This window comes from Colias croceus, chromosome 16 (assembly GCF_905220415.1).
Source record: "Colias croceus chromosome 16, ilColCroc2.1".
In the NCBI taxonomy this organism is placed as follows: domain Eukaryota; kingdom Metazoa; phylum Arthropoda; class Insecta; order Lepidoptera; family Pieridae; genus Colias; species Colias croceus.
Window position 1 is genome coordinate 7,607,979 of NC_059552.1, and position 144,179 is coordinate 7,752,157.

The 144,179-nt window shown below is 35.7% G+C and overlaps 4 protein-coding genes across 5 annotated transcripts; 2 read left to right on the top strand and 2 right to left on the bottom strand.

Annotated features, from left to right (window-relative positions):
• Positions 1 to 5,742: 5,742 nt before the first annotated feature.
• Positions 5,743 to 76,691, bottom strand: LOC123698354 (steroid receptor seven-up, isoforms B/C). 2 transcript variants are annotated; one of them, XM_045644957.1, is made up of 4 exons: positions 76,608 to 76,691; positions 63,477 to 63,626; positions 43,490 to 44,035; positions 5,743 to 7,791 (listed from the first exon to the last, which is right to left on the bottom strand). In XM_045644957.1, exons 2-4 carry the CDS (start codon positions 63,493 to 63,495, stop codon positions 7,517 to 7,519), a joined length of 840 nt encoding a protein of 279 aa, XP_045500913.1. In that variant the 5' UTR covers positions 63,496 to 63,626; positions 76,608 to 76,691; the 3' UTR covers positions 5,743 to 7,516. The 2 variants fall into 2 exon arrangements, with proteins under 2 accessions (XP_045500913.1, XP_045500912.1); XM_045644956.1 differs by lacking the exon at positions 5,743 to 7,791 and having other exon boundaries at positions 42,867 to 44,035.
• A 5,806-nt stretch (positions 76,692 to 82,497) lies between these two features.
• On the bottom strand, positions 82,498 to 82,875 carry LOC123698715 (steroid receptor seven-up, isoforms B/C-like). Its single transcript, XM_045645467.1, has one exon. It carries the CDS (start codon positions 82,873 to 82,875, stop codon positions 82,498 to 82,500), a length of 378 nt encoding a protein of 125 aa, XP_045501423.1.
• A 27,833-nt stretch (positions 82,876 to 110,708) lies between these two features.
• On the top strand, positions 110,709 to 114,656 carry LOC123698716. The gene has a single exon (XM_045645468.1). The coding sequence runs from the start codon at positions 110,709 to 110,711 to the stop codon at positions 114,654 to 114,656; it is 3,948 nt and encodes a 1,315-aa protein (XP_045501424.1).
• Positions 114,657 to 121,273: 6,617 nt separating this feature from the next.
• Positions 121,274 to 126,451, top strand: LOC123698718. Its single transcript, XM_045645470.1, has one exon. The coding sequence runs from the start codon at positions 121,274 to 121,276 to the stop codon at positions 126,449 to 126,451; it is 5,178 nt and encodes a 1,725-aa protein (XP_045501426.1).
• Positions 126,452 to 144,179: the final 17,728 nt, after the last annotated feature.

A 144,179-nucleotide genomic window follows, 5' to 3' on the forward strand; every position in this document is an offset into this window, starting at 1 on the left:
TAGGTAGGCTTTTTAACGCTTCCTTGTTTTACTCAACTTGTAAATGTCGCGACATCTGTCAAGTTGTGACATGTCTTATCTTTGGGGGTAAAAAAAGCCCCGTGGGTGACTTTTCACCCCACGGAAAAACGCAGCGCGGTGAGGGTTAGAGATGTATTTATGACTATGTAAATTGGTTAACTTTGTGGAATTTGAGATTTGAAAAGATTTGTGCAAATTTTTAAAGGCCGGTAATATATGAGAATTGGCTACGACTATGCTGATTTATTTTCAGGTAAAATCATTCATTGTCGGAATAATCTGTACTTTTTGTTATTTTTCAAAAGTGTAACATCATGCATGGTAAATAATGGGTATCTAGACTCTAGAGATAATGACTAACAGTATTATTATATTTTTTCCGTCATTCGCTACATGAGACATTTAATTAGTAATAAAATAAAATATTTCCGTAGAAGCTCGCCTTCCAAAATATCGAGAAAGCTTTTATGCATAATAGCTATAGTAGAAAAGTTTGTAATTGATTTTAACTTAATTTTTAAAAATTTATCTTAATAATCAAAATCTGTTCACCAACATTTCACCGATGCCCTTCAAGTGGTCAAGTTACAACTTACGAGTCAAACATTGCCACCCCATGCTAGTTAAGTAAAGTCCGGGAAATTACTTAGCTGGTAAGTGTGATGTGTCCGCAAAAAAGTGCGGGCGCGGGGCGGGGGCTGAGCGGGGGCGGACGGGCCAAGACTTTTGTTCTTTACACGACTTTGGATGGAAAATTGTACACGAGGTTTGTCTTCGGATGTGTTTTGGTATTTTTTCTGTTAACAAAATGTTGTTTGAGATTTTTTTTAACATATCAAATATTTGTGTGCACACTGCACACACAATAATTTGATACAGTATAATTACTATTATTATAAATAGCTTTTTATATTTAAGAATGTATTCAACTCGAGCTACCTAACAAGCCAAATTAAATAATCATTATTTTATTAGAAATGTTAAGAGGTCTAATTTACTTAGCAAATCGTCTACAGGTACGTTATACCTATTGGATCTTTATTTTCGACAATTCATAGAATGCTACTAGATCGATCTATAAAAAAATATCCCAAGATCTGTCTTCAGATCCACCACGCTCTACATTTTTGCGGTCATAAATTTCATTAGGGTCGGCATTTCAGCGACGTTAAAACAATGTCAGTAGACGTCCAAATAAATTGTCACTTGTGATAGTGGGGCTTATGTTTTTTATTGATAGCGTCCCGGGGGTGCGGATTCATTAAAGATAAAAAGCTTGCGTAGGTACTTTTATTTACTTATCCAAAGTTTATTAAGATTTTTACGAATTTGTTTAAAATTAGCGGCTACCCGGCTTCGCCCGTGATACATGTTTACGTTTTCTCTCCATAAGAATCTTGCTCGTACAGCAATATTATAGAAAAATAATTAATGAAATCGGTTGAGCCGTTCTCGAGTGTTATACTATTAATAATTCTAATAGGTCATTTTTTTATTATATAGCTTATAGTAAAGATGGAAATAACAATCATTCTAAATTTCTAGCAAGCATTCTACTACCTTGTCACTCGATACATTTACCATCATACATTTCTAAGGAGCGTTTCAAAGCCTTACACCCAAGTCTAGTTAACTATGCCTTTACAACGATCACTTATAAACGATTTCTTCAAATATACGATGTACATTGCGTGTTCAATGAGGAAGTTCAATAAAGTAAGTAAGGAGAGCTAGTGTTAAAGGAGCAATGGATGGTGTAAAGGTGATTTTAGTATGATTGTCGGTGATGAATGTGTTGGTGTGACGTGTCACTGTCAATCACAATCAGGCTCGACCACCCGCGCGATTAGGCGCAGCGAGAACAGGGAATGGAGTGGAGTATTCAAATTAGCTTATTATAAACGCATGTGTACCGTGTACCAACGCAATTTGTGTGATCATTTATTAATAACGCCACATAATAAAGAGCTATTTATTTGCACCGGTGATTGATAAGAAAATAATGTATACCATGTATACGATATTTACTTAATAAACCTTAGGTTGTCACATGCTAAAGACTAAGCATACCTATAAAGCAGAAACTAGCTATAACTAACTAGCTATATATAGCTTCAAGAAAACTCAACGAAATAAAAAACAAAAATGAATCCTATAATTTTAGATGCAATAATTCTATGAAACTCCATTCCTTTCCCTGTCCCCAGGTGAACATTTATACAAGCGTGGCGTTTAGTAGACGTCCGTCTGTCTGTCTTATCAGTCGGATCTCCAAACATCACAATGCGTTGGAATAGTTGTACTAATTTTTGCCTCTTCCATCTTCCCATGTGTCGATGTTGCGTACAAACAAATTGTTTATCCTTATTTTGTTATATCTAGTTATAATATAGCTGTGATGTACTTACTATCATACATTTCTATTTTTGCCTTGCCTTGCATTGCCCTTGTTATTATAGTAAATATTGTATTGGCGACATTTTCTACAATGGCAAAAATTGCGCTTCTAACGAGAAAAATAGATGACTTTACTTATTAAAAAGTATTTACTAAGGGCACAATGGAATATAATTGCATAGTACCTACCACAGAATATATAATAGTAGGTACAGTAGGTAGGTACACAACATGTTTTTTCAGAAGATATAACTAACCTAAATACTGGTGACGTAGTGTCATCTAATCACATCATCAATCACAAAGTAGGTACCTAGGTATGTAGTTAGAAATAAAAGATTGTTTTAAATTCTCAGTGACAGTTATAAACATAAGTGACAGTTGTAAAAAAGAGTATGTACCGAGCACACGTGTCAGAAGTGAAACTTCTTTGGCAAAATTCAAAGATACCAAAATCGTCGCCTTGCTCCATGACGTGACGGTATTGCCATGACTTTGAAATTTTACCCTCAACGCGCCAAAAGAAGTTTCACTTCAAAAGATTTAAGGTCGCAATCTAGTAAACTAGTGCCTTGTAAAAATGTTTGGTTTGGACTTTGGACGTAGAAACAATACCTTTACAACATTATCCGTAGCACCACACCCAGCAGCTTTTTAACTAAAATAACAAATGTATTGCTCTGAACGCTATAGTTATAAAAAATATGTTTAACTATCTCTAATTTCATTATAATATGAAGCTTACCATTTTCATATTTATTTCAGGTACATCATTTTAGACACTAAGCTTCTGAGTAACTTCCCAACTTAAAGGAAAACATACCTACATTAAATAAATGTAACTCGTAGCCGTTCCGTAGCAAAAGTTTCAAAAACAAAGCCTACCTCCTTCATAGACCTACATTTACCTAACAAATTGTACACACATTAATTAGAAACCTAGATAAAGCACAGGCTAATGCTTCAAATAGAAAGTCCACAGTCCTCACTTACCTAGACGATCCCGGGGAAACCCTCAAATCAATCGTTAGCGGAGCGTGCGCGGTTCGCTAAGGCTGTACTGCGATATTATTTGTGAAAGGTCGCGACCTACGACCCCATTGGGCGACCTTTACCACGCCCAACGCCCTCTGACTAAAATTACTGTATTTCAGTTAAGAGGCGCTACGGGAAATCCTGACGAATGAGGTATTACAGGAAGGCATCGATTGTAGCGGCTATGTAAAGTTTTGTAGTTGTTTCACTGATGTTCCCAAAACTTACGTTTTTTCCAGTAAAAATTGACCGAGTTAATCTAAGATTAAATCATTTTATTTAGTTAGGATTATACTTAAAGCATAATTTAGCTGGATTAGTTGATCTATTAAGTACGTGTAAAATAAAGACAGAACAATTGAATATGCGTAAATAGGTATTAAATTGTAGCACTTATGTGCTGCATACAGGTTCTTTTTAATCACACAATTATTTTACAAAGAAAAAGCTAACGATCTTCATTCGTTATAAAGGTTTTCCCTATGAGTCAGAATAGCTCCAAGATATACTTAATACTTATATAATCAATTCATATACCTACGGCTTCCCTCGTTTGTAGACGTCTACGGCCACTCCACTACTCACACGCCTCGGTTTGCCTTACAAGACTTTTCTTTTTGAAATATCTGATGCCTCCTAAGTTTGGGATCTTTAAATTAATATTAATATCTTCTTGTTTAATAGCTTTACCACTGACATTGTAAAGATAAATAAAACAACCAATAAACAGGGTAACAATTTATTATTAAAAAATCAGTGTCCTGTCAATCCACCCTGATTGTCGGGGAAAGTTTCCGCAATTTAATTATGGTTTAGTACAAAAGAAGCGAAGTGCGTGACGACCAGTTGGTCACTCCTGGCACCTGCATATAATAACCATAATATAACGAATGCTATAGATTTTCGATAGAAAGTCTAGAGTATTAGAAAGAGGTGATGGTTGCACAAATACACACGTAGCATGTACAACAGCAGCAAAAGATCTTCAATTAGTTGATTTAAGATCTTTTTCTTCTAGTTTTATAACATTCTTCAGTTGATTATTACAGGTAGACTTTTTGTTATTGTGTCACGTGTGCTTATTAAATATTGTAATGTAGAATTATTTCTAAAAAAAGGGATCAATGCTATTGTAAATCTTACCTCTTCTATAGTATTAGGTAGCTATTTGAGCTATAGGAGACATTTACAATAATGAGTATTAGGTATACAACCTATTTTAGTTTTATTAAAAGGTAAATTTGTTTGTTTTATCCAATTCACATGATACCTACAAAATGCTTAAAAGTATGTTTATAGCATTCTAAAATGTAATCGATTATTTCCAATATTTATTTGATTGAGAATCGATACAGGTAATCCAAGCCTACAGTAGCCTGCGTATAGGATTGCATCGCGTGCGACAGCTACTGCAATCGATACCGCTCGTTTACTCGATGTTAAATCGATTTCATATCGATTACGATGTGTGATGAACGCTTATGGTCGAGGTGATTTGTGTTTTTGTTACACGCTATGGTTAAAAATGGAATATTTATTAAGTATAGTCTATAAGTATATCTATAAGTATAGTCTATAAGTATAGTTTATACGTATATCTTTAATTTTAAAATATGTTCTATTATTTCACTGCATTTTTTTATTTATAAGATGATAACCCCACATAACAAATTTAAAATAAATGAATGTTTGTAAATTGTAACTACCATTTAGATGAATTTAAAGTAAATAATACCTATATGTAAATATTTTTTTTTATTTGTTAAGAACATTTTTTTTGTTAAGAACATTTTTATTGAAGTTATACTTCTTTTGGCGCGATAGAGAAAAATGATGAGAGTGAATTTTTACAATGCGCGCGCACACCGACACCTTAATTTAACAGCATGAAGTTAGTTCAAGGTGGTGTGAAAATTGATAACTATGTTCAAGTAGTATATATTCTAGTATTTTTTTTCCATACGCCAAAGAAGTATAACTTCTAACGCGTGTACATAAGTACACACACTCTTTTATTTCTGAAAAGCTGTGTAATGTGCATTGTGCTTGCCTTGAGATTGTTGTTCATTTGAAACAGAATTGATGAATGGGTACCTATATTCAAACAATATGAAACTTTCTTTAGGGGATTGAACCCTAAAGTAAGAAGAGAAATTTATTATGAAGATATCTACTAAAAATGTAATAAGAGTAATAATAGGAATATAGTTGTAGGTAGGTACATAATATTATATGACTACTTAATTACCTATGTTTTGTATTGGAACTGGTGTAAAATAAAAGAATATATTGTAAAGACATGTTTTATTCGTCAATATGCCTTTGTACAACTCCATACACGCACACACGTCTACATACATCTGTACAATTATTGCGTTACATACATTGCTTCTTGTTATCAATATTCAGTTTAGTTTGGCAGGAGAGAGCCGCAATGGATGGAGAGCATTTTGGTTTTTACTTTTAAACTTTCTTCGTCTTTTGTATTCAGGAACTGTATTGATTTAAAGGTAATGTAAACAGTATGTAATTTGTATTGAATAATAAGGTAGACCAAATAAAAACAAAATAATTTTTCTTCAATTTTTAATATGTACATTCTTTTTGTAATCAGTTATTTACAAATAAGTTAGTCTTTTCAGGAGGAAGTTACGATTGCCTATTTCATAGCTCGATTGTTATTACGTAGATAAATTGAGTGTTCGTAAAACAGTTCTTCAATTTAAAATAAACACAAAATGCTCTTCAAACAACGCTTAAAAACTTCAATATAATCGTATTATTTTATAATTCCCAAAAATTATCGAATGACAAAATAATGCCACCTCTATTAAGAATATTACGAGTTACAACCCTGTATAAATAAAGATTATTAAATGTACTAAACACGCGTTATCAAACTAAGAATATAAAATCATACAATATATCTATTAAATAATTATAAAGTACAAAAATATAAAACAATACAAATAATAAAAATTTCAAATAGACTTGTACAAGATAAGAGAAATACAGTAAATGCGTTTCGGAATTATTTTTGTACATTTATAAGACAGCACCATTAAATGAAAAGAAAAACTTTGAGTAACATACATAATGCCTACTTGGAAAATAAACTGGATGTAGATTCATTAATGTCTCGTCCTAACAGGTCTAAAAATATTTAAGTGTATTGTTATTGCTTTATGCTTCATGAGCTTTGTTCTCCAAGCTAGATAATATCGATTATTTTCATTTATTTAATTTTATACTATTCAGTAAACTATTTCTTCTTGTATAAGGACACTACTATTGAAGTCATCTCATATAGTTGTGACCAAAAATTGTGAAAACATTCATTGTAGCTATTTCACTATCAGACACTACAATAGTTATTGTTCTTTGGTGTTTGATATATATAATAATATAGACCTGTGTAGACGCACCATAACAATGAATCGACAAAATTTGGTAATTTTTTAAACATATTCAATTGTTTCTTATAGATACATACCACATCATTGCACAATTATTGCCTGTCAATCCTCGATTACGACAAGTGAAATATATTCAAAATAATATTTCTATAATAGAAAGGAAATCTGTAAATCTTTACATAGCATCCATATCTGAACACCGTAGAAAACACTCCACTAGACCTTATTTATAAATATACATAAATTTACAATAATAGAATTTGTATTTACACATTAAATATCTAGCCTAGATATATTACAGAGGAACAAAACTTGAACTAACACGCTACCCCGGAGTACTACTTAGTGTTCGCGCACGCATCACTTCTGACGTTCAGCAGGCTGTCGATGGTGAGTGTTTTTTGAGCTTTTTGCGCGTCGTCCTCCGCCTTGGGTGGATAGAACGCGGATATCGGGTCGAAGGTGGGACAGGGGTCGGATCTGTCCTCCCTGTTCCTGAAGAAGTCCTCCTGCTCGGGGAGCTCGCTGGACGACGTGACGGCGTCTTCGGGGGCCTCCCGGTACCGCAGGTCGAGGCGCTGGCTCGGCAGGTACGGGAAGCCGTAGGGCGTGGATCATGCGGCCGCTAGCTGACGCCACATCGTATGTCACATGGTCGCCATGTACGGCCACGAGAAGGAACTGCCGGAGAGGAGCATGTCCCGTATGAGGGTCTCGATGGGGGTCTTACCGACTAGCCGCACGAAGAACAGCTGCTCTATGACTTGCGAGCTGACGGTCCGGAGGGAGGGCAGTCGGAGCAGCAGCTTCCCGAACCGTGTGGGTTGGTTCGGGTACTGACTTCTGCAGTATTCTTCGAGCGCGCACTGGGATTTCTCTTGGAGACTCTCTATGTGTGGCACGTCGGAGAGACCGCACGCGTCTGTAATAATTGAAAACTACTGTTAAAAAAATATTTTAGATACTTAACTTATAGTATAGGACTTCTGAAATCTAAACCCTCATAACAAACATTACGAATACTAAAGTATATATAAGTGTATATTATGTGTATGCATATTTATGGCACTTAAAAATATTAAGAAAGTAAATATTTACAAAAAATACTTAGTTTTATAATAAAGTGTCCATAACATTCCAATGACAATAAAAATGTAATGCAAAGTGCTATAAAGCCACAAAAAGGTAGATTATACAAATTTTCGGTACATTAAGTTTTGTTTATTTGTGTTTGATAAAACGAATATGAAACAAACAAGAATAGCCTAGTTTATGTTGAAGAAACACGTCAAAAATATAACTTAAATTAAATTACAAGTAAATTAATTCAAACCGAAACATTCGAACGGTCATCAGAATATGCATAAAATAATAAATACTACCTCCTAATTATATTTCGCTATTCACATCATGAATTTCTATTCATATGTCCCCAATCCCCATATATGTTGTGTTATACAGCTCATAAACATACGTATATAAGTTATTTAACATATAAGCGGCAATAAAGTATTGTTACAGGCACCTAATGAGTAATTAGCAGTTACGTGCCAATTTACTGTAGTAGCACCTTCGTAAATGTCATGTTTCTTGCTTCATTTGTAATAACAATACAGACAAGTTTGATTGTTGTGTGAGTCGTAAATTATTATTACACAAATGCATAAACATATTGTTAGATGCTTAATATGTTATGGTTAGGATAAATTAAGTTTGAAGTGACGAGTAAGTTGTTAAAATACTACATGACAGACGACAGGGTTGAGTAAAAAAAACCCTATGTATTTTATCAAGAATTGCTCCTAATATTAGCAAGTTAATGAAATGATTTGTCCATTGACATGAAAGTAATTTACTTGCTAAAATGAATTAAACTTGTGCTCAATCAGAAACATAAGCACCCGTCTCAATAATTTCTTCCTCCACCGTATACTCAGTAATACATAAGATAATCGCTCTAAAAGCCATTCCTTTACACAACATTAAAACGAAACATTTCGCATGATTTATTTACCTTTACGATTCAAAATATCTCAAGGAAATGTGATTCAACATTAATCCTTTCCGTTATTCAGCCCCCAAAATAAAAACGTATAAAGATAATAACCCGTGAACGGTCGCAGACCGTCTTAATGCGATTACGACCCCAGCGCGGTACATTTGGCCGACGTAGTACTACCTAGTGGATGAAACATTAATATTTTTTTATTGTTACACAGAAGGAAGAAATGACGCGGTAAACAAAAGGATCATTATAGCGAGCAGATGTCTACTTGAGTGCGTCGTTGATGAGAATTGCTGTGGAATGTGATTGCTATGTACGATGTCCGTTTTGTGAGATTATGTTGGGAGGTTACGTGCAAGGGAAAGGACATATTATGTTTTTTGTTAAAAGTTAGTCACTTATAATCAATTTAGCTCACGTACAAAAAACTTAGCTAACTTCAAATCATTTGAAAAGTTTGGAATGATGACTTGTGGACACACAAGTCTAATAAACAGAAAAACAACATTATTATCTATGTAAGATGTAAGATAGCATATTTTAATACTCTATAATATACAAACATCGTAATTATAACGCTTAATTGATATTAATGTTTTTTGTACATCTATACATGAGAATAGTGACCATTATAAAAATTAAAATTGACAGTACAGTTGCTAGGTGTTATTAAAAAATTAACCCACTTGAGAACAGTATTTCGACACGAATATTAATTACTGTACTAGGCCATCTGCTCTCCTTGATAGAATGATTTGATAAACGGATTATGCTATGAATATGTATATAGTTAGGCCAATTTTCTTATAATATTAAGCGGACAATTTTGGTAGGTAAGTTAATAAAAAAAAACTTGACTCGTTATATTATATGGGAATATTAGAACAAAATAGACCGTGGCATCCATATCGATAATTCTCGTATTACAATGTTATTTGAACTTTACATAAACACGAACGAAAAAGTTAACGAAGGAAAAGTTGAACAAATTAAACCATTCCGTTTCTCAAACGCATTATCGATAGTATCCAGAAAAGCAGATTTTAAATATAAGCCTGTGTATGTGTTTAAATGCGTTTTCTCGTTTTCTCCCTCGAATTTCCTTTATAATAACCAAGGTAATTTCCATTCACGATTGGAATAGTCACGTCACAATTAAGCTGTCCTAGATTTTTATAACTAGATGACCGCTATCAATTTTAATTCCTGTCCCGGCTCCTTGGTGACGTAAGGCCAATTGTACTAACTCTCATTAATTGTCCGCTCTCTGCGACAGATGTCCGTGATAAAATGTTATAATTGATGCGTATTACGCAGTTGAACTTACAATACCACGCAAGGAAACGGAGCGTCGCCAGTAATCAAAACCTTCATTTAGGGATTAGTGAATGTTATGAATGAAGATTGTGCTCTAGATATATATAAAATGATGTAAAACGAGGGTTTAAAGTTAAGTATGATGTTTGATTATAAGTTATTAGAATATATAAAATAAAGCTCGAGCTCGATATGAACGGTAAATCATTGAGGATATAGAACAGCCGAAAAAAAACTGCTATAAAAAATAAAAAAACAGGGAATGAAAATTCCATTGAATAAGACGAGCTTAATTAGTGTTGCATCACAACTATAAGTCAGTAATTATCATTCAAGGAAGAAATGAAAAGGTGTACGATAAATAATCCTGATCTTTGGTCTCAAAGATCACGAGGAGACGTCCCAATAGCAATTAACCCAGCGTTCGTCATTGTAACAATGTAATATAGTTTAATTGATACGACCCAACGGTTGCTCGGTAAACACGGGCCTCGATGACCCCGCGATGCGCGAGACGGGTTGAATGAAATTCGTTCCATTCATTTAATGTTTTCTGTGAACTTATTGCGCAAGAGTATTTTATTACTTCTCAATACATACAAGTGCACTATTTATATGTAATAATAATTATTAAGTAAATAAACAACGATTTATTTGTGCCATTATATTAAATACTTATAGTCGAGCCAATTTAATAGGCAACATTTGACGTCTATCAATTTTATCTTCATAGGGTGGTAACCTGCTTAAAAACATCGATTAAAGTGAATTAATCGATACGGACTTGAAACATTTGTCAATCGAACTTGAAACACATGTCAATAATTTATGATAATTTTTATTCACAATTAATCAATGCATTCGATTCTAGATGTCAGATATCGATTTTTAGAGTAACGTCTCTGGTATTTAAAAAGAAAAAAGGTTTATTGAGACAAAATAGTAGCGACGTCAGTTCTTTAAATCAGAAATTGTTTATTTTGATTTATTTATTTATTTATTATGTTTAGAATGGTTTATCGGTAAAATCAAATCCTAAAATTACTTGTATCGGTCATTATTATTATAAATATGTAATCGTAATTCAAAAAAGTTAGGCAAATGTGCAGTTCTAACAAAACGAAATATCACGTTGTTCTATGTCGTCGTTACTAGGTTACGTTGTTGAATTTTGTTTAACTGTCAAATGTTGCCTATTAAAATGGCTCTACTATAATCCACATCATTTGAACACATTCCACCGTACAAATATTGAAAGAATCCCTTTTAACACTTAATTACGTCTTGGAAACCAATTTCGTTGATAATTCACTCACTTTAATTTATCAGGTGCGAGATTACAAATTCTTTAGCTTGAATAATGTGATATTTTTAGCAAGAATTGAAAGAAACAAATAGTCTGTTGTTTTTAAGGTATCAAGCAAGCTTTGGCTAGAATTTTATTTTTATTTTTTTATATTTTTTATATACAGGTACAGTTACAGATTGTAGAACAATACCTTATATCTAGCTCTTATCTAATAATACATATAAATTCTACAATCCAATTAATACCGTACACAGCTTACTTATACCAAGCTATAGCCAGGAACAAAAACAAACTAAGAACAAGAAAATTCTAACAGAGTGAAAAAAAAAGCCACTATTTAAAATACAAAAAAAAAAACAAAATACGTTGTTACAGCAATTTATAAACATTACTTCTAAAAACATCCAAACTACCCAAGAATATGTCACAATCCGGGTCTAAATTATTATACAGGCGGCACATTCTGGATACGTTCAACTGTACATATTAAGGATACGTTCGCAGTTCGCTCTGCATATTTCATACTTTTAGAGAAGCTACTGATTGCGTTAGACGTCCATAACTCTATAATAATATTACATGGGGAGACTTTCCTTCAGGCATATTCTACGATCTGTTTATTATATGGCAACGTAATTAGATAATTATGGCGGATTATTTCTGAGTGTGGTGCTAAAAATTGAGCCATATTATCGCGTAGGTTTGATTATTATTTCCAAACAATAAAACATCTCTACAATGTTTGTTACACATCTAGAGCTTTCTTCAGATGGAATGACGTCAGCGTTCGATATCAGATAGTTTTATAATGAATCAGTTAGGTTGGGGTAACATAGCTTAAATAGTATTGATGGTAGTGTCAACAGATTTGACCCGGTAAATCAATGTACCATTGCAGTAATGAACGCTCGTGCGGCATGCGTGCGCGCGTGGCGCCGGCCTGACGGTTACTAAATGAATTTGAATTCTTTCGAATTTATGAATTGATGACGTCATAATTGATATCTACCTCCGATCAATTAGGTAAATGTTTCTTGATGAAACTTCTGTTCAAAAGACTGCAAAAATTAATGTATTAATTTAACTTATAGCTTGCTAAATAATAATCCATAATTTGCTTTTATTTGTTTTTGAATAAACAACTCTATAAATGTTTTAGTACACTAATTGATACTAAGAACTTACATGGCATTTGAGCTAGGGGTCGCGGATTCTATGAATTGACAATTATCAATTGTTCTCATATGGATTCAGTATCATCACGTATGCACTTCGACACTAATACTTCCACATTCTACAATTAAAAACAATTTTCGTTAAACAAAACCGAATCTTGAAACTACTCATTTAACCTCATTCAGTAACAATTTACTCCCAAAAAGCATTGAAACACTATTGAATTGATTTCCCCTTCATTAACCGTGACGTATCAACTCATTACGAACTATTAAACCATCGAAAGGGTGATTGAAATCATTCGATGCCCGCATTTGTGATCACACGTATTTAATTTATATAAAATATAATAATTGTCACTTATTAAATGGTATATGCGGGTGTTGGTTTGGGTTTTATATGCTTTAGTAAACGCGGAAGGATTATAGGTTTTGTTGGTTTTTTTTTTGTTTTTTGAGTATTTCGTCTGTTACTTGACATCAGCTGCAAATGAACGTTATGATTAGTTAGTTCAATAATGTTTTATGTATCAGTGGTCTATCTCTTCCTACCAATCTAGATACAAAAGATACAATGGGTTAAATATTATATTGATTGATTTCATCGAACTAACATTCAAGTAATTAAGCGTCATCCGTTACTTCACGCAAAACTAAAAACAGATTTTGTATGTAAGATTATTTGACTATAACCTTTCTGTAGATACAAGGACACATTCTGTTATCAATGATCACTAAGTACCAAGCAAGGTACCAAGTATTCGGGACTCGGCTATTTCGACATAAATCACCTATCTCATCACAGATAGATAATAACAAATAGCATAAACAAGAGTCCACAGCGTACAAAAGGCTCGTAGGCGTACAGCAGATGTTTGCGTATTGGATCATAGAGAATAGAGCATTACCGTACAATAGTCTGTGGATAATGGAACTTTTTTCGACCGAATCTTATTATAACTGACGCTATTCGAGATTTGAAAATATGAACTTATACAGGGTTGTTACAGTTGCAATACTTTTAATTGTTACGTATTATAATGCAATTTATTGACTTCTATGCACTTTGATGCTACAGATTAATTAATGCATACTGAATTATTGTTACCTCTATATTTCTGATGACTAGCTGAGCAAAACTGCCTATAATTAAGATGTTATCAAATTCTCCACATAGACCGATTATATTCCTCCTGTTATAAATATAAGATTCCGCAATTCATAAATTAGGTCGAATGTGTTCTTACCCAAACTGATGATAATACACAATTTAGAACACCATCTACCGTCCCGGTTGCCAACAATGGCGCCTTTTCTGTAAAATAATCTCGTAAGGAGATCGGAAATGGCGAAACAAATTTAGCACCCACAATGGTCCCCGGTGTTTGTCACCGCGATTCCAATCTACACCCTTCGCTTATCGAGATTTGAGATGTTTACTCATGTTCGTGTGCTTTACATTTGGGCATTACGCGTTTTCTATTGTTCAAACTTTAAGACGTAGTTTATGTTATAACTGATTTCAGCAATTCCACAATTAAACGCAGTATTTAGTAATGCTATGTCAGTCAATTCATTTCCCGCCATTACAATTAACGTCAAGATCATAAACCTCTAAACTCTAAAGCAATATAAATTATCTGTGACAACATTGAAAAATAATAAATTTGAACGGAAAAGAATGAATAGCCTCAAATTGTATCCCATAAACACGTGTTTAGAAAAAGCGGAGCGAATTCATAAAAAAATTTGATTCGAAAATGCTGAATGTGTTGAAGAACGTTAATACCATAGAAAGAGGATCTACTTTTGTTTGACATTTGACATTGACAGTTGCAAAGGTACGTTCTAATGGTTCCAAATAGCATTAAATGGCGCGAATGCGAAAAAAAAAGATGGCATCTGTATTGTGCAGCGAAATTTTTAAATAAACACCTTTTGAGTGGGCGGGCGCGGGAGTATTTGTAAATAGGTTTTGTTAGCACAAAGGTTTTTTGTGATCTGACCGCGGGTCTTCGGGTGTTAACGTCAGAAGTGACACGTGCCTACAGGTTTTTTGTGAACCTCCGTCGGATATTGATTTATTTGGATAAAAGCTTAGATTACAGCTTTTCGTTTATAATATACATTTTTTGCATTTGTCAATTTAATTTTTAAAACTTGAGAGTTACAGAACTTAAATTAGATAGAGAACTTGACTGAAACATTTTTAGACATTTTTTTCTTACACAAAAAAGGGGACTTAAGATTTTGGCGCTGGTATTTCGGCTTTGATACAATCCAATCATAAGTTAGAAGCGTGTTCACAAGCACGACACGTATCCGATCCGATCGCGACATAAACAACACGGCGGGTGGCGACTGTCGTATGTTTATGACCTCACCCGCGGTTCGCTACCGTCTTAACATCTTAATCATGTAAAAAACCGCAAAATTGATACAATGTTTCGTATAATTGATGTACGAGGCAGCTAATATGCATAAAGATATAATTTTAGAGCTAAAATGCATTTTTTTTTTTTTAAATTCTAGTTAAAATAACGCTGCAATTTGTTTAACAACGAAATGAACTATGTTATAATCTAAACTAATGCTATCTATTTTGCAATAAATATGTACAATATTTATTTATTTACGTCGCTTGTATCCACCAAATAACTTAAAATTTAACGAAGCGATAGATTCATTGAAATATATTTTTAAACCAGTAATCATTATTAAAAATACAATCACAAGAGTCGTGTCAAACAATCGTTTTATCGCACAAAAGGACGACCGAAGTAGGTCATAGTGTCGGCGAGCGATGTCAAGTGCCAACCGGTGTCAGCGGTGTCAGACGCGTCAGATGTGTCAAATGTGTCAGACATGTCAGCGATGTCAGATAGTGTCCAGAGTTCAGGTGCTTCTGTATTTGATCTATACTACTGGAACTCTGTTGGAAGGTTTTGTAAACTATTGACGTATGGACAATGGATTTATTTGCTTGTGAGAGGTGACATTTTGTTGTTATTACAAAGATAGTGTAATTTCAAAGAATTCGATACTAATTATTATTATTGGTCAAGATTGAATTAATTACGATCTTTCTTGCCGCGTTTAGGAATCCGCGGTCCGAATGAAGACAATATAATAAGTAACTTATTAGGAATCTTCATTTCATGTAGTCTATACTAATATTATAAAGCTGAAGAGTTTGTTTGTTTGTTTGAACGGGCTAATCTCAGGAACTACTGGTCCTATTTGAAAAATTCTATTAATTAATTAATTTTGCAGAAATAGATACCAACTTGATTTTAATTTAAGTTTGTATTAAACCTTTAGTTATATTACTGTAATAAACGGATCTTATATGAACAAAATTATATTTTGTGTATCCAATTTATTGAATAAAATTCTTCACATACTATCCGTATAAAACAAAATACTGAATAGAGTCGCGCTATATATCTCGACACAATCTTCCTCATAATTAACGAATAGGAAAGAAATAATCTAACACATAAACAAGCACTTAGCACTTAAATAGGTGTCTAATCTGCGCTAGTGCTATCGGGGCCTAAGTAAATCTGTGGTATGGCAACACTGAGAAAATTGTTTTCTAAGGCAAGGTATGCACTAGCGACTATTAGGTACTATTTGTAGGAAAGACTGAGAAAGAAACTTTGATGCATAAAAGGAATTAAGTCACTCTGAATAACATTGACATAGTACTTCTTTGTTCAATTTGATACGTCGATGCAAAGTATTAGGTCATGTTCATTGAAAAGGAATTGATATAAAAAATCAAATTGAATCTCGTTGTAAAACTTAAATTTTAGCTATAATCTAAAATTACAGATATATACAATTTTTTTTTTCTTTTCTTTTCTTTTCTTTAAAAAGCTGAAATCTTGAGGTCCTAAATGTAATGTTCTTAAAAATGTGACTTTATAATGCAAGTATGAATGAGGATGAAAATTCACATCGTCGTATGTGATTGGACCTTAGCAACCTATCAAAATCTCATAAACTTGTAAAATGTTTTAACGAACGCAGCTGATATCATTAATATCTTAGCTTTAAGGCCCGTTAAAGAGCACGAATTTATAAAATATAGACTTTACAACTTACTATCTAGAGTCTAAAATCGAACTGAGGGCATGTAGACGTAAAACTAAAGGACTCATAGAAGTTTAGTTGATATTTAGTTTTTCTTTAGTTTATACCATGTTCTGCTATTTTATGGTGTTTATAAATTCTATACAATGGATTGGTTTATTATATAGACATTAATTGATGAATACATAGGTATTTATATTTTATTGTCATGTTTGAGCTACGTGTACCTACTTTCAACTCGCAAATCAGAAGTAGATTTTAAGATCTCTGTTTCGTTAATAGTGCATTCAAAACACAATCCATAATATATATAATTTTCATACTACTACTAAAAATACAACCTATACTTATATTAAACTGCAAAAAAACTGCAATTTATTTTCGGAGCACATGTACACAATACGTTTAAAACAATAAGACATCTTAGTTTTAATCTCGCGTGTGCCTTGAGCGGTTTTCTGACAAATGAGCACATCACTAGCTGGGGCATTGAGTGACGTGCCTCTAGTATAGGACTTTAAATACGCCAAAAATATTGTCATGTAATAACAACAAAAGATTTCAACATCCAAGTGATTTTAGACATTTTTGTAATAGAAGTAGGTATCGCAAGCAGTGCGTGGTGGAATTTCATATATTTTTTCAAATAATGTAGTTGAAACAAGAATTTATTTTTGGGCAAAATATCACAGCTCAACTCTTGTAGTACTAGGCCACGTACCTACCTACGGAGAATCTTTACTAGAATACTGCTTTAATAGAAAGCTGAACCTGAATTCAATTACGATCGATCACACATTGAACCCCAATCAAAGGCGCCATTATACTGCGTTCTAAAAAAGTGTAAATCGTTAAGACGACAAACAAAAGGGCACTTTGCACTCTGACTCCCATTATATCGGGTTTAATCACGTGCGATGGCGTCGGGCCAGATACCGCTTGACACCGATGACAGCACTCCATGCTTTGTCCTAACTGCTGACGGGTTTCAGACACCCGGTCAAGTGTGTTTGCCCGTTTGACGTTCGCTAATCGGAGACCTTCGTGAGGTATATTGTCTTTGGTGTATGCGGATTGATATTTTCAATGTATGAAGGTCGGATTCGTTTCCATTGTAGGGACTTGGTAATAGTTTACACCAGGGAACACAGGGTGAATTGTTACGTGTAGATTCGTCTGTCGGAGCTATGATGTATTTGTTGTGCTAGAGTTGATTTATATTTAGATTCGCGGAGACATATATTTCGAAATAATTATAACATATTAATAGCAAAAATATCTGTTACGTTTTGCAATCTAAATGGCCTAGAATACTATTAAACTATTAGAGTCAACTTCCGGTAGCATTTCACGAAATATTATTTCATGTTTAAAATTATATTAAAATTAAAATGAATGCTAAGTATTGACTCGATCGCATTATGAGTGTCGGTCAGGCGAATGTTAAATATGATTAACATAAAAATACGATGAACTGTTTATGAATTGGATTAACATTCTTTCAAGTTTTCTCTTTGACCTGAGAGCATTGAATAACATATTTATTGAAGAAATTCTACAACTAACAAATAAAATGACTGTTATCTAGAATTTTCTAAATTAAGTGTAAAAAATACTACCTATGTTTTATTCATGTATTATTTACTCATACCGCAGTGTAGGGTTAGCTCTTTTTGCTTTAAAATTAACGTCCATCAACCCTAAAACGCGGGTGTACAATGCGCATTGCCCAGTGAACGGACGGAGTGAAAAATATTCAGATCAAAAGCCACAGGATCGGCCATTGTCGACTTGTGATATATGCAAGGATTTGAAAGGTTTTTCTCTCTTTGTTCCTATATATTGTGACTTGTGTGTATGTCTGTACTCTGTACTATACGAATGAACACACACGTCTTGATGCATTCAAAATAGGTATTTTGGACCTTGGTTTATATCTAAAACTAGTAGAGGTGGTGCGATGTTTTAGTAATCAATTAGCAATAAGCGACATGTTTGTTATTATAATAGCGTCGAAAGGAAAAATATATGATGCTAACAGAATTGTTACTTTTTGTTTGGTTAGAATTTAGTTTTGACAAGATTTGAGTTAGATAAAAGTCCCAACATAAAATTGACATCTAGGTACATAGGTTATCATTAATACAATTCATAAATTAATCTTCTATATTGTATTTACGTCAACTGACTAATAAATATTTGAATTTTTAATAATCTCCTAAACCTATAATCCCATGTAAATTGATAATAATCGATAATTACAAGGGGACACAATGAAAACCGAGGGCTCAAACAGTGCTTTGTGTTGCATGTAACACTACACTTGATCCACCCTCATTATGCCTGATAAAGTTTTATCAAATTAATAAATCAAATCTCTCGGTTTTTCAATACATTCATTTTTTATTAGATGGCCGACGTGTTCTTTTTGGATTATTATTGGTAATTTGAGTATGTGGAATTAAAGTAAGTAATCTATTTTTTTATCGAACAATTGGTTTTGGTTTAGATCATTGTAAGTATGCTGATTTATGTTTTTTACGGTGACAAATTACTTTAAATACTACGTCAGACAGTGAAAATCTCGGAAAAAATCATCATGATCAATGAACAAGACACCGTTTGATTAACCAACATTTAACAAAGCAAATCCGAGTTACAGATAAAGCGAGAAATTGCTAATAGAAAGACATAAATCGGGAGGAATCGAGAGCCGTGAAAAAATGTAAAAAGACTCCCCTCAGTGGGTGAGGATTCCATACTCAGCAGTAAACCTAATTTGACGGGCCGATTAACACAATCGCTAAGGACTGATTTAGGATTTCTATGACTGAATATTATTAACACTTGTATTAAAGATAGAGAATACATTTGTTTGTAAGTTCGTTCATGATGACTGATGATGATGAAATTAAAATGTTTAAAACGGTATCATAAAAATTGTTATTATATAAACCGATGTAGTAGTTACGCAAAATCCTCAGGTTTACTTTATATAATTCATGTAAATATATACCTGTATCTTTATAAAAAAATTCCCGGTGTGTTTTAAAGTATCATTTATAAAATTGTATATCTACGAGGTAAGGTGCTTTGGAAGACTAATAGTTTTGTATGTTTCATAGAAAAGGCAATAAACGGAGGAAAACCGTTACGTTTGTTATCAAACATCGGTTGTTTTTGGCAAAATGGTTTTGATCGATTTTCTAAATCATGAAATAGCTACTAAATTTGTAAATTCTGTTATTGAAGTATCATTTACCACATTTATAAAGCAGGATGATATTATTGTCTCTTTATGAATAGGAGCAAATATGCTGTTAGAGATTTCATTGCTACTTAACCATTAGGAACTAATACTTAATTAATTTAAAATCCTTTAAAATCTTTAATTTCTATTACCAATACAACGCACACACAAGCCACGTTACGTACAGTCGCGCACACAGAGCCAGGTTGTCGTGAGTCGTGCGCTTGCGTCCATTGTGCTCAATTCGGGCGGTTAATTGTTTTTAATTCAAGACTGTACTGTAGCTCTTTAATTACGCCCACGACAGGGTAATGGCATCGTGTGTTCGCGGATCGCTCTGTACACTTATTTGGTAATGGCTTTGTTTAAGGGTTTTAAGTTTTGTTAGGGTAAGTAAAATTTTAGTTATAAAATTCAGTGCGTTTTTTTGTTACTTAGAACGTAGGACGGTAGGAAGTAGAAGTAAAGTAGAAATACATGGAGGAGACCGAAAAACTTTCAATAAATTTGCAATACAACAATTATTCTTATATTAATTGTTAAGTCTTGACACGATCACGATCTTGTCTTGGATAATGATAAGAGAGGAACTTCTGCTTTACTAATATTAAATCGATAATTTATTATTCAGAGTGCCACAAACAGATACGTGACAAACTATTGCAATCCATTTCCCAAATAATAGTTACCAAAAGTACAACCAAATACGTAATATGAAATGTTAATTTTCGAGTGATTGTACTACAATGTACAGCCGGTAACGAGGCGAGGTGTGTCGCCCTCATTTGGTTAATTCCCGTAGAGATCCTCAATTAAACGGCCACAAAAGAAAAACTTTGTCCCGAGCCAACGGGAAATCACGACTCGTTCGAATTAACGATTCCAACAAGTTTTTAATGAGCTTTTAAACCAAACTGTCCTTTTTCGCTATTTTAATTTTGGTGTGCGTACCGCTTTGAGTGGTGTATGGCAATGGGTATGTCTGCTTTATAAAATGGTATAAAATTGTTACTAAATACATAACTCCTAAATATCTTTTCCTTCTCCTACTATACTTCTAATTATAATAGGTACTCATTTATTTTTATAGCAAGGCAAGTGCTTGTCTTTTATTCTTTGTCAAAGATTGAGATAATAAAACCTCACCAGTTTGATCTTCATATTCTTATTAAACAGTTCACGTATGGAACCCTAAAAATTACCCCAATTTCATAAAAAGCGGTTTTTTAACCCTCAAGCACCGGCCGACCCCCGATCCCAATACATCCCGGTCTCTTAGACCGCAATCTCTTAGCGTCAACCTCGATAAAGCCCTCCACAACGCTTTTTATTAATTGATTGTTCACTCAAAGATATGTCAGAAATGATCGTTATTTATTATTCTGTTGACGATAAGTTTGTGCAGTGTTATGCTATTTATTGTGATGGTAATAATCGTACTGTTACGTAAACTAGAATTCACGTGTATGAAAAATACGATAAACATTAAAAAAATATATATTTTTTTAATGTTTAAAAAAATATATATTTTTTTAATGTTTACAATACCCTCTCATGAAGTCATGAATATACTTATGTTGTAAGTTAAATCAATCCGAAAAAAACAACAATAAGAAAAATAATGTAAAATCTTCGAACAGATAAAATTCAAGTTACAAAGCAACACTGCCATTAGCAGCAAAGGTAAAACATGATCTATTACAAAAAAGCCATTTTCATCACTTGACTGCATTTTAAAAGATGACGTGTCAGATTTTCGTGCTATTGTGTTTCTAGTGCACTTTTTATGGAAGCGAGGGTGCCGTAATCGCATCAGCACGCGTCAGAGAGCGAATCTCAACGTTCACACCCCTGCCCCCTGACCACTAATCAATATAATTATACCTGATGGAAAATTATATCATAGCGTACAATGAAACATATAGCCACAACAAAAACCAGTACCTACTCATTGGTAACCCTACACTGCGGGCTTGAAATTATAACCTATCCATAATTGTATGAATGGAATAAAAAGTTGGATACCAATAATGTGACGCGAGTGCTTATTTAAAGAGTTGCATTGTTAGCGCGTCAATTGATTAAAATGGCGAATGTAATTGTGTAAGAACAGATGCGGTAACTGGATTTGCGTGGGCGTTTTTATTTACTTTACGGTGTCTAGAGATTTCTAGATAGAACAATGTTAGTCGGTAGTTACAAATGCTTTTGGTAATCTTTACAACATGCAACTGCAAGTACGCTATCAAACTCAAATTGTTTTATTTGCATTAATTTTGCGCACATTGTAGCTAAGATGTTGAATTATTAGTACACCAAATACAAATAAATCGTACGGCATTAAAAACAGATGTTGCAAAAATTGAAATTGTAAAAGTTGCATTTGTTTCTAGACCCTGGGCCTGGCTAGAGCCTAGACCCCAAAGCGGACGGCTATTGTCAGCGAAATTAATTAATTCCTTGTATCACAGTACACGGGATACGTGAATATTCATGCGGTCACAGCTCGTTAGGTCGTCGGCGGTCAGTATTAACAATCTGTCGGTGAGGGGTTGAAATCAGAGACCGCTGTTCATCAATGCACGATGCCACGTTGATATGGACATATTTATCTCTATTTAGCTATTTATATATATATATAGGTTTGATAGACGTGTTTATGCTATATGTGGTTATTATATCGATTTAGAACACATGTTTAGAATTTAAGCCAGCATTCTAACCTTTAAGTTAAATAAATTAATGTTGATCATCAAATGATTCCCTAATGACACTGAATATTATAAAAGGCCCCATGCTTGTTAAAAAGCCTTATTCTCAAATCAAACATTGCTAATGATGACAAATTAGTACCGAATAAATGTAAATAGTCAAATAATTAGAAATCAAAGTCATATCCCTCCATGAGTCAACAACGAGCAAACAAATACAAACATGACATATTCATAGTCTGCTTGTCACTTTAATATGATGCGCCACGCGACTGATGCCCATTTCGGCTGTCTATACGGAGATATTTTGATTTTACATGTATATCAATGTGTTTACAGTTTCCAAAAGCAAGAAGAGCTACAAATTACGTTTCATCATTTGTTTATTTGATTCTCTAATTTCGAGGTAAGTTTTTAAAAAGTCAAAATTTTCTTAGGCAAGACAGCAGAACAAACCGATTTCTGATATATTAAACGGCACAAACATAGAGCACAGATAGAAAACATAAATTATGAAACTCCAAGACGAAATCAAATTATAACGGTTACTTTGAGAACATACTGTCACCTCCCCAACACCGGTGCGATTAATTAGCAATTCCCTTATAAATCCGACGAAAGCGTAAAACGAGATAGCTTAATCTGTTTAACAAGTTTTACGAATTACAACATAACCCTCGCGATAAGGCGGCCAGATAAACTGTGTCGTGATGCATTTAATTTCAATATTTTAACCATACTTCCTTTGTTATTTGGAACAAATGTTACACTTACATATTATTCGCTTCTTATTACCATACATAAAGGCTTATTATTTTGGAAACTGGAATAATTATCTAAATACGTATTTCCAATGATCAGAACGAAAGTTTCAGAATAAACAATATTATTTAATTAAAAAAGAAAATGCACCTAGTTATTCAAGTTTGATTTCAATAGCCATGTACGCTCTAAAAATACATAAATGGGTCTATATCCTATATAATTATGAGCTGTGATCCCTAGACAGTTGGACAAACAGTGGCCCGCGGGGACCGACGTCTTTTTATCGGGTGGGGACCGCAAATTTCTATTTGCATATCTGTGCACTCATAAATCTCTGTTTCACTTATTAGCCGTTTGGGGTCGGGGCGACCCGTGACGGCGGTGCAGGGTTAACATTTGATGCTGGTTTGTTGTGAATATTTTATAAGAATATATTTCGCGAATTGGTCTAGTAGAAATTAATGATTTTTGTCACGGCCAAAAGCTAGCTATATTTTTGATAGAACGGGCTAAATAATTAATAATAATTAATAATACTCTTTGTAAATACGTACATAATAGATTTAATTAAAGTATGGTAGTTGCAAAAAACAAAACAACTTATACGTAGAAAAACATCCTACGACAAAATAGATACAAAAAACAGTCAATTTATGAAATAAGTGAAAAAAAATCTGCGTGAAAAAATTTGAATTACCTACATATTTTACAGGCTAAAAATAAAACAAAAGAATATGTTAATAACGTGCTATAAAATTCTGTATCTACGATTAGATAAGTGTCCTTTTTGATTTGACATAAAAAAACAAATGTGAGTGTCGTTATACGTTAACATAAACAAATGAACTTAATAATGAACATGTTATAATTTATAGAAATCAAAAAAGAACACCCATAATATTATTCACTAATAAAATCTACAAAAGTGCAATACTTACATGATAATGTGGTTATTCTTTGCTATTCCTATGTTAGTTGACAGCGATGCTTGATGATAGTTAATAAGTGACCTACTAAGAACTTGAGAAGATGTGGTTAGTTTAGTTACAATACCACCACCGAAGTATACCACAGGAATTATCCACCTAGCCATGCTCATGATTCATGCAAATGTATTTACAATACCTATATATTTTCATGTATTTTTTATTGTCTAATAATCAAGTGCAAAACAAAATGGAAATTATGAAGGTATGAATTAAAAGAAGAAATCAATAGAATTTGGCAACAACCATCGTAAAAACAAATGAAAAAGCACAAAATCTTTTATTATAATGTTAATAAAAAAACATCGTTCATGCACATGCATCAAAACTACTTATAAAAGAAAACTTATAACAAAAATAAATTGTAAAATAAGGAAAGAAAAATAAATTAATGCTTGTTTTTATATTTATTATATTTTATTCGTATGAAACCATATTTGGATCCCGTCCCGCCCATGTCACACTCAATATATCAAGCAATTGGTACCAGGCTATCAGAAGCCTTCAGAACTCAATGGTCAAGAAGCAAAAAGCTTTTAAATTACCACTCTATCGAGACCTCCTCACCCCTCTATGTGACGCGGAATCTATACGAGTCAGTATTCTTTATTTGCTTAAGTAGGGCTCAAGTTATACTGGACGTTCGATACCTAAACAAGGGTCAGGTTATTAATGATTCAAGGGAATATAGATCTTACTCCGTTGTATTAGATGTGAGTGCAGTTGCATGTGTAGTATTGTAACTGTGTAATGCGTATCAATTTCAGAATGGCCGCGGCGACATGGTGGCGTACGTGCTGTGAATGTATTGGTCTTTTTTATTATTATTAGTTGCCAATTGCATATCTCGACTGTGTATGTATTAGGTATGCTCATTGTTCATATTTGCCTACCGAGAAGTCATTCCTTCAGTTTAATTTGGAGCAATTATTGCACATACAGAACTGGCGATAATGATGCAGTGTATTTTTTAAGGAGTCGACTTTGAATATTATCATTATTGTAATGAAATTTAATTATTTCGCATAACAAGCCCCTATTGGTGTAACAACTAACAAATAATAAAATCTGAATACTTTTTAATGAAATATTTATATTAAGTTGATGTAATTGAGCAATAAAAATGCGTGCAGTAAAAAAACCGGGGCAAAACGGGGAGGTTGGCATCACCTCATTTCACGCACTTTATTCGGAGGGCCCTGAGTGAGGCACTCAATAAATCTTATGGCGGAAACGTTTTTTGTAAGACGGAAATAGTTTCCTCAGTTAGTCCAAGTTTGGATTTATCGGTATGTGCGGCATTTTTATGTTTCCCCGCTCATTGTAATGGTATTTTTGTGTTGTGAGAATCTGTGTTGTTTATTGTTATTTCTTTTGGTATGGGATATATTTCGGTCTCAATCGAAATTGACTTAAGAGGTTCATAATTATGCCAATTATAAAAATTAAACAATAAAACACATATTCGAAAGCTTACCTACATACTGCTTTTGTTATATTTTATAGGATTTTTGCCTATTAATATTCTGTGTGCTCCTGAATGAATGGCAATTGAAACTGTCATACATTGTTGGATTCTATTGTAGATATTTATACATTGGAAAATATATTAAAAAGCTCTCGAGATTTTTCCATACTACATAAATTTCCCATTCCCTATATTTTTTACTTAGGGGTTGGGTTCTATAAATCAGCCCCTTTCGTATTAATGTTCTCATTGTTTATACTTTAACCCACTGTTAAACAGAACTTAAAAGAAACAGCCAACAAAAATGTTTAAAATCCGTTGAAAACCGTATTTCTGGTACTTTCTTGTCACAATATTTATTACAAGATTACACTCATGTGAAAATATCATAAATTGTACCTAATTATACTTATAGCTCAATTTATCACATTAACAAATTAATTGGGCGATTTATCAAACACTCGTATAAACATCTAATGAAATTTGATACCGAGGTGTTAAGAGCATCATTCGACACATTTCTTTTAACATAATTTAATATTCAAACTAATAATATCTAGCCAATTGTGAAGATCTACGATTTTACGCCGGTACTACGCGAGTAGGGTTCAACTTATAATGGTCGATATATTAGTCTCGTATATAAAATTAATTGTTAAAAACACACGTTTACAAATTCATTGAATTTTTAATGTGAATATTCATGGTGTTTTGCGTATGAATTGTGAAAACATGATATTAGAAGACAGGCTTATTAATTATGTTGGACTTAATATAAAAAGCTTGTTGATATCTTAACTGCAACAAATTTCACAGTTATCTCAGAGAAACTTATAATGCAGTAGGTAGGTATAGTATTATACTATCTGTGGTGCCAGTTTATTTGCTATCTACAGTTACTTTAAATGTGAGTCGAAGAAAAGTTTAAGATGTTGAAAATCTAATAGAAAAAAAATCTAATAGATTTTTATAAAATAACTCAAAACGTTGCAGAGACAAAAATATCATTGATTAAACTAATGGAAAGAGCAGTTTTATTTTAGACCTATTTGCAACACCACACGAAAGTGTCGAAGGGTGCATAAAAAATAAGCTCTCCTATACGAGTGCGTTTTCACACTTCATACATAAAAAATATAAACATATAAATTACTACCGTTTGGGGTTCGTAAGTGAATGCATTGGACATTTATCTTAAGTAATTTTGCGGTGGTTGCTTTGTTTCTTTTCTTTTTAAGGTACCGAGACTTGGAAGTTGAAGTACTTAAATATAGAATTTAGGTTAAAGTTTTATCTTTCAAAAAAGGAGGATTCTGTTAAGCTTCAATATGCGTTTATATTAGTAAGTAATACGACGATACATAAATCTTTCGCTCATAATTAAAAATATCCATTCACTATCGTGTTTTGGAAGTTTCATCTATCAATTTATTAGAATTCACATTATAAGGAAGTCGAAGACTGTATTTACCGTTACCACAATAAAAACTACCGTTGTTTTATGAGGACTGTTCAATTATTTAGTAAGCGAACGAGCAACATTATTAGCATTGGATATTTGGTATCGCAGTGGTATTCGCGATTCCTCATGCCGGCTCCTAGACACGCTAGCCGACACAAATTTATAGGTAAAAGTTCGCGACCGAACCAACCGGTTAGCCCGCACCAAGCATTACAAAAACACCTCTAATCCTTTCTGATATGGTCCTTATTCAAAAATTATACCGCGAGCTTTATCGGATACTTTCTTAATTGTACCCTGCCTAGCATACTATGAAATAACGACTCTATTACGTTAATGGTAGGTTCCATTCAGCTCGAGCGACTTTCCCGGCCTTGCCGCCGGTGGATCGCTCTCACCTTAGGTTCACGTGTGAACCTACATTAACCTGCTATGTAGAGATGTCGCGTCAGGTGCATTTAGTGATAGTTCTTGACGACTTTTTTAATTGGCCGCGTAAACGTGTTGTGATGGAGTTGTGGGGCGTGCGGCATCTAATTCTTTAATGTGGATTTATGACGGATACTCGTATCGGGTCACGCCTTTTGTTCTGTCCAGTTATTAAGTGGATGTTAAACAAATAAAAAAGAATATTATGAGCATTTATTGATGGTAAATCGGCGCTCTTTTATGGTTTATTGTTTTAGTACGTTACGGGTTTCGAAATGTATTATTGTGATGACGACGCGCGTGAGGCTGCATTGCTTTTGGTATATTAAAGGACAAACGAACAATAGACGAATTTATGATATAACTTCATATGAAATACAATATAATTCCTTTCAAGACAAACGAGAGGTCACAATAAAAGCTCGTTAATTTTCAGACGGTTTGAAGCCAACAAAGTTGAGCTTTCGTGTTTTTCACCGATAAAGTTCTATTGCATTGATCTTGTGTGGACTCATTTTCACTTTCAATATACCTAAAGGACTTTTGTATAGTTACCAACATTGTTATTTTACATAGTTAAATTAAAATTTTTTGGTAAACAGTTTGTGAAAAGTGAAATCTTACAAAGAGAATTCTATTACTAACCTATAGCTAAATGTTACTTTACCCTACTAAAATAATTACCATATAGAAAGCATTTATTAAACTAATGCAACAAAATTAAACGCTGAATAGATTTCTCACTAGATATACCATTCACATTACCATAAACACAGTGCACTCCCAAAACTAACCAGCCCAGTGCATTCATGCCTCTTCGTTGTAAACTTATACGGTAGACATTGATTTACAGTGAATCAGTGTGAATAGATGTCCCATGTTAGCTTGATGCACAGGAACCGTTAGCGAAAGGGCTGAACTAAAGGCCAATAATATCCAATAAAACCTTCCGCTATCTTATGTGGGTAGTGGGTACACACGTAAACACGTTACTGCTGGCTTGATAACTGGCATGAACAATTGATTTGTGCAAACTACAGCCGCACGTTCTTAAGCCGGCTACATACACGGCAGGGGCAATACTGGAAGGCAATGGCCTTCTTAATTGTGATATATATAGGCAAGCAGGGGCAATTTAGAGAACAGCTGAAATTGCTCCGACCGCCGTGCTACCGAGATTGTCTCTGCGGCAGGTAGTAGAGTAGCCGGCTTTAAGCTATTGCCTCCTTAATTGTGATGTGAAAAGGCAAGCAAGCAGTTTAGAGAACAGCTGAAATTGCTCCGACCGCCGTGCTACCGAGATTGTCTCTGCGGCAAGTAGGTGAGTAGCCGGCTATAGTTTAGATTCGTTTTATCAAGCAGACTTGTCAAGCTTTTAAACCGTGTATATGGTTAGTATTTATAGTAATTGGTCGTAACAGAGACTGGTTTAAGATACGATACATAATTTAATATCGCCATAAATAATTTTATTTGTAATTTGTTATGATTAAGCAAGAAGTAAAGCAATATAATCAGCGGGTTTGTTAAATCTGTAATTGCTTTGTTAATGTGCAGTTTTATTTATTTCTACATGTAAATGCATATTGCAATTTGCAATTAGCAACTGTGTAAAATGTCTACATTAATGATTGGATAAATAACTTATAGAGGATTCTTGTTAAACTATTGTATAGGAATCTTCAATAGAAAAGCTTGTATCATTAATTTTGTTAAATTCACAAAAATGCAGTTCCTTATTTCATATTAAATTTTAAGGACACAAAATTTACCAACGTTAAAATATTGTAGTTATGTGATTTCCTATATAACAACATTTATCCGAATTTTTCCTCCTCGAAACCACTAACGGCATTACATTAAATAATTCTTAGCATTACATAAACAATAGCATATAGTTCTGATCGTTCCGATTCAATAAGAACAATGAAAGCTCCATATTTAGTAAACGAAAGTATACAATCGCTTTATAAGTTATAGCTGATAATTCGTAATCCATATCAGATCACAAAGGATTACTTAATAACCGTGACTCGACTAATTGCGATGCTCTTCTTTAACACCTGTCAACGGTGCACTGACAGGGTACGCTTTGTTACAGCGCTTTACGCTGCGTTAGTTATGCGTTGTTTTTGGATGGTTTAAAAATATTTTGTAATGAAGGCAATGGACAGAATATAGAAAGATTTACATATAACTAATTATAGTAAGGATATGAATGTCCAATATTGTATGTTTTACAAATGCAGCCAACAATATAAAACTGCATAATCTTTTGAGATTATGAGAACATTTAAAAGTCATGATAAATGAAGCAGAAAAAAGTGTGTGCCGAGCACACGTGTCAGAAGTGAAGCTTATTTGGCTAGATTCAAAATGATTCAAAGATATCAAAATCGTCGTCTTACTACTCCATGAAATTCTACTCTCAACGGACCGCAACGTAACGAAGAGAACGTTTTTAGAAGATACAATATTGAACAAAATTGATTTACACCAACAAGCCGTTTTCAATCTTTTAAAATCGATTCATGCTCAAACATATGAAATTTTAGTATCGATAAAGATCCACTGTTGAAACATTCCAAGCGATTTTATCTGGATCTAGGAAATAGAACTTGATATAGCATCCAGGGCTCCACGCGTTATTAATCTCGCATCTAGCCATATAAATCGATTGGCCAGAACAATAGCTAGAATCGATTTTATATCTCGATACACGAATCGAATCGTTTGTTTGTCTTTGTATGATGTACATAAATGCTTGGTTGTATCAAGAAAGTAAATATCTTGAGTTTACTTATATCACGCTCCTTTACTTCGACTGACTTTTTGTGCATGAATATGAGATACGTGTGATTTCTTACGCTATTATCATTGTTTTTTTATTTATTTAAAACTAGCTTACCTATTTACAGTCCTAACTATTACTTTATTATACACAATATAACCAATATTTTTAAAAAATAATAATTATTTATATACCTATCAGAAATGTGGATTAACTCTGAAACGTTATTTCAAAATAATATTCCGTATGAAAATTGCGTGATTACATGTTTTTCTTTAATTATAAGATATTTATGTTTTCCACGGTTATATTTCAAGGGAGCAGCGACATTCATCTTGCGATGTCTTACTCAGCAATAATTATTCAAATTACTTCCTTATCACCAGCAAGCAGTTTCTTACGACCCTCCTTTTATTATTAACTAATTTTCATTTGTATATACAATTTATATAGGTTACGAACAAACTTTTTGATAACAAAAACGTTTTAATTGAGATTTCCTAAATTAATTATTATCTATGTAAATTTCATGCTATTGTCATTTATTCACAGCTTTCAAATAAATTACTACAGTATCATATTTAACAGTCTCTATAATGTATTGTTTCAAAAGGCGCCACTATAAAATAAACTATTATGTCTTCAACGACTTTTTAACGAGCTATATTATGTTACATGAAACTCACATATTTTATTACCTTACTACATGTCAGTTTTAGAATTATCGACTTTCAACGTCTGGCATTATCGACGAGTCGCATCACTATCAACTAGAAATGTAATAGTCCTAACAAATTACTGGCTCCGACCCCGTAGTTATAAGTCACATTCAGAAGCCGAGATATAGATCTAATCCATCGATTCACGTTTATCGATCGGTTCGTGTATCGATATTAGTTTATCGATATTCCATTTGTCACGACCACACTATCTCCTGATACAAATTGTTGGATTTTATTTTTTGTTCGATTGAAATAATAATATACGTTTTGCGCTGTAAATATTATGTAGGTACTAGGGATTAGTTTTGCAAATAAGAAAGCAAGATTTTCAGAATTTCATATTTGAAAAATGCATCTGTTGAGGTTAGATTTAATACCAAAGTGTCCTAGAAACTAACAATGAAACTGGTCTTTGATTGAGAGTAAGATCTCTCCAAAACATTTTTAAAAGTCAAATCATTATTTTCTTTGTTAATCTCTTTCACTGCACAAAAACAACATATCAACTGTTAGCTAAGAATCGTTGGTACCAATCCAAAGCCCCTACACCTCATATTGTCATTACGAACTAAGTGTGCACATTAAAATTCATCCCGCAGTGGGGTTAACGTCTAACATCCCGATAACCATTAGGCTTAATTTGTGCCAACCCTTACCTATCCCTTCCGTATCGCTTTACAGATAAGATGCTGTAAATCGATGTATGAATTTGTGTTTTTTCTGTAAGGGAGTTTGGTATTTGGAAATTCAGATACGTTGATTAAAATTAAAACGCTGTGATTTTTTAATGAAACAAATGTTACCTATAAGTACGTCAGTTTTTTTAAAGATAAATTAAACAGATCTTACTGAGAACAATAAAGGTAATTACGTATCTACCTATTACTTACTATGTACCTAGGTCCTAGATGATGCGATAATGTATTACTTACTAGATACTTCTTTACTTATCTAAAAATTAAATACACTATATTCCTTACTTCCCCTAACATAAAGAAAAGATTTACAATTATTTGTTTCATCGTTATTTAACGCTCATAAAGAAAGTTTCACAGATAAAAAATCTAACACAACTCTTACAGATTAAAAATATACTCTGTATAAATAACCGTAATTAATAGTATAGCAATGTTCACGCGCCCTAACGGCCCTTTCAGTATCTGATACAATATTCTAATGTTATTGTGACCCGACCAGAGATAAAATATCTTCTTGATTTGTGCGATTTCTTGTTCGCAAGTTTACGGTTCGCTATCTATTTGCTTTACGGTCATCGTGAATGTCCGTTTATTAATATTTCTAATTGAATTTACTGTAATTAATTTGTTTATGGGACCCTTGAAAGTATATTTTATGTTTTAAAATGATAGTGCGTTCAACGTAGTTAGTAAAACTGTTGATTACAAGATAAAATTATTTTAGATTATGATTTGTTTTTTACACAGTATAGTGCTTAAGATGAAGCTTTATTTACATCTTTTTTTTATTTCAATCAAAACTGACCTTATCACGTTTATAGCTTTCCACCTGATTTGTTAACATCTTCCATTAGCATAATAGTTAGAACAAACGCAAGGGTCAGCATTACAAGTAACCTCAACAAACAATAAACAATTGCGCTTACGTGTGCAATAATTAACCACTATAACTTGATCCCTGAACCCTCAATCGAGTGTGATATTGGAAGGATTTGATAATCGTAGCAGGGGTCAATTTATGTTGGCCGTTTTAGTCTACACTATGTTTGGATAAATATTGGTGGCGACATACGCGTGTTAATGGGGTAGGTAGCTATCGCCGCGTTTGTGAGATATTTTTTTGGACAATACAAATTAATATCGATTATAGTAGGTAAATCAATTACTAGGGATCTGTGAAATAGTAACGTTCAATGATTTATGCCGTTTAATTAATTTTAACCGTGAATATTGCAAATATGACAGTAATTTAGTGTACTTCATATTTGTGTGTTAAAATAAAATAAATAGTTGATGTGAGTTAGTTGACGTGATTCATCATCAATTTAGCACTGACTACTGCCCGAGAAGTTTGAATACTAACATGATTGAGGTTTGATTTATGATAACAATTATAAAATTTAATGCCGCGTTTTAACTCCGAATTTGTTCTGTATATTCCACTAATCGTAATACTTATAATAATGTATAAGATAATAGAACAGCAATGGGGGGCTGTCAACACGGCTGTTATCCGTTTAAAGTGTCACCTTTGGTCTGATAACGATAACCATCTAAATGCTACGGAATTTTAGATACTCGTAAAACGAAATTTGATACCAATTAATGATTTTTCTTTATGACATTATTGTCTGTGGAATCGATAGTTTTCTTAATTAGAGTAATTAGGCCATTTTTAAGGATTAAGAGGATTTATTACTTTATTATTATTTTATTATCCTGTTACAGATTGATGCTGTTCAATATGAACCTCTAGCTGGATCGTTAATTAGTACATGATACGGATCCTATGTTTAATTCTAGATGTAGATTACGAGATAAAAGGTCACGTAAATATGTAAAACAAGAGTAAATAAAGCCGATCCTTCATTAGCCATCTTATTTTCTTAACTATATCTTTGTTTACAAAACATTCATACTATGTATTTTTATATAAATAATAGCACGAACAACTAAAAGCATAGAACAGTTATAACATCTTCAAACCTAACTAAAACTACAAACCCATTCATATTTACAAAATTATGTTTTTATTACGTCATCAACACCCATAAACCCCCATAAGCAATATTTCATTTCCTCCCAACAAATAGTATAACGCGTTACTTATGTAGGTAAGTATATAACAACCACTAACGTTATTGTAGGCACCATTTTATGCACTTACACGGTTACACCTAACACACAAAACATCAGACGATCATCAAATGCAGTGACAGATCCGCACAAACTTCATACCATTGTGTCTTATCGCACGAACTTCGGACACAAGAATGGCCCTGTCAGTGTCAGCGACTTCGCTAGAATAGCCTTCATTGGGACAACGCTATGCATTGTGAATTGTGTTTTACGTTGTGGAATGTGAGATTAGACTAATTATGTTTGTAGGAAACACTAACAGTTGAAAAAATTGGTTTGTCACTTACGACTTGATACAAAGTTTATGTTTAACTGTAGCCTATCTATAAATACAAATTTTAACCCAAATTCGCGAAGAGCATACATACATAATTAGTAAATCGCGTATAAAATCTTATCTCTATACCTAAGTACAGATTCCGCACTTAATATTTCGCAGTCACATTAGCTTTAAGGAAATTGTTACTACGAAGTGTGCTATGTTGTTTCTAAATGAAGCTTTTCTATTATATTCTATAATGTAAATAGTTCTGTCCATCCATCCCCACAGTTTTAACAAACAGACGAAAAGTTACACCATTCGCATTATTTGAATATCACAGTACCGCTGGCGTGGAAAACTTGCTAAGTGCCATTTGTTAATTAATTTTTATATTTATTTTAGTAAAAAGTCATATCAATCGTATAATACCTAGAACGTACACCATCTTTTAAGTGAATAAAATTAATAAACTGTATCTAGATATAAGTGATTTAGTCTGATTTAATTTTTTTTTTGACGTGAACCTGTACATTTAACAATTATTATTATTTGTCTCAGCTATATTGTTTTTAAATATAATAGATACAACGGTTAATAAATCGTATTGCCAAAGCAATAATTCTTATAGGAAATACAATAAAAAAACGTCATGACACGATAGACATGGCGCCAGTTTTATTATTCAAAATCGATTTAAAATTAAAGACATAAACCAATTAGGCACTAAATGCCACTTGTTTAAAATGTCTTCAAATTGTATATTAAACATTTTTTATTGGAATAACCGAAGGCAATAAATTTCTCTTTTATCATCTAGTTGCATAAATATTTACTAAGGAATGTGATTCGATCAGGCTTTGAAGCAGAATGATCGATAAACCCATTATGTAAAATCATTTAAATGATCCATAGACAATCGTTTGATTATAATTTTGGCATTTTTGTTTTGTATCATCATGGCTAAATTTGGAATTGTCATCATATCATATAAGAATATAAAACCTATGATTCATCACTCATCTATGACAATTATAAAGAGGTTAACATTCTTGTTGTTAGTATTTTCTAGGGTTTGATTTTACGCGAGTATTATACATTTAGAAATTAAAGACTTTTTAACGGATTTTAAACGACACCTTCACAATACTCCCTACTGAACATATACCTGCATTCTTAGAACATCTTAACTCCATACATGAAAACATCCAATTTACTATGGAGTTAGAAACTAACAACCGTCTAGCCTTTCTTGACATTTTAATAATGAGGGGACGGGATGGCATGCTCAACCATACAGTGTATAGGAAAGCCACTCATACTGATAGGTACCTCAATGGTGAATCTCACCACCACCCTTGCCAACTAGCTTCTATCGGTAAATCTTTGTTTCAGAGAGCCCGCCACCTCTGTGATGCTGCCCACCTCAGCGGGGAACTGCAGCATGTCAAGCGGGTACTACGTAACAACAAGCTGCAGGCGCCTCCACAGCATCACAGGAGTCGAACGAAGCCACACACAGTTGAAAGACAATCGGCCTACCTACCATATGTGAAGGGAGTTACTGACAGAATTGGAAGAATCCTAAGACGAGCTTCAATTAAAACTATATATAAGCCGCACAAGAAGATAAACCAATTCTTGAGACCAATTAAAAGTAATATTCCTCTACAAGAAGCAGGCGTGTACAAGTTAGACTGTGATTGTGGTCTCTCATACATCGGCCAAACAAAAAGAAGCATTGCTAACCGACTGAAGAAGCACATTGCGGATATTAAGCATCGGCGTCACAAGAAGTCTGCGGTATGTGAACACACACTGGACAACAACCACTTCATAAGATTTGACCAACCACAAATCCTTGCCAGAGAAAATAAATTTTTTCCAAGACTTGTGCGCGAGGCTATTGAAATTAAAAAACATCCAAATTTCAATAGAGAAGATGGTTTGAAACTCTCTAACACCTGGGATCCTGTTATTAAGAATTTAAAATCCCATGTCAAACATACCAAAAGACTAGAAGACACGATCAGCCAATACTGCCAACATCCGGAAAAATACTCCACATACCAACTACGGAGGAATAGGTGGAGGTAGTTTACAAATAACAATTTGTGAATGACCGTCAAGACGTACAACACCTCAGTCTCCCCGTGACCACGCTCGCTGTAAAGTGTTCGAAACGTCGGGAAAATAATATAATGATTAAATCGCGTTTAAAATCCGTTAAAAAGTCTTTAATTTCTAAATTCTTGTTGTTTTAAGTATTTTTTATTTATTCTTAAAAAAATTCCACTCATTTCATTATTTTCACTTCTTTTCATTTAATATTCAAATGAGTAAATTAAGCTAACATTTGTTATTTTAATTATAAAAATCCTATAACCAATATAATATAAAATTAATAGGTAATAACAGTTCAAATAAAATAAAAAAAATGACAAAACTAGTCTTAACCATAAACAACGTAACGGTGGTTTTCCATACCACATAAATGGGGTGCAGGGTTAAAGATTAGGAAGCAAGTCGCGACGCCTATAAACAACATCTGTGACAACCCTATTGTGCGGTCCGATCGACCCCTCTTTGAGATCAGATTGACAACCACGTGACGGCCACAGATGAGCAAGAGATATGGAAAACAAATGTTCTTTTTTTAAACTGTTAATGAAAATTTTTAGAAATGGAATTGCGTAAACGGTTCTTTTGAATGTTTGAAATTGGAATTGTGACATAATAATGATTCAGGAATTAAAATTTAAATAAGGAATGAAGTTGTTAGATAGTAGATATATATATTATACTAGGGATCTTTTCAAAGAGATTTTACTTTGTTTATAGAGAGGTTGTTACTGGCAAATAAAGTGTTAAATAAAGGAATCGACATAAGACTGATTGAATGTATCACTTAGTAATTAATAGACATAATATTATAACGAAGATAATTATTTAAGTACGTTCGTACTCTACGGAGGACCTACGCGACTTTACAAATTTTATGAATAAGTTCTCACAAATTATATTATTTATATTATTCTACGCTATGAAAACAACGTTACAGAAACAATACCCAATAATGAGTACAATATATTATTTTACGCTTGCCGGCTGTATCGAATTGAATACAACTTTATATAAAATTGTTATTGGATTGTTGTTAAAATTATTGTAGTATTAAGTGCAATGTGATTCGGGTTATTTATTTATTACGTATAAATTGTAACACTTGATTTTAAATTATACGCTCTTATTCTGATTTTGTTTTACTTTGAGTTTGAGTAGCTGACCCATAATTCTATTGTGGTATTTTCATCAATACAAACTGCGCTACTTTATATAATAAAACATAATTTCATTATCAATAATCTCTAATAAAATAATGTTCTTATATTTAAAATACAATAAAATGTTGCAGACGATTATGATTATTTAAAATCTCCTAATAACTTTACTCTATTTGATATTAATAATGTTTTATGATAACAATGTTTTGAACTATAATTAATTAAATGAAATTACCGATAATGTACAATCCGACATAGGTCAGTACCATAAAGGTTAATCACGACAAAGCTCTCCCATAGACTCTAACAAGCAGATTACTATCGCATTTCTTAATAAACTTGGTTTAGAAATAATTACACAAAAATACATTAATTAAAACATAAAAAAGACTTTTGAATTTTGATATAAAAAAACTATTTAAGAAAAATGTGTGCGTGTACTAGTGTACACACGTATGAAGTGAAACTTCTCTATGACCTTATTTTTCAAAAAATAATTTACCATAATTCAACTTTACAGAATACGTCGAATTACGCGTGGTAGGGATAAGAAAAAGATGTCGCGTAACGGAAAAATGTCACGCGTAACGAAAAAATGTTACACTCAATTTTTTTCCAACCCCGATAAAGAAGTTTCACTTCAAAAAACTGTTAAAAAGTGGCCCGAATAAACATTGCCTGCCAAATTGCCGGTTGATTTTTTATGAATATTGTAATCTCTAGGAATAAAACAATTCTTAACCCCTTTGATGTTATCTGATAAGCACGGACGAACGCGGCTAACCAAACTAACCCTCTTGATGTCCTGATTAACACAACCATTTAGGGTCAAACACACAAATGAAATTGAGTCCTAATCCGTTTTAATAAAGACAAAAATCCCTCATTAGGTTAAGAACAACAAATTTGATGTCCACTTCATTGTATTTGGAATGCAAATTTCATCTTAAGGCGTTCGTAATAAAGATGATATTTCTACGAATTGTTCTTTTTGACACGTGCTAACGAGGGTGGTTTGTTTCAATTTGTTTTTTTTTTATTAATATCATGTCACGGTGTGACCTCAAAGGGGATTTGTTACGCATCTGTGTTGTTTATTGCGAATATTTCGTTTGTTTTGGTGTCAATCCACTTTTTGTATCAATACGGCTGATTTTTGTAGGTATTAAAGCATATTTTAGATACCTATAGGTATTTTTAGTAAAGGGAAGTAGGTAATGTTATTCAACTAAAGTAATGCTTTTGCTTTAGGAAATAGAAAGTCAATTAGGTATGCAGGAGAAATGTTAGTTATATTCGGTACATACATTTTTAATATTATTATTTTTATCGTCTATGACAGTGAGCAGTGTGGATATAGATTTGTGATTTTTTCTGAAATACCCTCGCCAAAAACTATCAAAAGTTATTTATTTTAAATCATTTATCATCTCAACGTGAACTGCAAAATTTGAGCGGGATACCGTAAAATTGCAAATAATCAAGTGTACAATGTGGAATCGATTTCTCAACGAAATTCTATTTGTAAATAATAAAGGTTCAGTGTAACGGACGTTTCAATCAGACAGAATTACATAGTCATCATGCATCTTGACCGCAAATTTTATAAAGATTAGACTATATTTTTTTTCTTTTTTCTAACGTGTTTATATTATCTGTAGACTGTATTGTGTACAAATTGTATAATATATCTGTATTGTATAATCTGTCATTGATTGTGTATCTGTGCTTTCGCGCCAAATTTTACTGTAGATATTGTTTTGTTTTTCATAATTAACGTTAGCTACTATTACGTATTCTGTGCTATGACTTAGCTTTGTTAGAGATTAAATCCATCTTGAATACAGTTTTTAACATTTAATGGAAGCATACTGCAATGTTTTAAATAGTAGGTACTACTTACAACAATAATTAAGGCGTGGGATAAAACGACATTACTCAATCTTGATACAAAGTGCTAGACATTATTATACAATATAGATATTCTATGTTATGATCAAATTTAGAGGTAGCGCGCACGAGCAACTTTGTCTCCGCAACTTTTTTGTCTCCGCAACTATTTTGTCTCTCCCACCCATGGGCTAGTATGAAAGTGCGCGCACGTAGCGACGCAACTCCCCATACAAATTGATGGGAGAGACAAAATAGTTGCGGAGACAAAGTTGCTCGTGCGCGCTGGCTCAATGTCTGTTTGTCAATTTTAACAAAATTGCAAGTAATGTACACACAATAGGACGTAATTGTGAGTATAGTCGGATGAAAAGTACCTATAGTCTATCAATTGTAATAGTATGGTGAATATGTATTTAATTCAAGTTTGCTCCTTTTTGTAAATAGCCTACAGTTTTTAAACAGTGATTAACCCATAAACACGTGGTACTCAACCTAAATATTTGCACACTTACGTTGTTAAATTAATAATAATTAATAAATATACCTAGTTTAAGGTACCTATACCCTTTAATAAGACAAATTCTTGAAACTTTTTGTGATCGATCCTTGCTAAGTGTACAAAGATTACATGTACAGGTTAAGCTAATAAAAGCGTGTTAATAACGGTCCTTTGGAAGTTAATAAAAACAAAAACTATTGTGCATTTTATATATGTATTTCTAATTTTAAATTCGCGGGTTTGTATGGAGCATATCATAAATACGATCGAGAATTGTTCCAGACATAATGCATGTGAAGTCGTATAGCAGTATTATTTCCTATGTGTGACAGTGATAGCGCTAGTCGACCTATACAGGGTGTCTCACTGTTAGTATACTAAGCTCAAAGGAGGTTATAGTTTTGCATACGCTGAGTACGTAAAAAATACTTATAAAATTCCAAAAATATTTTTTTTTTCAAATAGATGAATTCTTAAAACTCTATGTGTACACCCATAACAAGCAACCCGCCCAACTCTGCCACCAGTACGTGAGCTATCGTTTAAGATTAAGTTTTCATAGACAAAATGCTCACATTAGAGAAGCGGTACCTATATGCCGGCTGCGCGAAGCTAGTGAAGAAAACATGAATTTTCACGAAAAATTTTGCAAAAATTTTTTAACGTAATTTTGTTGTTTAAGTATTTTTTACGTGATCAGTGTACGCAAAACTACAAGTTCGTTCGCGCTTAGTATACATATAGTGGGACACCCTGTATAGCGCTGTCATTTTTACACATTGGAAACAATACTGCTTCAAGACATCGTGGTACGGGGTATAAGAGCGTCCCGACACTTTTTCAGAATCGTGACCGCGACCGCGGGCATGGTCACGATTTTGTACCGTTAGACGTGTGTGTCTCTCTCTCTCCTGGTGACCATGCGCAGGGTTGGAGAGGGATGAAAGAGCCTTAATTTTATATGGGAATTGCAATGATTTTTATACGATACATGATGATGTTGGATGCTAGAAAGTTCGGAAACTGTTACTAAAATGGAAACTGTTAAAAAATTTAGTTATATTTTTTTGGTGTTAACAATTATTTTACTAATCCATACCCATAGAAATTTGCCTTGTTTCCCGACAAAATAAAAAAGTAAAAACTCCACCTAAATCTTATAAAAATAATAATTCTTTACGTTTTTCCTACACGATAGCAATGCGCGCCTGAATCTTGAAAAATGAAAATAATAATTCTATAAGTTTTCTACATTTTTGTAATATCTATGGTTCAACGCTTACCTAAACAGTGTAATAGCCCATAACGTACCACGATACAAACGAAAAAGTACCTATAATTGTAAACCGATACGGCACAATCAAACGATCGTGACGAAGCGATATCTATTGAAAGCTTTGACGCAATGAGCTTTAATTTTGACACGTGGTTTTCATTGGTCTTTTGTTTTAGTGTAAATGTAATAGTAATTGATGTTGTCAATAATGTGTTAAGATTCAATTATTGAAGTTTCAATTATATTTCAAAAGATCAATCATTTTTTTTTTTAGACAAAATTGTGTAGTAATATAATTATTTGTGGAGTTTTATAGAGACATGTGTTAATGTAAAAAATATTTGTAAAATCTTTATAAGACAGACTCTGTTATTAAAAACAAATCAACATCTAATAAAAACGAACAGATAAATAGTTTCATACCGTTCATACCATCGACAATTTTCATTAAAAAAAAAACGAACAAAAAAAATAATTCTTAACCATTCAGAGCCGTCTTTATACCTTCTATTCTTTAACAATAACTTATCAAATATTTATACAAACTTGCATGCATGTCGATATAGGCACGTACTATTAAATTCACTGCATATAATTCCCGTTAAATGCCTAACACAGTAATCGATCCATGTACGCTAGCCGAGGAGAAAGTTAGCAGTCGGATAAAACTACATTTATTACTATTGCATATTCATAGTACCCTTAGGCAGTTACCGACCACTATAACCTGAACCCCACTGTATGAACAAGATGTATGAGATTGTATTAACATTGGAAGCGTCAAGGGTCAAGCTTATGTGGCTGATGTACCGCTCCTTTTATAGTGAATGTCCCAAGCTAAGAGCTTTATTTGCTGCGATTTTTTGGTTTTGTTGATAATATTCATTGGGTGAATTTTATTTATAAGGTACAAGAGTAAGCATGAATTATATTACGCAATAAAATTAAGATTTAAGTGTGTGATTTGTTTTCAACATAATTATAAAATAACAATAAATAAGTGTCCGCTGAGAAATGTTATTTCACAAAGATTCTCATAAATTGTGTTGTGTCGAGGCAATTTCTACATTCACTTCATTAACTTCAAAGAATTGTAAATGTATGTAAATTATGTAAAGTTTAAAGGACTGAAATTAATATTCTAGCCTAGATCATACATTCACCGTGGGACCGAAATCCAGTATCCATTTGTATATTCAAGTGAAGGTAAGATAACTACTACAACTATTCTAAGACACGCCTTGTGTCGCAATTCATAACTCAATATTATAGTATTAACATTGTTTCATAATCTAATAATAATAATTTATATCTAAGAAAAAAGGGAATTTAAAAAACTCAAATAAAACAAAGAGAATTGATTTTAAAAACTTCGCGCGTGTTTTAATAAATAAATAAATAAGTCTATTTACATGAAATAAATAACTTAACTAAAACGGTAGTCATACGACCGTCTAACAATCAACGTAATTTGGTTTTTATTAATTTAGAATTTTACAGATCACAAAATCGAATATTAGAGAACAATAAGTCGCCGTCTCCCCATGCAGCCCGCTCGAGGAGCGTGAGTTATTATCCCCATACAAATGGCCTCCTACATCATATTATACGCAACGCATCGCAAACTTATAACACGATAAAACCGTAGTCCCATTGCCAAGTGACAAGGCATTCATCACCCGACACCTGAAATGCATCCCAAGTATGCGTCGCTCGACGTCAACCCCCCTGATCGCTTTTGTACATCTTCCCACTGTCCCAAACTTTGAAGGACGAGCTGGGTTCGGGAGCTCGTGGACTACTCGTATAGTTAGGCGGTAATCTCGAAGGAGATAAGAAACTGCCGTACGATAGAGAGGAGTTGACGCCGAGAGATGTATCCAATGTTGAGTAATACCCAGAGGAAGCTGCTGACGGTGGCGGAGGTGCCAGAGGCTGCGGCACTCTACTGGCTTCCGCGTACGCGTCTAAATGAGTTCTCACAAGAGAGGCAAGTTCGCCATAATTCGTTACCGCCGCTCCGGCACCCGCCACTCTGTACAGCAACAACCTCGCTTCCCCGAATAAACTGTCTAAAATTTTACCTGTCGTGAAGAGGACGATCGCCTTCAGACAGGAGTACTCCGCCGAGTCAACGTGGAGCGCTTTCAGCTTCTCCACTTGCTCTTGGAAGATTCGTATGTGGTCCATAAACGCCACCACCCGGTCGGCCGCCATCGGTGACGCGTGGAGACCGGCGGCGGCAAGTAAGGGAGCCACGTGGAGCGGCATTGAACACTGGGACGCGTTTAGAACGAACAGCTCGGACCAAACGAGCCTTAATAACGCGACTTGGTCCGTCACTTGAAGTTCAGGAAAGAAGGGGATGTTTCTCGCCCATTCGACGGCGGAGAAGAGTAACCTTGCGGCTAACTCGCAAATATTATCTATACCCATGACATTAGTAGGTTGCACACATTGGCCGTATCGTGATGTCGGATAAGGTTCTGCTCTGAGGAGCAGAGAAATGTAGGAGGAGAGGTAGGGATGGCTGTTAAGCCCAGCCGCTGGGTCACCATTCGTGAGGGCGAATTGACCCGGTAAGGCTAGACCGGCGGGTTGCGTCGGGGGAACTCTGCCTCTTTGTACAGCTGCAACAATAGAAAACAATACATTAATGTTTAGCACGAGTATAAGATATTTAGCAATGGTAATTTAAATATTCCAACATCAACAATTACATTACGTAAAAGAGTAGCCAAAAAAGTTACGCAACTGTCCACCGAACGTCAGGAATTGTAATGAAATAAAACATAGAACATAGACAAGTTATACAGCTATTCAACAGTAGATTGCAATTAGCATGTAAGCACAAGATATTATATTATGGTCGTAATGGCTCAGTTTATGACTTCACTAACAACTGTCGAAGGAGTTGGTCGCGAGAATTAATATTGCTTCATATTTGGTACTTTGGCGTGTCATAATAGTGCGATAAAGGAATTACAACTAACAATGACGAATACAGGAACGAGAAAATTTGAATAAGTTATACTTTAAAATCATAAAATCTTTATGAAGAACTATTTTTGATATAAATTTCTATGAATTTATTTTCATAATTTATCATTGTTTTATCATGAATTACTATTTACTACAGCTATTATATTAAGCAAATTAAATGCAACACCAATTCTAAAAATATCGAGTACCTAGATAGAGTATTTAAAAAAAAATGATAAATGATAATTTATTTGTACGTTGTTTTAACAGTTGTTAATTAAGTTTTATGGAACATTTTGAAATTGATAGTTCTTAGTGTAAAGGAATAAAAAAAAGAGAACTTTTTGATAACTATTGACACTAATTTCGGTATGTAGTGCGCGCGTATTATTTATAGATCACCGAATAATCCAAATTTGGTAACAAAAAATAATCACAAGTTGCGTCAAAATGTCGTGATGAGTCCACTTGCTACGGTCATTTAAGTATGGCCGAGTATAATGCGTTTTAAATCGTCATGAAGCAATATTTGACCTTATGACCCCGTAACAGGTTGTTTCGGTATTACTTTCCGTTTTAAATGCGATTTTGTGAGCTAAATATCGACTATTTCAAATCTTAATTTAATGTGCTAAAACGATTATGTACGGATCGCTTTGGTTGTATAATGTTTACGTTTTTCGATTCATCCTATAGTGGTTTTACAGTTTTTGTTGCAAGTCATTCTTACTATATTTTTCCAACCTTTGCTTTATATTAGTATATCTATGTAGATATACGATACATCAATAAAAACGAGCGTACCTATTATATCGACCGTTGATAACTTTTAATTTCTCGTTTTGTTTAAAAAATTTTTTTTCCTATTGTGATCTGCAATCAGTCGCAAGACTTTTATCAGATGAGGTGACTTAAAATTGTTTAAAAATGTAAATTGATTAAGAAGTCGTGAAAAAAAGAACACAACTACGAGATCCCGTTTAGCCGGCCCTTTATAAATCTTATAGATACCTTCATAGAACATACTAATTCAATATTGTTGTTACTTTATCGACACACAATGATAGTATTAAGTTCCCGAAACCAAATACGGAATAAATTACCGCTCACAAGTCACAACCAAATCTGTTTTCGATAAGTACTTAATCATCGTGATAATATTTTTAACGACAAAGATATCTCTTACTATTTAAGCTAACGATGTGTTTACTGGTGATTTACAGTTTTTTTGAGCTCGTGAAATCGCGTCGAAAATACATTGTGGTTTGAGTTCAGATGTTTATGTATTTATGTCCAGTACAATAAGGATAAATGTGTTTTATTTCTATTTTATTTGTAACGGACAGTTATTTGAGCAAAAAGCAAGTCGTGATATCGAATCGTGAAGCAAGTTTGTATCCGAAACGATTCGTCGTGGTAACCGCCGCTTGATTGAGTACTAGTTCCGAATTGGACGAAAATACTTTGAAAAAAAATAAATAAAAAAATATTGCTTCGAAATGTCAAGTGCGTCAGGTATGCGGCGCGCGCACGTTTCGTCGACGCGGGAAGGAATGGCGCGCAGCTGGCGCGAATGCGCGCGCACGCGCTGTACTTTTTTAATTTACTTTTTTTCGACGATGGAAATACTGCGTACAGCCACAATGTGCTGTCAGTTTACATGAGTTGCTTTTTCAGTTAAATTGTGGTTGCTTTATTTAAGTACTTCGAATGAGCGCGGTTAATTTTTTATGACAACGCCTGAATGATGAATCCAACGTTAAATAACAAAAAAAAAAATTGCTTCAATAGGTTATCTTAATACTGTAAGCAATGATTTCAGAAATCACAAAATATTGAAAGAACCGGTCGTTAAAAATAAGTACAAAAACACAACCATATTTACAAACGTTCCCACGCAAACGCCAATCTCAAATCATAACGCACTGTTAAATCATCCGAACACGAAGTGTTACATCAACAATTCAATTAAAGAGTATGTAATTCCGTCTGAATTAGAGTAATTGCTGGTGTGATTATCCGGTTTCGAATGTAGGCTGCGGTGTCTCCCACGCCGCGTCGACACCTAGTCTAATAGCACGTCATTATTATCTGTCGATAGATCGGAACATCACTATCTAATCGATGGATTGCTTATGCTTTGACTAATTATTATACTTTTAGTTTAGATTTAATCTTGCAATAATCTATATTTTTAAGTTGGTCGTCAACAGTTAATATTATTATTAGAATTGATTTTAATCAAAATCTTTTGTACAAGAACAGATTTTGTCAAATTTTAACATGTGCATTAAACAATTTATTAAACCACTGGAAAAAGTTAATATTATTTTTTAACTAAAATAATACGTCAAGAACTTCAACTCGTCAATAAAACTGTTTCCACGTCAGACAATTCCTTTATAATTGCCCTTATAACAAGACTAGCTGGTGCGTTGTGCGCGGGCTGCAAGCAGCCCGCGAGCCCCTTTTGCCCCTGGGTTGAAGCAATAGGGCAGTCATTAGAAAATGTGTTAGAATTCCCAGTCCATTTGTAATTTTCTGCTAACAGCGATTCCACAGTCAATCGGAAGTGCTTATAAATTCCCCATTCAAGTATTTTCCACTCCGGGAGGCTGTCCACCTTCGAGGGAGCGTAGTGCGCGGGCTGCAAGCAGCCCGCGAAGCATCTCAGGGCAGAAATCTTCAGTCATTTGAAAATGCATTCGAATTTCCTATCCATTTGTTACATCTCCTAACAGCGATTCTAGAGTCAGTCGGTAATGCTTATAAATTCCCCATTCAAATATTTTCTATTCCGGGGGGCTGTCCACCTTCGAGGGTGCGTGGTGCGCGAGCTGCAAGCAGCTCGCGGCTCATCCCACGGCAGAAATCTTCAGTCATTTGAAAATGCATTCAAATTTCCTATCCATTTGTTACATCTCCTAACAGCGATTCTACAGTCAGTCGGTAATGCTTATAAATTCCCCATTCAAAATTTTCTATTCCGGGGGGCTGTCCACCTTCGAGGGTGCGTGGTGCGCGAGCTGCAAGCAGCTCGCGGCTCATCCCAGGGCAGAAATCTTCAGTCATTTGAAAATGCATTCGAATTTCCTTTCCATTTGTAACATCTGCTAACAGCGATTCTACAGTCAGTCGAAACTGCTTATAAATTACTTATTCAAATATTGTTAAATTTTTGAAACGTCTTATCGATAGCGGGCAGTGACTTTTCATAATAAACTGTTCAAGAGTTAACCTAACACGCTCGTCGCTTCGCTCCTCGCTACCTATTTGAATATATAGGCCGGCCGCTGCCGCGACTCGCTCGCTTCGCTCGCTTGGCTCGTGCGATAGGTAGTTCAAAAGTTAACCTAACACGCTCGTCGCTTCGCTCCTCGCTACCTATTTGAATATTTAGGCCGGCCGCTGCCGTGACTCGCTCGCTTCGCTCGCATGGCTCGTGTGGTAGTTCAAAAGTTAACCTTACACGCTCGTCGCTTCGCTCCTCGCTACCTAAACTGCTTATAAATTACTTATTCAAATATTGGTAAAATTTTTGAAACGTTTTATCGATAGCGGGCAGTGACTTTTCATAATAAACTGTTCAAGAGTTAACCTAACACGCTCGTCGCTTCGCTCCTCGCTACCTATTTGAATATTTAGGCCGGCGCTGCCGCAACTCGCTCGCTTCGCTCGCTTGGCTCGTGCGGTATGTAGTTCATAAATTAACATAAAACGCTCGTCCCTTCGCTCCTCGCTACCTATTTGAATATTTAGGCCGGCCGTTGACGCGACTCGCTCGCTTCGCTCGCTTGGCTCGTGCGGTAAGTAGTTCAAAAGTTAATCTTACACGCTCGTCGCTTCGCTCCTCGCTACCTATTTGAATATTTACGCTGGCCGCTGCCGTGACTCGCTCGCTTCGCTCGCTTGGCTCGTGCGGTAGTTCAAAAGTTAATAAATATTTTCTACTCCGGGAGGCTGTCAACCCTCGAAGTTGCGCGGTGCGCGGGCAGCAAGCAGCCCGCGGTGCCGTCTTTTGCCGATGCTATATTCAATTACCCTTCCTACTATGGAAATTTCCATACAAAATTTTCGAAAAAAAAAATTTCGCTTTTTAGCAAAAATTTTCATATAGCTGGAAGACGACCAAGTTTTTAAACATTTTTTACCTTGGTGACCCCAACCTAAGTGCCACCAGTTCAGAGAGCCGTTGAATTTCGTGATGTATGGAAAATGGAAACCGGGGGTCGGAGAGAAATTCTGAGTATGCAGTTTTGTAAATCTGACCAATCAAAGCACAGAAGTCAATTTTCAGACCGATCGTGACGGAACCGGCGCCACCATCTTGCTTTGAAAAATTGGCCATTTTTTGAAAAAAAATTGCGTCCAATTTGAAATTTCTCGATTGCCCTGGTAGCACCCCATCTTCCTGATCATTTTTTTGTTCTACACCCCCCACCTATCTCGCGCCGTTTCAGAGAGCCGTCGAATTTTGCGTTGTATGAAACTCGGAAACCAGCTATGGAAACTCGATTATGAGTATGCCAACTTAATATGCGACTCGATTAAAGCCCCTGTGCCAAGTTTCAGCGCGATCGGACCAGCGATGGCCGTTTTAGAATTTGTATGGCGGCGGCCATTTTTTCCGCCATTTTGAATTTTTTTCACTATCTGTGGTAATTGCTCGAGGTCTACTACAAGTTTAGTTTGAGCACCCCAGATGTAGCTGCTACCGTTTGCGCGGGCCGTTGACCGTCTTCGAGAGATGAGGGAAAGTTTAAGATTTCGGATTTTTCTGGATATCCTGGGAGCTGGGCGAGTACGAATGCATCATTGGTGTATTTCTCCATTGCACCACCTCGTCTAAATTTACGTTTTTATGTTTGCGCCAAAAATGGAAAAATTCCAAAATCGAGCGTCCCACTATGGCTCCCTAGTAGCGTCCCAGGGTGGTGATCATTTTTAGTTCCGGCACCCCCCACCCAACTCGCACCGTTTCCGCGGGCCGTTGGAGTTAACGTTGTATGGAAGTTGGAAACTGGGGCCCGGAGCCACTCGAACGGGGCACCGATCGATTCGCCGGCTCGAACAGAGCACGTGTGCCAAATTTGAGACGTAAGGATTCATAAACGGCGATTTTGGCAAAGTACGGCGGCCATCTTGTTTTCGCGAAAATCCCAATTTTTCCACCACCCCTGGTAATCGCCACCAGTTCCGAGCATTTTTTGTTCAGACACCCCCCCTCCAGGTATCACCGTTTTTGCGCACCTCCAGGGGTCCACTTGGTTTTCGAAGATGATCGAGATCGCTATATTTTTCCTCTGGTCACTCGGCGCACCTCTATACGATCACGTCAAAATCCCCCCCACTTTCCACGTAGTTTCCGAGAAAAGCGATGTCAGTCAGTGAGTGGTAGTGTAGCTTTATATATATATGATACTTAATGTCAAAAATAATCAATGATTTCAAGAACTAAATTCTCCGTATTATTATCTTCTATTTGATTCTGCCGCAAACCGATTTCACCGGCAAGCATGCGTTTCCCATCGAGTTGAATCAATTTTGAATTGAGCTGTGCCCCTTGCTTTGTCTCCGCTCCTATTAATCTTAGCGTGATGTACCTAGATAGTCTATAATAGTCTTCCGCGATAAATGCAGGAATATCTAACAGTGCAATAATTTTTGACCGGACCCGTTGTTCCTTGGATTAGCGCGTCCAAACACGGCTTTATAATATTACTAGATGTGCCGCGCGGTTTCACCCGCATTGCTCCGCTCCTGTTAGCATGATGATACAATATAAGCCTATAGCCTTCCTCGATAAATGGGCTATCTATCACTGACAGAATTTTTCAAATCGGACCAGTACCTAGTTCCTGAGATTAGCGCGTTCAAACGAACAAACTCTTCAGCTTTATAATATTAGTATAGATAAGTATAGATCGAATCCACCATTTCTTATTTACATATCATATAACTATGCTTACCAGTGTACCAATAAGGCTGTCACGAGCTATCGAGTTTATAGTTCCCATATTGGTTATGAATCTTATCTTATTTACATATCATTTGGACGCTTAGAATTTCTCCAAATCGGCGCCCGCGCATACTTCATCGGATTAAGTGAAAATTAAAGCTTTTTATTATAATTATGTTGGTATATATACCTTGATTAGATACTAACTGCTGTTCTGTTTGATTTTATTGATCGAAACGGTATTTTGTGTATGTTTCCGTTAAATATTGATTATTCATTAAATAGCTATTGGTGTATCTCTCGTCTCTACTGTGAAGTCGTAAAATCGACAAGCAAATGATTGACTGAATGAAAGTCGATTTAAGTATTTATTTTTCGTTTTGGATGATTCATATCGGAATCTATTATGTCTGTTGTCAAAACTTGTCTACAAGCTTTTAGGATTTAATAGATGGTTTAAGAAAGTACATGCAAAATTTATCTTAAGTTTACTGCATTAACTTTCGTGATTGTTATTAATATATAACTCAATAATGTTTTAACCTTTTACATTCATCATCATCATCAGCCCATATTATACATTCCCACTGCTGGCACACGGCCTCCTATGAGGGTACAGGCCATAATCCACCACGCTGGCCAAGTGCGTGTTGGCGGATGACACATGTCGTCGAACTTTTTAATTCTTCGACATGTCGGTTTCCTCACGATGTTTTCCTTCACCGTTCGAGCAGTGGTGATGTTACAACATGCGCAGATAAATTGAAAAATCAATTTATTTCCTGCGCGCTCGCCTGGTCTCGAACCTCGGACTTATCGATTCGAAGTCCGAGGTCTCACCACTGAGCCACCACTGCTCTACACCTTTTACATTATTAACTGTAAATTACGAATTTTTCCTTAAACAATCGCCAAATCTAAGTTTTCATTCAAAAACTGTACAAATTATGACAGAATATGAGCAATTTCTCTCAAATTGCGAAATAAAGTCTTACCACGCCTAACCTATATACGTGATCAAACTATAATACAAGTATTGTTTAATTCCACACACGTTTACAACAAAACAAAATTGTGGAAGTGTCCATTCAACTTTGAATTATATGTGCTTGATATAAAATTTATATTCGCTTGAAGGTAAATCTGATCTTGACATGAATCGTCGTTCTTGAGATCTGATGAACCGAATCTTATGACAATACACATTCTTTAGTGCATAGCTGGGTAAATTTTTATATGACCATGTTATGAATAAAAGCTTGATATGCAAATCTAATACTTTCTCGTTTAAAATATGTTTTGCTTTGACATGTTTATTGATTTATTGGACTTACAATAGCTTAAGCTGTAGTACATCGTATTTGACCAACATTTACAAACTACAGAACGAAATAATTGAATAATTTATAACCAGAGAATTCCAAATAAAGAAACAAACGTTTTGCGTAAAAACTTGATAGAAGTAAACTCTAAATTAATTATGACTGCAATCGTGTCCAAGTCGACCAATAAAACAAGTGCATTAAACAGATCCAGTAAATACATAGTTACTGGCATATAGGAAAATTTCTCACGGCCTTTAAAAATAGCCCATAAATCATCATAGACTGATCCTTACAAGTGTCATAATATAATAATAATAATTGTCCCAACACCTTAATCTATACTTAATACAGGTCCTTGTATCCTAAGTCCTAGCTAATTACTTTGACAGAGATTTATGCCTTGTCATTTACAGTATTATGGTTATGTCAGCAGAATTGATGTGGATAATCATATAAATGCTAATTTTATATTCCTCTAATTATAATGTTTGAGGAGCATGAAATATTATTGTATGACATTGCAACATTAAATTCAAAGACTTCTCAAAACAAAAACTTCTTGTCAAAAAAGTGTTAAATAGGTCACTTCATGGATTAATTGCTTTTAGATTATTCTCCTAGCAATAAATAAATCGATTAAGATTTAACTGTCTGATAATAATAAATAGGTTATCAATATTGATGCAATATGTCGCAATTTTTCTTTAGCGTTATAATTTATGTATTTGCGATTAATTGTTGGTTTTCCTGTAAATTAAGTGCATGCTTTGGTTCATGGAAGCGATCATAAAAATAGATTTACGATAAATACCTTGAATTCTTTATGTGTGTATCGTTAGATGCAAATTCTAAGAGTAATTAGACATAATATATTAAATGCTACAATTTGTTTAATTTTATTCTAAGAACACGGGGGTTCCACGTTTACAACATACTACTCTGTCAAGAAAGTACCGGGAAAATATCAATAATACACAAAAATTTTGTTATTCATCCAAATTTATTTTATCGCCTTCAAAGTATGCTCCTTCAGAAACTATACACTTACGCCAACGAATAATACAATCATCAAAACATTTTTTAAACGCTGTTTCCGAAATGGAGTTCAGTTCTCGCCGCGAATTCTCCTTTATGTCTTCTACCGATTGAAAACGGGTGCCACGAAGTGGTAATTTGAGTTTAGGAAAAAGAAAGTAGTCGGCTGGAGCCATATCTGGTGAATACGGTGGTTGCTCGATGGTATTTGTTGAGTGTTTGGACAAAAATTCGTTCACAATGATGGCCTTGTGCGAAGGCGCATTGTCGTGATGCAATATCCAAGAATTTTCTTTCCACAAAACTGGCCTTTTTCGTCTAATTTGTTCTCTTAAACGCCGCATAACGCTCAAATAATATACTTTATTTACCGTTTGACCTTCCGGCAAGAATTCCGAGTGCACAACACCGCGATAGTCAAAGAAAACAGTCAACATGACCTTGACTTGTGATCGACTTGGACGTGGTTTTTTTTGGTTTTGGTTCAGTTGGAAGACGCCATTCCGAAGCTTGTTGACTAGTTTGCATGTCAAACTCGTAAACCCACGTCTCGTCACCAGTAACAATGCGTTTCATGAATGTTGGGTCGGTATTGACTCGTTCTAGCATGTCCTCAGCGACTCTCATGCGATTGAGTTTTTGAAGAAAATTCAGGTCTTTTGGGACTAGCCGGGCGGCAACACGTATCATACCCAAATGATTACTTAAAATGGTACGGATCGACTCGTGAGATACAGAAAGATTGGGGGCCATCTCTCTCAAACTTGCATGAGGATTTTCAGTCACTATTTCCTTCACTTTTGCAATGTTAACTTCAGTTGCAGACGTTGATGGCCTACCAGAGCGAGGCAAATCTTCCATCACATCTCGACCATTTTTGAACGCTTTGTACCACTCATAAACACGTGTTTTTGATAAAGTCGATTCACCATATGCCTTCTGTAACATTTTCAGTGTCTCCGAACACGAAATTCCATTGGCGATGCAAAATTTAAGACAAACTCTTTGTTCGATGTTTTTGTCCATTACGAAATTCGCAATACACGCTAGATATTATAAAACTAAAAACAGCACTGTTTTAAATTTAAATGACAGATGCTACTCAAACTCCGCGCCAAAATGGAAAACAGTTGTACCAACCTAACAACAACAAAAAAAAAACAAAAATTTGAATTTGGAACCATAAACAAATCATTAATTCCCGATACTTTGTTGACTGAATGTAATTCCCTATTATAAGCAAGTTGTTATTCTCATAAACTTATGTTACGAAATTTATCAAATTATAGTATCAATGCATAGCGCTATATAAAAATTTCAACACAAGTAATGCCCGGTAAATATATTCATCTTTCCAACTCCTATTACTAAGTGCGTCAAATCTCATAGACCGTCCGTTTATTTATTCCCTCGTTATATCTCGTACGTCTCAACTCTCGATACAACCTGATAATCCGTTATTTATATTTACAATTTTTCAAAGCCCAGCACGCGTCTAGGTGTCGCCCGACCGAATGGGTACCATCCTTTTGTTAATCTAACGGTTGTCTCGATATCATTAAGAGATTCTCGCTCCACGACAGGCTAACATATCGCCTCCAACACGTAGATTAGACGTACATCTGTATTTTACTTAGAAAGTTTTAGAAATTCGACCCGCTGATGAATGATCGAACAATCGACACCCGACGCTTCACAATAAACGAATCGACGCGTGATTTGTTAATTCAAAACGGTAAAACAATTCGAAAGAAAGTTAAAAGCTAAAAACCGTACCGCCCACAACGCATTATGAAACCGGACACGGAAGACATCAAAACAGTACCAGATCGTAATTAAATTTATCGAAGATGATAAAATTCTTAGAAAATATGCTAAACATGTGAATAATGAAGCGATCGAGCGCGTGCGACGCATTCCGCGCTGGCGTCAGGTCTTTGGTAATTATCGACTTATAAAGCGTCCACTCGAGATTTATGTCACGGCCGGTAACGGGCAGGCAGTTTTTACAGTCGACGATGATATTATAAATAAAATAGACGTCGCCCTAGATAACGTCAACAAGGTCCTTAAACTTCAAGACCACAATGCTTAGACGTATCTGCGAAATCGTGCAATAAAACGAAAAAATGTGTACGTACTCGCTGACCATACGGCTCGTGATAATCATAATACGCTTGCAGATATGTGATTAGGTCTGGGGTCACGAAACGGTCGGCGTCAGACAGAGAAGACATTCGCCACGCTGCTCACACTTCAGAATTATCTAATAGGAGCTCCTCTTTCAAATAAACGACCGCAGGGCGCCTAAACCGCTATAGTAAACTGTGACCTCACGAAATTCTGCTGCACGATACGGACGATGATTCACGTCTAATGACGGACGGACAGACTGACATATAGAGATGCGGACGCTAGATGAATTCCAAACGTCTTCCAAACTTTCATAAGTTTACAATATCACAATATCTATAAAAGTAAATCAACGGTCGGATCTTTTAATTAACAGTATTTAATTATTTATGCATGTTATTGGCGGACATTTTGATAAATGGCCAAATCTGCAAAGCTAATTAAGTTCTAGATTTAAAAATACATATCGAATCTTGAATTTCAACGACGCGAAGACGATAAATGGCTGCTTTTATCTTTCCAAAATTTAGATTCGTGATTTTCTAAGACCTTCTTATTTCCTTAATTCTAAAAGTGTTTCTAAATACTAAAGAAATTAATGTGTTCCTATAACACTTAACACGTTTCACTGTGAAAAAATCTAGCTTAGCGTCGGGAATGCATTGCACTCAAATATTTTAAGATGGTACAGAGGGCATGACCGAAACAGGTTTCTTGCGACTACTAACGTAGTAACCAATATACATACAAACTGTGCATTACTCGGCTATTCGAGATTATGCCTTGGAGCCTGAGAAAATTTCACCGGCCAGGAAATACTATCATAAACGTAGGATGTTAAATTGTATGTAGACGAGGAATATAAGGAACATAAGAGAAACGCACTTTAGTACTAATTTCAGTTAATTGCGAATTAATGTAATATTGAAGTAGGGCATTAAATTTATGGTGAAATTAAATTAGCGGTTTATTAGTAACGGTTGAGGAAGAGTAACAATGTTACGATGCAATCATTACAAAATCTTTAAATGATATAAAATGTTTTCATGTCATAATTATTCCACAAATAGATAGGAGATATGAAAAAGCACTCGAAATTATATACCAATTTAGAGTTTCTTCTACGTAAACAATAGAATTCAATTACGTTGGACATATTAATGAAAGAATAAACCGTAATTCAAAGTTTTGATTAAAGTGATGAATGGTTTTTGAGCTCAAAACAACAGCAAAGCATACTGTACCAATAAAAATAATATACAAAGGAGTAATATACATGATACGTTATAAACCCATATTAACACAAAAGTACACACAAAAGTACTATGTCAGTAGGTTAAAACAAAAGACAACACTAACAAGATATAACGATATCTCATTAGCCCCATGGTGATATTAATTGGTAACGAAATAATATAATTATAATATTTATCGTCTTAATGAATTAAGCAATCCAGAAATTAGTAATAATTGCTAGTAATGAAAGCGCATAATCGTAAATGCAATCAAAAGTGAGATGAGAGTGACCATGCGTTGTATTGGACATCAAGATTTTATATTTAAATGAGAATATTTTATATTGAGCAATGATATAAATGAAGGTATTATGGATAACATAATTTAAAAAATATCTGACGTTTCAAATGCAGTAGATCATCAGGCAATAATCAGTGTTTAGTTCCGTAACGTTTCGTTAGTACATACATTGAAATTAAACAATTTAAGAATGAGTTTTCAATAGCGTTGTAATTCATTCAGGAGTCGAAACAAGCAACATATTATGCCCTAATTTTAATTTCATTGATTTTGAACTATTAAAAAGACAGTAAGGATAAGGAAGGAACAGATCTTTTTAACCCACTTAAAAAAGAAAAACTACGCCTGTATTCGACTCAAACTAAAACCAAGCGAACCAGCAAAACGATGGTAATCCTACCACTCGAAGATATTAGAACCGAAGAGCTAAGTCGAATAAATCACTATAGTTCGTTAGCTGTACGCCGACCGCTCAGCGGGGGACCACCTTCGATTCCCGGCAAGTGGAAACCCCCTGGAGGTGAGTATTTTGACGTCCTATATACTCGCACGTCGTCGTGATGAATGGTTTACTCATTGAGTTAAATTGGATGATATGAGTGCGTATGGTCAATCTATAAAAGTCTAAAAGACTTCAGAACTGACTGATTAGATATTAGTATTACAGGATCAGTAGAATCGACAAAGCTGTAAAGGTTAGGCTAAAACCAGAATAGTTTTTTAAATTTCCACCAGATAAAATTGGCTCTATCAAACACAGATTTCGATAAAATTTAAGAAGCAACTGACTTCCTTTCATAATTTATAAGAATTCATATTTCTCTTGCCTTGATCAACACTTACCAGTTAATTTACGTTTTTGACATACTAAAGTAGGAATTTGGAAGTACGATGAATCCCGTTCACACTTCAATAGGTACCTTCTTAGGAATCCCGGAACGTGAGAAAATTTAAGTTATGTTTCAGTAATGACAATCATACCGATGTATCACGTAACAAGAAAACACTAATTTATAATAACAATTACATGTTCTTTATTGACCCTGTTACTTTAGGTTCTAATGTTACTACCCAAACTCTTCAACACGACATACAACCTTGTTTCCAAAACTTACGCTACCGTCAAAATATATTGATAGTAATTTTGTACTAGAATATCCTGCAAATTACCAGTTTTCAATACACCACTTGCACTAATCAATGCAATATCAATCCGAATTCCTAATCCATAAGATGAAGGCGTCCGTCAAATTTTTAAAAGTTAATTATCAAATGCTCTCGCGAGTCGGGGTCCATCCATCATCCGAGGATATAAATCAGCGTAGTGATTGATAGTTGGGTATATCTCACGCTAGCTCCTTTTTTAATCCCACAAATGATTTTACACTTCGCCTTTGTGGCCCATTTCGCTTTACGACCGAATTAGATTTGGAGTCATAAAAGTTCTTCAATATAAGTTCAATATGTTTTAAATATATGGCCTATTTTAAAGTTGTCTTTTAAACTAGGTTAAACTGTTAAACAGTGCGAAATATTGATAGACATATCATCATCATCAGCCCATATATGTTCCCACTGCTGGGACACGGGCCTCCTATTAGGGTACAGGCCATAATCCACCACGCTGGCCAAGTGCGTGTTGGCGGATGACACATGTCGTCGAACTTTTTAATTCTTCGACATGTCGGTTTCCTCACGATGTTTTCCTTCACCGTTCGAGCAGTGGTGATGTTACAACATGCGCAGATAAATTGAAAAATCAATTTATTCCTGCGCGCTCGCCTGGTCTAAGGTCTCACCACTGAGCCACCACTGCGCTGATAGACATATGGTTTTATTTTATTCTTATGTAAAATGATAAAATCCGTATCGAAAATGTAATCTCTGTAAATATGTGTCTTAATATTTCTAATCTCCTTTTGCTTTTCTCTGCTCGATTTTTCTCACTAGATAATTAATTAATTAGACGTTCATAGAATGTTCTTATTGCTGACATTGTATTATTATGCAAAAAAGTTTACTACGTACAAGACTAATTATTATTTATTATTATTGTATTGATTTCGTCCGTAAATAAGTTTAAGTTAATAAAAATCATCTCTCTAGTCTATTTAAATTCTGATTTGATCCTTTGAAAAATAATTGCTACATTAGCTTTTATTGAATAGCCTTCGATATTGAGGTGTTAACATTTAGTGAAAGCAAACACGAGAAACATTTGAAAAATATCAATGTTAGTTTCAACAGAAGGTAATCTAAGTGAGTGTCATTACACAAACAATAGTCAATCACGCATTAGATGTCATCTGTTATTAATCCAATATTATCACGGAAACTTTTGAAATTTGATGCAACATGTATGTAACTTAATTAAACACACTATGTGATTAAATTGAAACTTCGTAATTATACGAGCGTACCGCAATAAAGAACACGATACAATCGCCTTTCATCATGTGAAATTCTATATTTATCTACCTTTGTGCCATTCAACGTGGAGTTAATGTTTACGCTAGAACCTATCGGGTTTCTGAACGGACCATCGGATTAGGACCCTATTGTACTTCCCCAAATTCACATGCAAATGGACAAAACGTGCGGAAATATAATTAGCGACGACGGACAAGAATCCGCAGGTCTTAGGGTCACGCACCTTGACCGTGCAGAAACAAACCGGTCTATTTGTTGTCTCGCCTTTAATTAATGTTTTCGGTAACGTTGACCGATGTCCGGCCAGCGCTAGGGACTTTTTGCAACTCAATCCGTGGGAACGCGTTGGCACGTAACGCGATTGCATCTTTATGTCGGCTAGTAAGAGAAGTTTTCCCAGAATTTCGACCATTACGCTCCGCCTGGAGCGTCATACGGAACATGTCACAGTTATTATGCACGATAATATCTCTCTGTGACGCAGTGGGCAAACCGCCCGCGGTATTCTCGTAATTCTAAGTTCTGATTGTTGCTACGATTACGTCGTTAAATTAATATTCGGGTGGTAAAAATGTTTTATTGTCTATAAGCGTCGGTCAGTGTGGATTCTCACGGTGCCGCTTCGGTCGTCTAATCCAAACATGTCCAGTCTTACGGTCAGTTGGTCAACAAAGCCCGCACCTGGTTATGGACGCGAATTGACACCCTCCTCAAAGCGCAACTTCGATCCTTTTGACGTACCCTTTGTACAAATAGGCGTGCGTTGTATGCAAGACGTTTTACTTTAGAAAGACGCAAACATTGCTATAATTTGCAGCCCCTGGGAACGGTAAAGAATGCGTGATGTTTTTGACATGTCTTGTGGGCTTATAAAGGCGGCCATTGTCCTTGATTTCCGTTGAACAACGATGAATTTTTCGCTAGGATTGATTAAATGTAAAGAGTCCGTTGATGTGTCAAGGCATATCTTGCGATTGAAGGAAATTGAGGTTATTATGAATTGGATTATAATAACGCAGGTAATAATAACATTGAAGAATCGTCGTCCAACATAGATCGCAAGCCTTTTTATTAGGGTCTATAAATTCATAATACATACGAATTTTTCGCGAAACAATTTCCATAAAATCAATGAACATTAAAATTCAGCTCGTACCCTCGTTCAAGCACCGTGATAGCAAAAATCTTTCTAAATGACCGGTCCAGTACAAAAAGTTATTAAGATATTACAAACAATGTGCTTGATTGATGCCCTTAAACAAAAGGTGTCCGTTAAAATGACGGGCGGACCCGCGGCCTATTGTATGCCAACTTTATGCACTTTTAATGAACCGGTTTTTAATGTATTTTAATTAATCATCTATTTTTATCTTTGTTATGTATTTTTCTAACCCAGTCAATATAATAAATGCGAATGTTTGTATGTTTCTATAACGTATGTTTTTGTTCAAATACGTTGAAACTACTGCGTTATTGTGGTTCAAAATGTTGTATGTAGATAGATAATTAAAAACAAGACGCTGTAAAAGATAAATTTGTTAAAACGCATTTGAATCACTTTGATACAGACTCCATTAAACTCCATATCAAAAAAGTGTACATACTATTAGACGCAACAAATGCATTATCACCCCGATATAAATCAGATAACGAATCTAATCGCGAACAAGTTAGAATTACAGAAAACATATCACTAACAAATCTTGTTTTATCAACATTCAATGAAAGCTTTCAACCGCCACACTGCATCCGATCGAAAAAACAACAAAGAAATCTCAACCAGATCTTATAAGGCGATTATCAGGCGACAAAGAAGCACGCTCTTTTATTTTTTATTAATAGTTAATCTCGTTGAACGTTTGCACCTTTCTTTTGTTTGTTGACATCAAACAAATCGTTTGTTGAACAATATACGAGGTGAGATCCTAATGGGGTGTACAAGGGTTCATAAGAGCAGCGGGTGACCGGACCTTCCTGTGGCCTTATCTAGGGTCGTAATGTACCTAATGCTGAGGTGTTATGAAGAAACCGTAATTGTCATGCTAATGTCCAGTTGTGTTTTGTTTGTGAGATGACCATTCTGTTGTATGTTGAGAGCTTTATACTGTTCCGTCTAAACTCTAAAGTGTTTAATGCAAAGAGATTTTTGATCTTTAAGAAGCCCTATATTATGTTTGTGTGTCATCTATTTTTGCAATACTTTGATATCTATTATTTAAATGATATTAAACCTTACAAAATTTAAGACACGATACATTTATGTAATATGTATCTATACTTAGCTCTATAGGTATAAATTGGATACTTGTTAATAACTTATCTAAAGATTTAATTGCAAGATAGCGTAGTATAAGATAGTGACAAAGCGGTGTACCTATGTTTTAGAAATTGCTTGCAAAACTCTACTGTTACACGATTGTTGCATAGTCCTAGTATTAAAGTTTAAAATATACTATCATACAGATAATAAACAAGCTTTAAATTTTCATAAAAAAAGGCAAATAAACCTGCAAGTTTTCACTCTTTTTGAGTAGTGGTGCAATTCAAAAACCGAATAATAAATAAAAAATTAACAATTCATCGATAAGTTTTACCACGTGTTAAGAAAGCGCTTGATGAAATAAAACAAAAAATGTCTTCATATAATAAACACGGCAGTGTTAAAAATGATAAAAAACGACAGCGTAACAGCCTTTTATAAATGTGTGTCACAAAGTGAAGCCTTCTGTGGGCTCGTCGCTTTGTAGTGGGTGGATCGTAAAATATTATGAGACAAGCCATTTAGCTTTGAAAATGGATAGGTTAAAATATGCGACGTTTTTATAACATGGAAAAACTTAATTTCACTGGAAAATGCTTACGTAACAAATATTTTTCTTTTGCCAATTTTAAAGATACAGATTTTTAATTTTGTGACTGATTTATAGTTATTTGGTATAAGATTCTATTAAACCTAAACCAGGCAACGAATTCTCTAAAACGTTTATTAACTTCCAATAGATGAAAATGATAGACCACATCTCATCAAATTAATCGACGAAGCAATAAAACACTTGAAATTCAATTAGCCACAGAAAACAATTCCCAATCTAACTCTGTATCATTAATATCATTAATCAAGTGCTGTCTTTAAAACAATAACCATCTATATTAATTCTAAAATAATAATCTCTTAAACATAATCTGAACGTGGATAGTGCCCTTGGCCAGTTGTCCAACTAATAACTAGTAAGATTAATGATTTCACTAATTACACTCGCGACAATCAAGTGCTTAGGCTTTTTGTTCAAAGGCATCTAATTTAATAAGTTTTAAATTGATCGCCATAAAAAGCAATGGAATTTTTTGTGATGCGTAAGTACCCATGTACCCACTGACATTGAGATGGTTGATGCTTATGATTTAATTAATAATGGACTACGTAGGTAAAATTTCCACACGTTTGTGAGAACAATTTTGTACTTATACCAGCAAAAGGAATTTTATATTAAGATTGTCATACAAATAGGTATACGAATACAAACAGGTGATTATGAAAAACTAGAGCATTATATTCGCGAATGTAAAAACCATGAGATTTTAAAGGTTAACACTAATGTCACGTTATGGATTGTCACAGAACTGGTTTAAAATATATAGTTAAGAAATACGCAAGGATCATATTTATATACAAAACACTAATAATACATTTAACTTCTTGTATATAAAGTGTATTAAAATTATTCAGTGCGCAATAAATATTGTGTTGGACAGTTAAAATTTCAAGATGCAATTAGGTTGCGTATTCCGAGGTCGTAATATGGTCTACACTAATATTATAAAGAGGAAAACTTTGTTTGTTTGTTTGATTGTAATGAATAGGCTCATAAACTACTGGACCGATTTTAAAAATTCTTTCACCATTCGAAAGCTATATTATCCACGAGTAATACAGGATAGGTTTTATCCCGGAAATTCCACGGGGACGGGAACTATGCGAGTTTTTCTTTGAAACCGCGGGCGGAGCCACCGGCGGAAAGCTAGTAAGTTATAACCATAGAAATCTAAATAAAAATATTATACAACTTAATACTTATTACTTAGTACTTACATAGTAACGTTATGTACCGGCGGACAAAGAGAAAATGTTTAATAACACATGTTTTAAATGTCCTTTAGTGAAATATGTTAGTTTTTTAACGGTTTGTAACAATGGGGCAATTTTTAGCGTGTTAATGTTTTAATAATATTTGTTAGATATTTAAGGTATTATTAGATTTGATAGTTTTGGCATAATAGTTGAAGTTCAAGCTATTTTCCTCGCTTTTAATAAAGTTATTAGCAGTAAATTAACTCAACTAAGCACTCATTAATTAAATAAATTCTTAACCTATCATAGTAATTGTTGATGTTGAAGTTACTACTTAATCAACAAAATAGCTACCATAGGCATTTTGTGACTTACTGCCTTACCCTTTAATATCTCTATTATTATCGATGTTAATGTCATTATTTAAGTATATTCAGAAATAAAGTATCTTCTATAATAAATACGTGGTAAGGCCACTACAATTACAATGGTATCAAACACAGTATCAAATAGTCATGACAATCTTCAAACATTATATCTCAATTCACTACTACATACTAACAGCTAACTACTTCATCAAATGCACACACATATCCACCTACCTTCTCTCCTCATGCCCATCTTGAGGCATTTTCGCAGTCTACAGTACTGGCACTGGTTCCTATGGTGCTGGTCGATGGGACAGTTCCGATTGCCCCTACAGGAGTACGTCAGGTTCCGCCTGACAGACCGCTTGAAGAAGGACTTGCAACCTGGAAGGAAATAAGGCTGTAAATAACTATGTTCCGGGTAGTTGTACTTTGTCATCACTACAAGATATGAAACAAAGTCGCTTCCCGCGTGTCTGTATAGTTTAGATCTGTTAAACTACACAACGGATTTTGATGCAGTTTTTATCAACAGGAAGGTTTTTGGATATAATTTATTGGTTTAAGACAAAGCCGAAGCCGCTAGTATCGAATAATTAAATGAAATAAACACACACTCTGCTATAATCCGTAAGTTTTTATTTAGATAAAAAAAATCAGAAATCTTTATAAGTTGGACAAAGGCTAATGATGAACCTGATAGAAAAATCTATACTAATATTAATAAAATTAACTGCGTTAAAAACAACCGACTTCAAAAACGAAAAAGTAAAAAATAAAAAAGATTTGATATTATTAATTACTACATATTATTTAGATGTGCTATTTATTAAATAGGTTTGATGTCGGTGCACGGGCTTAATACTAAGTGCTTAGTGTTTGGCAACGACTTCAAACCTATTTAATAAATAGCACATCTAAATAATATGTAGTAATTAATAATATCAAATCTTTTTTATTTTTTACTTTTTCGTTTTTGAAGTCGGTTGTTTTTAACGCAGTTAATTGACATCAAACCTATTTAATAAATAGCACATCTAAATAATATGTAGTAATTAATAATATCAAATCTTTTTTATTTTTTACTTTTTCGTTTTTGAAGTCGGTTGTTTTTAACGCAGTTAATTTTATTTAATACTTTTTAGTGTAATTTTCAACACGAATCAAACGAGCCCAAACTCGATAAAGTTGAGTCAATATATTACTGAGTTCCTATGGCCACCTTCCGATTCCATCATCAAATCAGCTCTATGTCATGATAATGTTTCATCGCTATCCAATTTACACACTTATACAAAATTTCAGCTCAATCGGTTACCGGGAAGTGAATCAAAGTTACTTGCTACATTCCAATTAAGTCATCGAGTACAGACAAAAATGCTCATAAAATAAAAACTACTGGGGCTAGCCGAATAAAATTTTTATGGGACCAATTCGACACCATCCTGCATCGAACAAAAAAAGAATCACGTAAATCGGTTCAGAAACCTCGGAGTAATCGGTGTACATACATAAAAAAAAAAAAAAAAAAAATATACCGGCCGAATTGATAACCTCCTCCTTTTTTTTTGAAGTCGGTTAAAAAGCTGAAGAGTTTGTTTGAACGCGCTAATCTCAGGAACTACTGGTCCGATTTGAAAAATTATTTCGGTGTTAGATAGCCCATTTATCGAGGAAGGCTATATATATATCATCACGCTATAAGACCAACAGGAGTCAGGACGCGGCCACGCGGGTGAAACCGCGCGGCGCGGCTAGTAGTGAATAATGTTATAAAAATCTGGTAATTATCAATTTATTTATTTATTCATAGAGTTAACTGATAGCTGTTATTAAAATGATTATTCAAGTTGTAAATACTCCAATTATAAGATACATGTAGTCGTAGAGATTGTGCGACAAAAATTCCAATAAAATAAAATTAAAATAATTAAAATTGTAACTTACTATTGACTGAAAAATCGTATTCATATTTACCTGAAACTATGTTTTTTGTATCTATGTTTTATGTTTGATTTTAATTTTTAAAATTAAATAGGAACAAAGGTTAAGCTCTAAAGGTTGTGCAAATAACTATCAAATATTTTCAAGTACTTTCGTCCACACTATCAAAGCTCTTTGGTGGGTAAATTCTTATAATGCTAGGCCAAAACTTGTAGCTTTTTTTCTTTTCTCTTGCGATTATTAGTTTAAAATAAACTTCTAGTCTAGATAAATAAGCCTAGTGTCACATACATTACGAAAACAGCGTGGGCGGATCGGAATTCTTTTTAAATCAGTAGTTCTAACATGTTAGCTCGCCTTGTTATATCTTAAGTGTTATTTAATTGTATTAACATAATCGAATAAATCACGACTACCCAATATCGATAATTCGACCATTTGTATGGAGGTATACGAGAGGTAGAAAATCTTAATGAGATGGTACCTCATGAATATATTTGCTTTTGGAGTTCCTCTTTAAATATTGTAAGAATGTTTGTTTAGTCGTGACTTATTAACTATGTATTATAGTGAATAGTGATGATTTGTTTTTTCTATGAGTAGATAGGATAAATTTTAAATTCTGAAATGTGTTGGCTTCGAGACGTAGAGAACTTTGTGACATTATTTTTATAAACGTTCTAGGGTACGTCTGCAAACTATTATTTACCTTGTATTGTGTGAATTTTATTTTAAAGCATATTTAAATTAAAATTGCAATGAGTTTTCTTTGATTTATTGTACGGAACCAAAGTAAAACAAGCGAGACTTGCGTTATCTATTTTATTTGTATTTGCATTAGAAAAATCATGAATGGCGCCAAAGAAATGTGTGTTATAGATAGCTAAATAGCACAATAAGACTTTATTAAGCTTTTTTTGATGCGATTAACGTATGTTAATTGATTTTATATTAGCGTTTTATTATAAATTATCGATGAATGGAAGAAAAATTCTTGTTAAAATTTTAATTTATGCACATAAATACCTTTATATTATATGAAAAAAATGACGGCCAATAAAGTTTTATTTATATGTTATAGAAATTTCGAATATTTGCGCACAGATTATAAATAAGAATTATACTGATAGTGGCACAAAATAAACAAATAAAATGTAAAACTAAAATTTAAATAATGATAATAAATTTTAGTTGTGCCAATTCGTATACTATAAATAACGTTTACAACATGATCAATATTAATTAGTAAAAGTTTTGATATATTTCGACGAGTCTGAAATTTATTTGGAAATTATAAAACATCTTTATTTATCCTCAATAGTAATAATTTTTTTTATATCCTACGTTTAAATACTTTCTAAGCAATTGATAAAATAAGTGAAAGCAAAAACAATAACATTCCAATTAAGTTAACATTTTCCACCAGTCGTAGGTATCATTCTATAGAAAAAACTTTATCAAAATTCGATCACTAGTTTCTTTACTTACACACATAAAATAACTACTGTCTTACAAATAATTACTATTCATAAAAGTCAGCCATTTTAAACCGTCCAACACGAAGACGAAAAATTTAAACATATTTCAAATAAAGACATTACATAATAAGATAGATATTAATGATATCAAGGCACGCGAGTGTGAACATAGTTAAATACTTTCTTATTAAAATATTCAAATTACATGATAATCTATATTAGATTATGGCCCGACATTGCCACATCGCTTCAAACTTAACTGTATTTAAAGTTAACAAGAAATGCATAGTTATTGACTGTTTAAATCAGGATTTATGTCGGAATACTATTCCCTTATTTTATGAAGCGACAAAATAGTTCATTCGAAAAACTGAGACTACGAACCTATCTAGTATCTAACTATCTATAGTTAATAAGATCTATCCTATAATCTCACTTTTAAATATTAGCTATGTATTAAATTGAAAAAATAATGGCCCTACCAAAAATATAGTTAACATATCGATATGTGATACTTACCTTATACCTATAGCGCACTTTTTAGATAATATTTTACTTAAAACACAATATTACATGGACGATATTTACTTTTACAAAAATACTAATTCGTTACAAAAATATCCATTCCATTCCACAGACTGACAGTCTCCATAAAGCGGAAAGACAGATAACATAAACATTATTCGAATAAGCTCTATAATCGCATTTCCAAGAAGCTAGGAGCGCTAGGTTCCACATTTTGGATGCAACGTACCGTTAACCACGTATTCTGATAATCGTGTAGGCGCACTTGTATCACAGATTACTAAATAGTTACTACGTCTATGCTTTATGCTTCGACTTTTGTATCTTCACTGAAAACGCGGGATAAAATAGAAAAGAAAATTTAAAATTGGAATGTTGACATTTGCTTTTTTTTATAAGATAGTTGCCAGCTTTGATACCAATATGTGGTAAAAAAAATAAAAATATAATAATCGTAATTAATATTATTATTTCTTTCTAATTTAATAAGTATTAATTACAATTTTCGATTTAAAACCTCGTATCATTAAGACCTTCAGAACCTCAGATCCACGTCTTTATTTACCAACATTAAAAAAATCGATTGATTTAAAATTAGAAACTACAATTCGCCCACAGACTAAAAAGCATCCCGCGTTAGCACGAGAACAACGCGGTTCCCAATTACCGCAATCGCTGGGAAATATCTCTCAAATTGCGCGCGCATGATAACCGGTGCATTGACATTGCGATTTCAAATGAAAACATGGCGCACACGGAACTATATGAATTATGTTTAGTTGTATAGAAGTGCAAGAAAATTTAGTATTTATTGATAATCATTAATAATGATAAGTATATAGGCAGGTATTTGAATTGGATTTGAGAAATATTTGCCCATAAATAATATTATTTATAATTAAACAGAAAACTGTTCCGTCAATCACATAGGTAAGTAACTAAATCCAGCTGAATACCTTATTTCTAAGAAATAAGGTATTCAGCTGGATTGTATTAATAAAAAATAAACATGAATTGAAAGCTTAGAGTAGGTAAGTACACTGACTTCAAGAATTAAAGTTATCTAACTGTTTTGTACGAACTCAGAAGATAGGTAGTAAAAGCATAAAATATACAAAAAATCTATTAATTTTACAACAAAATAATTTTGCACGTACCTGGCGAATTACCTAGATACTAGGTATACCTAACACACTCTTAATTAATAATAGTCAAACCAAAACCAATATTAATACCATTCCAATACTAGCACCAAGACTTAGGTACTAATAATGTACAATTAATTTTAAATATCATGCATTTATTGTAAACAGGTTGTATATAAACGCAAGGTTGACTTTTTATTGCAACTATAATTTGTTACCTTGAAATATGGCCTATTAAACCATTAAACCTTTAGTGTTCACGACGAGGCCTATTTATGTAATATTTTTGAGTTACTACAAAAGCACTAAAGACCCTTCCATTGTCCATAGCCTTTTAAACTGTTCAAATAGCAATACATCTTGGTGATATTTTTTATCTTTATTTTCATCATAGATAGGTATCATCTTAGAGTCATCATCATCATAATCGTAACTGGCAACACTTCGAAGAATTAAAAAAATTAAAATAAGGCTGTAACTACATTCACGAAATTCCATACGATTTTTTTTTTATTTGAAATGTCTTTGCCTGCTCTGTAACTTTTTAATCTTCTATCCAAAGTAATTTGCCTGTTAAAAATTAATTTATGCATGATCGTTATTAAAATTTATAACTACGACAGCCAATAGTAAATACCCACTTATACTTATAAAATGTTTTATGAATCACCATTTTGCTTTAGGCGTTAACATTCTTAATTTAATGTGATTATAATAATATATCGTGATGCTTGAAAATATTGTCAACATATTTTAATCATGGGTCAACGACCGGTAAGTACTTTTTATGTATTTATATTTAGCCAAATAATAGACGAATATTTTCAACAATTTTTTAATTTTTTTTTAAGAAATATTTAGGTTTTTGTTACAAAGTTTTATACCTACTGAGTCGTAATCCATAAAACATTACAACATAATATGCGGATATAAATATCTGTCTGTCTGCTATGTTTTCACGCATTCGTGTCAACAAAGATTTTTATAAATTTTTATATACTTGCTATTATCTATAAATCTTTAAAAAATACCTATACCTAGTCGTATTAACCAATAGAATAAGGAATATTATACTAAAAATGTATGTCATATATTTTATAGATAAACTACATGAAATAATATAAGTACAGGGGCCGTATGACTTCTTATTTCCAGACAGTTTACGCCGAGAATTGAACTGACTGGCAAATTCATATTATGATCGCAATAACCAACATTGCTTAATTATGGTATAATATATGAATTTGCCATTCAGTTCACGGCGTAAACTGTCTGGAAATAAGAAGTCATACGGCCCCAGAACATGTTACTAAAATCTATTAAGAAATGAATTTAGAAATTGAATTAGATGGAAATCAATTGAGCGGCGATCGCTTCATCAATCACAATGTACTGAAAATCATTAGCCCGTATGGAGATGGCCTGTAATTATTAATTTATAACCGACTGAGAAAGTAATTAAGATTTTGTTCCCTTTTCTTATCAATGTTGTGTGTGAACAATGGACTTTTGAAGTTGATATAGATAATAAATATGTATAAGTAGGTATGGAAGTCAGAAAATATGTATATTATTTATTCTTGAATATAGGCAAGATATTTATATGAAAATTCACAGTTACATTGTAGTATTTTATGTTAGAAAACAAAATACTGAATTAAGTAGAGTGAACCTTTATTATAGTGTCCTTATCCCCGCGGTTTTACCCGCATTGCTCCGCTCCTGTTGGTCTTAGCGTGATGATATTTAACCTATAGCCTTCCTCGATAAGTGATCTATCTAACACCACAAGAGTTTTTCAAATCAGACCGGTAGTTCCTGAGATTAGCGCGTTCAAACAAACAACAAACAAACTCTTCAGCTTTATAATATTAGTATAGATTAGTATATTAATATATTTCTATTAGCCAATAGGATTAGTATAGATTTACTTAATATATATTTTACAAAGACACACACTTATGGTAGATATTAAGAAATCAAAATCACATTAAATAAAACATAATTCCTTTAAAGCGTTCCATTATACGAAGCATAAAAGAAGAAGTGAAATGAAAAATTATCCTCCCTAACGAAGTTTGAGCCTAATGATCTAGGTCCTTTTTTTTTTTTTTTTTTTTTTTTTTTTTTTTTTTTTTTTTTTTTTTTTTTTAAAGTGGGGAAATCTTCGAAAGATACCCACGGCCCCCGGGGAAGGAGCCGTGGGTTATGTCGGATTCTTACCGACTAAAACCCCACTGTGTTCCGTCAAGCCGCGCAGTTAACCGGGGCCGCGGGTACTCCTTTGAAATCGTCCACGACCACGGCAGCGGACGCCCGGTAGCGGGCCCACCTCCGTTAGTACTCTACTCTACGACTGCGCGCGTACGCGCCTCCTCATTCCTCTGCGAGGTGGCATGAGCGGAACACGTCTCTTGCCGCCTCATCGCCCCGGACGATGGAGCACTCCCCGCCCCATCGTCCAGAGCCCATCGTTAGGGAGGCAGGTCACGATCGCTAGCGATCGCGACACGGCGTCGTCGCCTTGAAGGTCGCAGGCGCCGCCTCGGGTCCGCGAGAGGGTTCCTCTCACGAGCCCGCTCCGCCTCCTCCTTTCGTGCCATCACCTCCTCGCAGAAGGCGACCACCGCACCCCAGGACCTGTTGTCCCTGACCATGACGCGAACCACGGACGGTAGCGAGAGATCCGGCCCCACAGCAGCGACCAAACGCTGTCTATCCACGGACCACGCAGGACACACACTCAGCGTGTGGTCCGCAGTGTCCTCCTCGCTCGTACACCAATGGCAGGCCATGGTTGGCTCCCGAATCGCGACTCGACACAGGTATCGCCCGAAACATCCGTGTCCAGACAGCACCTGTGTCAAGCGGAACGTGAGAGCCCCATGCCGTCTGTTGCACCACTCTGAAAGGACCGGCTGGATGGCTTCCACCGTCCTTACGCCCACGGTAGGGTTCTCGAGCCGCCGCGCCCACTCCTCCATTAGACGCTCGCGAGCCGTGGCCCTCCAGCGCGACACCTCATCGGAATTTGGTTCCATCCCCAAAGACCTGGACCCGGAAATTCGGCAGTACACCTCTGCAAGTACCGCAGCGTCGAGTTCCCATGGGGGGGTTCCGGCTAGTGCGCAGGCTGCCTCAAAAGAGACAGTCCGATATGCCCTCGATATTCTTAATGCCATGACCCGCTGCGGACGACGCAGAAGGGGTCTGGTCCGGGCATTAAGAGAGTCAGCCCAGATGGGCGCACCGTAAAGGGCCATTGAACGGATGGCACCGGTATAAAGCCGACGACAGCCATCCCCAGGCCCCCTAAGATTGGGGAGCAAGCTTCCAAGTGCCCCGGCCGCCCCGACGAGACGGGGGGCGAGGCGACGGAAGTGCTCCACAAACGTCCAACGACCGTCTAAGACAATTCCTAAATAGCGCATTGTCTGACTGATCTCTATGGACACGCCGCCCACCTGTACACAGGAACCAGGCCCTGGTGCCCTACGGGGGCCATGGAAGCACAGCGCTTCTGACTTCTCCAAGGCCACCTTCAGACCTAGCCGGCGGATACGACTCACCACTAGATCAACGCCAGCTGTTGCCAATGAGGCTGCCTCATTGAGACAATTTCCGCGCGCCGTCACCAACGTGTCGTCGGCGTAGCATACAACTCCAATTCCTGGGAGATTCTCACCACGCAGAACCCAGTCGTAGCCGATGTTCCACAGGAGCGGTCCTAGCACCGAACCCTGTGGGACACCGCACGACATAGGCCTCTGTCTCCACCCATCCCGAGAAAGGTACGATATAGCCCTTTCTGATAGGTATGATTGTATCATCCGTATCATATATATGGGCACGCGGTGGTAGTGGAGCGCCTCCATAATGCACGTCCAGGGCAAAGTATTAAAAGCATTGGCGATATCCAACGATACCGCCAAGAGTACTCCGCCTCTGGAGACCACATCCACTGCAACAGTCTTTAAAGATAAGATTGCGTCCAGGGTAGATCGCCTCCGCCGAAAACCATACTGGCAATTGCTGAGATTTGGCCCGACTCTTTCAAGATGTTCGACGAGGCGAGCCGCCAAAATACGCTCAAGGAGCTTGCCCACCTCGTCTAGTAAAACAACCGGCCTATAAGCCGACGGCAAATCCCTGGGGCGGCCCGCCTTTTTGAGCAATACCAAGTTACCAGACTTCCATCTTACAGGAAACTGGCCTTGCTCCACGCACGCTGAAAATAAGCGCTCAACCCTGGGTCCAAGAATCGGTAGCGCAAGTGCCCAAGCTCGACTAGGTATACCGTCGGGACCAGGCGAAACCTTCTTTCTCTTAAGCCTGTCTGTAGCCGATTCCAGCTCTTCTTTCGTGACCGAAGGAACAACGGCATCATTCGATTCTTCCTGTGTTGCAATATTCCTTGACGACATGGACGGAGGAGGATGTCTCTCCCGATCAGGAAATAATGCCGCCACTACTCGCTCGAGAAATCGGGGTTCAAGTGTTTGGGTCAGGGGCGGGCCACATGGGCGGAGCTTTTGCCTCACCCATTGATACGGCCGGCCCCAGGCATCCCGATCCAGGCCACTAATCATCTCGTCCCAAGCTTCACCCTTCGAGCGGGTAATGGCTTCCTGAAGGGCAACAACGCAGGTCCTGTAGGACGTATACAATGCTGCTTCCTCCGCCTCGGTATGTCTCCTCCTTCGGCACCTGGTGTACGCCCGCCTCGCCGCCACGCAGGAAGAGCGCAGCTGGGAAATTTCGGCGGACCACCAGTAAACTTGCCGCCTGGGTGGTGTCACTCCAACGCGAGGCATAGCCGCGTCGCAAACTTGCGTCATGGCATCAGCAAGCCACGCCGCCTCCTCTTCAACAGCCACCGTTCCCTCCGGTACTGGAAGCCAGGACTGTACGATAGCGGCTTCAACCAGCAGCTCCCTATCCAGACGCCTCAACGCCCAGCGGGGTCGTCGTCCCTCACTTGGAATCGCTCGGCCGGGAATCTCCTGGTGTGAGGCGAGGCCGAAACGGATGTATTTATGGTCCGACAACGTTTCGACGTCCCCCAGAACTCTCCAGTCCCGCACACGGCGGGCAAGAGACGGACTCGCAAACGTCAGATCGACGATGGAGCCCCCCCTCCGCCGCACGCACGTGAGCACAGACCCTTGATTAAGGAGGGACAATCCGAAAGAGGCCGCCCAATCCTCAAGCACCACACCGCGCGCATCGCTCGCTGGAGATCCCCATGCTACAGATTTGGCATTAAAATCTCCGGCCAAGAGCACCGGTTGGGGATGTGCGAGATCAAGCACCTGTTTCACCTCGTCCAGGAACAGCTCAAACTCAGAGAGGCGGCGGTTGGGTGAAAAATACACGCCCACTACAGTGCCAGCACCAAACGAAGCCGCCACACAGCCTCTACGCCTCACCACCCTCTCGAGCTCAACTCCACCCCGTGCCATCAGCATGACTGTGCCATCTAGATCTCCTGCACAATTGGTCCGTGAGGGCACAGTATACGGCTCTGAAATCACCGCCATATCAATAGCCCACTCTGCCATGCTCTGGTACAGGAGATCCTGCGCACGGGCACAGTGATTGAGGTTCGCCTGGATCATTTGCAGTGAAGCCATTATTGTGTCTCCATAGCCGCTGCCTCAATAGTCGGCGCCTCAGTGGGTGCCGGAGCAGCGAGTGAGGGGGCCTTTGAGCCATCACGCGTCTGCTTTCCTTTCTTTGCCTTAGTTTTACAGGCTTGGCTCCCAAGCCGGTGATCCGCCGGACGGTTTGCCTCCGCACAGAGGACACAACGTGCGGCAGTGGCAGTGCACTGACCAGCCTTGTGTCCGACATCCCCACAACGATAGCAGATATTGCTACGGTCCACTGTAGAAGAGCATAGGGCCTGGACATGCCCCACCTCTAGACATTTGAAACAGCGCAGGGGCTTCGGGTCATTCAAACGCACCATAGCCGAGGTCCATCCAACTTGAATGCGGCCTGCTTTTGAAATCTTTTTTGCAGCTGCCACCGGACAGCTGATCCAGGCCGTGACTATGCCCCTAGGGCCAGCCCGCAAGCCCGTGCATTTAACTTGCTCTGCGGGGCATTCCCCAACACGACACACGGCAGCTGCAACCTCCTCCGCTGAGGTTGAGTCGTCCAACCCAGTGATACGCAGTTCTTCGCACTTCACTGGCCTGGACACCTTAACCACTTCGCTGTCTAAGACCTCCCTCAGTTTAACCGCCAGTACATCGGCTTGCTCCGAGCTAGCGGTGCCGGGAACCTCTAATATGCGAGCACCAGTGGCGGACCGCTTAAAGCGAACCGCACTTATGCCGATTTCCGCTAGATCAATTTTGGCTTTGGCCTCCTTCAGCACCGAGGCAAAGCTAATTCCACGGTCCTCAGCACCCGGCTGGATTGCTATCACCACCGCAGACGAAGAGGGAACCCGGAGCTTTCTAACCTTCCGGGTCGGCTGTACACTTCGCTTCTTTTTTTTCCTGTTGCGCTTCCCTACAACGGTCCAGCCCTCGTCAGATCGTTGCTGTAAGGTGATAGCACCGGGAGGCGCATTGGCACTTGCTTCTTTATCCTTCTCTTTCTGGTTACTGTTTTTCTTTCCCCCGCCCTTTTTCTTTGACCCACCCTGCGAGGGTATTGCACCCGTGGTTGCATGACTTTCGGCTGCTCTGGGCACAGGCTCGGTCCTTGCAAGAGCTGCTCTGCTTCTCGATGCGGGTATTCTGGCCGCAGGAAGTGGAGGGAAGCTCTCGGGTGGTGCAGGGTCTTTTTCCCGCTCTAATGCTCTACGGTCGGAGCGGTCCGCTGCTAGCGGAGGTCGGAGACGCTTTTCCGGGAGCAGCCGGTCGCTGATACTATCCAGCCTGGCGCTCACCATTTCACCGACCTGATGCATTATTTCCTTTATCAGGTCGGCCTTAATGATCTAGGTCCTGTCTTAGTGTTATAGATTTCTTATTTTTAATACGATAATATCCAATTAGTGTAGTAATTATAAGCGATCATCTTTTTATTAATTTATTTTAATACTTATCATATTGTGTGAATCATTAATTGTAATTATGCACGTATATAATAATATGTATCAATATGATTTAATTAAGTTATCAAAAAGGGCATAATTACCTACCTAACAAGAGATTAAGGTAGGTATATAGGTACCTATTTATGTTTTTTTTTGTAGTATTAAAGAAAAAAAATTATTTAGATCTACAATAATTATTATATGTCACTTAGCTTTAGATACATTGTTTTTAACCGACTTCAAAAAAAAGGAGGAGGTTATCAATTCGGCCGGTATGTTTTTTTTATGTAATACGTACACCGATTACTCCGAGGTTTCTGAACCGATTTACGTGATTCTTTTTTTGTTCGATGCGGGATGGTGTCGAATTGGTTCCATAAAAATTTTATTCGGATAGGCCCAGTAGTTTTTATTTTATAAGCATTTTTGTCTGTATTTGTAAATATTGCAAGTGCAAGTTTGAAGTCGGTTGTTTTTAACGCAGTTATCACTTGTGTAACCTGATTGATATTAACTTACAACTAACTATATTATTTTCATCTTATTCACAAACTCTTAATCTATCTACACACTAAAATTCAGCAAAATCGCTTCAGTAATTTTTGTGTGAAAGAGCATCAAACATCGTTACATTGTACAATCTTTAGGACTTATAATATTAGTATAATTAGTAGTATTACAAGCTTTTTGTAAACATTACCTGTTGTAACAAAAAACATTCTATTATGTTCTTTAGTAGGTATGATACTTGTAATTAGCCTTAAACACTACAATGTTTGTGTCATTACATTACAATGTTATACATCATTATATCTTGTATAATTAACTAGGTAGTACAATTAATAAATTTATTATAATATAAACTAGTTGTGACCAATCCACCAAAAACTTTGTCTCCCTACGTCAACTGTTTAAGAATTGATTTAGTTAGGTATGTATGGTAGGTATCTTAAACATTTAAATTTATCCTAAAAAGTCTGCTCAAAGCAAGTAAAACCTGGGCGTATGGCTAGTGATGTGCAAATACATGTGACGCCACGAAGGTGCATATACCTATAGTAGGTACACAGTAGGTATATATCATGATAGATATATGTTATAGTATTGAAACAATACTACATTTAAAAACAAAACACGATCAAAGGTCGATTTGGTATAAAGCCACAATTAAACAACTTATTTGCATGTATTAATAATTAAATGTATACCGTATACTTACATTTAATTTTTGAAAACGAATTTACAAAGCAACTTGCACCTTCCTTCAGCAAAGAACCACACACAGCACAACCTAGATTTAATATGTACCTATAGCTCATACATCAATTGATCACACTTTTATCAAAAAGCTTGTCAGTTGTCCGTATACCTAATTGCAAAAGTGTGAAAGACTAAAAGTTTCAGTAGGTATGAAAGAGTCACGTTAATAATTTTGAAGGAAATAACATTTCAGGGAATACCGTGACTTTATGAAAGTGATGGCGCTAGACGACCTAGTATCTATAGCTGTCTATCTTCCCAAACTGGAATAAGTACTGCTTTAAGATAGTACGGGACTCATCGTTCAACAAAATTATCTCACACACGTGTACACATTTCACTTGACGTATTACACTGACGTCATCTTAACGAGGTGACAATCACAAACGCTAACGCACCTATTCATTACCCTTCTATCCATAAACAACGTATTAAAAAGCATGGAATTAAAGCCACTAATTCATACAATTTAAGTTTATTGACAGGTTTAGTGGTCGGGCGAGCCACACACGCGCCGGTCCGGGATTCAATTTAAAAAGTGGAATGAGATAAAAATAAATAAGTCGCGAGAGACACTTATGTTTAGAGTCGCTCGTAAAGATAGGGTTAACTGCCACGGTGTTGCGGGACAAAACATACCATAAAGTGACCGGTTGTAGTGATGTGCGCATGTCGATAGTTTTTACTTTTATCCGTTTTAAATTGTGTGAGTTTTAAAGTATAAACTATTGCGATTTGATTGAAAGCGTGGAAATAATATTAATAGAATGAATGTCAAATATGATTATTTTTTTTAAGTAGAAAATTATGGGTGGAACAAGGAGAAATTATTTTTATTCGAAGAAATTATGCAGATTTTTATATTATAACGTAAAGTTGTGTACCTAACCTACGTTTAAATCAAATAAAAGATTAAAAAATGGAAAATATTTCACTAGATACAACTATAATATACTTGTACATTCATATATTATACTTTAAATAGTAAGATCATGCAAATCAGCTGATTAATTCATAACATATAATATCGAATATCTCTTATAAATTGTGTTCTATCGTGTTAAACACATATTTAGACTAAAGATAACAATCAGACGAAAATAAAGAGAAAGATTTGGTGAAAAACATGAATATTATAAATACTTTTCATGCAAATCAAAAGATGATATCTTTCTGCTATTTATGCGTCTAAAGATAACATGTTATTGTTAAAGCTTTCAAACGTATTAAGATATAAACCTTCTATGATAGCTCGGATTCCGTTGAAATGTAGTATTATCAGATTAATAAAAACGTTTTGCCCGTTAGCATATTATCGCATTTTTGAGAATGCCTACATTCTTTAGGATTTTATATACAGTTAGGTGGATATTATTTTATGAAATCGTATTATTTTACCTATATAAGAATTTTATTTTTGTATTTATGGTAGATACTAGATATTATTATAACTTTCGATCATAAATCAAACTCACTGTGAATTGACAAAATCTCATTCCTCATTTACGCCTTTATTTTATGGTACCTCTTGTATTTATTTCAAGTATAAAAATATGAAATTATTATCGATCGTGGTCACACATCACTAAACTCAGGTGTCAACTGAATCGGGATAGTCGTTCACGGACGCGAGCATTTAAGTCAAAAGGAGCGCATTTCACAGAACCTTGTCAAAGCAACACCAATAAAGGTCTAAGTACATTTCACATCATGACTCACGAGTGTTTACAATGACAAGGTCCCAACTCCAACAGCGGGAGGTCCACCTGTTAATAAAGTGGATTTGTCGACATCAAAATAACAGTTTATGACCATCACTAATGCAGCGCAACGATTTACAATTATTGAGTTTGAAATAAAGTATAGAAAATAAATAAAAACTATGTTTGACTTCACAATATCTAAATCTAGACGTCTAGGTATGTGTGCCTTAATAACAATCACCTTACTGACTGTACAAACTTTATCCTGGTGATAAAACAATAAAAATTACACCCATAATTCATTAGTCAACATTCAAACAGTATTGTGCCATTCAATAAACTTTCCGTGATCACCATTCATAAGCCAATAAATTTGGACGGAATTAAATTGACCGAATCTAACAAATTTATTCAAAATTATCGACTAGTTTCCGAGATATTACTGAAAAGATAGCCGAGTTCGTGACCCGGACGGCGCCACGCGTGATAAGAAATGTAAAATTTCCTCTAAATTATTAAATAAGAGCGATTTTATTCGCTCGCTAAGAACTCGCCGCAGTTTTAGATAAAGAGGCGCCTGTAGCCTGTTTTATGTTCACGGTAGACAGGATATTGAAGCGATATCGCTTGCGAAATTTCTTTTGGAATTAATGACTGACGAACCGAAATGAAAAGCGATCACATTTTATTTCATACGGATTGAACGCAATACTTTTAGTTATTAGAAATATCTTTAGAGATAAGACACGATTTATATTTATTAAATATTCGGTAGGTATTCAAGCAATGTGATATGATTTCATCGCTAATTCATCATCATACTAATTCATTTCAATAATCGTACCAAATATCAAACAACCAAATAGTTTTGAGCGTAAAGTTCACGTCGATATCACTTTGCATAGTGTGTAAATGTAGCGAAAATATCGGATAAATGTTGTTGTAATCCTAATAAATAATGTATGTACATAATATGTCCGGGTTTTTTCGGACAATAAAATAGTTTTGACGCCATTTAAAAGCTTTGTCTTTATTAGTATTAAAAGTGTACCTATCAACATTTTTGCATAATGAATTGCGCATTCCTAATCTATTACCTAAATAAACTAAAAAAATATTTATGTGAAATACTTAAATGATTTTATGTGAAACTGTACGCTTAAAAATCAACAATAAAAAAAAAACGATTTTTGATACAAAATTTTAATAATCAACCATTACTTACCTACGTATTTTTGCTTATAAAAAATCACAATACTAAGTTAGTTTATACTAAGATTAAGTTCTTCAATTCTTACCTACATAAAAAAACTTTCTTTCACTCTTTCATTTGTTTTCATACACACGAATCCAAAAGATCAATACACCCTACATAATACATAATATTATAAGGTATACCTATAACATTGTTACTTTTCAACTGTATAGGGTCATGCAAGGTGAGTGGTGCACTGTACAGGTCAAGGCTGGTCTTTGGGACCATACGGTATAAGAGGAATTATCTCCGCATGTACGTGAAGGGTTAAATTCAAGCACTGTTTAGATAAAAACAGGTAAATACAATACCTAATTAATTGTTGTTTTGGTTTCTCTAGTTCTTTATAATAGACCTCATGTGGGTTAGGTAATTTTTTTAGTTGAGTGCCTAAGTTTATGTAATCTAAGATTAATATAATTATACATACCTACCAATTCTGGGTAAAGTTAGCTAGCTACTATAGGTAGGTAGTTACTATTCTGTGGTAAAATGCTTGCTAAATTATTTTATTACCTAGCTGTCAAAAATCCAGCTTCAAATTATAAAACAAAAATTAAAATAGGTACCTAAGTATGTACCTAGATCAATTATTATTAAAGCCCTACTTACGATATACCTATGTAACATTTCAGAAATTTTAATTTCATTGAAATATGTTGTACCTAATTCCGGATTTTTAATTTTTATCTATGAAAACATTAAAAAATAAGTGACACCGGTATTATCTTTCCGACGGACACCGAATCTGGTATGTCCAAACAATTAAAAAATGTTGCTACCACCAAAATAAAGATTTGCATCTAATACAATTGAAAAACATAAATTTAATTATTAAAGTATTTAACTTTTATTTTTTAATTAAAAACGAGTTGATTTGGAAGATACCCGGGAAACTGTGCCATGTTTTGAATTTTCTTATTTTACGCTTGCGTAATTTTTTAATTGCTTTAGAGAAATTACGTAGTCTAAAATAACTACCACACATGCATTCAGAATTCAGATATTTGCATTGTTCAGTTGTTCACGCATATTAAAAATAAAGATATTAGGTACCTATCTATTTACCTAGTCCATTGATTTATTTTTCTTATTGGAAATCCAGAATTAAAATCAGAATTTTGTAAATTTACCTATCTTTAGTGTTTAATAGTCTGTGCAAACATTCATTTCATTAGGTAGCTAGGTAGGTACCAACCTACAAAAATTTTATTCTCAAGTGAAGCTAAAACGGGTTTTAAATCGTATAAAAGTAGAAATAAATAGGAGATAACGTACAATTTCAACCTTAATTTTAATTAGTTGAATATTAAATATTGGCAGTAGGTATATCATGTTGTCAAAGCTTAGTTTCACGGAAAATTAATTAAAAAAGTAACTGTCATTAAATTGGCGCGCACAAGTGAAAGACACTAGGTTCCCAAGATTCATTCAATTTTTTATCTGTAAGGCTATCTCAGTCACTTAGGTAATTACGTTTGAAACCTAACTGGTCATTACCTGCATCAATGTCTAAATAGATACTATATTGAGGGATTTCTTTAATTAGTACTTTAATAAGCGGTTACCTGTGTTATTAGAATGTTGCGTGACAGTTTAGCATAATAGATAAGCTGCTACTTTAGTATGACATTTGTTATTACCTATAGGTATTTACTTTAGTGTTCAATTTAGGTTAACAACTTGTTCAAATTATTCAATGAATCAGGTGTTTCACTTTCAACGCTCAAAGGAACTCTGTTTCTTTAAATTCACGTAAGTACGATTTGATATGTTTCTAATATTTTTAGCGATCAGTTGTAAAGGTACCAGAATACTACCTAGCCTATATAGCCTATTACCTAGGTACCTATTAGGTAGGCATAAAGATGAGAATACTTCTATCATTATATTTTTAATTATTTTTTGCATGCGTAAGTATTTTAGGCAACAGTTAATACCTACCTACCTACCTAAACATAACGATACGGTAAACAATTGAAAATAAATTTAAAAACTGCTAACTAAGTTTTAAAAAGTAGGTTTATAATTAGGTGTAATTTAACCACTTAATAGAAAAAGCTTAGCTGTCTCGCATATTACTACGTCGCAAGATAATCATTTCAAATCACAATTTCTAACACTTATAGTAAGATTATTGTAATTGCAATTCTTGATTCATACGCATTCGACACGGCGAAACCGCTAGCGCTATTTGTATGTAAAATCCATTTTATCTTATTTTAATAAATTACTTGTTTTGCGTCGGCAACAAATTCCTCAATTGACTTATTTGCATAAAAGTGAAGCTCCCCTTATCTTTAGCGGCAGGCAGTTTATGAAAACTTTGTGTTATTGCCACAATTAGCTTCGTTCAAAAGTTAATTGATATTTTTAAGGTTAAGATTGGGTTGTTTGTTTTTCCTTGATTAATACTTTTTTAATTACGCGGTAAATCCGCCACTGGTTTAAAGTTTGGTGATAAGTTTCGTTGGAACTTTTTAATCTCGTATTTTTTAGTACCGCCTTGTATCTTATTAGAATCACAAAACTTATAATTTAAAATCAATAAAAAGGTTCAGATGTTAGGTAATACTTATGTTTTATCTGTTGATTCAATAACGAAAACCTCTCACCATAACTTTTAATTGAATAAATAAAGAGTTTGATAACAGTTATTAAAGTCAGCATTCGATCGTAAATTTGGGAGTAGTTACGTTTAACTCGATAATTGCTGGTAAATGATATTTATCGATTAGTTTTAACGACCGTTTTGTAATTACAGGCTCGGAGACGGAGATGTTTGACCGCGAGTTTGTTTAGTTTGGTCACCCACGGTTTACAGGTTAGGGGTCGGGCGTGCACGGTGTAACACACAGGAGCACAACACTTGAGCACATCACTGTCACTGCCTACATACCCTCACAAGTGAACTGGCCGTAGTGCTTCCCCGAGGACTTGTCTCCGCAAACGACGCACTCCACATTTTGGCCCTTATCCGTCGCGGAGGAGCCGCTCTGCGTCGACGCAGCCTGGCTGGCGGGTGTCGACGGGAGCAATTCGTCTTCGCGCCAAGTGCTGCGGAAGCCGAGTTCCAGAGGCGGGAGGTCGGGGCCTCTCGGAGGGCACAGGCCCGGGCCACCGACCCCTCCGTAAACTAGCGCTCCGTGCGTGATGATGCCGGTTGCGGTCGACGGGTGAGACGCGGTCGCGCGCGTCAAACGTGTGTCAAGGGTCGCGTCTGAGTCGCGACTGAGCGCGGGTCGTGGCAGGCCGCGCCGCTCCGCCATTGGCCCGGTGGCCTGGGGGCAGAGCGAAGGCCCCGCCACCTCCGAACCCCCACTCGGGGGGAAAATCTTTCAGCCGGTACGGTCGGCGCCGAAATGGAACAACCGATTTTGTTTTTATGTTTTGACGGTTTGAAATTAGCTTGCCAATAGTTTGTGGTTTTGTAGTATTGTTATAACAATGGTAACTATTAAAATTATTGTGTTTGTTTTAGTTATTTATTTCGTTTTTCATTCATTATTTGTATTTTTACTTATTTATATCGATAGTTTATATTTATCATGTAATAAGTTTTAAACTTTTACATTTTTAATATTTCGAAAGTAACCTAGTTTATTATTTAACTTAGTTTTACCTAGGTATATCAACGGCTTTAAAATATTTAAGCAATATAAATTTTTATTAATCTAGCAACTGTTTGCTATACTGCTGAATAGGTATTATTAATTATATATTGACATGGGATATTCGTAATTAATTTACCTCAATTAAGTAGGCCTTTCATACAATTTCAAATTAAAATCTCATTTATTTAGGATATTTTTTTTAATTTCAAACAATGTGCATAGTTAATATTTTCAATGAGTAATAAACTCTCATGATATCATATCAAACATTTTTACATAGGTAAATAGCCACCAATTATTTTAAATAAAATACTACATTTATCTGCTGACGGTACCTGAAAATCCTACTTTGTATCAACTTTCCGTCGTCCATATTTCTGCGGTCTCGTAGCTAGCTACCTATATACCGTATTATCATACAACTTCCTTCAAAGCCTTCAGACAGATGTTTCACTCAACTAGTTTTTACACTCGCCTTTGAATAATATGTATTACTACCGTATTTTGTACGGACAGCATAAAAATGTAAATTTGATTTATGTTACGTCTTCAAATGTTCTTTGTGTTTATTACGTAAAATATAATTAATCACAGATAAAGAACTAACATAAAAAACATAAGTACCTACCTACATAATTAAAAAACATTCTCCTTATTAACAAAATTACACACTTTAACAATTTTTTTCATAGGTAGGTACTTACTTACAAAAAAACTTTTTTCACCAACCAAATTTTGCATAGGTACCTCCTTAAAAACCTACCATTAAATCTTTTTTTTTTCTTAAAAAAAAATCCGTAACATACGTAAATGAGCTAGATCAATCTAGATCTGGGCGGTAGGGCGTGGCGCGGCTCGCCACTCCTGCGCACGTCACGCGTCAATCGCCCGCGTATCGGAATGCTAACTAATAAATAGTGTTACGCTTTTGTATTGATGTTATTTTGATACTTCTGTGAGTGAAAAGTTTTATTTTTTGCGAAGAATGGTAGATTGTTAGAGGAGAAAATAAGATTAGGTACCTAGGTACCTACTACCGAGTATGGCTACCTATATTTTTTTATCCTCAGTCAAACTAGGTAGGTAGGTACCTACCTAGTAGGCGAAGCTACTAGATAAATAGATACGTAGTTACATTTCCTGGCATTATGGCAAAGATTACTAAATACTTAAATAGTAAATAGTAACTGTATAGGTTAGTCAGATTTTTTTAGCAAGAAATCTTGAGCATCGTATTTGTAGGTACCTATTATCTATGTTATTGTAGGTAGGTAGATATGTTATTTATAATATGGTAAGTGGGTTTGCTTCGTAGGTTTTGGATTTAATTAGGTATTAACGCTATAAATGAGAGCAAACTTCATAAAATGTTCAAATGAGCTTTTTTGTATTTTAAGATTGTAAATAGGTATTCTAATTAGAACCTTAAAACAGATTACCTACCTACTTAGGATATATTGTAGACTGTAGGTAGGTAGGTAGGTAGGTACTTAGAGATACTCTAGAAGATACTCTTTTAATAATTTAATATAATTTTAGTATCCTTCACATTAATTTTAATAGGTAGGTACAACAATCTCATATAATTATTAGGTACCTACATATCTACCTATAGGTAACCTACAAAACACAAAAGTTCAGGCTATTTTTATAACGCGATAAATCTTAACATTACATAACCTCTTATCTCAAAAGCATTACAGAAGCAATTACATTTTTATCATAACATTATCTTCATGAAACAATTAGAAAAGAAATGACCACAACATTACTATTAAAAATTCTCTAGAACAGTTATTTTATAGGAATAAGAGATGTCCAGTCTTTACTTGATTGAAGATTATGAAGAATTTCAAATAAAAAACAATGCAACTGTCCTGAATGTTAATTAACATTTCTTTTGTTATACAAAAAAATAGCTGTAGCTGTTATCATGTGATCTAGTTTGGACTTTTTAGTAAGAATGCTTAAACAAGTTTGTAGGTTTGTTAAAAATAATGGGATAGCTGACCAAAAAGTATCTAAGTACCTACCTAACTAGGTACCCAGTAGAAGCCATAATTTTTATATTTCATTTTTTATAATTAGGTACAGATTAATATCTAACAACCTATTTAAAGAATCTTTCAGGAAATGCCTCCTGTGAATGCCATGAACTAAAAAATAATTAACAATAATTATTTATAAATGATTAAAAGAAGACTATAAAATCAATAGGACAACTAGTAGGTCTATGACAGCTAGAACTTTCAGACATGCCAACTAACCTACTTATAATAAAACAAAAGAACATCTTCCAAAAACCTAAATACATGTTCCTGAAGCGAAAAGTTTTTAATAATTGGAAGGTGAAAGAGCGGGGGTGAGGCCGGTCAGGTCGACCCGCCCCCTGGGTGAAACATCCAAGATTCAGACTGGGGAAATTATGCTACGTATATCTTAATTTTGTACTGTTTTTATGCTACGTAGGCACTAGGCACCTATATCTTAATTTTCTAGTGTACTTAGTACTGTAGTTGTGATGATGGGTGGTAATGTTATTACCTACCTAAAGTTTCATATAGGTACATACCTATAATATAAGGTTTTATCTTAAACATTCCTAGCGGCCTGTCTTAGGTACCTAGTAGGTAATATGTAATATTTTAGCAGAATGTAACTTTATTACCCATCTAGGAATTTGGAATATAAAAAATCGGCTCTTAAATCAAAAATAATTATCTTATTTTTGATTTAAGAGCCGATTTTTCAATCCCTGGTTAAATTTTATCCATCCAATAAAGTATTACACGTACCTACATATTAAAATGTCACCTGTAACCTGTCAAATACGGACAATTACAATACATTTTTGAAATGGTAGTTCAATACGTTACTGATTACTCGAAGAATAAGTTTTAACCAAGGATTTAAAAATCAGCCCTAAGAGTAGGTAGTTAGAATAAAAACAAAATTGACAACCCTATGCTCTTATTTTATCTAGCTACCTAATTACCTACTTATCTTTTCCTACCTATCTTTATTGATACTTTGTGAACGATTGACTCTACAAAAATCGGCAAAGTTGTTCCTTCAGTTATGAACTATAGATAGTTAGGTAATAAGACGTCACTAAAACCCGAAATTTATAGTTAGGTACAAAACTAGTATAAACAGATTTAGGTATTAGATATCTACCTATAACTTGATTATTCTCTTATCTACTACACTACATATAATACAACATACCAAACTTACCACACTAAATCTCCAAAGGTGAAGCCAGATTCACAGTCACTAAGAACTTAGTAACAACTGAACATTGATCGTCTGTACCTCCCCCCACCCAGTAATTGAGTGTTAGTAACTAGCTTGAAGATATTCATTCTCTTTAGGTCTTTACCTATAGCTCACTAAATTAAGTCCATAGAGCTTTAAAAGGAATTGGTACTGATTTAGTTATCGATTTTCAGTTGTAAATTGTTGAATTGTGTAGAATAAATCCTGCTTTAAATCCGTTAAAGTATTTTTTGTATTTTTATGCATAGTTTAGTTGATAATAATATTATTTCGACAGATATTAGAAGGTATCCCTATATGATATCGGTTGTTATATAATATCTAACATCCATACTTTAATATTATAAATGCGAAAGTAACTCTGTCTGTCTGTCTGTTACTCAATCACGCCTTAACTACTGAACCAATTTGCATGAAATTTGGTATAGAGATACTTTGATACCCGTGAAAGGACATAGGATAGGTTTTATCCCGGAAATCATACGGGAACGGGTTTTCTTTGAAAACGCGAGCGGAAAGCTAGTATTGTATAGGTATAAGTAGGTAGGTGCCCGTAGATAAAGTAATGAGCAATATATTGTTTTAATATCCCTCAGTCTTAAATAAAAATAATTAGGTAAGTAGGTAGGTATATAACTACATAAATAAACCAGAAGATTTGTAATTTGCATACCTACCTACCACCTACACATACCTGATACTGTGCATGTTGTTGAATAAATAGGTACCTATATTATGATTTATTTTTATTTAAGCTTCATATTTAAAATCAAAGTACTTATACATAAAAACGCAGTCAATAAATAAACCTATTACAGACTACAGTTAATTCACAATCTGCGTATTAATACCCCAAGTGAGTCGACAGTCTTTTTGCAACAGACGATCTTAATTTATCTGGCCATCGACAAACATACAGACAGGACAACAAGCGAGTGATTTACAGTACACTCCTTTTATTGAGATCGATAACTTTTGTTTCAATACCTGATTGATTTATATCAGTCTCTTTGATGTGGATGACTTTTACATTCTTGCTATTTGCAAATGTGTTGGTTTGATCAATGTAATTAGTGGATAAATGTGTATTTACTTTAGTTATAAATTACAAATTAGCCGGTTAATTGTTGAAGAGGCTTAAAGAAGTATAGGTACCTATTTATGAGTTATAATATTATATTCTAAGTCAAAAATAGTTTGGAGAATCCAAAAGTGCACGCCTCATAATCTCATCCTTTACAATAAAATTGATTATTTATAAAGAGTACACTATAAAATATAAAAAAGAAATAAAATAAAACAGTTGGAAAAGTAAAGAAAGCGGTACCGTAATAATTGAGCTATTTTTCTTGTGGCCCCACCTAGATGTGAAACTGCGCAGGTTTAAGGGACTGACTACCAACTTATTTTTTTAAGCCTTGGCTTATAGTATAAAGAATCGAGTTTATAATGGTGAATTTTGAGTACACTATAAATATAAAAAAAAAATAAAGAATATAATATATAGATATACTAAAATTATGGAGAACAGTCGATATTTTTTTTTGTTTATTTAATAACAATTAAACCACATCGAATCAGACCCTGAAAAATGAAAGGGTTCTATTCCTGAGCATACTCAAGCGTAAGAGAAAAAAAAAGACTCGATTAGTAAAGTATTTCGGTCGCTATCGTGTTAACAAGAAAATCCTCCGCACATACAGACACACGGACGTCCAAGGCAGAACTTTTTTAAACTGTTTTTTAACTAGTTTAAATAACAAAAATGACATCAAAAATATCATGAATGTTAAAAATAGTGTTTTTTCTTAATATGTGTGTGTATGTAGGTATTATCTTACAAGTGCAATGTATGATACATAAAGACATTTTAAGTTTGAAAAATCAGATGTTTTGCGCGAAGTGACAGTAGTACCCACCTCAACGCTTCGCTTATGAGGCGTGCAAAAAACTGTGCACTATCTTAGTAATTTATAGAGAATTTCGTGTATTTCCAGATTCAAAATTCATCTAGTCGCAAAGAATTTTCTATTTGTATGATAATTACAGTCAGTTGGACCCCAGTCATCACTGAGCCCAGCCAATACCTTAATAGTTACGTTATTTATTATATTTTTCTGTTAAAAATACAGACCGTACAGTTCTATTTAGTTGTCTATTGATTAAAAATTCTCTTAAATAAAATACATAATCTTTTAAATAGGGGGCATTGTCCATACGCAAATTTTTATTCCAATTGTTTTATTCGTAATAAGTATCTAAGTATTTACGTAAAGCACACCTGTTTCGTAAAAAGTATTAGAAAAATAAGAAAGAGTCTTCAGGAAATCTATAATTATATTACTAAACTAAGATACAGGCTCGGCCTAGTTTAGACGATAATGTCCATAGTTTTAAGTATTGTGTTTATATAAATTGAGTGGCATACACAGTGTAATTGAAGGTATGGATAAATAAAGATTTTTATTATTTTTATTATTAAACTATCCAATACTTACAAAGAAGTACACATTAGAGTCGTAAAGACAAATTTCTGCGAGATACTCTGTCCATATACCTAACCTATTTTTCTCAGATAACCCGGCGGGGTTATCAAGGCAGCGCTCTATATGTGATATCTCGAATGGCTTCCCGATGTCTTCGTTATTGTATGTTTTAATATTTCGTATTTTATGTATTGTGAGTGTGGATTTGTTAGGTTTTTAGGTATAGTCCCGATTTTGGCACAAATTGTATTTAAGCTGTACATTTTCATTTTGTTATGTTAAAGCTTCTGATATATTGCTTAATATTTGAATCTTTAGTTTTAAATAGGTACAATTATTCGCTATTTTCTTTTTAGTAAAATAAAGCATTAAACTGTACTGAACATATCCGTGCATTTTCATTGAACATAATATGTATTAATAACGATAAATTCCACGGCAAATAACATTGAACCAAGCATGAAAAAAATATAAAAATTTTGCACGAATATTAAAACGGGATTCGTAAAATTTCATCGAAACTGGCCCTCGATACACGGTCGGTCAGAGGCGGGCAACCAGTGGTGCCGCTCGGATGCGCTCATGCGATTTCATGCATCAACGCCTGCAACGATTTCGACGCCGAATTTCATTGATTGACCGAAAATACGCTCGAAAAACCCACAGCTAACCGATTTTTATTCGCCGACACTGTGATTTTTAATGTTTTATGCAATTCCGTTATAATCAAGCTGTATATTAACATAGATATATATATAGTATATACTTATATTAAAAATCACAAATCTTCCCTAACCATTCTAATAAAACATCGCTCCGTGATTTACATCGCGTTGCCGCGTTGTCTCTTTGTGCGGAGGCGACCAATTGTGCAGAACCCCTGCCTGATCACTTAATTGACTACACGGTGAGAGCTTTTTGGATCCATCATTCATCGAGAGCGTTACTATGAGCTTGTGTACCATCCATTGACGGTTGCACATGAGCTGCAGAATCAGCTACTGTAAATGACAGTAATGTATAACTATGGTAGGGAAAAACCGAGATTAAAGGTAATAAACGAGATCCGATGATATCGGATTAAAGTGCAGTGAAAATCAGATTTGTTGGCAAGTGATAGGATTGTGTGGCAGCGTTTAATGCTACTTAGTCTGAGCGATTAAGTGAGGGACGCCGACAAGGTTGCGTTACGCGTGGTTTGATCACAAAGACCGCTACGTGGGTGTTATGGGATTACACTTCCCTTTGACGAGCGTTTATTAATAGCGGCTTTACTGTAAACAAAGTATTTCAGGTTATAGGTTTGGAGAGATTGATATTGATGATCGTCGCGTATGAAGCGCTGATGATGTGCCTGCTGACCGAATTTCGGCTACTGATGCTAGTTAAAATGTTAAAGCAGAATTTAGAAATGTGGTAGGTACTAGGTAGTGAAGGTGACACAGGAAGATGTGTTTATAATCCTACCATCGAATAGAACTTATATACCATGTTTATGACAATTACCAAAACATAATATAATATGATCTTTAATCTATTTGAATGAAACCTCAACTATCATTTAGATTGGAGTTTATGTGAGCCAGAGAAAATGATAGTCACAATCTAATAACTGATTACCTCGATAAGTCTACCTATAGATTCAAACATGCAAACGTACCTAAATATTATCAATTGAAAATTACGAACCAATACCATCATAAGGAGCAATCAATTTCCACAGAAGAATCAAATAAGAATCGATACAAATCAGCTAAAACAATAAAAATATGGACCGTATTTAGATATTAATCACGGGCAAAAGTCAGATAAGCTGAAATCGATGAGTGATCGCCCTTGACAGCGTTATATTTCCCTCAGGAGCCTGATCAATATTTAATCACTGGACCCTCGCCGGCCGCCTTCAATAGATTCAGAACCAGATAAATACTCTAAGGTATAACAGCTATAACTTTCTGAGTAAAGGACTAAATTTTGGATAGGTATCTCGACATAATATACCACTTATAATATTCAAAGAAATAGAAATAGATATAACAGGACCAGATAACTACTCTAAGGTACCTATATCGACTATAACTTTCTTTAGTAAGGATAAGATTTTGAATAGCGATTACGACATAATACCACCTTTAATCAGACAAATAGAAATAGAAATATGTACTTTTTATTTGCCATGAAAAAACAGTTATATATAGATACCTTAACAATATAAAACAAAGAAACAAAAACAGCAGAAGTGGCAAATGAACTCCCCGTCAGCAAATCAACAACTATTCATAAAAATGTATTTGCACTGATTTTCAGAGGAGACCTCGTAACTGTATTTGTCTGTCTATAGTCTATACTCTATATCTATCAATATTCATACAAATGTATGAATTTCTCAACATTTTTCCTCTGTGAGGTTGCGTCTCTGATAGGAGCGTGACCTACCTATTTACCTAATATATCCATTTATGTATAAGTAGGTATTTGTATAGGTTTTTCATAATTCTCTATACCTGTAGAATTATATTTTTAAAAACTGTAAATCTGAACTTTCGATCGCAATCTACAACCTACGCATAACCTACGATTACCTTTTCGTCTAATAAATTACATAATACTTACTTTGATCAATGAATATCTTTTGGAATACCCTTCCACCTGACTGACAAAAGTGCTCATATATAAAAAATCGAGTTTTACAATGTTAAAGTTCGAGATGATTCTTTATATTTTCTTACAATTTAACCCCAAAACGGCACGTGGTAAGGGGTAAAGAGGCTTTGTTAACCCTACATTCTTCTATCAGTGATGCTGTGATTGTATCAATGAATCCTTTTGTTCGATGTTTTGACAGAGATTTAACAGGATTTAGATATAGAATTTGGTGTCGTTGGGTTTTTTGTAAAAAGCACGCGTGAAAGTGGGTAAAAAAGTGGTGTCATGATTGATATAGAATCTACCCATTTGAAAATTATTATTTTTTATACCTAGGTAAGTACTAATATTTTATGCCTACTACCAAAAATTTTGATCCGTGTATGTTGTATTTTAATATTCCTTATTTGTAGCACACTATGACACTAGCTGATCCACGCAATTTCGTCTGCTCTCAAAAGGAATATTTTTACTACGTTTCACTGCTCTACCGCTCGCTAGACGGATATACCTAGTTCTCCTAGAGAAATTGTTGGTTTCAGCTCATCAAATGCTTGATATAACACAAAAAAAATTAGCTGGTAGTTCCAGTAAACATAATAATATTAATATAGGTAGATTAATTAGGTACTTAATAAAATTAAGTTAAAGATTGAGCGAGAGTAGGTATGAATAATTGTAAAAACAAAAAATGTCATCTCTATAAAAATACATATGTATCTAAAATTCTATTGTAAAAAACTTTTCTAAGACGCTTCTGATTCCGTTTTCAAGATTAGCATTATTCTCATCACGTCATAAAGTTGTTTACGGAAGGCCCAATAATAAAAAAACTTTAACAATAAACCCAATCAGGCGATGTAAAACTTCTTCAGAATGGTATTAATTTTCAATGAGATTATTTACAAATCCTCGATTCCTATCACCGGCCTAGCTGTCAATGTTGTCACAAAATATTAAAATGAGATAAAAAATGCTTAAAAGCAAAAAAAGCTACAATGTGGGCTAATTTTCGCTCTCAATACGCACTTTGTGTGTAAGCATCGGGGCGTTTTACAAATTAATACATACAATTCGGACATGTAAAAAAACTGAGACGACCGTTGCCTTTTGTTGTATTTTTTTCCTATTATTTATGGTGTAAAAATTGGGTTACTTAACGGGAGCGTTCGGCTTTTGTGCGAAATCTCAAGAAAAATGTAAAATAAAAAAGGCGGGATTTTTTGATCGCGTGGTTGGGAGTAAACAACTATTAACGTTAAAAGTTATTGATAGTTTGATAAGTAAGTATTATTAATGATGAAATTTTGTTATGTTATTACACTTAGCGCGCTGCATATTTTAAAAACAATTCAATTGATTGTAACTTCTTAATTTCAAGAAAAATTTCTAATTTAACATTAGTATCTAATAATTACATTAGATAATTCCCAATATTATAAGGAATAACGTTATGTCTTAGCTTTAGCTTATTAAAAGTTTCTATAATTATGTCAAAAAAAATTGCAGAAGTAGTTATACACACTACTACTTACTGAAACATTTTGAACGACTCAAAAGTAAAAAAAAAACGTTTAACATATTTTTTTACGCCAAAATAATTTGTACGATTCCAGAAGCTTTAACGGCCGCGATAATTCAGTTTCAGAAACCGTCACACACATTGTGAACAAGACAAACAGATAGACACGCTTTTTTCAAAACTAGATTTCAACCGTTCACCGCTCAAGGGGTCCCAGAGGTCGCGGGTCACCAGCGTCTTTTGCTGTAAAGAAAAAAGTCGTTAAACCTGTACAAAAAGCGTTTCAAAAAAGGGGCTTCGTCCAATATTGTGAATATTGATGAAGAAAGAAATCTGGTTTTCGGAATCGCCTATATATCGTAGTTTTATTCAAACCATGTGTGGTCCCACGGTAAGGTACCACGTGTTCGATGTTCCCAACACTGGAAGAATCGACTTGATTCGTTACAGAAATTAGCATGTACAGCTATAGTCATATCATATTTCCTCACTATGTATTTGATAAACGTATATAATTTACAAAAGGTACAACTTACAACATACTCTAAGATGCTTGAATAAAGGATGTCGTATAAAAAGTAGGGGATCTTTTTATCTTAACAAAAGGCACGTGGTACATTACAGAATCCTTACGATTGTACCCTTTTGGTGAAGGGATAAAGGGATTGAGATAAACTGTTGGATGGAAGGTGGTAGGATTGATCCCGGCACGCGTTTAAGGGTTAGTTAGGGTTGGATGCTGCGCGTAAGCACACGACGAAAACTTTTGTAATAAGCGGTTTTATACATTTTAAGATCCCTTTACATATAAAATTGACACTGTATTTATTAGACTTTTAAAGGGTTGAAGCCATGTTGAAGCCTTGACATGTTTTATAGTGATATTGTAAGCATTTTCAAGATGTGTAAGTTATTTTAAAAGTAAATCCATGACGAAACATGACCAGGTATAAAAATATCGATTCAGTAAGCGATTGTATGCAAATGATGTTGTTTTAATTATTTTGTAAGAAACAAAGAGACTAATGCCCGGTTCCTATATTTGAAAAACGATCCGTTTTAGTTACGAATAGTAGTATAATTAACCAAGCGTAAGCGAAAATCGTTCCTATAAAAAACGTCTCGTCAAGCAACTTACCGACGGCTTCCTACTAACGGATGGGAGGGTTACTATTAACGAACGGTAAGCATATTGTATGGAGAAGACAGTTTATCGCGTTCCTATAAATATTTTTAATGTCAATATGCTGTCAAAGTTACGATTCGTATAGCATTTTGTTTACCCGTCGATTTCGGGCGGTTAAATTCTTACTATTTCATTGTTTCCGCTTCAATATCGAAATGTGGAGTTCAGATAGTGATAGAGAAGTGTTTAATATTATATCGAATTTCGGAAGAAGATAGTGGGCGTGAAAGAGTATATATTATAGAGAAGGAGTGGATTTTTTTGCGACCCTGGATTCTCACGAATTTCAATTGAGATTTCGACTTGATAAAGAATCTGTTGAACAATTACTTCTTGAAATTTATCCAGACGTACGAATAAAAGGAGCCAGGTTAGTTTAATGGAGGCATTAATATTATACCAAACACGTCTAACCTTATTACATACCTAATTTATGTTGTCATTTCAGGAATCATGGGGTATCTCCATAACATCAATTACTGTTGACGCTGAGGTTCTATGCTTTAGGCACAATATCGATATCAGTGGCAGACCTATTTCCCTTGGTCACGGCATCACGCGTGAACGGGTGGACCGATTTCGATAATTATTTTTTTATAATGTTCCTTGAAGTACGAGGATGGATATTATGGAAAGAAAACATAAACATGTACCAAGGGCGAAGCCGGGGCGGACCACTAGTATATATATGTGTCTATGTTTGCAATGTAGAAATCAATTTTTTAAACATTGTATTGTAAATAATAAAAAATAAATAAAAGTACATAATAAAATGGAATAAAAGTTTTATTTCTTTATAACTATGTTTAATTTTACATAGTAATATGTAACTACATAATATATGCCAAAGAACTGTCCTGTGATTGTTACGCGACAACCCTCCATCGATTATCATCTTCTATATTATATTCCTTAACGCTATAATAGGCTCTCTGAACTAAATACATTTTTTACATAAGATTTACATTTAGCACTACCTAACAAATTCTTTTTCTACCGTGTGTCTAGATATATTGCTTAATAATATACAAAAATTAATTAGTTATTGTGTGTTCAGTATTTCAAGGGCGAAGCCGGGGCGGACCACTAATATATTTATATGTATGTCTATGTTTGCAATGTAGAAATCAATTTTTTAAACATTGTATTGTAAATAATAAAAAATAAATAAAAGTACATAATAAAATGGAATAAAAGTTTTATTTCTTTATTACAGTTTAATTTTACATAGTAATATGTAACTACATACCTAATATATGCCAAAGAACTGTCCTGTGATTCTTACACTACAACCCTCCATCGATTATCATCTTCTATATTATATTCCTGAACGCTGTAATAGGCTCTCTGAACTAAATACATTTTTTACATAAGATTTACATTTAGCACTACCTAACAAATTCTTTTTCTACCGTGTGTCTAGATATATTGCTTAATAATATACAAAAATTAATTAGTTATTGTGTGTTCAGTATTTCAATTATTGTGTGTTCAGTATTTCAATTATTTCTTCATAATATTTGTCCATCATCCTTATTATGGTTGAATTTTTTGGCTGAAAATAAAAAGTTTTCCTGGTAGGTATTTGACCAATTTTTGCATTAAATGTGTTGGTCAACGAAGTCCAACATTCATCCTTTAATTTATTCGTAGAAGCATTAGTCTCCTTACTGGTTATAATAATTGAGCAATCTCGTCTTTACTCATAGCCTTCTTCGATTTCTGTAACAGAAATATATGTTTGACTTTAAAAGTGTCCGAAGCAAAAAGTAAGCGGCAGACGATTTTAAAGAAGAAATATAAAGGCGTACTTACCGGCGTAATATCCATTTTTAATAAATATATAAACAGTGGTCGTTGTATTGTTATTCTTTAATTATAAAACTTGACAATGAATCATCAATCAACAATGAATGACAATAATTTGACAACTGACAAGCAATGCACGCGTGCGCGAGAAAAACGTTCCGTTTTTGCTTTCTGTGTAACGCAAAAGGTTGTTTAGAAGGAAAATTATCACGCAGATGTCTACAAATATATAGTTCTTTAGTATTAGTTCTTTATTTATAAGAAACTTTATTCTTAAAGTTTATAATTCGGCTGTATATTTAACTTATTTTGTCCTGAATTTTGTGTTATTTTAATTTCAATTTGGCTTATAACGAAACGCACATCTGTGAAGTGTGAGTGAAGAGGGCTCGGTATTTTTATGACCAACGGATGTCCGTCGATAGCACGTCAAGAAATAAAATTGTGGAACGGTAATAACGACTCGTAGTTAGTTCTAGAAAAACGGATAGTAGCTTTGATACTATGACGTTCCGTTGAATATAGGAACCGGGCATTAGGGCACAAGATGTTAAAATATACAACGTCATTGCTTTATATATCACTGATTTGTAGCTTGTATTAGAAAATTCAAAAAATATAGCATGTATGTACTTACGTACCTATGTATTTTTTATGAAATTCTCAATATGATTTTTTCAGTTAAATTCATTCAATTATATATTAAAGCATTTAACGCAGTTTGGTGTTGTTATTGTCTTTTGTGGGTAACGTTTATAACAAATTATTCATGTAATGATGTACCTACGTTGATTAAAGAAAATGTGTGAAAAGTACCTGAAGGCATTTAGCATAATTACGCTAGTAATTTAGTACGTTTATTATTTTAATTTAATTTATTGTAAGAATGTTTTTTATAATTTTAAAAGGTAACAATATTTGCTGTCCCACCTAATATTTCAATTATCAGCTCTAGTTCAAGTTATTAATAAAATGTCAAAAAGAAATATGCTAAGATAAAATTGAGTTAACACCTCGAAGATAATCTTTCACGGGAAAACAAAAAAATGTTCGCATTTGCGGGACACGCAAAAAATATTCACAAAAAGTGGCAGTAAATTTGTCAAGATGATCTTCACAACATTGTTTTTGTGAAATTCCACACGAATTAAAGTGACGGACTTCGTTATTCCTGTAGATAATATAGCGTGTTTATTTTTAAATAAAACAAATAAAATATAGAAATAAATAAAATAACGATAATCTTCATAATATTATGTAGGTAGGTAAATGTTGGAAATTGAAGACGTTTCTATTAAAATCAATATTTTAGCATGACGCAGGTGTAGGTATTATTTAAATCACCATAATATAGACTGATAATTGTATTTAATTTAGTAGTGCTTTTATATCATCTTATTCATCATATTATGTAACTAACTACTAAGTATAGTTACGGTAGCAGGTAGGTATTCTTTTAAATTTGACTTACGAACTTCAAACTTGTAGAGATCGCTCGATAAATGGTCATGACTCATGGTAGTATAATTTTTATTTTTTTTCAGTGTATTTACATATTATATAGTATTTATTTATAACATTAGTATGTAAATCTGTACAGTTATCACAGTGTACGGGACCTGAACCCAATTATGCTAAACAACACACGTCGCAGCAATCATCTGACCTCTGGGACACATAATTTGTTGTCATTATACCTAACTTCATTGTTCTAATTTAGACATAAACAGATTTATTTAGCGAGCCATATAATGATGATAAATTAGATATGAACTCGAATATATTGCAAAACAGAGTAATTATCTGATCTTTGGTTTATGTGCTTATGATTTCATTTGAAAACATTCTAAAGGTCTACGTATTGCATTTTTGTACATTTTTATTTTTAGATTAGCACGTATCTACGTAAAAGTAATTTAAATACAGTTAGTCATGGATATGAAACAGGCATTTCGTAGAACCAGAAGTTATAAAAATTTGAATGACTAAGTACCTAGGTAGTTTTTTTGTGGGTTGTGAAGTTCTTACCTACCACAAATATTGACATGATTTTAAAAGATCAACTATGGAGTATCTTGCCGGTTCTTCGGTTCTTCTCCGTAGATACCTGCTTTCCGAATCGGTGGTAAATGTTAAAAATATATTATGTCGATTCAAAAGTGCTTCTTGGAGAATCCTAATTTTATAAATAAATGTTTGAGTTTGAACGTCAAAGTATTTAGAAATTAAAGACTTGATAATGGATTTTAAACGTGATTTTTTTCTTTATTATACCTTATATTTAGCCCTACTTGATACTAATAGTCCTTACCTTTTACCCTTTGGTAGAATAAATGTGTGTGTTTACATTTACTTACAAAAATAATTAATTAACAGCCAAGCAGTCACAGCAGGCAAGACGGCTAATTACCTCCCACAAAAAGGGAACAGTACAATACATATCTGGTAAATCTGAATATTAATCAATCAACTAAACCTCAAGGGCATGCTCCCTTTATCACAATGGGCCAAACAATATTTGTATGAATATAATGGCATATCAATTTTTGTTAGGGCGCTTAGAGACGATAGGATCGGAGCGTTTAAAAAACTAAGTAGGTACATAGCAATAATATCTATAGCTTGATATTATGACTAGCTGTACCTCGCGGTTTTACCCGCGTGTTTCCACTCCTGTTGGTCTTAGCGTGATGATAATATTTAGCCTTCCTCGATAAAGGGGCTATCTAACATAAAAATAATTTTTCAAATCGGACCAGTAGTTCCTGAGGTTAGCGCGTTCAAACAAACAAACTCTTCAGCTTTATAATATTAAAGTATAGATTAGACAAAAGATTCCGTTCATATCTATATTTTTCTTTTATGGTTTACGGTAGGTAGGTTTTACTGGAAGTTTATATTGTTTTAATTTAATATCAAGAAAATCTCTTTATTTCACGTGGGTTAATAATGCTTATAAAAAGGTTAAATAAAACTTCAACAAATCTGTACCTATTCTAATATATTTTCATCTCAAAATTGTAGCATCTACTTATATTTAGAACTAACTACTATCTCTAAGCTACTATCAAATTCAAAACCCCATTTAAAACGCTCATACATGAACGGCTTAAAGTTTCCAAAATCTTCCAAACTATACGAGTAAATATTAATTATTCTGGTGCACAATTCGGATACTTGAGCAAAATTACCTTATCTACCATCAGGTCGTTGGTTATGCCACTCATCGCGTGGGTTTCAATACAAATGTAGGGTAAGCAAATAAAATAATACAGTTTTTATTACCATCAATAGTATTTGATGCTAAATTCATAAATATAAAAGTATAAAAAAAAATTAAGCAATCCACCTCTCTTCTTGTTTTCATGTGTGTATGGTTTTTGTTACAAAATATGACCACATTTTATATTCTAACGTATAAAATGACTTCTTCTAATCTTACCATCTCATTTTCATATGAACGTCTTATAAAAGCTAAAATACATTTATATCGGCGCTCTTTAAGTTTAAGTATATCAAACACTTATTTTTCATAAAAATACAAACAAGGAAAATATTATTTTCCATGCCAACCCTACCGCCGGGGGTGTAATGCACCCACCATTGTGGCTAGGTTATCAAACACATCTAGACTTTTGTTACCAACGAAATCAGAGACCGTATCGACGGGATTATTAATATTGGGGTCTCTTTCACCCGATGCTTTTGCTAATCTCTATTTTAACGACAAAAAATGTTGAGTGGTAACGAAATCAGAAACATTCGTTTATCTAACGTATTTGACGCATTATTTTAAAATGTTGTAAAATGCCCTTCGGTTTTTAGATATTTTCAAGATAAACTGTATTTTCTTTTATATCGTACGAAATAAATGTCCAGTTTTATCGGAACTAATCCGCATCACTTCCGAAATATATTCGCAACAATAAAATGTCGTCCAGATTCCTTTGAATAATTTCAAAAAATTTAATTCACCCGTCATGGGAACTGTCGGCGACTTCACGGTTAACTAATAAGGGATTTGGTCCGAATGTTCCAAATTTAAAAAGGACATTTCGATTCGTGACGCGATAAATCGATAAGTGACATGTGTTTTGAATACGGAATAACTTTATTTTTTTTTTTTGACCGAGGGGCGAAGGCAATTATGTTTAGAGCCGGTGAAAGAAGTTTGTAGCAAGGAGGTTGGACAATAGATCCGCGCACCTTGACCGGTCGTGTGCAAGCACTGTTTGCTCAGAAAATGCGATCTTATCGTATTCTTTTGTGACGGTCATCGCTTCAATTTGGCCAATGTTTATATTTAGGATCGAATGTCTGCATATTTTAAAATATCTTGTTTGGAAAGGCCAAAAGTAATGCGGTTATTATATTTTGTAATAAGCATTTAGAATGTAAGATTTTAATAACAATGAATAAACTTATACTTGAATCACTTGCTTAGTACACACTACATACCTACTAATGTAATTTCCTATTTTGTTATAGGTATGTATTATATTTCTGTCCATATTTAAATAATCGTTCCCAGTGACTAAATTAGTTTAATTCTTATACTAATTAATGTGTACATACGTTAATCATATAAAATATAAATGTTGACATTTAAAAGCTGTCTTTTCAAATAAAAAAATCTGCATAACTAGGTACCGGAATTTATTCACGCACTAATTTTACAAGCCACTGCTCCTTAAAATCTCAATCACCCTACTTTTTAAATAAAACTTTTTTGCGCGCATCTTTTGTGACTGGCCATAAATATTTAATCTGTGGAAAAAAAATGTTTTCTCAACCACTCACGGAGTGTTATACAAATTAAAAAAAAAACCGAATGACCACTAACAAGCTCTATTTTTGTAGCGAGCAACTCTCACGCCTTTAGCGTAAATAGAACTTTTTATTGTAACATCTGTCCACTCGGATTATGGTCGATTTGTTCTTTGGAAATAAATGTATAAAATTTTATGTTTGGAAAAGATTGTTCAGAATTAACGGCTATGAATCAAATAAATATTTTGAGTAGGTAGTCAAGCATGAGGTAAGTAGGCCCTTTTTTTTAACGTTGGGAAATGCATTTACGCATCAGCCTCTGCAGTTTTCCTGCGTGAGGGGGTATGTGGGACTCGCGAAAAGCCATACCCACTAAAACCCAACGGTGGCCACCGATCACCTTCGGCGGCAGGGGTTAACAGCCAGGCCTTGTACCCCCGCCGCCTACGTAATGAATGCCGCAGCTTGGCGACTCACCCGCGCCCATAAGGTGGCAATAGACGTCGGTGAGGTAAGTAGGTCCTAAAGATCTTATTTCTAATAATTCCAAACATAAAGGAAACATAAGGTGTAATTAAAATGATGGTTTTAAAATGAACTATGAGTGTTGAGTGAAACAAGTTTTATTGTTATATTTATCGATCTTTTTAATAAATTATTCCCCATTTCGACCTAATAGATTTCCAAAGTACCGGCTCAAAAATATTTTCAAGATAATTTGGAGAATTATCTCCGTAGGTACTCAACAATAGACAAGATCGAAATTATCAAAAATCTAGAACACCTCAATGCCTTCTCAATGCACATCAGATCATCTTCACAGCAACAATCAATAAAAAAAAACGATCTACAAATTTGACATAACCGCGTCATATTTGCCAAAATACCATGAGTAGTAAAATGAGGTATCGTAAAATATTGCGTCAATATTACCCCTATCCATCAAAGAGGGCACAAGGGAGGATGTTGACAAAAAATTTACGAGATTAATATTTACAAAGTGGACCCCAATAACTTGCTCTTTCTCCCTGTAATATTCTGCTTAAGTTCTGCTTATTTTCATCCATATTTTAAGAGAATTCTAGCCTATTTAGGAACGAAATTCCATCGTTAAAACTAACTATCAAGCTACTTTATTTTTTATTAAATCAAATTTAATTGTGCTCTTACTTCTGGTCTGTAGCGAAATTGGGAAAGGAGGAAAGATTGATTTATTTTCGGTGCCATTTAATTTAAAAACTTTTATCATTCAAATCCTCTTTTTATCTCATGTGAAGCCAGAACAAGCGACTACATACTACATAGTAACTAATTCTGTAAGCTCTAAAAGGGCTGATAGACGTACGAACTTTAAAGTCGCGGTTTTAAAGTTCGCGTACTTACTCGGCTCGCGGCGGTGACAGACGTGCGAGCCAAGGCGGGCTTCGAGTAAAATTTCAAACATGTTGGATCGTCAACGAACTTACTCGACGGTTTTTAAGTACGCGTACTTGGGGTGACACACGAGCGAAAAAGGTCGTCGAGCCACAAGTTCGCGTACTTACTCGTACGTCTATCAGCCCTTTAACAGAGCAGGAATACGCAAGCATGCAACGCAAGCATGCAACGCAAGCAGTAATGCTTGCATAGGTATTCCAATAATAATTAGTTCCATAATTGCGATTTTTGTATACTTGACAATAATTATTCTAATAACATAATGTTTGATACACTTTTTTTATTCTTATTGTATTTTGCTTAATTTTATCATAAAACAATATGAAACAAGCACTCCATAACATTACAAGAAACGATTTGATCTGAAAAAGAAGTGAAAACACGCACATTATTATGAGCATTGATAAAATTCATCGTATATACAGTTTGGACCGCGAAATGCCCACTCTTTGTTATTTATAGCGAAATTATACGGTCGTCGTGAGAATAGGAAATACGAAGGGACTGTAGGACCAGCTAGACCGTTATATTTATGTACCAATGTTATGTATGTGGTCTAAGCTCTATGGTCTATGAAAACAATGGGTTATGTAACATTTAGGTGAAGTTATCGAGTTGTTTAGTACCTATGATTAGAATATGCAAAGGTTACGTTCGCTAAGTAATTATTTTTCAAAATACATAAATTAATTCTTATTTCTTATTCTTTGTTCTTCTCTTTCTCTTCTTTATTATTCTTATTTATTCCTATTTATTCTTATTCGCTGTCTGCTTCTGGAATTTCATTAGAATGCAGTTTTTAGCTGAAATAAACGGACACATATAAATAAATAAAGGGCTAGACAACTTTAATTATTGAAAATAGTTATAACCGGCAGATAGAGCAAATTCATATTTTTTTAAGGATTTTATAGTTTCAAAAACATTAATTGTAGAGTATTATATTTTATACACTATTTTCAGACTAGTCTTTTATCTTATACTAACTGTTCCCCGCTGTTTCACCCGCATTGCTCCGCTCCTGTTGGTCTTAGCGTGATGATATGCCTCTTCCTCGATAAATGGGCTGTCTAACACCGAAAGAATTTTTCAAATCGGACCAGTAGTTCCCGAAATTAGCGCGTTCAAACAAACAAACTAACAAACTCTTCAGCTTTATAATATTAGTATAGATAATCACTTATTCGGTATTATACAAAAATTTATATCTACACGGTAGGTTCTGATACATTTCGTGCCACATTATAAGTTATAACCATTCACTTATATTCAAGTATTAGTGTTATCATTCAGAATCTAGACATAAAAACAAATGGCCATATATATGGGAATCTCCATAATCTGGTGGGTTAGGTGAGGGTGTGGTTTTGGCGTGGTTTAAGGCCAGATTATCTGGATCAAGCCAACCCTTTACGTATTTCATTTGGGAGACTGTTCGCATTTTGTCACGAGATTTTATAGGAACTTGGTAGAGTTCTTAGATTGCTTAGTATTAAGAAATTAAAATAAATGAACGCGTTCTAGAGGAATCTGCAATAATGGTTCTTCGTATTTACTATTTAATAATTATAATTTAAAACATAAGTAAATAAAACACAATAAGTTCAACTTTGTATTTTGTAATTTTATCAAGATTTATCTTTAATCCATATTTGGATATATGGATTAAACGATATTTTAATAATACATCTCTCAACGTTCTTTACAAATCATCTACACTATAATAGACTTGGCATTGCAAGTAAATTAGTTTTATTACATAATATAAGATACCTACATACTGCATTTTAATACAATCTCAATTTTTATGAAAGTTGATATTCAATCACACCAACATTATTTTTCAATATTATAGCTTATACGAGATACCGGAAGTGAATGGTCATTTCACAACTAAAATAAAATCTGTACAATGGAAACAGATCACTGCAGACAGATTCCTACCCTTTACCCGAAACTCGTAAAGTTTTATCGTGAGATCGTCTCTCAATCTTGGCCATTTTTTAAATGGCTTATTTATGTCATAGAATTTATTCTCTGATGTCGCATAAAATATTATTGACCGATGTGGTCTAGTGATATTAATATTATTATTATACCTATATGAAATTTTTTGATTCACTTATACAAATACAATGATTTTTTACTTTAAAAGTCCACTTTACATGCTATCGATTTTAAAAACTTGTTGATGACAAATAGTCTACGACAAGCTGTTAACATGCCCTTTAATTTGTGAATAGATTGGGACTTAAGTACTCAGAACTGTCGAGTTTAAAATAGATCTCTATCTGTACATATAATTATTTTCATGTCAATTGTAATATAAATTTATATTAGAATATTTTTATGCTGAAATAATGAATATTAGAAGAAATAACCTAAATATTTTGCTATTGCTTCCAGTTATAATCCATATAGCACTGATTGATGACTGCCTTTCAGTAAGTCCCTTTTTTGGGGAAAATAGTTGAGGGTAGAAATAAAATAGTTGCTGATAGCGTCTCCCTTGTGTGCACGTTTGTGGATTAACATCGTTTTGGTCACTTTTGATAGTAGATACGAAGTAAGTAATTCTGAATAATAAGCAGGTAGGAATATTTTTAATGCTAATTTTGGGTAGGTATCTATAATTTATAAGAACTATCTTAATTATATTTCTATTATATATAGATGTTACTGTTATTTTGCGTATTAATCAATAATTTGCATTTGATCAATGTTTAACATTTCATTTTAATAAGTGCAATAGGAGTTAGGACGCAGCTGCAGGTGTGCAGGTCAACTGTGCAGGTGTTCGAATTTCGGTGACCGTATCCCAGATTTCATTAAAATTTTACCTTCAATTATTAAAAAGGGCTTAAAATTATTTGTGTTAACATTTTATACAACAAGTATGATTCTTTTTTTCTGATATTCTGCATTGTTAATAAACAAACTCTCATTACAACTAATTCACATGGTATCGTTATTAAAATCCGAACCCGACTTCCAACGTCCGTTTCCACGCAATCATTAGGCAATTAAACAAAATTCCGGTATCGAAGGTCAGTTCTGTTTGTGTCCAGTCACCTGCCCCCATTTGAATAATAATTCGGTGACACTGCACCGCTCGACGTACATGCGACGGAATAAATTATTTGCACACAAAAGCTACCGACCGGCCCGCTAACAATGAAACTGTTTTCTTAACGGATAGAAGACGATACGAAGGGGATATTCAAATTTTAGGGTCGCGATTTTAAATCTTTTCCTCCCTTTCTCACGGGTCAAGCGCTGACCTATGCCGGACAATGCGTTTATCATAGCACCGCGTCCAGAATTTATAATTAATGCTTGTATCCCGGCTATTGTGAGAATTCGCGGATAATGGCGCGAATCTTTGTCACGATTTATGCGTATGAATAGTTGTTAGTTGCGTAGAAAGTGGAATTTCTTGAATATTGATGAATGGCGGCCGTTGGTCGGGGCGCTCTTGAGAACTGCGCTCATTTCGTATGGCACTTGTTGTGTCATTAATCTTTTGTGCTGACTTTGACCTTTGTGAATATAATGTGGTATAGGTTTTTGCATTCATCGTTAAATTATTACTGTGTGACCTATTACCGACGAACATAATAATAATCTACAGAGCGATCACATATAAACTTAAATTTAATCGTAAATACAGTCTACAGTATATTTAAATTGTTCTATAAATAATAACTGATTAAATGCTGACGTTAAAGAGACACAATTACCTAAATATTTTTATTGAATGTGAACAACTGAATATAAACTGATACACCTGAATACACGACATATCTCAAAAGTTTACAACTTGACCCTTTACAAATTTACATCTCATTGATATTAACATAAAATACAATTGATTTACATCTTATCCCTTTACTCAAATATAACTCTTTGGTCACACTTCGTCCACGCGTCTGTACCAGTCATTATATTTCATCTCGCTTCTCATTGAGATGATAATTGATCGCGCCAAGTGGAACAAACCTGTTTCTTTTTAATGTTACACGTAAATTGTAAATCAAGAGTGTGTATCATTGTTGGTTTGTTTTATAGTGATTTTAATTTTATAAGTTTGCAAATTAAATAATAAATTATAGTGAAACTAGAAAGCAATCGATACAAAGCATAAAATGTATTTTATGTTTAATCTTGGGAACTTTACTATAGGCTTCTTAATTGTTAAAGTATTAAATGTATTGTTTAGTTCATTTATTTAGGAAGACTATAAGTATAATTATAAAATAACTTCACGATTAATAGAATGGAGCATCGATGAAACATTTTGCAAAAAGAAAAAATAATAATAATTTTAGAGCAGACGAACGCACGAGTCAAACAGGAAATCTTCATTTATAAAAAATGGTTTGAAAAACAATTTAACACATGATTCGGAAATTCTATTAATCGCGTTAATAAGGCGAATGACGTCGCGGTAAAAGCTAGTTCCATTATCAAGATTTAATTATAGTTTTGACGTTAGTGGAAGCAATCTTTGTCGTAAACTTCCTTTTTGTTATTTATGCTGGTTTATGAGGACAGATACGCGCTTGTGGATTTGAAAACCAAATACAATGTGTGTGCAGTAAAGTATTGGTAGTGTTGTGCTTGATATTGTCGATAGAAATTGTGCTACAGTTACATATTTACATGTAGTCAATTAATTATTAGTGATCATTTAGTAGGTTCGTCTATTATTAATATTTGCTCATTTTCAAAACTAACGGTAAATATTTTATAAAATTAAATGGTAGATATAGATTGTAAAACGTACTCCTATAAATTGACCAACGAAATAATTTAATGCGTAACTGTATTATAATAAAAAAAAATACTAAGTAATTTAGTTACTAACAACTAACAAGTGAGGTATCATCAATTGTTTTTATTTACGGGTTTGTTTACTATTATAATTGTGTAAAAGTTAAGAAGTCATGGGAAAGGATCATGAAAAATTATAACCAAATAAAAGTATCGATATCCCACACCACTAGCATCTTATAAAAAAGTCGCCAGGAAGATATATCTCAAAAAACGGCGGCGCGAGTACTTATTTATGGAAAAAGAAATGGCTGTCGACTTTTTTTAATTGCGCTGCATGTTTGAATGTTTATTTTTGTGCTCCATTTGTTCAATATTAGATAGTTTTGTGTGAAGCAAATGATGCTTCATTTGGTGTGTCAAGGGAACAGTTTTTGTCAAATTTATTCCATCCACTTTTAGATTTATTTAATTTTTCGTATCGGATATTGTTTTTTTTTTGTGGGTGTTTGTTTGGTTATTATTGGAACGATTTGTTTGTTTTGGTGTTATTTTTTGTGTCATGATTATAAATTTTCAATTTTTTAATTCATGAATATATAAAATACTTACCTGTTGTCTACAATACTCGAAAAGCATTCTAAAGCTTTGTTTGAAGATTAGCTCCCATTGCTTCAACAATATAAAACGTTTTGCTGACCACAATGAAGCTTATCGCATTAAATAACTAGGTTCTTTATGATAAATATATCGTATTTATCATAAAAAATATGCAAAAAAAAAAATTACAGCAATTTCCTGCCAATTCAAAGCAACTGAAAGCATTGATGTCCAAACACGCGGCGCATCCCTTTAAAAAAGATTTTAAATCAAAATCATATTTATCAGAAACATATTAACACATCTTTTGATTTATTATTTCTTAATTTTCACAGCTATCAACTTAATGTCTCAATTTCCATTAACATATATAAATCAATGAACATCCGTCCATAAAAAAGTACGCGTAATCCCATAAATCTTCCATATAAATCAATCGTTCGTAAATTTATGTTCAATAATGACATTTGTTCTTGCATTTCCTTAAAATGTAAATAAAAATAAAGTGTAGGTAATCTCAAGCTCGCCCGCAATCCCGATTCGGATTTATTTCACGAGCAACGCCAGGAATATACTGAAGTACAGTTGAGGAGAAAATGCTTTGTTAAAAAATATTGAAATTGAAGTAGAAAAATGTATAAAAGATTTAAATTTTAGGAATCTGTAAGAGCGGTTTGATAAAAATTCGTAATTACTTGTAGTATTCTGGGTTCTTTAGCAAAAATATTATAAGTAACTATTTGAACCTAAATATAGTTGCTACCATTGCAATGAAGAAGCGGAAGATTATGGATGAGAATGTATTCAATTAAATACAAAACTATTTTTATGTAAAAAATATATCATTTTATGTAGTTCCAGAAAAAAATTGCAATTTTCTTACACTTTTCCGCACCACCACCCGAAAACATCTCCAGACGAACCCAAGAATAGAATCTTGCATCTCGCTCCCGAAATTCTTTAACTTCTTTACCAGAGCGAGACACACAATGTCTGCGTATCGCCATTGGTCGCTTTTAACCTCTGACCCGGCCCATGAAGAAAAAATATCACCCATTAAACTGAAAGATCAGTTTCAGTTCCTTACTACCGAATTTTGTCTGCAGACATTCTTATCTCACTCTGTGGCTAATAGCTGCAATAATAGTTAAACTATATTGGGATGCAAGGAAAATACAGAAAGATATGCTGTTACAACCAAAATAGTCGGGTCAAAAGGTGAAAATGTACACTTAAAACGCTTGAAAAAAACGTGAAACACTTTAAAACCAAAAAAAATTAGGAATATACACAATCTGAATGCTGCTACAGGATTTATAGTAGGTACCTACCTATGTAATATGAATAATTTTACTTGTATTACAATTTACAATTTAATTTTAGGCCTATGTGACCATTTAATCTAGCCAATGTAATTTCTGCAATTCGAAAATTCTAGAAGTAATGATGCCATACTTGTAGACATGGGTAGGTAATGCGTGTAAGTGCCCTTACGCACTAGCGGTTAACCGCCGGGGCGGCTAACCGCGCGGTTAGCCGCTTTCCCATTTTAATATGCAACCGCTTATGATTGTACGCACTAATCATAAAAGCGGTTGCATATTAAAATGGGAAAGCGGCTAACCGCGCGGTTAGCCGCCCCCGCGGTTAACCGCTAGTGCGTAAGGGCACTAATACTACAAAAGTAATATCACTTTGACACGTAATGCAACATCACGCATTACGCATCAGTTACAAACATCACTCGCATCACTCATAAAACTTAACTTTTTTTTATTGCACGCCTCATAAGCGAAGCGTTGAGGTGGGTACTACTGTCACATCGCGCAAAACATCTGATTTTTCAAACTTAAAATGTCTTTATGTATCATACATTGCACTTGTAAGATAATACATACACACACATATTAAGAAAAAACACTATTTTAACATTCATGATATTTTTTGTGCACGACGAAACGTAAATGTAAAGTACACAACTCATTTAATTAGTATAGAATAAGATAACGTATAAACTCCTGAAGGCTTACGCCTGAAGGCTTATTTTTAGTATGAATAAATGTATGTCTTATTTGAGTTCTTAAATGTAAAGTTTTATATGTTTGGAAAGTAAAGTATTTAATCTGTCTAGTATTAACGTAGAGTAAGCTCCTGAAGGCTTATGCCTGAAGGATTATTTTATAACTAAGAATAGAATAGCGAATTTATATGTAAAGATGTTTGTTAAATTGTTAGATAGGAAAATTCATGAAAGATTATGACTGAAGACTTATTTACTTGGAATTTAAAATATTTATGTCTTGTTTAATGATAGTAAATGTTTATGTTTGTTTATTGAATATTGAAAATGTCTTTGTTTATGTGTTGCCTTAAGTATACGATAATGTTTTGTCTTTCTTTGAATTTACTATTGTAGATGTTAATATTTAATGATTATGTAATGATTAGGATATGTAAATTTAATGTTTCTTTTCCCGACAGCATCACGTCCGCGACTGCGCGCACAAACCGTTCCCCGCAGTATATTTATACACCTGAAGCGGGGGACGGGGTAGTATAAAAGTAAATTTCGGGAAAATCGTGCGCGTAGTCTAAACGGGGCGTTGGCGGGATATGTTATGGATGTAGAATTAATTAGTAATATAATAATGAATGTAATGAAAACGTAGAAAATGTAAAATTGTGTAAAAATAAAGAGAATGAAAATAAAGGGTGAGGAAAGGGGCGTGGCCAGCCGGAGTGGAGGGGATAACACGTAGAGTATAAATATCGACGCAAAACCGGTTGCGTCATGGCATTCCAGTTGCTCCCGCGCTACAAGAAGAAACTAAGGAAATAACTCCGCTCCGGCTTGGCACCCTGGCCCTCTGCGTATGAAGAAATAATTGTTTGTATTATTTACAAACCCCCCCGCCACTACAGTCCACTTGAGAGGGTCTGCCGCCAACATTGGTCAGCTTCGAACCGGATCAGAAGAAAAATGAACACGAGAAGCCGGAGCGGAAGAGGAGCCACGCCATCGGTATCCGAGACGACCGCCACCGCCACAGGAACGTCATCAACGAACACATCGGAAGAAACGAGCGGCACGACGGAGACATCGGAGACCTGCACGACCGCGACGAGAACGACGAGGACAGAAGAAAAGAGCAGCTCGACGCCACCTACGCCGAGCACCATGCCCGCCGACAAGTTGCAGCCAGCGCCGTCACCCGTCGTAGGATACACAAACGCCGCTTTCGCGGCGCCAGCCGACAACGCCGACGCGCCGACGACCGCCGCTTTCGCGGCGCCAATAAGCAACGTCAACTTAAATACAAACGCCGCTCTCGCGGCGCCATCGAACGTCGCCGTCGGGTCGCCAGCACGCCGCTCGAAGACGCTCCGCCAGGCATCAGAGGTGCGGTCGCGGCGCTCCGTAGCCTCCCGCAAGAGACTCCTCGCGGAGTTGGAGGCGAAGGAACGCCTAGCCGAACTAAAGCTGGAACAAGCGAAGGCCGCAGCAGAACTAGAAAAGGCGCGGTTAGAAAGAATCCGCGCTGAAGAAGAATCAACAACGGAAGAGGAAGAAGAGGACTACGAACCGGAACGACGGGTCGAGTCGTGGTTGAAACAGCATTCAAGCCAGCCACTGCCACCCGCCGCCAACCCGACTCGCGAGCTCTCACCGCCACGCTACATAGCGAAGAACACCGACAACAAGGAAGACCGAGGATGGGGGGCCCGCCAGGAACAGGACGACGGGCAACGGGAACCGAAGAAAGACCCGCCCACGCGGTCACCAGAAGTTGCGGCAATTGTAACCGCCTTCAACGAAGTCGCAAGAAGCCAAAGGAAAGTAATAAGATACGGCGGTGAACTACCGACGTTCACCGGCTCCAGCAACGAGTGGCTATCGTTCAAGGCATCGTATGAAGAAACTGAAGAGGGATTCACCGACGGGGAAAACGTCGCACGATTGAGGAAGGCGCTGAAAGGAGCAGCCCTAGAAGCCGTCACCGCCCTACTCATATCACACACCGGACCCGAGAAGATCATCGAAGCCCTGCAGAGAAGGTTCGGCCGCCCAGACGCGCTCGTTTTGGGTGAAATGGAAAAAATTAAATCGCTACCACGAGTGTCGGACAACCCCCGGGATGTTTGCATATTCGCAAACAAAATAGCGAATATCGTCGCCACCGTCGAAATACTAGGAAAACCAGAATACCTGCACAGCCCGGAAATGCTGCGGCAGGTGCTCGAGAAGCTCACACCGATCATGAAGAATAAGTGGTACGACTTCGCCGCCGACGAACGAGACAAGACACCGCTACTGAAAAAGCTCGCAGAGTTCCTGAATAAAGAAGCAGACAAGTGCTCCAGTTACGCTCCGTTAGACACAGAGACGGAGAGGATAACAAGGAAAAGGACGGAGCGCGCCTACGCAGCAAGCAACGCGAGCGAGCGAGAAACAAGATGCCCGGTGTGCGAGCGAGAACACAAGCTTATCGAGTGCCGACAATTTACGAACAGCGACGTAAATACACGATGGGAAATAGCGAAGAAACATCGAGTGTGCTTCCGCTGTCTGCGAAGCAAACATCAACGAGCAACATGCCGCGCTCGTCCATGCGGCCTCAACGGGTGCACCATGAAGCACCACAAGATGCTCCATCATACAAAGACAGCGGAAAAGAAAAATGAAGAAACGACTCAACCGCAAGCCGAAACGAAGAACGACGAAAAAGTCCTCGTGTCGGCGATAAACATCAACAGCGCTACGTCGGAGCAACCTACGCGCCGCCGCGCGTATCTGAAGATCGCCCCCATCACCATCACGGGGCCGAAAGGAAAATGCGACACGTACGCGCTGCTCGACGAGGGAAGCACGGTGACCATCATAGAAACGGCGCTTGCAGAACAGCTGGGTCTCGACGGGCCACGCGAGTCCATCACAATTCAAGGTGTGAATGGACACGAGAACGAGCACGAGTACAGCAAGAGAGTGAAGGCACGAGTACGAGGACGACATGAAGAAAAAGATTACGTATTAGACAACGCCCGCACCGTGCACCAACTCCACGCGTTCACGCAGTCCATCCGCGAAAGTGACATCGCCCGCTGCAACCATCTGCACGACCTGCAAGACGACCTGCTGTACGAGAATGCAACACCGAAGCTGCTGATCGGACAAGACAACTGGGAGCTCATTATAACACGTAAACTACGGCACGGCAAGAGGAGTCAGCCCGTCGCATCGAAGACACTGTTAGGATGGGTACTGCACGGCTGCCGTTCATCGAACAAGCACCCAGTTTTGTTCTGTTCTCATCTCTCGGAAGCGGAGAAGTCACCCGACACACTCGAAAATATGATGAAGAAATACTTCGAATTAGAATCCATCGGCATCGAACCTAAGCGACAACGCAGCGACCCGGAGCAGCAGGCACTCAACATACTGGAAAAGAAAAGTCAACGCCTGCCGTCCGGCCGATATGAAACCGGACTCCTATGGAGAGACGAGTCCGCAGATACACCGAACAACTACGGCGACACACTGAAAAGACTGAAGACATTGGAAAAGAAATTGGACAAAGACGGAGAGCTGAAGAGACAATATGAGGAAAGAATCGAAAATCTACTCTCGTCCGGCTATGCAGAGAAGGCGCAGACTCCGCCCACCGGCGGGAGAGTGTGGTACCTCCCACACTTTCCAGTGATCAACCCGGACAAAGCGAAGATTCGTCTGGTGCACGACGCGGCCGCTAAATCACACGGCCGCTCTCTCAACGACATGCTGCTGCCCGGGCCCGACCTACTGCAATCTCTGCCCGCCGTCATCATGAAGTTCCGTCAACATCCAATCGCCGTGTCCGCCGACATCAAGGAAATGTTCATGCAGATAAAAATTATAGAAGAAGACCGCGACGCGCTGCGCTTCCTCTGGCGTGGCGACCGACGCGACGACGGGCCGCCCGATGAATATCGTATGACATCGCTCATCTTCGGCGCCTCTTCATCACCGTGCACCGCGCTCTACATCAAGAATAGAAACGCGCAAGAACACGCGAACGAGAGTCCGGCAGCCGCACGCGCGATTCAAGAGAACCATTATATGGACGACTATATACATAGCTACGCGACCGAAGATGAAGCAAAGGAGATAACGGCGCACGTCGATCGCATACATCGATACGCCGGCTTCGAGCTACGAGGGTGGGCGTCGAACAAAGAAAACGCGACGTGCTTCCGCGCGGCCAACCGAGAGCTCACGGACGCGTGGGCCGCACTTGAAGAAGAAGCAGCAGCCCGCCGCATCAGCTGGCGCTTCCTTCCGCCGGCCGCCCCATTCATGGCCGGCGCATGGGAGCGCATGGTACGCACCGTGAAAGAAGCCCTACGCCACACGCTTCACGAGCAGCACCCCAGTGACGAGACGCTCGTCACACTCCTCGCCGAAGTAGAAGCCACCGTAAACTCACGCCCACTCACTCATGTGGCCGTGACCCCCGACGTGCCGCCCGCCATCACACCGAATATGATCCTGCTGGGCTCCAACTGTTACGTGCCGCCACCCTGCACCATCGAAGAAGACCAAACAACAGCGCGCACACACTGGAAGCGCGCGCAACAGCTCGCCGACACCTTCTGGCGACGCTGGGTGCGAGAGTACCTGCCCGTACTCCAACAGCGGCGGGAGCCCCACGCAAGCGGCGCGGCCCCCAAGATCGGCGACCTGGTCATCGTGCGCGACTCCAATCATCCGAGGAACACGTGGCCCCGAGGACGAGTCATCGCCACGTATCCCGGCAAGGACGGCGAGGTACGAGTAGTCGACGTGGAGACCAGCGGCGGCAGAATCCTCCGGCGGCCCACCAAGAAGATCGTCGTGCTACCAGTTCGAATCGCAGAGTGCGACGGCGGGAGAAATGTGCACGACGAAACGTAAATGTAAAGTACACAACTCATTTAATTAGTATAGAATAAGATAACGTATAAACTCCTGAAGGCTTACGCCTGAAGGCTTATTTTTAGTATGAATAAATGTATGTCTTATTTGAGTTCTTAAATGTAAAGTTTTATATGTTTGGAAAGTAAAGTATTTAATCTGTCTAGTATTAACGTAGAGTAAGCTCCTGAAGGCTTATGCCTGAAGGATTATTTTATAACTAAGAATAGAATAGCGAATTTATATGTAAAGATGTTTGTTAAATTGTTAGATAGGAAAATTCATGAAAGATTATGACTGAAGACTTATTTACTTGGAATTTAAAATATTTATGTCTTGTTTAATGATAGTAAATGTTTATGTTTGTTTATTGAATATTGAAAATGTCTTTGTTTATGTGTTGCCTTAAGTATACGATAATGTTTTGTCTTTCTTTGAATTTACTATTGTAGATGTTAATATTTAATGATTATGTAATGATTAGGATATGTAAATTTAATGTTTCTTTTCCCGACAGCATCACGTCCGCGACTGCGCGCACAAATCGCAATCGAGAGGTCTTCGCTCCCACTAATGTGGGGGGAAAGAGTACCGGGGCCAAGCCCCCCAACTCTGGTGTCTCTCGCCTCCCGCAACTACGGGAGGGTCCCTGGGGTAACCCCATTCTATGGGGTTATTATTTGCTCATTGTTCATTGCTCAACGCCGGCCCCCACCCAGGCAACCTGCCCACGGCGACTCGGGGTCTGCGTTTCCGCTAACTGGGCGATCCGCCCCACCGGGTGAGACCCTTACGGGAGGCCCAGCGAGTGCGGGTCAGCGACCAAGCGCGGTGGCGACGCGTCCCCCTCGTCCCGGGCCAAGTCGCGCGGGTAAGGCTTCGCGTCAATCGCGCTAGCTGTCCAAGGTGCAATGTTTCGGAGGTGTTCGTGGTTTGATCTATTGGTTTTTTCGAAGATCCTCTTTGCCTGCTCTTTGATAATCTTTTCGAGAGGTTCCACTCCCAAGTCTCTCTCGATAGTGGAGTTACGGACGTATCTGGGGGCGTCGACGATGACTCGCAGAGTGCGCGACTGAGCCGTCTTAATTTTCTTTTTACAGGCTTCAGAGATGTAGCCGTACCAGACTGGGGCAGCGTACAGTATTTTAGGTCTCACGTAAGTGTTATATAGTTTCAGCTTCAGTCTGGTAGGCAGGCTGGATGCGAAGATCGGTCTCAGTCGCACGGCTGCGATCTGCGCCTGGCGGGCGGCTTTCCTGGCTTGGTGATTGAAGCATAGACGCCTGTCTATCTCCACCCCCAGATATGTGATTTTGTTAGCCCACGGGATCTTGGTTTGCAGTACTTCAAGATTCGTAGGGTTTGGCGCGTGTCCCATACATATGGCCTGTGTCTTGGTCGGGTTCACTCTCAGCCTCCATTTGTCCAGCCACTCCGGTAGGCTGTCCAGAATCCTCTGCATCTTGATAGCTGCATGATCTCTGTTTAGAGATGTTGCTATGTACGCCGTGTCATCCGCGAACAGGGACAATTGGGAGTCCGCCCTGCTCGGGACGTCATCCGTGTACACGGCGTACAGGTGTGGAGATAGGCAGCTGCCCTGTGGGACCCCAGCTTCAATCCTCCTAGTGGTGGAGAAGGCGCCACCTATGCGGACCTGAAAGGCCCTGTCCTCCAGGAAGCTCCGTATGAAGTCGAGGACATAGTGTGGACAGCTTAGCTTGCTCAGCTTGAATAGGAGGCCCTCGTGCCACACTTTGTCAAAGGCCTTCTCCATGTCCAAGAACACCGCAACTGCCGCTTCCTTTTTGTTTCTGGCTGCTACGAGGGAATGGACGACTCTGGACAGTTGCAGTGTTGTGCTGTGTTCTGTACGGAACCCAAATTGCTCCTCTCTTGGTGTGAAGTGTGGTGAGAAACGTCGTAACACTAGTCGTTCAAGCACCTTGGACATGGAGGGCAAAAGAGATATGGGCCTGTACCCCTCAGGCCTTGTTTGGTCCTTTCCCTGCTTGGGGAGCATAACAACAACGGCAGTCTTCCACATCAGAGGGACATGGCCCAGCCTAAGGCACCCATTATATACGCGGCAGAGCGCCGCAACCGCTCTTCGGTGCAAGCTTCTTAGGGCCAGGTTGGGTATGGAGTCATTCCCCGGCGCTTTCTTTGGCTTCAAGTCTCTGATCGCTTTATTAAGCTCCCTTGGGGACACCGCCTTGATTTCCTCCTGGAGGCGTGGTCCGGCGAATACTTCTTGGAGCGTGACCTCCACCGCTCTGGCATGCGCTCTGTCCACTGCTGGAAATGGTCTAAAGGTGCTGGCGAGGTGGTCAGCCAGCAGCTCCGCCCTTTGTGTCGGATCGTAAATAAGACCACTCTCCGTCCTCAGCGGCAGGGTAGGGACGGCTTCGCTCGTGAGTGCCTTGCATATTCCATACAGGGCCTCATCATTGTCTACTGCTGCGTCAATCTTTTCCTCCCATTCAGCTGTCCTCTGCTTCCTAAGCAGTTCTTTCGTTTCTTCGTCCAGTCGGTTTAGTCGACTACGGAGCGTTGGGCACCTGGTTTTTTGCCATTCTTTCCTGAGTCTACGCTTCTCTTGTATCCTACTTTTCAGGTGTCTTGGCAATGGCTGTCGCTGTCGGTCTCGGAAGCTCGGTTCTGATGAGGTGTTTTTCAGAGCCTCTTGTATGTTCAAAGTAATGTCCCGGACATACTTGTCAATGTCCTCTCTACTTCTTATCGGTCCTGCTGTGATACCGGCTGTCTTTTCTGTGAAGGCCTCCCAGTTAGTTTTTCCCCTTCTGGGGGGTGGTGGGATGGTTGTCGGGGGAGCTGTGATGGTTACCACGACTGGATGATGATCCGACCCCAAATTGTCCTCCAGGACCTCTTGTGTGAGCCTACCAGTAAAGGCCCGGGTGACTGCGAAGTCTATAGTACTCGGCATGTGTGTACGCGTGTCCGGGTAATGTGTTGGAACACCCGGGCTGTGAACGGTGCCGCCTACGTGGTCTAGCACGGCACGGAGTCGTGTACCAGCGGAGTTGGTGTTTGGTCCGCCCCATTCTAGATTTTGGGCGTTCCAGTCGCCCATGGCCAGAGTGGCGATATCCTGCGGAGGAGAGAAAATCGCTTCAATGTCGCCTCTGGAGATAGTGTATCCTCCCGGCCGGTAGATGCCAAGAATTCTTGTTTGCGTGCCCCGTATGTCAATCTCAATTCCCAGGGCATCCATGGCTTCCAGCTGCGTATAGGTGGGCAGAGGTCTGTGGATTACTGCCCTCTTTACTAGAACAGCGATTCCCCGGTACGGATGTCCAGCTTGATTGGTTTTGTCCTCCCTATACACGTGGTACCCTGGGACTCTCAGCTTTTCCTTGGCCGATAGGAGGGTCTCGGAGATCAGGGCGATGTGGATTCTGTATTCGTGTAGGACCTGCTTGAGTAGAGCGGCTTTCTGTCGCAGGCCCCTGGCGTTCCAGTATAGGATCCGTATATTATCCATTGTGGAGCTCTAAGATCTTCGACAGTCCTTGGACAACCGCCGTCACTGGGCTTTCGTCCTTCAGGATCGCGTTTAGAACGTCGACTAGGATCTTGACCAGCACGGCCACCTCCTCCTTCTGCCGGGGCGAGTCCTGGCGCGCCTGGCGTGGAATTCTTCTTATATTTTCGGACGCTTGCTCGTCCTTGGCTGCTGTTGCCACTCGACTGTCCGGTTGAGCGGTTGGAGGCTCCTCATTGGGCGGCTGCGTCTCTTTTTTCTTCTTCTTTGTCTTCTTCTTTTTGCTTTGTGTGGCCGCCGCTGCCGCTTTAGGCATGTTGGCCACAGCCATCAATGAAGTACCCGTCTGTTCGCCCAGCGGGACGGGCTCTATGGTCGGCGGGGCGGGGGGGTCCTTGGGTTTCCCCTTCGGCGGTCTCGTTGCGGCCGTGGGACCGGCCTTCTTGTTCCTTGCCTCTCTTTTGAATACTGGGCAGGAGGCATTGTTGGCCGGGTGCGGCCCTCCGCAGTTCGCGCATGTCGCTGGTAAATCTTTTGGGCGACTGCACTCACTTGCCGCGTGCGCCTCCCCGCATCTTACGCACGCGATTTTTCTGTGGCAGTTGTGCGAGGAGTGGCGGAACTTCTGGCACCGGTGACATTGTGCCGGCCCCTTCTTCGCACGCCAGGCTTCTATTTTGACCCCCGGCATACACAGCATTTCATTAATGCTGTATATAGCCGGGGTGGTGTCTGCTTCTCGTTTTATGATTGCGAAAAATATGCAGCCGGGCCGGCCCTTCCTTGCCCTTATATGGCGCGCATATTCCGCCTTATGCCCCAGTTCATTAAATGCCTCTATTATCTCCTCCGGGGTCGTCTGGCTGGGGAGGCCGCGTATTGCGACCTTCAAGCTCCTCTCTTGTGGCGGCGTGTATGCGTGCCACGCAATGTTTTCGAGCCCCCCCAAATAATTTTGGACGGCCCTGAACTCGTCGCCGTCCTCCGGCACAAATCGAATGCCCTTCCCGTATGGGCGGGCGCTGGGATTTCTTCCTATAATTTGCTTCAGTTTTCGGAAGTGGGCTGCCCAGTCGGGGAGCTCATCCACGACAATTGGTGGATATTTTTCCTTTTTGGTGGCAGTGGCGGCGGTGCTCTGTGTTGCAGGCGGCTGGTCTCCCGCGGGGGGCGGGGAGGATCCCACGGCCATCGCGTATGATGGCGTTACAGGATTGAGCCGCTTTTTCGGCCTCTCATTTTCTGCTTCTAGTTCGTCGCTTGCGGAGCGGGGGCGCCGCAAGGGGGTGTCCATGGGAGGGAGGGGGGTGCTCCTCGCCTCCTCGATCGCAGCCTTCTCCTCCTCCGGTATCGGTTGTGCCATCAGTCTCTCGATTTGCTTTCTTCGCTCACTTAAACATGCTGCCATTGCGGCGTGCATCTCCTCGGAGAAAGCCCCCATCTCAAGGAGGCGGCTTGTGAGGACCATGTCCCTCTCCAAGCGGGAGCGCGGCGATAGGATCTCCCTGGTTGATTTGGCCGAACTCGGCGGCGGAATCTTGGGGGGCTCAGGTTGTTCTTCCTCGTCCTCCGAACTTCCATCGTCCTCCATTGGGGTGCTCTTTTGAGAGCGGCTCTCTGCTCGGTCAACCTCGGTTTCAGTGTCTCTGCGGCTCTCCGTACGGTCAACCTCCATTCCAGTATCCGTAACTCGAACGCTAGGTGGCGCTTCGGTGCCGCGGCTTTCTTGGTGGTATACCCGCGGGTTCGCCGGTTGTCCGCCAGGTGGCGCTTGGCTGGTGCTGGTGCTGGGCCTTGCCAGCCTGGGGTCGCGATTGCGAGGCTCCATTACAGCGATATGAAATTATATTTCGCACCGCTGGAATGTAGTTTGGCCCTGAAAAGGGCCTTTGATTTGGATACACTCTCCGAAGAGAGTAGGGAGCGATCCACACGGTCCCAGGAGGGGGATCTACAGCCCCTCCTCCTCACGTTCCCCGGTGAGACCCGCTTGTGGGAGGCCGGGAAAAGTGAGGAGGCGAGAATAAATCTTCCCTCCGGAATCAAATATGTTGGCTTCCTACTCCACGGCGGTTACTCGATGCAATTTTGCTAAGCAAAATTTCTTGTAACTCCTCAGTTGTGTTCGTAGACCCGGGTGTGCTAGTCGTCGCTCAGCGAATCCGCGCGCACAAACCGTTCCCCGCAGTATATTTATACACCTGAAGCGGGGGACGGGGTAGTATAAAAGTAAATTTCGGGAAAATCGTGCGCGCAGTCTAAACGGGGCGTTGGCGGGATATGTTATGGATGTAGAATTAATTAGTAATATAATAATGAATGTAATGAAAACGTAGAAAATGTAAAATTGTGTAAAAATAAAGAGAATGAAAATAAAGGGTGAGGAAAGGGGCGTGGCCAGCCGGAGTGGAGGGGATAACACGTAGAGTATAAATATCGACGCAAAACCGGTTGCGTCATGGCATTCCAGTTGCTCCCGCGCTACAAGTTTTCTTAATCATAGGTTAAAGTTGCAATGTTCGACCAACAGATGACGCTAGGTGTATTCACTCGCGTATTAACTCTCGCTTTAGAAATGTTTTTAATTTTTAATAAGTATTTTTACTGGTGTATGAAATATAAGTTTGGTTTTTTACAAGTTTTGTGAGTGTTTAATTCAGTGATCCCCTAGTGATTCAACATTGGTGCCGAAACCCCGGAATTGGACTTGGTAAAAGTAAAGTGAAGTGAAGTTAGGACTTAGAAAAATTAACAAATCTCAAACACTTAGAATTTTCGTTAAAGTTAATTTGTGGACTTAGAATAATTTGCTGTGATTTAACACTTAGAAAATTTACGAACATTTCTTCAAACACTTAGAATATTTTCTGGACTTAGTAAATTTTGCAGTGATCCGACACTTAGAAAATTTTGCAATAATTTTGTGGACACTTAGAAAAATTTTGATGGCTGTGCTTGGGACTTAGAATTTTTCGAGTTCATGTCAAGGACTTAGAATTTTTCATCGAGTTTCTGTCAAGGACTTAGAATTTTTTCGTCGAGTTTATTTTGAACTTAGTAATTTCTTATACTTTTGCTTGTCACACAGAAGATTGCATGTTAGACAAATATGGAAGCACATATGTCAATTCAATATGACCTTTTTGAGAAATTAAAGAAGGCGGAACTGAACTTCCGGAAGTCACCAAAGGAAAGAATTAAACCATCATACATTGAGACTCGTTTAGAGAATTTGGAAGACTTATGGAGAGAATTTAAAGCTGGTCATCGGAAGATTATTGCTTCAATATCTGCAGCGGAAAAGTCTAAGACTAAGTATTTCTCGGATGATTTATATGAAGAATTTGAGGAATTCTACACAACGTTTAAATGTGTCTTAAAAGATGCCTGTGCAACTGTACCTAAAAGCAATAATAATATTCCTAGTGTAACTAAAGAAGAAGTGAAACTTCCCACCATACAGCTACAAACATTCAGTGGAAAGTATGAAGATTGGCAAGCGTTTCATGACATGCACATTTCTATTGTTCAGAATAATGCATCTTTGAGCAATGTTGAAAAATTTCATTATTTGAAATCCAGTTTAACCGGAGAAGCTGCAACTTATTTGAATAATTATGCTACAACGGATCAAAATTATTTGGAAGCCTGGAAACAATTAGTGAAACGTTATGACAATAAGAAATATAATGTCAACACTGTTATGAAAAGGCTTTTTTCACAAAAGAAGATAACACATGAGATTTCAACAGGATTGAAGAGTTTAATTGATACAACATCATCTTGTTTAACGTCACTTTATAATATGAAAATTAAAACAGATAATTGGGATACATTTATTGTCTATTTTGTTGTTACTCGGTTGGATGCGGAAACTCACAGATTATGGGAGAATCATGACAGTCAATTGAATCCAGAGGAATTGGCTACTTGGACACAACTTTTATCATTCTTGGAGACAAGGTTTAGAACTTTGGAAAAGTTTGAAGCTGTGAAGCATACACCAAAGTCTCAGCAGGCTACTCCCGTCGTTAAACATAAATCTTTTCACAGTTCCATTCAACGTAAAGAATCTGTCGACAACATTTGTGCATTGTGCGAAGGGCCACATTTTATATACAGCTGTAAAAGCTTTCTCCAGCAGCCAGTGAATGCCCGTCAGAGCACAGTAGAAAATAAAAGATTGTGTTTCAATTGCCTATCATCTACCCACACTGTTAAGAAATGCCGCCATTCAACGTGTTGCAAAAAATGTGGAAGGCGACATCATTCGCTGCTTCATCGCGAAAGGGATAATGCGCAAGAGAATCTTACGCATAATCAGCACTCACAGAACCAAGACAGATCATCCCCATCAAACTCATCAACTGAGACTAAGATTTCAGCCCATTTTTCGAAAGTGAACCCCGTTCCGTTGTCAACTGAAATTCATGTCTCAGCCCATACCACTAGAGATAGTAGTCATGATGTGGTTCTCGCCACAGCCATAATCAAAGCGTATTCTAGAAATGGTGTTAAACATATAGTGAGAGCGTTGCTTGATCAAGGCTCACAAGCATCGTTCATTTCTGAAAAGACTGTACAATTACTTGGACTTCCACGCATTCCCATAAATGGTTTGGTGTCAGGTCTTGGTGAGGGTTTAGCTAGGAGTAAATACCTGGTTTCATTATTCATTGAATCGTATCACAACCCGTCTACCACAATCCAAGTAAATGCTCACGTTTTAAGTTCGTTGACTACTCATATTCCATCTCATAGATTGCATACGCCAAGTTGGCCAGATGTACATAATCTTACATTGGCTGACCCAAGTTATAATATTCCAGGTAAAATAGACGTTCTTTTAGGAGCGGATATTTACAGTGAAATCCTACTTAATGGTGTGCTTAAAAATTCACAGGGTCTAGTAGCACAAGAAACTACGTTAGGATGGATTTTATCAGGTAAGCTTCCACAAAGTTCAGAAAGATTAACAAATAGAAGTATCACTATGCATGTTCAAGAAAGAAGCGACGAGCTTTTAAAGAAGTTTTTTGAAATGGAAGCAGAACCAGACAGTATAGAAAGAAAATTATCGCCAAGTGAAATAAAGTGTGAAGAGTTATATGACGCAACAACTACGAGAAATTCAGACGGAAGATTTGTAGTTAAGCTACCATTCACTAGTGACGATCCTCAATGCATGTATGGAAATTCAAAAGACATAGCAGTAAGAAAATTGAAAGCGTTAGAAAGAAGACTTAAACAAAATTTAGAATTATACGAAGATTACCGAAAAGTTTTACGTGAATATTTGGAACTAAATCATATGATAGAAATTGAAGAGACAGATATCGATAACCCAAAGGCAGTTTATTTACCTCATCACGCTGTAGTAAGGAAGGAAAAGGACACTACTAAGGTGAGAGTCGTATTTAATGCATCATCGAAAGGTGTCAATGATGTATCTTTAAACGACGATCTGCACATAGGTCCTAAACTACAGCAAGATTTGAGACATCTGCTCATGAGGTGGAGAACTCATCGTGTATGTATCATAGGTGATTTGGTTAAGATGTATCGACAGATATTGGTTAAAGACGAAGACACCAACTATCAAAGGATCGTGTGGAGAAATGACTCGAATCAACCAATTAAGCATTATAAATTATTGACCTTAACTTTTGGGACTGCTTGTGCTCCTTATTTAGCAGTTAAGACATTACAAACATTAGCAAAACAAGAGCAGCTCAGGTTCCCTACTGCATCAGAAATTACTCAGCGTGATTTTTATATCGACGACTTAATGACCGGATGCGAAAATCTAGATGAAGCTTTACACATATACGACGAAATAAATAGTCTCATGAAGTCTGGTGGTTTTCAAATGCAAAAGTGGAGTAGTAATGACACCAACTTTCTAAGTAAAATTGGTAAAGATAAAATGAGTGATGATTTCGTACGCATCAAATCAGATAATCAATTTAAAGTTCTCGGATTATCTTGGAACAGAGAGACTGATAATTTCGAATATACAATTAATTTACCTGATGGTCAACATCCTGTAACGAAGCGCCAAATATTATCTGATATAGCTCGATTATATGATCCGATAGGTTGGATAGCACCGGTAGTAGTTAAAGCAAAGATATATATACAGAAGGTATGGAAAGCAGGATTAGATTGGGATGCAAATTTAACAGAAGACCTATTGATAGAATGGAATAATTTCAGGAAAGAGTTGAATGATCTGAAGAATATCGTGATTCCGCGCTGGCTTCATACAAGCAAAGATACTGATATGGAACTACACGCATTTTCGGATGCTTCTAAAGCTGCATACGCAGCAGCAATTTATCTACGAGTTGTTAATAAACTTGACAAATCTGTGCATGTTACCTTAATCACAGCGAAGACTAAAGTTGCACCCATCGACAAAGAAATATCGATTCCACGATTAGAGCTCTGCGGTGCGACACTTGCAGCTAAACTCGTGTCTGAGGTCGCTCAAGTCATGGGTATAGTTAAAGAAAATACTTACGCTTGGACGGATTCAACTGTAGTCCTTGCATGGTTAAAAGGTCCTTCATCTCGTTGGGCTACATTTGTGAGCAATAGAGTATCAACAATACTTACCATTTTAGATTATAATCAGTGGGGACATGTACCTTCGGAATCGAATCCAGCGGACTGCGCCTCTCGTGGTCTTAAATCTACAGAATTAAAGAATTACTCACTTTGGTGGAAGGGTCCTGACTGGTTGTGTAATTCTACAATTGATATCGATCAACCGATTATACCAGATACAGAAGAAGAAAGAAATACTAAATCATTTTGTGTTCAACATCAGAAGAAAGAAGATTTTGAGTGGGTTAGATTTTCGTCATTGTTTAAAATGTTGAGAGTCATGGCATGGTGTCGTAGAATTTTTAATAGAGGAAAGGCTAAATTACCGAAGTATTTAACATCTAATGAATTGAACGAGGCTTTATTTATGTGTATCAAACAAGTTCAACATCATGAATTTGCTGAAGATATAAAACATCTATCATCAAAAGGTTACGTTATAAAGAAAAGCGTTCTTCACAAACTCACACCTTTTTTGGACGAAAAAGGCATTGTGCGAGTTGGTGGAAGAATCAAACAACATCCTATTATTATTCCAGGAAGAAGTCATTTGGCTACACTAATAATTTCAGATACTCATAGTCGTACTCTCCATGGAGGCCCTCAACTCATGTTAAATATTATTAGAGCAAAATATTGGATTTTACGAGCACGAGATCGTGTCAAAAAGTTCTATAGAAGTTGTATCACATGTTTACGTCATTCTAAAGCTCAGAAAACGCAAATAATGGGTGAACTCCCCGATGTTCGATTAAATCCGAGCAAACCGTTTAGATCTACCGGAGTCGATTACGCTGGCCCTATATTAATGCGTTTCTCTCCAGGTCGTGGTTCCAAAGCCTATAAAGGGTACATTTGTATTTTCGTGTGCATGGTGACCCGAGCTATTCATTTGGAAGCAGTTTCTGATTTGAGTGCAAAAGGATTTATAGCTGCATTCCGAAGATTTACATCAAGGCGAGGTCACTGCCAGGATTTATATAGCGACAATGCTACCAATTTTGTAGGAGCGGACAAACTCTTGCAAAGCATGTTACGGGAGGCACGTAAAGAAAATCCCAATGAATTAGTGGATTTGTTGTCTTACGAATCTACGACGTGGCATTACATCCCTCCATATTCGCCAAATTTTGGTGGATTGTGGGAGGCAGGGGTGCGGTGCGTTAAAACACATTTACGTAAGGTCATAGGTGATAGTACGTTAACTTACGAAGAACTTACTACTGTACTTCATCAAATCGAAGCTTGCTTAAACTCACGTCCTATTACTTTACTTAATAATAATCCGGACGATCCCCTACCCCTGACACCAGGTCATTTTCTAGTTGGAGAACCGCTCATTAATATTCCCGATGAAAATCATCTTGTCCAAAACATATCTCATCTAGAAAGGTGGAAAACAGTACAAAAAATGGTTAATGAATTTTGGACAAGATGGTCCAAAGAATATTTAGTAACGATGGCCCATCGTCAAAAATGGACCACTAAAACTCCTGAACCAAACATAGGCGATATTGTTGTTTTAAGAGATGAACAGCTGCCGCCTTGTAAATGGGCATTAGGTAAAATTGTCGACAAACACCCGGGCCCAGATAAAATCACTCGTGTAGTAACTGTGAAATGTAAGAACGGTCTATTTAAACGCGCTTTAAGTAAAGTTTGTGTATTGCCTAAATGATTTTTTTTGTATCCAAGTTCTTTCACGGTGGGCGGCAGATCTGTGCAGGTCTAATAAGTTTTTTTATTTTTTATTATTTTTACTTTTGTTTTGTATAGAGTAATAGATATCTATTCACAGAGAATGTATTGTTCAACGCATACTTGTTAACAGAGTTACGAATTTATAAATGTAAATTTTTTTTGCCTGTAGCAGCAATACAAAAATATTTTCATTGCTTATTTTGTTTTGAGTGTGTAGTTAGCTTGCTATGTAGTAGTGTTAAAGGTCGTAACTTCTTTTTTTGTATACTTTGTTCACTTATAAGTATTATTGTATTTATGTTTATTAAGAGGACAAGTCCTCGGTGGGCGGAATGTTTACTTAATCATAGGTTAAAGTTGCAATGTTCGACCAACAGATGACGCTAGGTGTATTCACTCGCGTATTAACTCTCGCTTTAGAAATGTTTTTAATTTTTAATAAGTATTTTTACTGGTGTATGAAATATAAGTTTGGTTTTTTACAAGTTTTGTGAGTGTTTAATTCAGTGATCCCCTAGTGATTCAACAAAGAAACTAAGGAAATAACTCCGCTCCGGCTTGCCACCCTGGCCCTCTGCGTATGAAGAAATAATTGTTTGTATTATTTACAAACCCCCCCGCCACTACAGTCCACTTGAGAGGGTCTGCCGCCAACATTTTTGATGTCATTTTTGTTATTTAAACTAGTTAAAAAACAGTTTAAAAAAGTTCTGTCTTGGACGTCCGTGTGTCTGTATGTGCGGAGGATTTTCTTGTTAACACGATAGCGACCGAAATACTTTACTAATCGAGTCTTTTTTTTTCTCTTACGCTTGAGTATGCTCAGGAATAGAACCCTTTCATTTTTCAGGGTCTGATTCGATGTGGTTTAATTGTTATTAAATAAACAAAAAAAATATCGACCCTTTTTTTTTTATAGTGTACTCAAAATTCACCATTATAAACTCGATTCTTTATACTATAAGCCAAGGTTTAAAAAAATAAGTTGGTAATCAGTCCCTTAAACCTGCACAGTTTCACATCTAGGTGGGGCCACAAGAAAAATAGCTCAATTATTACGGTACCGCTTTCTTTACTTTTCCAAATGTTTTATTTTATTTCTTTTTTATATTTATAGTCACGTACTCTTTATAAATAATCAATTTTATTGTAAAGGATGAGATTATGAGGCGTGCACTTTTGGATTTTCCAAACTATTTTGTTTTACATTTGCTTGCGTTCATTACAATTATTAACAAACAACATAAAGTACGTGGCCAAGTATGAAGGAAAATCAACTACATTTTTTAAATATTTACTTAAATTGTAATTTTACGATATGTAATAACTAATAAGTATAATAATTGCAGTTATTATTGCTATTTTTCAATATGATCTGTAATACTTCACATATAACCCATTACTCGGTCATCATTTCATTAAAAATCGATCGGGTAATGTGTGATGTTACTGAGTAATATCACTTCCGTGGAAGAGATGTGTGATGTTGCATTACTATTTGACGTACTGTTTTGCGCATGTCTACATACTTGCAATCATTTTTATACCATCCGCGTGTTACAAAGTACGGTATTTTAAACAATATAAACATACTCTATATACCATTACTATTTATGTAGAGCACTATAGAAAACTATTCTACTGATAAAACTCACACTTTCCAACACAAAACTATACCAACAACATCACAACACCATTGACCATTACTTTATATAATGCATTTTACAATTATTTATGTGTACTGGGGTAAAAATTGCACAAATCCGTCACGGCTAGGGACAAATTTCGTAGCAATAAATTGGGTATTTTTTTAAAACGTAAGTATTTTTGATTCAATGCGTCACACAACATTGAATACAGGGATATATTGTGCATGAAACTCGATTTTATGACGCATTATTTTATGTAAAACCGTTTTTATTGGCTGGTATATTATTATTCGAATTTAAAAAGCCTGGTAGTGGGAAGAATGTTTAACATACCGTTAAATATTTTTACTCCATTATACATATATGTAGTATGTTCTAATTAATACATAACCTATATAATATCTAAAAAATATCTTTGATATCATGGAAAATGGCATAGACTTTCTATTGTCATACAGTTTTGAAAAATAATGTAGGGTAGGTACATATACCTACATATGAATTGGACAGTAATAAAATTACATAATTACAGATACAAAATCTGACTCGAACTTGTCTAAATTATCGAGTAAAAATGGCTTACAAATTTTATTTGAAGCTACTGTTTGTGAACCTACTTTACAAAAACATCAGTAAAAAACGTTAATTTCTTTAGAACAAAAAAATAATATGAAAGCTATGAATATAAAGCGTCATTCAGCCCCATACAGACCCATAATACGGGCATAAAGCTGACACATTTCTTCTCCAACCCCATAGTTTTGCGATTATTCGATACCACATACACCTTGACAAACATATTTTACACTCAAATACTAATCACTAAGCGAAAACCAACCTTATCTCTAAGGTCATAAATGTCAAGTTGTTTTGAATAGATAAATGGCATGAACCAACAAAATTGTAGACCGTAAAATATGTAAATATTATTGCGGGAAGTTGCTTACGAATTGTCTTTTTAAAAAAGTGGGCAAAGAAAAGATGTTTTGAAAAGCGATGAATTCTAATCGTCGTATTAGCTGTTATTGTGATTATTTCCTGTTTTGATTGGATGTTATCGGATCGGAGTCGTTAATTTTATTGGTTTTAGAGGTCGCTGATAGGGCTATTAATGAATAATATTACAGGCGATTTGTTGAGATTTAAAGTCGATATAATTATAATTGGCTCATCAGATAATTAAAATAATTTACTGCGTGTACAATTTTGTTGTTATGTTATTAAAGTTCAGATTATACATATTATTATTTTCCTCGTAGGTAGGTAGGTATATCTTTTTTTAAAGTAGGTAAATAGATAAGGTAAAATTATATCACACATTGATTATAAACAGTAACTTGTTTATTTCGATGACACTTATAAATTCTGCAAATAATTATAATAATGAACTATTTATTGAATTCACTGAATTTTCTAAATAAAAAGTCGAACTAAAATGTCCTCATTCCATACAAGAAAGTAGAAACATATCTTGATCAACGTCTTACATAATAATATTCAAATATTACAATATATACCCTTAATAGTACCTAATAAAACATACATATTAAATTACGAAGTACGACCAGTGTAGCTTAACCTTAAGAGGAAGGAAGTTGCACGTGTGATCTCCCCTTTATATATCACCTTACCACGGTCACCGTAATTGCTTCCTGTCCTAATAAGTATTTGATTTGACCCTTAATGTATTAAAAATGCACAATTTTTAGAGATTTTATTGCTATTTGATAGTCTTACTTATTTAACAAAACAAAATACTCACTTCGAAAAAGGTTGTTTGGAAAAAAAAGCCACTGTTTTATCATTTTTATTCATATAATATAATATATATAAAATATAAGTTTGATAGTTATAGCACAGTAGTCTTTTTTACAGGGATTGCATAGTCTTTTGTTTAATCACGATCCTTGAGTATTACATAAAAGTTTTTATAATAATTATAATCTAGAAGTCTTTAGCATACTTAATTGTTATAAAACCTTAATATTTATCTAACCTTTTATCAAATGCCTTAAATATAAATTATTTCATACATATCAACCAGCTCTACGTAAATCTAGAGATTTCAATTCTGTCATCATTCTAATACATCATCTGGATTCACAAAAAATACTTCCTAATTTAATAATATCCAAACAAAGACATCTATTCTCAAAGACACAAATCATTTGCCATGATTTATTTAGTATTTACCTATAAAAGCTGCAAATACATCAAAGCGTGTTAATATATTTAATTATTTATGCAAATATCACCTTTAACTGAATGAAAATAAAAGTCAGAATGGTATGAATACATTTTTGTTTTAAATAATTACTACTTAATAGAGCATTAAAGATAATGCATGTTAATTTTCGATCTTATTTCAATTCAATAGGGTCTATTATTGGTAAAATGAGCGGGAAATATAGGAAATGTAAAGGAAACGGAAGGTTAAGGTGAGTTCCGCCATTAAACTTTTTGTTTGTTTGTCTCTTTTGGGGATTTTTGAAAAATATCGCGGGGGTGAGAGTCAAAGTAATGATAGATAAAGTTACATAATGAGGGTTGCATTTTTGCCCGTAAATAGACTGTGACATATGGTTTATGGAAATAAGATAAAATTTTGTTGATGGAGTAAATTAATAAACTGCCTTAGAATGTTACTATTTCCTTAATAATATATGTATCTGTCCACCTACCTATTTTTATGTTAAAGTTGGACACATCAATATCAAATTAACCCTTAGCTGGTATCGCCTTTTTTGGCAACACTACCGGTATCGTGGGTCAAATTCTACCCATACCAAACAATTTGTTGTAGAACGTAGATTTTTTATTATTTGTATAAAATATGGTTAGATAAGAAATAAAAAAATATTTTTTTTACAAAATAACCTTATTTAATTTTAGAATATAAAAAAAAATATCATGTTTACACACATTTGTAAATAACATTATTTTTTGGCACTTTTTGGTTAATGTGAACTTAAAACATAAAAAAAAATAGAAATGTTAGAAAAACTTTAACTAAAATATATTTATGGCACTTCTCATATCTTTATTATAACAAAAAAACAAATTGCTTCTGAAATCAGCATAAAATAAAAAAAATGACAACCAAAACCAAAATGACTTCTACCATCAACTATCATCCTCATCTTCTTCACTCTCATCTCTCGTATTTTCGTTCCTCGTATATTTTCTATTATTCTCGTATCTCCTCTTCGTTTTCATCGTCGTCAGAACTTACTCCAAATACATTGTCTTCTAAGCAACTAACAGATTAGGGATTGTCTCGATCGCTAAAGATTTCGTCGTCACAAAGTTGGTTTACATTAGGTATTCTTTCATTTTTCAATTCCAAATCATCACTTAAGTCATTCATCAACTCCTCGATTTGTCTGTCGTTCAAAAAGCCCTCCAATGTAGTACAAATAAACAATAAAACCAAAAAAGTAAGTAATTACACTCAGTGAAAAAAGTTACTTATTTGGTGTCGTGGGTCGAACGTGACCCAGAAAGCTACTTACCTCCGCTCCTAAGATAGTCACAGTTCTACACATCCACCCCCCGCTGCAGCTAGCGACGCACTGAGAATACTTAGAAGCGCACAGTCGTTGCATAAATATTTAAAGAATTATAACCGAAAATGTTCGCTTCTGGGTCAAATTTGACCCACGATACCTGCTAAGGGTTAAAAACAATCTTACTGTTTGGAAGACAAATTAGTACTTATAAATTTTATTTGTTGATCGGTTTTTGACTCTATGGTTTTAAACTTTTAACCCATTGAGCCCCGGCCCGATCGGTCCCAGACACAATAGATTTTCTATGCTATTCCGGAAAGTGATAACATCCCTGTAGCGTACCTATGTATTCAATATTCATGACGATATTTGATTACTAGGTAAATGATTTTTTTAACTGGAGCTACCTGAGCACAATGCAAAAGCTTATAATCAAAACTTTAATTCAAACTTTGTACACTTATCAAGCTTAATATTTTTAGTTTTTTTAACTAAGTATATTAATTATTTATTACAATGGACAAAGTCGCGAAGCTAAGCTAGTAATACAAAAGATTATACTAATTACCATGCGTATGTCCTGTGAAGCCTTACAATGCGGTTGAAGAAAGTACGGGACAAAGAGGATTGTCTTTCTTATAATACTATTGTGGCATTACTGTTTGGTGCCCATGATTTAGGAATTAATGGGAATTATAGAAATTTCTTAAATTAATTGTAATGCTAGGGAAACTAATGAAAGATTCGCGAACAAGGCTAATATGTACCTGTGATAAAGCTGGTAGAGTAAAATTAATTGAACTGCAGAATTATATGAAGGAAAAGATAATCTACTATTTTCTCTTATCCTATTTAGGTTAGGTATTTTGTTAAGTCGTTCCCTAGCACTTTGTTGATACTTACTATCTTGTATTAAATTCTGAGAAATTCTTTCAGATTCAGCATAAATTAGACAGGCATGAGCAATGACCTATTATACTAGTAGACGCGGCATACGCCAACATCATTGCACTAAAAAACAGCGTAATTAATACATACCTACTTACTAACGCATTATCACCAATACAGTTGTTCTCTCTTTCACTCTCACGCACGAGACATAATACATGTCTCACTCATGTACTTCGTAATAACAACTGCCGATTAAAATACAAAAAGAACGTCCAGCCACGACGCTGAATGGTGCGTGACTAAGTGAAACTCGGGCACTTACCTGAGTTTTTTCTTGCCAAAATAGAGAGCGGGTAACGTATCTAGCTCTTTTATATATCATAGGGCATGAGTACCTACTTAGAACTATGTAAGTTCGTCAGTTACAATGCAACTGTTTAAAATTTAAATGGTCCAATTTGTCTCCTTTTATTCCATAGAATGGTCACCATCAACCGAAGCCAATACGCAAGCGGAAGTCGTCGAATAAAGACGGAAAACGAAATTTCTACTTCTCCTATTAACAACCCACATACGGCATTTTGTATGGATTCCAAGTTTCGTCAAATTAACCTTATTGTAATGCGATTATTTCTCTTATTATCTTTGATTAGGATATTTTGTTTAATAGATATTAATAAAATTTCAATTATAAATATTATTAGTAAAATAATGTAGAGACAAATAGGACAGTACGACAAAGAAAAAAAACGACTCAGACCTTAGTATGATGGAAAATGAAGTTACAAAGAATTTATAAACTTTTCATAGCACGTGTTCAACTTTTTATAACCGCAATAAATAACAGAGTTAATTTATTATCTCCAGCCGCATGTACGTAAAAGAGCAAAAAATTAACATCGTGTAATCGATTCAAGTTTAAATAGAGACGTACCGCAAAATGACGCAAATGTCCTTTTAATGAGTTTCGGATGTCCATTTTCAATATAAAAGTCGCATGCCGTGGGTGGACAACATAAATTTGCCGCCAAATCAAAATGGCTGCGCGCAGCTGTCAATTGAGATGTCATATTGACAAACGTAAAATGCGCGGCTACAAAATACAGTTTGGCTTTTATTTTCATTGCAATAAGAAACAAAATAGATTGATTGTTCAAATGTTGATTTTGATTACTTTGGTATATTATTATGGCCATACAATGGTCATTAAGCGGTGTTCACGGTAATGTCGGACACGGTAAGATTGACAATTAAATTTCGTTTACCGCGTAATTGTCGTGGAAAAAAATAATGGGGGCGTAAGACGTAATTTTGAGGCGGTGATAATTGTGGTTATTAATATAGGCTATTAGTTGAACTAGTTTGTTGAAGCTTGTAGTTATTGCTTCCGTGCTCTAAATAAGTCTGAGAAATAGTTCCGTGGTACATTTTTTTGGATACCTACTAAATGACTACGATCACGAACAAAAGTGCTTTCATATTAAATACGGTATACCAATTTAATTCTACAACATTATTGTAATTGTTTTCCATACATATTATGTCGATACGTAGTTTTTATTATGCGGTAAATGGTAGCTCTATTTCTGTGCTCTATTCAATCCATACTAATATTATAAATGCGAAAGTAACTCTGTCTGTCTGTCTGTTACTCAATCACGCCTAAACTACTGAACCAATTTTCATGAAATTTGGTATGGAGATATTTTGATACCCGAGAAAGGACAAAGGCTACTTTTTATCCCGGGAAAATGACGAAATCCCGGAAATCCCACGGGAACGGGAACTATGCGGGTTTTTCTTTGACTGCGCGGGCGAAGCCGCGGGCGGAAACCTAGTGGACACATAATTTTGCGGTATGAATAGAAAACAATCCAAATCTATCATCCCGCAGCTGTCTATACTTTGTCAGACTGGTCGATCAATTTAGGTTATAGGTAAATAAAGGCACTAATCAATAATACCTAAGTCATAAATAAATAGTAACGCGTATTAGTGACATTAGAAAAAAAAATGCCTTTAAAAAATTTCAATTACACATTTTATCGACTCCAATCAGAGCTGTCGATCGACTTATCACTACCAAAGTACTTATTATTCAATTATTTCACACAACAATACCCATACACCCACGTGACTTCGAACCCCAGTACAGACGGAAGTCCAGGTGTAATAAATCACGTCATCACTATACCACTAGATTAATTTCATTGCACTACTGCTAATTTGAATTTAAATACAAACCAATTTGAATCTTAAGCCTTCTACATTAAGTTTAAAATGCCCTACATGTGCGAATTATGTAATCATTAAATGCATTCAAATTAATGATCTATAAGGTAGAAAATAAAGTAGGTTTTAGAATGTAGAATTAGTCGTCATAATGTTAGGGTAATACTGTGATAAATTGTTTTGGATCGTGCACTGTCTGTACACGACTTTATGTCAAAGATTTAGCACAATTAATTAAATGAGGATACCGTTTTTAACTATAATAGTAGTACCTATATCGATAGAATGATAAAGTCCAGAAAGCTTTAAAGTATTGTATGAACTTATGGTAAAGGGCAGATAACATTTCTTATTATTTAAGGAAACAGAAAAATCATCATCATTTCTATTTTATGCGCTTTATAGAATTTAGTTTTGTGTCTATAATTCCAATATAATTTAATCATTAGTCTATTCTTTATTACATTGTTGTAAAATATAATAACATTATATCACAATATTCTTTTTTCATATCTTAAACTTCCTATCTACGAGCAAAGCAAAGCTCAGTCAACCTACCAGAGTAGTGAGTACCTACTAAGTACATCTGACTAATTTCCACCCTCACACAAGGACGCTTCCAATTCCCATAGATAAAATCACAGTCATTAGAACAGGTGTGGCCAGATAGAAATTAGCGGAACACGTGGTGCGTGGGAACGCGCCACAGGTGTCAAATGTGAACTGTCAAATCAGGAAACGCGGGAAAGTTGACATATCATAATCCCGCCAATTCGAATTGCTAATTAGACCACAGATTACGAAATTGTTACTACGTCTAGTCTTATTGGAAGAGTTGCCAGTTGTTAAATGGTAGTTTAATGTTCTTAAAAATGATTTTCAATCAGGATTTTTAATTCATACTTACCTAGAAGGCTAGAAATAGAAACACGTTTATTCTATATTACTTACTATTTTTAACATTTTGAGGGTTTGTAGTTAGTAGGTGATTGAGCTTAAAGATTAATTACATTATGGTCCATTTTAGATTAGTAGATTAGAATAGGAAATTATTCCCACTGGAGGGAGCTCTATAGAAGACAGTGGAATTAGACGGTAGGTAGTCCTCTACATACGATCGTATGATTTGCATTCTCCAAAAAAGTTTCAACAGGCTTTTAAATATGACTTAGAAAAATATAGAATTGAATTGGCATGAAGACCGAAAGTCTCGCAGGACTTTGGATTCTCTTCCCGTAGTAGAATATTAATTGTAAAGTCCAATAAGTTTATTTTCTTAGATGAAACAAACAAAAACGCTTCCTGGTTGAAATGGTGTGTAATATTGGGAGAAACAGCGCGGGGCGAATTCCCACGGGGTCACGTTATATTGTACAGGGTGTTGTTTCTAGTATGCGTGCATTTCTGGGCTTTACTGTAAATTTAAGATATCTAAATTGTGATTATAATATCAAATATGTTTTTACGAGTACAAAAAATGTTTGTGTGCTGATACAAAATAAAAATTAAAAATGTTATTACTTCATAATTAAGTACTACAAGATTAATTTATTTGAATAAACTTAAAATGGTCCATATCAGGAGGGTAAATGGTTTTAAATATTATGTAGATAACAAAACACACATCATCGCATCATTAATTATGAATGAGAACATGTATTATATATATCTTACAGGATAGGTAGGTAATATACAATATATTTCTAGTGAGATACTCTTATAATGTAACTACAGTAGAATATAATTTCACATTAGTATAAGTTTTGAATTAATCTTAAAGATCTATCTATATTAAAAGATGAATCGAAAGCTGATATTAAAAGAACGCCCTGTATACAAGCAAAATATGTGTCGTGATTGGAAATATGCAATATTCACAGGTGGTTCCGCCCCTCGGGATTCCGTGGTTTTTGTGTGAATTCCAACCAACCGATATAATATCCTATCCTGTTTCAAAAGGGCATGTTGTACCTTCATAACAAGCTGCCCTGTTGACTTTTAATTAAATTACGTAGTTATTAAAAAATAAACTGTTTTAGTTTTTTGATGGGATTTTTGATGTTTTTATCAATTTAAAATTAGTTTAATTGTATCTTATTGTTTGTAGGTACTTTGGAATTATTACGTGAGGTGTTTTTTTCAATTTTTTGATAACTAAAAACATTCTAAACCTTTAACAAATTACAATATTATTACATGTAAGTACTCAAAACCCATCTCTAATCGGCAATCCATAATCCTTGTAAAACGTAACTCCTTATCCCACTTTAGCAAATCCGATCATACTAATACGTGCACTCAAATCTCGTGTGCAAACATTTTAAAAATCGTATCGGAACGGGGTGCCGTAGTGTCACATAAAGACCGTATTATCTCCGACCAGAATTTGTGGACCTCAGCTATCTAAATACGTAAAGTTGTCCCTACACGGTAATAAGCATGACATGCCGTGAATTGTCATGCTTCTTGAGTGACTAAAATCAAATCACGCATTTTTATACAGTTCGTTTCCATCCTCAGTATACAATCAAATAAACAACACACAAAAATTCTTTATTGTGCACCAAAATAACAAAAAATAAGTAAATATTGGACACAGTTGAGCTCAGCTCTGTAGTGTGTGAAACACTATGCTTTTGTATGACATGCAAAGATCTAAACGATCTTGCTGCATACTAACTTACAGTTTAGAAAATAGAAATCATTAATCAACTACCAGCACGTAGTTTGCATGTCGTCCATTTAAATCATTCAATTAAACGATTTATTGGGCCCTCTTCACGTTAAGGCGCGGAATAGAGTAAAACCCAGCTCTAGCCGTTTTTTGTACTGTTTTCTGGAGCTATCTCCTTCTTATCCAAAAGATATATCAACTAAATAAAAATACATTAAATTTCTACATATTCTTGGCTCAAAAATGGTAAAAGTATTTTGTTATTTTATTGACTTAAAGTTTAATTAATCTCCTCCCAAAGAAATCCCAGAAATTAGAAATAATTATGTTTACCGTGTATCTCCTCTTAAACTAATGATTCTTTTGATTTGGTATTTACACTATTGGATAGGCAATTTCATTACGAAAATTATGGTAAAAATTTTTTTTTGATAAGACCTATACTAGATTTTATAAACATTTTATTCAAAATTTTGGGCGTATTCGCAACTATATCTCTTGCGCTTGTATGGGAGGTTCAGTCGGCCGCTAGGTCTCGAGGGTGAAGCTTGTGTCGTTTGTCGCCGTGAGCGTCACATGACAATCACGTGACCCATGTTTATTCGAATAGTACGAATATCAAACAATGAGCGAGGAATTATAGACGCTACTACTATTAATTTATAGTGAGATTTTAGAAATCATCAATAATATAATAACTGGTCAATGAGCTTTAGTAGTGAAACTTTTATTACATCGTCTCAAACTTTTTGGTCTGTGTAGCGCATGTCGCGTGACGCACGATATGTACGATAATTGTCGTACAAATACGATAATTTTTAGTTAAATGTCTATAGTGTGAAAAAAGTTTCACTTTTACCGTGGTTTCATAAAACCACACAACATTTTTTTTTATATAATTATGATATTTAGTTTTTAAAACATTCAAATGCTTTATAAATATAATTTTTTTAATAATCGAAAATATTTTATAAAAATTATTATAAATTTATTAATTTATGCAATAAATCACATTTTACTTTTTAAGTTTTTAGTGAATAAGTATTAGGATTAGACAAACAACATTTGAAGTTTTAAGTATGTATACTACTTTTTGTCATGGGTGTCATTTTCATGGTTTTTGCGGTAGCTAAATTACCCAATATGAGGTCAAAACTAAAATCCAAGATGGCGCCGAGAAAATTTTTACATCTTTTTGTCATGGGTGTTATTTCCATGGTTTTTGGGGTACCTATTAACCAATATGAGGTCAACATTAAAATTCAAGATGGCGCCGATGATAATTTTACATCTCTTTGTCATGGGTGTCATTTTCATGGTTTTTGGGGTAGGTATAAACCAATATGAGGTCAAAACTAAAATTCAAGATGGCGCCGACGAAAATTTTACATATTTTTGTCATGGGTGTCATTTTCATGGTTTTTGGGGTACCTATTAACCAATATGAGGTCAAAACTAAAATCCAAGATGGCGCCGAGAAAAATTTTACATCTTTTTGTCATGGGTGTCATTTTCATGGTTTTTGGGGTACCTATTAACCAATATGAGGTCAAAATTAAAATTCAAGCTGGCGCCGACGAAAATTTAACATCTTTTTGTCATGGGTGTCATTTTCATGGTTTTCGGGGTAGGTATAAACCAATATGATGTCAAAACTAAAATTCAAGATGGCGCCGATGAAAATTTTACATATTTTTGTCATGGGTATCATTTTCATGGTTTTTGGGTTAGCTATTAAGTTATTAACCAATATGAGGTCAAAACTAAAATCCAACGACGAAAATTTTACATCTTTTTGGTATGGGTGTCATTTTCATTGTTTTTGTGGTAGCTTATATGAGGTCAAATCTAAAAAAATCAAAAATCGCGCTGACAAAATTTTGATATTTTTTCGAAATGGATGTCATTTATGTGGTTTTTCTTACAATCGTTTACATATTAATCGAACAGAATTCAAATTCTGTAGTTTAGGTGTAGCTTTTTGAAGTGAAAGTTCTATAGGCGCGTTGAGAGTAAAATTACAAGGTCGCGTAATGGTAATACCGTCACGTCATTGAGTAAGGCGGCGATTTTCGTATCTATAAATCTTACCAAAGAAGTTTCACTTCTGATATGTGTTCTCGGCTCACGCGCTCTTTTTTATTTTATTCTCTTCGTTTTAGTATATTAGATGAACTCTATTTTAAACAATTAACAAAGTTGAGCGAATACAGTGAAAAAGCGAATATCTGTCGGAATATTGACACAGAGTTTCGTTTTACATTACATTTCTAAATATGTATTTCAATAATCAATGCTCTTTTAAATTGATTTCTCCCGTAATATATAGGATTCGACTAGATAGCAAATTTGAGTATTTACGCCGTGGCTCAAATAATATCACAAAATTCGCTTTCGTGATAGATCTTGTTTTTGATACATAAAACAAGGCCTTTGAAGCGAAATTTTCTCCTTTAAAGTAAACTAAAACAAAATAACAAATACAAGCTATATAGTCGAATTCTTGAAAATGACACCCATGACGAAAAGATGTAAAATTTTCATCGGCGCTATCTTACATTTTAATTTTGACCTCATATTGGTAAATAGCTACCCCAAAAACCATGAAAATGACACCCATGACAAAAAGATGTAAAATTTTCGTCGACGCCATCTTGAATTTTAATTTTGACCTCATATTGGTTTATACCTACCCCCAAAACCATGAAAATGACACCCATGACAAAAGGATGTAAAATTTTCGTCGGCGCCATCTTGAATTTTAATTTTGACCTCATATTGGTTAATAGGTACCCCAAAAACCATGAAAATGACACCCATGACGAAAAGATGTAAAATTTTCATCGGCGCTATCTTACATTTTAATTTTGACCTCATATTGGTTAATAGCTACCCCAAAAACCATGAAAATGACACCCATGACAAAAAGATGTAAAATTTTCGTCGGCGCCATCTTGAATTTTAATTTTGACCTCATATTGGTTTATACCTACCCCCAAAACCATGAAAATGACACCCATGACAAAAGGATGTAAAATTTTCGTCGGCGCCATCTTGAATTTTAATTTTGACCTCATATTGGTTAATAGGTACTTACCCCAAAAACCATGAAAATGACACCCATGACGAAAAGATGTAAAATTTTCATCGCCGCTATCTTACATTTTAATATTGACCTCATATTGGTTAATAGCTACCCCAAAAACCATGAAAATGACACCCATGACAAAAAGATGTAAAATTTTCGTCGACGCCATCTTGAATTTTAGTTTTGACCTCATATTGGTTAAAACCTATCTCAAAAACCATGAAAATGACACCCATGACAAAAAGGTGTAAATTATCGTCGGCGCAATCTTGAATTTTAATTTTGACCTCATATTGGTTAATAGGTACCCCAAAAACCATGAAAATGACACCAATGACAAAAAGTTATTTCAACTAGAAACCATTTGGCGACAGTTTTTGGATAACATTTGAATGGGATTATCTAGTTTAAAAGAAATATAAAAATATCACCGAATGATGATCATTACAGAGTACCATCAATTTTGATTCATTTTAAAAATTTAATATAAAATTCATCCATATATGACTATAATTTAACTCTGAATTGGTAAAGACCAAAATTATGTGTTAGCACCAATATAATGTTTTTCTATAAAAAATATTTTAAATGCCATGTCTGTTACTTCTGAGCTCTGTGAATTTTACTTGTATTTGAAACAGTTCACGCGGATGCGCGTTAGGTGGCGCAAGAATTATTTGCGAAGTATTTTAGAAGCGGCGGATAGCTGTGGTTCGGGAAAGAAGTGTGAATGCTCAAGGTCACTCGCTCAGGGAACGACCTTAAGCAGCGTTGGCCTAACAAATGATCGTCGATGTTTGCCGCCATTACTGCGAATATGAATAAACACCTACAATGAAGGACGATCATAATAAACATTTGCTCTACAGTCTTGAGTCTACACTATCGTGACTGCCTCTACTCGCCCAATGCTGCCCTTTGTGAACAGGGCCAATATCATGCATGACATCACGTATTACGCATGTCATGCTGCATTACTGTCTAAGGACTACATTATCCTTTAAGCTTCTATTTTTCGAGAACAGAGGGCGGTATGGGAGGTCTTCATGAGTGGTTTTCGATTACGATGCTCTTGTAAATCGTATCAGAAGTTAGGGTTTGGCGTGTTGAAGCGATGAGGTTTAATGTATGCTCGAATTAACTTGTACTGTACTTGAAATTTAATTTTTATTGTGTTTTTTTTTTCAGAGACTGAATGAAGTGGAGATTCAGGACTGAAAATATGTATTTGGATCATCAGATGTGGAAGAAAAGCTTTTCTCAATTAACATACTTATTTTACTTTTAGTAATAAATAAATTTTATGCAACTCTTTAGAATCTGAATCATATATATAAAATTACAATTACATTTATAAAGGAGAATGGCAAACTCCCATAGGACTCTGGGCCTGATCGTTACACTGATGATTTATGGGTGATTAAATAGATAAAAATATACAGACTCTATGAATATAATAATTATAGATCTTTTCTATGGGATAGCAGAGATATTGGGATATTGATTAAGATCAATTTTGAATATAACGTTACTAAGGCCCTTCTGCCATTAGGTACGATACTTCTAGAATACGATACTCGCGTAGAATACTACTTAGATATTTGCTGGCTACCAGATGCTCGCATATTATGCGACTGAAAAATGACTAAATTCATCATTATTGTGCCTCGTTTTTGTGGACCGACGTTATAATAATAAATAATAATAATTCATTTATTTATTGCAACAACAGTTACGTCGTTATGTCGAGCAATCAGCAATTCCAGTGACGAAGAAGCTCTTGCAGTTTTTCTTTTTTATAGAAATAGAAGACGCCAACGTAAGAGTAAGAACTAAGAAGTACTGGATTCATCCATATATTGAAAGAAACATAAATTGTAGAGTTTTTGTAGCCGAACGAGAACTACAACATGATGATTAGATATTTTTATCTTTCTAACGAAAAGATACGCGCGAGAGTCGAGACGCGATGCAAAAGCGACCGACACGGTGAGTAGTGCTATACTAGTCGCGGACGTGTAGGATACCAGTAGCGTAGTGTGCGAGCCTACATAAAAATGTATGTGAGATACTCCGCGGCGACTAGTCTCCGAGACTTGCAGGATACTTGAATCGCCTATGCGTATCGTAATGGGAGAAGGGCCTAAAACTTCACTCAAATGTCAAACAACAAACATAAACAAATCACTCATAACTGACACAATTATGATTAATAATTTGACATTTTATTAATGGCCAGCTACCTAAATAAAAATGTTATAATTATTATTGATTAAGTTAAACATGTTTATATTTTATAGAATGATCTAAATAAATTAAGATATGTGTTAAAAATAAGTTAAGTTTTGCTTCTGATTTATAAAGCATTTGAATTCAATAAAATTAAAAATAAAATATAGACATTCATTCGTATTAATCGATATATTCGACTTTTTTACTCCTGACAACACTGACAATCTCTGCTTGATAAGACCGGTAGTCATAGAAATCTAAATAACAATGCCGGTAGTGAACACATTATCTTTTTTTTCAAAGAGTGGTTTTCCCATAGAATCAGGAGTAAATATTTTACCAAGAATTACTAAAAATAATATAATGAATTTTAAATATATTATGATTTCTGTAACAGTTAGGCCCAGTTTCGCCATTCTCCTTTAAATTACAATAACAGTTAATACCTACTACTCTCGTTGTGGATATAAATTTAATTTGTTTAATTAGATTATTTAAAATATTTATTTTACTATTATTACCTATACCCTACCTAGGTACACATAATATAGCTGTGTGTCCGGAGAGATGTATTAAACAGTACTCTGTTTTAAAACTCCAACCAAAAAATTTTACCTAAAAGTTCTATAAATTTACATTTGAGTTCATAACTTCCAGATCCTTCGATCCCAAAATCGTCTAGTACTAACACAAAGGCACTAGTATACTCTATATACTCTATACCCAGTGTTTGCTCATCTAATCAATCGCCGAAACAACCGGGCGTGGCGCTAATTAACATAAACTGTGTACACGCGTTCAATTAGTAAGTACATTGTAAGCTGTGGACTTGGTACATTATTGGTAAGTAGCTACATAGAAATTTAAAGAAATTGATTACCGATGAACACGTGTTTAAAGTATATGTATGGTTTAGGATTTGTGGTGTAAAAATCTTTAAAAAAATAACTTAATACTGGTTATACTAATGGACAATGGTTACTGAATCATATTAGAGACTCTACGTTCATTTTTAATGCGTCTGATATTTTTTAATGAGATCATGCTTTACAATTGCAATATATTTCAACCCACTTTTTATATAATTACTATAATTTTAATATAATACTCTCTATTCTATAGGTACTGTTTTATCAAATCTATTTATTACATTATAAATAAATAATAATAATTGGCGTAAGTTCTGAGTTTCAGTGGTTCACAGCGGGTGCAATCCCTGCTTCCAATCAGTTTGCCGTTCAATCCTGCTAATTAACACGACATGCTAGATCAATAGCTATTTATATAACACTAGGTTTCCGCCCGCGGCTTCGCCCGCGCAGTCAAAGAAAAACCCGCATAGTTCCCGTTCCCGTGGGATTTCCGGGATTGTGTCATTTTCCCGGGATAAAAAGTAGCCTATGTCCTTTCTCGGGTATCAAAATATCTCC

Bases quoted from the DNA above. Each gene is read 5' to 3' on its own strand.
- LOC123698715 (XM_045645467.1), bottom strand. From the start codon at position 82,875: ATGGCGGAGCGGCGCGGCCTGCCACGACCCGCGCTCAGTCGCGACTCA.
- LOC123698716 (XM_045645468.1), top strand. From the start codon at position 110,709: ATGAACACGAGAAGCCGGAGCGGAAGAGGAGCCACGCCATCGGTATCC.
- LOC123698718 (XM_045645470.1), top strand. From the start codon at position 121,274: ATGGAAGCACATATGTCAATTCAATATGACCTTTTTGAGAAATTAAAG.